Source organism: Phodopus roborovskii, unplaced genomic scaffold (assembly GCF_943737965.1).
Source record: "Phodopus roborovskii unplaced genomic scaffold, PHOROB, whole genome shotgun sequence".
Lineage (NCBI taxonomy): Eukaryota > Metazoa > Chordata > Mammalia > Rodentia > Cricetidae > Phodopus > Phodopus roborovskii.
In genome coordinates this window covers 57,794,664-57,909,500 of record NW_026126511.1, presented here as the reverse complement: position 1 = coordinate 57,909,500, position 114,837 = coordinate 57,794,664, and the positions used below count along the sequence as shown (strand labels likewise).

At 46.1% G+C, this 114,837-nt stretch overlaps 7 protein-coding genes across 10 annotated transcripts; 2 read left to right on the top strand and 5 right to left on the bottom strand.

Annotated features, from left to right (window-relative positions):
* Positions 1-16,465: 16,465 nt before the first annotated feature.
* On the bottom strand, positions 16,466-20,363 carry Psmb5 (proteasome 20S subunit beta 5). The gene is made up of 3 exons (XM_051195739.1): positions 20,138-20,363; positions 19,124-19,430; positions 16,466-16,965 (listed from the first exon to the last, which is right to left on the bottom strand). Exons 1-3 carry the CDS (start codon positions 20,333-20,335, stop codon positions 16,679-16,681), a joined length of 792 nt encoding a protein of 263 aa, XP_051051696.1. The 5' UTR covers positions 20,336-20,363; the 3' UTR covers positions 16,466-16,678.
* Positions 20,364-28,158: 7,795 nt separating this feature from the next.
* Positions 28,159-29,099, top strand: Psmb11 (proteasome subunit beta 11). Its single transcript, XM_051195794.1, has one exon. The coding sequence runs from the start codon at positions 28,159-28,161 to the stop codon at positions 29,071-29,073; it is 915 nt and encodes a 304-aa protein (XP_051051751.1). The 3' UTR covers positions 29,074-29,099.
* A 3,685-nt stretch (positions 29,100-32,784) lies between these two features.
* Positions 32,785-42,562, bottom strand: Cdh24 (cadherin 24). Its single transcript, XM_051195724.1, has 13 exons — positions 42,411-42,562; positions 40,634-40,951; positions 40,156-40,450; positions 39,865-39,984; positions 39,623-39,790; positions 39,241-39,428; positions 38,496-38,749; positions 37,588-37,724; positions 35,318-35,439; positions 35,125-35,236; positions 34,645-34,893; positions 33,100-34,084; positions 32,785-33,013 (listed from the first exon to the last, which is right to left on the bottom strand). The coding sequence occupies exons 2-12, from the start codon at positions 40,832-40,834 to the stop codon at positions 33,585-33,587; spliced, it is 2,346 nt and encodes a 781-aa protein (XP_051051681.1). The 5' UTR covers positions 40,835-40,951; positions 42,411-42,562; the 3' UTR covers positions 32,785-33,013; positions 33,100-33,584.
* Positions 42,563-43,354: 792 nt separating this feature from the next.
* On the bottom strand, positions 43,355-83,150 carry Acin1 (apoptotic chromatin condensation inducer 1). 3 transcript variants are annotated; one of them, XM_051195719.1, is made up of 19 exons: positions 82,971-83,150; positions 81,516-81,581; positions 76,136-76,247; positions 75,626-75,745; positions 65,600-65,688; positions 62,439-63,713; positions 61,484-61,702; positions 59,801-59,916; positions 52,519-52,648; positions 49,000-49,042; positions 47,998-48,128; positions 47,746-47,898; positions 46,920-47,058; positions 46,522-46,667; positions 46,136-46,243; positions 45,912-46,019; positions 45,411-45,735; positions 45,194-45,294; positions 43,355-44,210 (listed from the first exon to the last, which is right to left on the bottom strand). In XM_051195719.1, exons 1-19 carry the CDS (start codon positions 83,148-83,150, stop codon positions 43,890-43,892), a joined length of 3,882 nt encoding a protein of 1,293 aa, XP_051051676.1. In that variant the 3' UTR covers positions 43,355-43,889. The 3 variants fall into 3 exon arrangements, with proteins under 3 accessions (XP_051051676.1, XP_051051678.1, XP_051051677.1); XM_051195721.1 differs by lacking the exon at positions 82,971-83,150 and adding an exon at positions 82,398-82,590 and having other exon boundaries at positions 47,998-48,131; XM_051195720.1 differs by lacking the exon at positions 47,746-47,898 and having other exon boundaries at positions 47,998-48,131.
* On the top strand, positions 83,014-87,229 carry CUNH14orf119 (chromosome unknown C14orf119 homolog). 2 transcript variants are annotated; one of them, XM_051195723.1, is made up of 3 exons: positions 83,439-83,628; positions 86,224-86,587; positions 87,121-87,229. In XM_051195723.1, the coding sequence occupies exons 2-3, from the start codon at positions 86,225-86,227 to the stop codon at positions 87,193-87,195; spliced, it is 438 nt and encodes a 145-aa protein (XP_051051680.1). In that variant the 5' UTR covers positions 83,439-83,628; position 86,224; the 3' UTR covers positions 87,196-87,229. The 2 variants fall into 2 exon arrangements, with proteins under 2 accessions (XP_051051679.1, XP_051051680.1); XM_051195722.1 differs by lacking the exon at positions 83,439-83,628 and adding an exon at positions 83,014-83,155 and having other exon boundaries at positions 86,224-87,229.
* Positions 87,230-88,854: 1,625 nt separating this feature from the next.
* On the bottom strand, positions 88,855-94,800 carry Cirop (ciliated left-right organizer metallopeptidase). The gene is made up of 14 exons (XM_051195792.1): positions 94,521-94,800; positions 94,319-94,412; positions 94,188-94,239; positions 93,495-93,638; positions 93,087-93,212; positions 92,824-92,908; positions 92,571-92,716; positions 92,314-92,485; positions 91,912-91,981; positions 91,738-91,834; positions 91,400-91,648; positions 90,629-90,858; positions 90,322-90,501; positions 88,855-89,063 (listed from the first exon to the last, which is right to left on the bottom strand). The coding sequence occupies exons 1-14, from the start codon at positions 94,798-94,800 to the stop codon at positions 88,913-88,915; spliced, it is 2,076 nt and encodes a 691-aa protein (XP_051051749.1). The 3' UTR covers positions 88,855-88,912.
* Positions 94,801-105,258: 10,458 nt separating this feature from the next.
* Cebpe (CCAAT enhancer binding protein epsilon) lies at positions 105,259-107,361 on the bottom strand. The gene is made up of 2 exons (XM_051195791.1): positions 106,345-107,361; positions 105,259-105,761 (listed from the first exon to the last, which is right to left on the bottom strand). The coding sequence occupies exons 1-2, from the start codon at positions 106,852-106,854 to the stop codon at positions 105,426-105,428; spliced, it is 846 nt and encodes a 281-aa protein (XP_051051748.1). The 5' UTR covers positions 106,855-107,361; the 3' UTR covers positions 105,259-105,425.
* Positions 107,362-114,837: the final 7,476 nt, after the last annotated feature.

The following is a 114,837-nucleotide window of genomic DNA, read 5'->3' as shown; positions in this document are numbered from 1 at the left end:
CAGCCTTCACTGAAGAGTAAAGCAGAGCAAAGGTTCTGATGAGTATGGTTCCAGAGGATTCAAGGCATTCTTCTTGCACCCAAGCAAGGACATTCCCAAAACCCCACTGCAACCCAGGGAACAGGAAAGGACTACCGGGAAAGATGAAAGGATCAAGGAAGAAAATGAAGATTATTCCCTTCTTTTTCCTCCGATTCCTGTCATTACTCTAGTAACAGTATTGTCCCTTGCATCTTTGACACCATCCTTTAAGTAGTTCAGGATGCTTCATATGGTATATCTCATCTACACAATGACAGGAAGCAAGTATTATGAGCCAGGCCCAGGGAAGAGAAACGCACAGAAATTATACGGCTTTTTTATAGCCAAAGAAGATGGAACCTGGTTATTGCTATTTGCAGCCAAAATTTTTGTTGCCGTAATTATTTATTATATTCTATAATTTTCATACATGTGCATTCAGAGTAAGACTCCTAAAAAATGGTGCTGGAGAGATGGCTCAGCCATTAAGAGCCTGAACTGCACAGTGAGTTCCAGGATATCCAGGGCCATGTTAAGAGACCATGTTCAAACAAACAGTTTAAAAACCTGTAATTTGCTCCCTTTATATTGAAGAAATCGCTTTTCTAGGCTAAATATTCACTATAAAAACTTGACTCAAGGGGCTAGAGAGAATGCTTACCAGTTAAGATCACAGGCTGCTCTTCCAGAGGTCCTGAGTTCAATTCCCAGCACCCACATGGCGCTCACAACTGTCTGTAACTACAGTCCCATGGGATCCAATGACCTCTTCTGGTGTGCAGATCTATATGCAGAGAAAACACCCATATACATAAAAAACAAAAACAATAAATCTAGAGAAAAAGCAGAACTTAGCTCAATTCCACGTACAGCTTTCCTGTCATTAGAGTCACTGGAAAGCACAGCCGAAGTGGGAACTAAAGGTTAAAGCAAACCACAAGGCAAATCTAGATCAGCTTGTGGCTGGGTCATTTACATAAATTTACATAATATATTCTTTTCCTTCCTAGATAAGGCCTAACACACCTGAAGATCTGGGTGTGTGCTCATGAGTGTGGTATACTTGTGGGTGTTCCTGTAGGGACCAGAAGAGAACACTGGCCGCCCTTGTCCTCCTCAATCCCTCTCCATCTGTTTTGTTTTCTTTAAGGCAGGGTCTCTCGGTCTCTCCCTGAAACTAGTACTCTCATTTTTTCCAGCAAGTCTGTCAGCCAGCAGCAACAGTGATCTTCCTGCCCTGCTCTCCACACAATAGCATTACAGGTGCAGCGGACCAGCCTGGCTAGTTATGAGGGTGTTGTGATTTGAACTCAGATCTTCAGGTCTCAAGTGCTTTTTTACCACTGAGTTACTGAGTTATCTCTTCAGCCCTGAGATTTATTTATTGTGTGTTCTGTCTACAAGTATGCCGGCACCAGATCTCTTTAGCCATGGTTGTGAGCCACCATGTGGTTCCTGGCAATTGAATTCAGGACCTCTGGAAGAGCAGCCAGTGCTCTCAACCTCTGAGCCATCTCTCCAACCCCTAAGATTCCTTTTTAAGCCAACATGATGCAAAAACTTTAATATTAAACATGGATGATGAAAAACATAATATTATAGGGTTTTTGTTTTCAGATAGGTTCTTGGTCTTACCATGTAGACCTGGATGGCTGGCTTGGTACTTGTTATGTATCCCTGTATGACATATAGCAGTTATATAGCAATTATAGCAATTTTTCTGCCTCAGACTCCTCAGAGGTAGGGTTATAGGCATATACCAGCACATCTGGCTTTGTGGGGGTTGATTCGTTGGGTTTTTTTAAAGACATGGTACCAAGCCTTTCCTGCCTTAGTCTCCCCAATGGTGAGACTACAAGCATATACCACCAAGCCCAGCTTAATTTCGTTTTTTCTGAATCCCAATTTTCTCATCTCTGCCTGCTTAATTGTATAAAGGTTATCTATATATAGCAGGGGCTGGAGAAATGGCTCAGAGGATAACAGTACTTGCTGCTCTTCCAGAGGACCTGAGTTCACATCCCAGAACCCATGTCAGGTAGCTCACAACTAACTGCAACTTCAGCTTCAGAGGTTCCAATGTCCTCTTCTGGCTTCCAAGGGCACCATCCCCAATACACACATGTACACACAAATAAATAATTTAAAAGTTTTAGAAAGATTGTCCACATCAAAAACACCTACAGAGATCTATAAAATACTGGCACAGGGTCAATGATTCACAGATAACAGCTTGATAATATAATTATTATTGCTAAGTTTTATATTCCTACAAGAGATATCAACCCTGACTCTAATTTCTTGTTTTGAGGGTTGTTCTTGAAACAGAGTCTCACTATATATCCTTGGCTGGCCTGGAACTAGCTATATAGCCCAGGCTGCCCTTGAACTTTTGGAGATCCACCTGCCTCCACCTCCTTGGATTGAAGGCATCCTGTCACCATGCTCAACATGATTTTTTTTTAAACTTTTATTTTGTGTGTGTGTGTGTGTTTCACATCATGTATTTGGATCCCACTTATCTCCCCATTGCCTTACATCTGCCCTTCTGCCCTTGCAACTCTCCTCCCTCAAAACCAAAAATAACCAAAAAAAACCAAAAAAAAATAACCAAAAATAACCAAAAAAAAAAAAGGATCTTGTTGTGGAAGCTGTGGTGTGGCCCATTGAGTCACACAGCTTACCCTTTAGTCCTTCCTCCCTGTTTACTTCCAAAATGAGTTTCTAATTTCAATAAAACACAATGACTTGAAACAGAACTGGAAGATATTTTCCCCAACCTTAACATCAATTCTTCTTCGCTTTCTCCTTTTCTTTACTTTCCCTTGTCTTCCCTTCCCTCCTATCCTTTCTTTCTTTTGAGACAGTCTGGCCTTGAATGTATAGCAAGCCTCCCTGCTTCAGCCTCCTGAAGTCTAGGATTACAAGCATGAGCCACTATGGCTCACTTTCTTCTCCTCCTCCTCGTCCTTCTTCAGTATTTATTCATTTATATTAATTTGAATTTTTCTGTTGTTGTTTTTCCAGTTTCTTGAGACAGGGTTTCTCTATATAGCCCTCCCTGATTGTCCTGGAACTCGATCTGTAGACTAGGTTGTCCTCCAACTCAGAGATCTAGCCTCTGCAGTCTGAATGCTAGCATTAAAGGCTTAAAACTTTTTTATTTTATGTGTATGAATGTTTTGCCTGTATGCATGTAATGTGGACCATGGTCTTGACTGGTGCCCCCAGGAGATCAGAGGAGACTATCGGGTCTCTTGGAAATGGAGTTACATACATTTGTGAGTCACCAGGTGCTGGGAACTAAACCTGAGAAGCTGACTCATCTCTCTAAGCCTTAAAGATTTATTTGTCTTTCTTTCCTACTTCTTCCTTTTTGTTTTGTTTTTCGTTTGTTTGGTTTTTGTTTTGTTTTGTGTTTTGGATTTTTTGAGACAGGATTTCTCTGTGTAGCTTTGTAGACCAGGCTAGCCTTGAATTTACAGAGATTTGTCTGCCTCTACCTCCCTAGTGCTAGGATTAAAGGCATGTGCTGCCACAACCCAGCCAAAGACTTTTTTTTATTCCTGTGTGTGTGTGTGTGTGTGTGTGTGAGAGAGAGAGAGAGAGAGAGAGAGAGTGGTATGAATGCCTTTGAGCTCTGGAGCTGGGGTTACATAGGGCTCAGCTGCATGATAGATGTGGTTGCTGGGGAAGGGTCTTTTGAAAGAGGAATAAACACTTACTAGTTGAGTCATCTCTCCTGCCCTTTTGCTTTTGAGACTAGGGCTGAAGTAACCCAGGTATCCCTGAACTCACTGTGTAGCTGAGGATGGCCTTGAACCCTTTATCTTACTGCCTCCAACTCTCAAATGCTGGTATCACACGCAAACCTGTTTGTTTTTTTGTTTTTTGTTTTTTGTTTTTTTTTTTTTTTAGTGAGAGTTTTGCTATGTATCCAAACTGGCCTTAAACTCACTATGTAGGCCAAGCTGCCCCCACCCACCCAGCTTACAGGGATCCTTTTGTCTCAACTTCCCAAGGACTGTGACTATAGATGTGTGCCACTGAGATGCAGACAGGAGGGGGAGTCAGAATCCAAGGTCATCCTTGGTTACCAAAATAAAAACCAAATCAAACCAAACCAAAAGTATCTTGGGGCTAGAGAGATAGTTCAGTTTAAGAGGACTTGTCGCTCTTGCAGAGGACCAATGTTCAGTTCCCAGCATCCACATGGTGGCTCATGGCCATTGATAATTCTAGTTCCAGTGGATCCGATGACATCTTCTCACCTCTCCTGAATCCTTCGCACAGTCATAGTGACACACACACACACACACACACACACACACACACACACAGTGCATATAAACTCTTGCTGTCTTTTTGTTTTTATGAAAGCATTTCTTGCTAGAACTCAGATCTGTCTGCCTCTGCCTCTTGACTGGTGGGATTAAAGGCGTGCACTACAACCACCTGGATAAAAGCTCTTTTTTTTATTTATTTTATTATTTATTATTTACTTATTTATTTTGAGACAGGATCTATGTAGTCCTGGCTGTCCTGAAACTCCATATGTAAGCCAGGCTGGTCTTGAACTCACAGAGATCTACCTGTCTCTTCATCCCCAGTGCTGGAATTAAAGCATTTGTGCATCACCAAGGCCAAAATATTAAATCTTACAACCAACAAATAAACAAACAAACCAAACTAATGATGAGTCAACACAAATGACAAATGTCAAAATGAGGTTTACTAAAATATATTTAGGAGTCATTTCAATATTGTCTAATTTTATTTGCTTTATTCTTCTATGAGACAAGATATCATGCAGCCCAGACTGGCTTTGAACTTGCTATGTAACCGAGGACTGACTCCAATGCTTGATCTTCCTTCCTCTACTCCTCCAATATTGAGATTACAGGCATTTGCCAACACATATAGTAGTGTAATTTTAATACATGTGAAATTTATCTTGAAGCTATACTTTTCAGTGAGATATGGCAACTCATGCCTATTGAATCAGAGACAAAGCAACCACTATTAGTTTAAGAACAGCCTGAGAATATTGATCTTGAGGCTGTACTGGAGTACATAGCAAAACTCCAATTCAAAAGAATACAGGATGGGGCTGGTTAGTGAAGTATCTCTCATCCTTGGGTTCAATTGCCAGAACTACATAAGACTGAGTCTCGTGGTATTATCCCCCAGGTATCCCCAAACTTGGTGGTGGAGGCAAAAAAAAATCAGAAGTTCAAAGTCATCCTCCACTACACAGTAAGGGACAGAATAAAAAATAACACACACAGCACACCTTCAACCTGACCACTCAAGTTCAAGGCCAGCCTGGTCTACAGATGGAATTCTAGGCCAGCCAAGAAACCCTTCCTCAAACACACATACACAAACACACCACCAACACCAAAGACAACAACAACTACCAACACCAAATTCAAAAAACCCACACAAAAAGAAAACCACCTTTAAACAACAGTTCAGGGAGAGGCCATCCATAATCTAAACTATCCCTTTCCTCCCAAGTCACATGTATGTTTGTTCAGACTAAATATATCATATGCTTGGCAGTTCCTTTGCTTGCTTTCTCTTCATTCTAAGTTTGAATTTTCTGCATGATTGAGTTTACCTCTAAACTATGAAAAATAAGAGTTTTCTCACTGTGTAATAGATGGGTATGATATGGTATTCTTGAGATATATGTCCTTACAATAGGCCTTTGACTCATTCAGGGTCAGGATAGAAATGGTCTTTCTTAAATGTGATAGGCAATTCCTATCATAACCTTCATTTTTTGAAATGAAAGGAACTAGTCACTTAAAGCACCTAAGCTAGTCAGCCTTGTTGCCTCCATTTCAAGGTACAAAATGGTCTTCTTAAAACCTGTTCCAATAGGAAATGAGTTATCACACATCAAGTGAGCAGTTACCATTAAATACACTTTCCCTGTATTTTAGGAGTGACCAGTCTAGGATGCACGGTGATGGCACAAACCTTTAATCCCTGCACTCTAGAGGCAGAGGGCCAGCCTGGTCTACAAAAATGGTTTCAAGGCAGCTGGGGTACACAAAGAAAGCTTGTCTCAAAGAACAAGCAAGCAAGCAAACAAACAAAAGGGTGGCTAGTCTAACAATCTACAAATATCTAAGACCTCATTATCAGGTACAAAACAGAAAGGCCAGAAAAGCCTGGGCTCTTAATCAAAAGCCTTCCATGTAATCTGAAAACTGTATTCTCCCCCTTCCTTTCCACCCGGGAGTGTGTGATGGTGGTGGTGCCTTTCCCCTCTGCCCTTTTGTGACAGAGTTCAGCACATTTTTTTTTTTTTTCTCTAGCTTAAAAAAATGTTTGAGTATTGTTTATGTGCATGAGTATTTGCTTATATGCACATAAGTGCACCACGGGCATGCTTGGTGTGCAAGAAGGTCAGAAGTGGGCATTGGTTCCAGTGGAACTGGAGTTAGGAGGCTATGGCACCCACCATGTGGGGGCTGGGAGCTGAACCAGAGTCCTATACAGCTGTGAGCCAACTCTCCAGCCTCCACTGGCCTTGAACTATGCAGACCAGGCCGGCCTCAAACTTGTGGCAATCCTCCTGCATTAGCCTCTGGAGAGCTAGAGGTGTATACCACTATGTTCCATTTGTCACAAAAGTTTTCTTATAAATATGGCAGTCTTTAAAAAAAAAAATTAACATGCTAACATGCAGTTTGGTAAGATTAAGATTTCTGTTTTCCTAGAATATAACTGATACACAGGACTTTACTGTATTTGTGGAGAAACAGACAAATGTAAAACTAACTCCCAGGCTTTTTATCTCGTGCACACAGCGCCTTCAGTTAAAACGTTGATTATTAGTGAAAGGTGACCCAGATGGGCGCCAGGGACTGCATCATATTCCCAGGGAGGCGCTGCTCCAGGCCGGGGGTCTGCGTGCCCTCGAGACCGCGTCTCATCGAGCAGAGTGGGTCCCGGGGACTCACGAGTAGACCTCGAGCAGCCGAGCCCACTCAAGGACCAGCTCCAGGCTTGCACGGCCGCTCCACCAGTGTGCCGCAGACACGCGAGAAGGCGGCGCCCGTATACGCGCCAGCGCGCGCACACGGAGTGGAGGCACCGTCCCACTCGCCCTCCCGCTCACCGTGATAGGCCGTTGAACCAAATGGGTGCAGGACCAGGGACGCTATTGGCATCATTTCCCCGTCACTCAATTATCCGGGAAGGGAGGGGCCTCCTCAGGGAGGGACACGACCAAGAGGCTCTTTCAAGGACGCCAGGCGCCATTTTGGCTGTTTACTCGCTTTTGTTACGCGGTGCTCTACAGTCGTGTGTACACGACTTTAAGTACAGATGCCTCAAAGTGTTTTCATACATTTGGCTGGGCTGATTTGGGTTCCTGCCTGTCTTAGTTACAGATCTTTCAGATGGTAGTTGCAAAGCAGCAGTTCCTCCTTAATTCAGTTTGCATCTTTTACTGTTAGATTCTGAGCAAAATCTCTAGATTTAATTTGCTTTGGTAAAACTGTCAAACCAACCAAAGCAATCCATGGGAGGGATTCCTAGACGATGAGCCCAGGCTGCAACATGTAAAAGCTGAATGCCTAAACTGGATGGCAATTACTCTGAAGGATGCTTTCCCTTCTCTGAGGAGCTAAGTTAGGTGGTTGGTGCCTGAGGCTTTAAAAGGCTAATATTAAAATTACCATCATCTCTGTGATCATTAAGGTCGCTAGAATCTAACCACATTTCAAAGAAATGCATATCCAAACTTAATGGAAGGTCCACAATGGAGTTAGTATTTATTGTGCACCAACCTGACTTGCATTGTTGAGAAATAAAAATACAAATATAAACAGGAAGTCTAGAGAATACAAGCAGAGCCATTTTCCTTAAGAATTTGAGACCTGGTACAAATTTTACTGCAGGTGGTGTTTAGGTGTCTTTAAAACAATGTCTCTATACAACACTTAGCTAAGAAATACATAAAACTTGTATTTCACTCTCCTGGTTACAATTGTGACATTCCCTGATCCATATATACTAACATTCTCACACAGCCTTCAAATACAGACTGAATACAGGTGTATCCTGTGTAACTCCCAATTAGACTGTCCCACCAAACAGCTCCTATGGGGAGGAGAAGCTCTGCTCAGGGGACTAGTACTGTAACACTCCCCTTTTTTCACAAATTTGAAGATGTGGGATAACTTGACTATTTTCACCCACACTTTACTAACTGTGGAATTTTTCAGACAAATTCCAACTATTAAAAGACCATTTTGTCAAAAAGCCAGAAAATTCCCTTTTGAACACCTCTCCCCAAAACCACTGTTAGAGGCCAAAATATACCCAGCTGTACATTTGAGAACAAGCAACAGTAAAAAGGCAAAAGCACTCAAGGAGGCTCTGGGCTACAGATTCAATAACTTCCCTCCCGTCATCTGCCAAGCCCACTGGCTGCATGCTTTTGGGCAATTATCTAATTATTCACTAATCTGATCAAAAGAGGAGCAGAAAATAAGGTAAATTCCAATAGGATGAAAGTTCTTAAGTATGCTAAGTGTGGGATTTCCTCTAAGCTTTACTTGGCATATGAAATCCTGTTTTGATCACATTTGGGAACACAAGAGGAAAAAATAATTACATCCTAGGGTTTGTTTTACACACATAAAACCAAAGGAAAACACTTGGAAAATAAAGTCTGATATGGCACATATACACATACTTTACATATACACAAAGAATAAATCCATACGAAGTGGTTTGCTCTAAACACACATACACATCCTCATGAAATTGTGTGTGTAAGACACACCGTCAGAGGGCTTTCGCTTCTCTCTAGGGAATTGAGTATCCCAATTATAATATCCCAGTATATTTAATCTATTGGTCTTGCACACTTGCCACATCCACGCCAATTGGTTTTGGTTCTGAGGGACTGTGTATAAAACGCATGCCAAACGGCTTTGTGAGGGCACCTCAAATCTCTCTGTTGCCTGTGGTAGAAATTTACATTATCCCTTTAGCCCGATTAAAAACAAATCTACACTTCCCCAAGCGACTAAAATTTAAAATCCTTCAAGCACAATATTTACCAGTTCTTAAAATGTGATAGCAAAAAGAAAAAAAAAATCTCTGTAAATTTGTCTGGAAACAGTTGCACACGATCATCCTGCTTCTCAACTTGGTATATTTTTAAACATTGACTAGGAAAAAGAAAGAGAAAGAGAGACAGAAAAAGAAATGGGGAAAAGAGCAAATTCCCCTTAGCAACAGTTTCCTCACCCCAGCACTGCCACAGATCTCTATTTTTAAAAAAATCTGAAAACACACACACGATGAAGGCGGAAAAAAAAAAATGGAAAAAGGATACCCGAAGGTCGTATGGCTCTTTGTATTCGTGTGTGTGCAAAAAAGGAGGACTCGCGGAGCCGGAGCTGCGAGCCCCGCCCCTTCCCGGACGCCCTCCCGGATTGGCTGCCGGACGCCCCGCCCGCAGGCACACGCGCCGCGCCCGAGGCGTCCGCCCGGGGGGCCCCCGAGGGCCGCGGGCTCGCGGACCTGGCCGCGCTGCCCACTGTCCTTCCCCTTCCCACCCTTCGCTCACCTTCCGTGTCTCGCTTTTCCCCTGTAAAACCAGACCCAGAGAAACAACCCTGTGAGTGAGCGGCCTCTGACTTTGCCAAACTCAGCGAAGTAGCTCGTTACCTGTGACCTTCTAGACTGGGGTTGGGGGCGTGGGACTCAACCCTTGGTTTCCCAGAGCAGTGTCTCTGGGTCACACTTGTTGCCTAGCTGCCCACCTCCACATGAACATTTATAAGTGTAACATTGTTCAAGTGAAAGGCAAAGTAGCCTTACCCTGGGCCTTACACCTTGGGGCTTGTTTTGAGCTAGGTTCCCCTACTGGGCTAAAACCATATTCTGAATAAACGAAATGTCTCCCTGAATGCAGACCATTGCTTAAACCTGGATTTTTAAGCAGTCCATAAACTGGTCTCACCGCACCTACTTGTTCTAATTTGCGCGCGCGCGCACGCACGTATATATTTATGTGTGGGGGCGCTCGCGTCTGCTGTGCCAGTGTGGCGATTAGGGGACAATTTGCAGGAGTTGGTTTTCTCCTTCCCACCCTGTGGGTCTAGAGGATAAAAGCCAAGTCTGCAGATTTGACGCAGGTTTGGTGGCCTTCACCGACTGAGCGATGTCCCCCGCTGGGCACTAAATTCTTTTTTTTTTTTTTTCCCTTTTTTTTGGGTTTTTGAGACAGGGTTTCACTGTAGCTTTGGCTGTCCTGGAGCTCGCTCTGTAGACCAGGCTGCCTTTGAACTTAGATTCACCTACCTCTGTCCTGCCACAAACACTAGGATCAAAGGTGTATGCCACCACACCTAGCATCCTCTCGACCTTGAGCCCCAAGAATAAAATCAAGTCCTTTTGTTGTTTTTTGCTCTTTTTGCTTTTTTGGCCTCTGTGAGGGTTCAACCACCCAGCTCCCAAATAAATCACACACGGAATCTTATTATTTATTACTTATGAATGACCGGTTTTAGCTTGGCTTGTTGCTAGCCAGATTTTCTTAAATTAACTGGTCTACCTTTTATCTTTCTTCTATATATTTTACTTTCCTTCTTACTCCCTGTCTGGCTGGGTGGCTGGCCCCCTGGGGCCCTCCTCTACCAATCCACTGCCAGCCCCTCCCCCTTCTTGCTTCTGCCTCGATATTGATTGGCCTTTCTGCTCTTTATTGTGACCACCAGGTGTTTTAGACAGGCACAGTAACACAGCTTCACAGAGTTAAACAAATGCAGCGTAAACAAAGGTCACACACCTTAAATTAATATTCCCCAACAAAGTTCGATTTGTTTAGCATCTGAAACCCATGACATTTCTCCTGGCTTCCCCACCTCACATGAACCCCTGGCCTGTGAGTTTATTTAAGAAAGTGAGAACTAGGTAAAGTGGCTCAATTTTGTAATCCCAGTTTAGGAGAATGACACAGGATTACTATCACCTGTTTGAGGCCAACTGGACTACATACTGAATTCCTAATCAGCTTAGCTACCTGGCTATGGTGTAAGATTCCATCCCAAGAGAGGTAGGGCTGGAGAGATGGCTCATTGGTTAAGAGCACAGGCTGCTCTTCCAGAGGATTCAATTCCCAGCACTAACAGGCAGTTCACAACTGTCTGTAACTTCAGTTCTAGAGGACCCAACACCCCCACACAAACATACATGCTGACAAAACACTACTGCACATAAAATAAATAAAAATAAATTGAAAGTAAAATTATTAAAAGATAAAAAGAAAGAAAAGGAATTACTTATGCGTGTGCTATGTGTGACCAAGAGATACTGAGACTTGAGGAGAGATTTATTTTAGCATCCAAATAAACTTCAAAAGTATATAATTTGGGCCAGGCAAGATAGATTGCAGAGACAGGAGGATCTCTGTAAATTCAAGGTCAGGCTGGTCTACATGGGGAGCTCCAGGACAGCCAGGGCTATACAATGAGTCCCTGTCTCAAAAACAACAACTAGCCAGGCAGTGGTGATGCACACCCTTAATCCCAGCACTTGGGAGGCACGGTAGGCTGGAACTCTTAGTTCCAGGCCAGCCTGGTCTACAGTGCAAGTATCAGGACAGCCATAACTACTACACAGAGAAACCTTGTCTCTAAAAACCAAAAACCAAAACAACAATAACAACAAAAAAGAAAAAGAAAAAAAAAGGGGGGGGGGCTACAAACCTTTCCAACTTTGCACAAGCAATTTTGACACAGCTTCTTGCAGAGTGTAAATGATGGTGACAGTACAGGGACAAGGCACACAGAGGCATGTGTTATCATGTGTGGCTAGAGAATGTATCTATCTCCAGGGGAATATGTTTCACAGCGCATTAGCTTCCACACTCTGTTGCTGTCCCCAGTCCCTTAAAACCCTTGGTCCAGCTCTGCCTGTCAGCATCTCTACCCATTTTCTCTGCTACATCCTATATCTGATGTGTCCCTAGGTCTTTATAGTTTCCTTTCTCACACTCCATTATTTCCTCTGGAATAGCAGCTTTCTGGATACCTCATAATGAGTGATAACCTCTTCTTGTTAAAATCTACAAGCAAGTCAGGCAGTGGTGGCACACACTTTTAATCCCAGCACTTGGGAGGCAGAGGCAGGAGGCCAGCCTGGTCTATAGAGCTAGTTCCAGGACAGCTAGGACTATTACACAGAGAAACCCTGTCTTGAAAATCAAAAGTAAATAAATAAAATCCACAAGCAGTGTTTGGTTTATTGATTGTTTTTTATTTAAATTTTGTTAAGTGGGGCCAGGAAAATAGATCACTCAATAAAGACCCGAGCAAAAGGACCTGAGTTCCATTCTTGGCACCCACACAAGGCTGGGCATGGCCTTGCATGTATAACCCCAGCCTTGTGGAGTTTGCAAGTCTAGAAAGCAGAGCAGGAATGGGAAATCAAGTAAGGGGAGTAGCCTTGGGGGAGGGGGACACCTGATGAGACTGAAATCCATGGAATCTTAAAAAAAAAAAAAAAACTTACTATTTTTATTTTGTGTTGGGAGTGGGAGAGTAAAGGGTATCAGTTCCCTGGAACTAGGGATATGATGTTTGTAAGCCACCATCTGGGGAGCAGAACCTAGGTACTGTTCTTTACCACTGAGAGCCATCTCTCTGGCCTTGAATCTTTGAGATAAACCAGGTCAGCAATTCATGCCTAGTGACAGCTTACCCGGAATGATGAAGGGTTAAGCATTGTGTTAGGTCAAGCACCTAACTCAAAGGCAACAGCTTCTGGGAGAAATGAGTTGAGTTAAGTAAACCCAACAAGCTGACACGGGTAGAATTTCTTCTGCCTGACCCACTAACAAATGCAAAACAGATACTTTAGATTTTTTTTTATGCTGCAGTGGGGCATAGCCTCTGGAAGCCAGAACTTGGCTTTGAGGCCAGGCTTGGTGGAGCCCTGAGGGATGAGGGCCTTCAGCTGAGGAGGAGAGAGGAGGAGCAGCCTGGCCAGGGAGGAGGCAGCAGCTGCTCCTGGGGTGGTTCTGATTGCTGTGCTTGCGCTTTCTTCTTGCCTACTATAATTAAAGCTTTCCCCATATGATCCTGGCTTCCTGAGGAAAGTAGAACTTATTAAAACAAGCAAGAAACAAACACAAAACAGTGGAGATGCTTGGTTGCAAGATATGTATATTTTAAATCATAAAGCCCTAGTGTCATAAGGTCAATGCTTGCTGGTCATTTTTATTCTGGTATTATGGCCCTAGCAGGAGGGATCTTCTAAGAAAACAGCAAAATGTTCAAAACAAAAAATAAAGGGAAAAAAAGAGTGCCCACTAGAATAGATCGGCTGGCCCAGCATTCTTGTTACTCTAAGCATAAGGGGAATACCCCCTACTCCCCTCGGAAGCCCCTCACCGCGCCCTCACCCCCAGCCAGCCTCACTTCAGGCTGTCTTCATCCTACCTCCTTTGCTGTTGTTGTTTTTGAGACAGGGTCTCATGTAACCCATAGACAAGGGTGGCCTTGAACTCCTAATCCTGCCTCTGCCTCTTAAGTGCTAGGATGACAACGGTACACACTGGTTCCAGCTTCATCTCACCTCTTAATTTCTTCCAACATATCACGTGGATTGTGTGGGCCAGAATAAATCAGTTGCTTATTTCCCCTCAAAGGATGTGACTTTCCTTTTCCCAAATGGCTTTGACAGTTTTCTCATTTGCTAGCTGAGGAGGATATCAAGAGACATTGACCTTCTGGTCTTGCCTAAGAGGGAACACTCAGTAACTGTTATGCTTCAGCCTCTGATTTGCTTAACTGTCTTCCTCCATGCCCTCACCTACCGTCTCTTCACAAACACTCTGCTCTCCCTGCAGCACTCTCTGTCCACACGACCCCGCCTGATAGATGCGGAGATGCCATAGGCACTTCCAGCCTTTACCCCACAATGTTGTCTGCTCCACAAGAGAGTGCACAGGCCTCTAGGAGTGCTTGCTTTCTTTTTTATCCTAATTAGACCCCAGACTGAACCAGAGGACTAAGAGCTTTATGTAGAGGGAGATAAAATGTGAGCCGTCCCTTCAAGAAGAGCCTTGTCTCTAGGAAACAGAACTGCCATAAGAAATCAATCTTTCAGCTATTTAAGGCAATTTCTTTTCCATCATCCTTCATCCTTTGCAAGACCACTGTATTAGGAATTATGGAGAGTCCCTGAACTGGTACATGCTGCTCAATAGCAGCATCTCCACCAGTGAGAATATACAAGTACACAAGAAGGCGGCTGATGGCTTAGAAAGTAGCATTTTGTTGGATTTTTTTTTTTTCTTTGTTTTTTTCCAGACAGGGTTTCTCTGTATTGCCCTGGAACTTGCTCTGTAAATTAGGCTGGCCTTGAACTTACAGAGATCCACCTGCCTCTGCCTCCCGAGTGCTGGGATTAAAGGCATGCACCAACACCGGTTGGTTTATTTTTGTTTTTTTTTTCAAAAACAGGGTTTCTCTAAGTAGCCTGGCTGTCCTGAAACTTACTGTATAGACCAAACTGGACTCAAATTCAGAGATCCAACTCCCTAAGATCAAAGGTGTATGCCCCCACTACCCAGATAGTTTTTAAATATTCTAAATTTATTTATTTTTTTTTTTTAAGACTGGGACTAGGTGCTGGAGAGATGGCTCAGTGGTTAGCAGCACTAGTTGCTTTTCTAGTTACCATTTGTAACTCCAGCTTGAGAGGATCTGATAAACACACACACACACACACACACACACACACACACACACACACACACATATAGAAAGCACCAATACACATAAATCATTAAAAAAATAAAATAGCCAAGCAGTGGTGGCATTCACCTTTAATCCTAGCACTCAGGAAGCAGTGGGAATTGGATCTCTGAATTTTAGGACATCTAGGGCTACACATAGAAACCCAAACTTGAAAAACAAAACAAAACAAAGACTATTTCATGTAGTGCAGGCTGACTTCCATTTTATGGTGTGGCCAAGAATGGCCTAGACTTTTTGATCCTCCTGCCTCTACCTCCCAAGAGCTGGGATTACAGACACCCAACCACTACAGTTTTTGTTTCGGGCTTTTTTGGGGTTTTTTTTTTTTTTTTTTTTTTTTCTTTTTGAGACAGGGTTTCTCTGTGTAACAGTCCTGGAACTCGCTCTGTAGACTAGGCTAGCCTCAAACTCACAGAGACCTGCCTGCCGCTGCCTCCCAAGCATTGGCATTAAAGGTGCGTACTACCACGGCCTTGAACTCAGAGGTTCATTCGTTTTATGTGGTGCCTAGGTTTGAACCTAGGGCTTTGTAAACGTTAGACTCCTACTCTACCACTTGAGCTATGCCCCCAGTCAAAACATCCTCATTGTGAAATGTACAGTCCATTTGGGTCCATGCTCAGTGCTTCCCGGCCTCCAGAGATTTCACAGCAACATGAATCTCCTGAGGCACAAGTCATTTGTTTTCCAAACTCTCTTCTCCAGTCTCACTAATTCACAATTTCCCTGCACTTGACAAATGCAATTAACAAGGCTCCATCAGTTCCTAAGGACAGCCTCATCAATCAGAACCCAAGCTGCACCCTGCTGAGATGGGAAGGGAGCCCTGTTCAGGGAAAGGAAACCTGCCTGCCTTCTAAACCAATAAACCATGGTCTTATGTCTGTTTTTCAAGTATTCTCCTGCCTGCCCTGTCTTCTAAAGCTGGGTGTGTGAAGTCAACTTTCAGTGTGCTTGGCAGGAGACTTTTCCCACCCACACATTCTAGAAGCATTTGGGCTGCTTCCTGCCCAGGAGGCTGGAAACCCACCCTTTCCCCTCCAGCTGCACAAGCTATCGCCCATCACTGGGAGACCAGAACAGGATCACCAAGGCTTCCACTTCACCGACATGTCCATTTTCTCAGGGCTCAAGCCTTCCCTTCCAAACTTATTCCAGATTCTAGATTTGGCCCAGTGTGGTGGCATGACTTTGATCCAAGCACCTGGGAGGCAGATCTCTGAGTTCAAGGCCAGCCTGGTCTACAGAGGGAATTCTAGGACAGCCAGGGCTGTTGTTACACAGAGAAACCCTGTCTCTTGGGGCAGGGGTTTATCATTCTGTGTGGTCTCCTCCTGCCAACACAAGCTAAGAGCTTTTTCCTCTGCAGCTCTGGCTGGAACATCCCTGTGCATCTTTCCACCTCATCAACTTTTCATCTTTGCAAACTGAAGCAGGAAGACTCTCCCTCCTCCCTGCTCCTCTCTCCTGCTTTGCCATTAGCTTCATGAGTGAGGACATTAATGTATTCACCAGACGATGACTTCACACTGCTGTTTCCTGTAATTACAGGGCCTTCTCTCTCCCACTGTCCTGGTTTATTTGACTGTAAAGTGCTTGAAGGAGGGACAGGGTGGACAAAAGAAGAAACAGGCTGAGGTTGAAAAGTAGTGTAATTTTAGCATCCAAGAGAATAAAACAAACAGCTAGTGCATTGGAAGCTCATCAACTGCAAACACACACCAACATTTCCGAGCTTTACAAAGGGTATTGAAATAAATGTGGACTTCACTACAGAATGGGGTGCTGTTATTTATTATAACCAATGAGAGCCAGCCCAACAGGTGTAAACAACCAGATTCACTTTCCACTTTCCTTCAGAGGTCTGGTGCACTATACTTGTCGTGTAAATCAGCTACATTGTCACTGGAGACACGGATCCAGCCATCCTCCCGCACATGGTAGAGGTTGACTGAACCTCCAGAGTAGGCATCTCTGTAGGTGGCTTGGTAGATGGCTCTGCAGGCCAGATCATAAGCCTGCTCCACGTCTAGGTCATAGGAGTAGCCTCGATCCATGACTCCATAGGCATACACGGAGCCAGAACCCACGGAGAAGGCCGTGCCAGATATGCGGTTCCCCTCACTGTCTACATAGTAGAGGCCTGGAAAAGGAAATGAGGTGAACAGGGAAAAAAGGGAAAAAGACCATCATCTTTGCTATCTTGTTCACCTTCCATGGCAATTTCTCATCTTCCCCCACAGAGATGTTGCTCTGCAGCAGAGTACATGCCTTGTGCGCGCGCACACACAAGCACACACACACACACACGCACGCATGCGCGCGCGCACACACACACACACACACACACACACACACACACACACACACACACACACACACACAGCCCCACCACAATGGAATCCAGCACACTTGGGAAGTGGAGGCAGGAGGATCAGGAGTTAAAGGCTAGCCTTAACTATGCATTGAGTTTGAGGCCAGCCTGGGCTACATAAAAACCTGTTTCAAAACAAAACAAAACAGGAGGCTAGAAAGGTTGCTCAGAAGCTAAGAGCACTTGCTGCTCTTGTCTAGGACCCAGGGCCAGTTCTCAGCATCCTCAGGGTAGCTCACAACTGCCTGTAACCCCAGTTTCTAGGGATCCAATGCCCTCTTCTGACTTCCCTGGGCACTGGACATGCAAGTGGTACATGTACATACATGCAAACATTCGTACACACACACAGAAACTCACAAAGAAACAATTATTATTTTAAAAATTGGAGAAAGACAGAATCAAATTTACTATTGAGGTCTCCAGATTCCACATCATACCACACATCTCACCTCACATTATACAAAGCATCCTGACTCAAGGAAAGCTCAAAAGGAAAGTGTACTGGACATTCCAAGCCTAGGACTTCAGGCATTGTAGAAGATAACATTCTGCAAAACATGGTTCCTTCTAGGCCAAAAACTAAATGAAACAGAGCTTTACCATCCAACACAGTGACAACTGGCTGAATGTGACTGACTACAACACTTTACAACACTTAAAATGGTGTGGGTATGTTTCTCTGTGGCTTTGGAACTCTCTCTGTAGACCAGGCTGGCCTCAAACTAACAGAGATCTTCTGCCTCTGCTTCCCGAGTGCTGAGACTAAAGGTGTGTGTCACCAACATCTGGCAGTTTGGGTATTTTTTTTTTTTTTTTGTTTTGTTTTTATTTCATGTGCATTGGTGTTTTTTTCCTGCATGTGTGTCTGTATGAGGGTGTTTGATCCACTGGAACTGGAGTTACAGACTGTTGTGAGCTGTCATGTGGGGGTTGGGGATTGATCCTGGGTCCTCTGGAAGAACAGTAGTGTTCTTAACCCCTGACCCATCTCCCAGCCCCTAGTTTGGGTATTATATTAACTATAAATCAATTCCACTAGCGTTATTTATTTCTGATTCAATCTCACTGTATGACCCAGGCTGTCCTGTTGTTATAGAGTTTAGGCTGGCTTTAAACTCTTAACCCTCCTGTTTCAGCCTCCCTACTGTTAGATCTCAAGATCACTTGGCTTCTCTGTGTTTTTAAAATTAGGGCCAGTGAAGTGACTCAGCATGTAATTGTTACTTACCACCAACAACCAGGTCTGATATCTTGAGTTTGATCCACAGAACAAGAGAACCAACTCCTACAAGTAATCCTCTGACCTCTACATGTGTGTGCTGGGATGTACACTTTCTTGAACTCACAAACACATGAGAAATAAATAATGTAACTTAAAATTTTAAAAAATGGGGCTGGAGAGATGGCTCTATGGATAAGAGCGCTTGTTGCTCTTGCAAAGGACCTGGGTTTGGTTCCCAGCAACCACACAGAGGCTCACAACTGTCTGTAACTATATTCCAGGCCATTCACTACCCTCTTCTAGCCTCTTCAGACACTAGGCATGCACTGTAGTGCACAGACATATATTCAGACAAAACACCCATGCACATAAAATTAAAAAAATATTAAAAAGTATAACATATACATACATATATGTTTTATATTTACTGCACTCAACCATTGTGACAGCTCACTGAACCAATCTACAGATGAAGAAACAGGCTAAGATCAGCTGACTAAGACAGTCGATGACACAGCAAATCTAACTCCAAGCCCTTTACTACACAATACAATGCCTACCCTGGAAAGGGAAGGAAAGCTAGGAACCTAATTAACACATACATCCTCAGCATCCACTAAAAGCCCTTAATTCATCTGTCCATTTACCCTCTCCCCAGTGTAGTGTCTACCCCAAAGGACACGTAAGTACAACACAACTTACCAGGGCCTCTCTTATCCCAGCCACAGATCATGGTGCCCATGGACAGCCCCATGCCTTTGTACTGATACACCATGTTAGCAAGAAGTTTGGAGGCCGCTGCGACAGAGATGCGCTCCTTATTTCGAAGCTCATAGATTCGACATTGCCGGGCCAACAACCGCTCCCAGAAGCTGCAATCGGCTGCACCCCCTGCCATGGTGCCCAGAAGGTAAGGGTTGATTTCTATTACTTTCTTCACTGTCTGGGAGGCGATATAAGCTCCTGCTGTGGCCCGGGAATCAGCAGCAACAATGACTCCATGGCGAAACTAATTAAAATCAGAGAAAACACAAAATAGGTCTCATAAGACCACAAATATTTCCAATACTTCTCTTTGTACTAATGTAAAACCTTTATGTATCTTTTTGGAATGTGTAATCGAGTTCATATATTAAATGTCATTTGGGTTTAACAGCAATCCCTGATTTGGGAATAGCCACTTTACATTTCAGAAATAAGCTTAATGACATAAAGACGGGCTAAGAGGACTAGCGGGATAGCTCAGGGTCAGGAGCACTGACTGTTCTTCAGAGATCCAGTTCAGTTCCCAGGACACACATACACCTTTGTGAGCGCCCACAAAGGTAAGTAATTCCTGGCCCAAGAAATCCGATGCCCTCTCTTGGCCTCTGCCAGCACTGCACACGTGGCGAATATACATAAAAGAAAAACACACAAAAATAAGAATAAATAAATCTTTAAAGATTCGCCTAGAGGCCACGACTAGTTATTGTAGAGCTGGAACAGGGATCTTAACTGTTTGGCACCCACTACAGTAGCTCCTGGACTTCATCAAGCTCCCGGGAGGGGACCCCCAGTCTCCTTCCCTCACTATCCCCCATCCCACCTCCCCTTTCTCATGATTATAGGCGACGAAACCGCTAAGGGTCGGGATGAGAGGACCGAACCTCTGCCCGCCTCGGCTCCGGCTAGGATGCCGGAAAGGCCAGAGCCGCAAGGCGGCTGGCTGAGCACCTTGAAGGCCAGGGTGGTGGTTCCATGAAGCATTTCGATTCTCGGTTCCTCTGGGACACCCCAGCTGGGCGCGGCCAGGCTCAGCCCATCACCAGGACTCCCCGGACCCAGGTCCAGCAGATCTGCACGACCTCCGAGTCCAAAAAACCCATGCTGGTTCACCGGCATAGGCCGCTGCAACACGCTAGCGAGCGCCATGTCTAGTAAGGGCAACAGGAACTACCTCTGGGACCGCCTCCAAAGAACGGATGGGCAAAGCCGCGCCGTCACAGCTTCACGTCCTATTAAATCTATGGCGAGGGAGGAGCCATTTTTACTCCGGGCAACCACGCCTCCAAATGCCTGCACCAGACTGTTTTCACCGGGGACGGGCGGAAATAAACGCTAAAATGATACGACTGCCGTTTTTTACTTTGGTACCCATAGAGAGTAGCTGGAACGTTCTCGAGTGAGGCCATTTTTGAGAAGGGCGTGACAGCTTGAGACTCCAAGCTGGATTCTGGCTGCCCCGGCCCAGGTTCAGGCTCCAGGCTCCATCACTGTTTATAAAAACTCTTGTTAATAAGACTGAGGTCACCCTTCCTAATACAGGTTAAAATAATTGTTTTCAGGACATTTTCCTATGGTATTAATTCAGCCGAAGTAGTTTGTTGTTTAAAAAAACAAAAATGAACAAAAGATACCTCCTGGATTTGGGCAGTGGTGTCGCACGCCTTTAATCCCAGCACTCAGGAGGCAGAGGCAAAGGATCTTTATGAGTTCAAGGCCAGCCTGGTCTACAAAGCAAGTTCCAGACAGCCAAGATTGTTAGAGAAACCCTATCTCGAAAAGCAAAACAACAAAAATTAATGCTATTTTTCTTAATTAATGCTATGCCACAGCTGTTTTTTGTTTTGTTTTGTGTTTTGTCTGTTTGTTTGTTTTAAGATGGTAATACTCTATAACCTAGTCTGTCTTGAAACTCACTTATGTAGCCCAGGCTGTCTTCTAATTGGACAGGTTTTCCTGCCTTGTTTCAGACTAATAGGATTGCAAGACTGAGCCACTATATAAGCCAAGGTTTGCTTGCTCTTAAAAGGGTTTTTGTTTTTGTTTTGGTTTTTGAGACAGAGTTTCACTATATAGCTATGGCTTGGGCTGGAACTTGCTATGTAGACCAGGCTGGCCTAGAACTCACAGTGATCCTCCTGCCTCTGCCTCAAAGCACCAGGATTAAAAGCACTCCACCATACTCTACTAAAAGCAACCAGTTTTTAATATTCTCTTTCACCATCTAGTGAGAATTTTTAGTAATAAATTGCCTGAAATGCAAATAAAGAATGAAAAATAAAAGGTTTGGTTAATTGAAAAGTATGTTATGAGCTTAGTGCCTGTTTATTTGTTTGTTTCAAGATAGGGTTTCTCTGTGTAACCCTTACTGTCCTAGAATTCACTCTGTAGACCAGGCTGGCCTTGAACTCAAAGATTCACCTTCACCTGCTTCTGATTAAGCATTAAAGGCACATGCCACCATGCCTGCCTTAGCCTGCACATTTAAATAGCAGCAATTGATATCTGAGAACCTGAAGGAGAGCTGAGGGTCCATAAGATGTAGCAAGAGATTCAACTACAGCCTGCCAAGATGAGGCACTGCATCAGGGATAGGCCATATTCCACCTACCTTTACCTCTCAACACTTTTGGGAATGATAACAAGTAAGGAAGTAGGCATATTATGAAATGTTGCTTCCTGTTGTAGAGTCTCTGAAGTCAGTGTCCAGCCCTGCTTGTTGGATTCCCCTATCAGAATCTAAATCCACTTTTCTTTTGTTGCCCAATTCAGGCCTTCCTCTCTTATAGCAGGTTTTGCATGGGCAATATTTTTCATGCAGAAATCTGGCAGCATGTCCTACAACCAGAGGTAAAACATTTTTATCTGTCTCACACTTACAGTGTAGGAAATGCAAGGTAGGGCTTGAGCTAACTTCAGTTTGGATCCCCAGCACCAAGTTAAAAAGCCTGTAGCCCCAGCGTTGGACACCAGAGACAAGCAGATCCCAGAAGTTTGCTGGCCAGCCAGACTAGGGGAAAACCAGAATTTTAGATTGGTTGAGAGACGGTCTCACTCACAGTAGAGTGATAGACAGGACAGCTGCTGTCTTTAACTAGCTGCCACATGTGAATCTGTTCCCCCCTCATCCCCATGCACACACATGCATGTTGTTTTTCTTCCAGCACAGTGGCCACACCTGAATCTACTGCTGTTTCAGCCAGTAATTGCAGCTCTGCAGTAACCAACCATCTTCTCAGGCAGAAGCCTAGTGGGACTTTTACATCTCACTGGATCCCCCTCCTGCTGCTGCCACTAAATGTAACTTTTAACTAAAATTTCTATTAGTCAATTTATCAGTAAGACCTGGAAGTCAGCAGCTGGGGTGAAAGCCTGCTAGCTCAGAGAGGTTGAGGAACAACTAGCTGACCTTCCCTCTTTGCAGGCATCTCAGAAGGAGAGAATCTTTCCACTCAGCCAAACCAAAATGGACCACTCCACTCAATGTTCCTCCTTCCTACTTCCTGTACATTTCTGCATCCATCTTCCAGACTCCTTCTGACTTCTGATTACTTTTTATCAACTGGTTGCTTGCTCTGACTCCCCATCCAAAGTTGGTTTTATTTAATTAACAACAAATGCAAACTCAAACTCGGGTGGGTTCATAGTGTGGTCGAATATCCCACAACACATACATGTCCTTCCACACATTCCTGCCACACTCAAAGAGAAAAGAATGCAAAATTCCTGTTTATCAAGCACATTCTTTGCAGTCACTCCTGCAATGTGTCCAGTTGTCTGACTGCTTTTAATGGTTCTTTCATACATTCTTGACTAATAGCACCTGTACCTCTGTTAGGGCTCATTTCCCCCCCACTTTTCTGTTTCCAGGTCTCACTACATAGTATAGATAGTGATCCTCTGTTCTTAACTTTCCCAGTGTGGGATTATAGGTGTGTGCTGCTGGGCTTGGCAAATGTGAGCTAACATTTACTTACATGTGTGCACATGAGAGAACAAGCTTATATTTCAGTATGTGTGCCACATCACACATATGGTGTCAGAGAACAGTCTGCAGGAATCAGTTCCCTCCTTTTTTAAAATTTGTTTTTATTTTATGTGCATTGGCCTGCATGTATGCCTGTGTGAGGGTGTCAGAAATTGGAGTTACAGACAGTTGTGGGTGAGCTTCCATGTGGCTGGGAATCAAACCTGGGTCCTTTGGAGGAGCAGCCAGTTCTCTTAACCACTGAGCCATCTCCCCAGCAGCCTCCTGCTAGCATGTGGGTTCCGGGGTCTGAATTTGGGCCATCAGGCTTGGTGGCAAAAGGGCTTTTCTCTCTAAGCCATCTGGCCAGCCCCAGTTGTGGCATTTAATGAGAGCTGTTTCTCTACTGTTGATCTCTTTGTCTACTTCATACTCAGTACACGTTTGTGTATGACAATAATCTTCAGTCATAGAGGCGGAAGCCCTGGCTCATCTTTGTCCCTTAATTTCCTCCATATTCAGTGACTTGCCAGATTTGCTTGCTTCTTCTTATATCCTGTTTCATTACAGCTGATAACACCTTTGCTTTCTTTTTTTCTTTTTCTTTGCTTTTTTTTTTCTTTTTTGGTTTGTTTGTTTAAGCTAGGTGTAATGGTGTAAATTTTCAATCCCCAAACTTGGGAAACAGAGGCAGGTGGAGCTCTGTGAATTCAAGGCCAGCCTGGTCTAGTTAGAAAATTTGAGTTCTTCCCTGGCTACATAATGAGACCCAGTCTCACAAATAAACAAAACAAACAAAACATGTCAATTACATTTTATTTTATTTCTCTCTCACTTCCCTTGCCCCCTGCCGTGTGTGTGTGTGTGTGTGTGTGTGTGTGTGTGTGTGTGTGTGTGTGTGTACTTACACCAAAATTGAGCTGAAGTCAGAGGACAGTTTGCAGGGGGCATTTCTGGCCATCTACCATGTGGGTCCTGAGGATCAAACTCATCTTCAGGCTTGTTGTCAGGAGCCCCCACCTGCCCTCACCTGCTAAGCCATCATTCCAGCCCACCTTCAGTTTCTTATTCCCTAGATCCTGAAATGCTCTCCTAAACTAGTTTCCTGGTCCTAAAGATTGCCACTCTCTACTTAATTAGCTGGAGACTCAGTCTTGCATTCCTACAAAGAAGTCATAACAAGTGATCTAGTTCAGAAATGTTGAGGGCAGCACAGATAGACACAGGTCATTTGAAACAAGCCCTCCAGTACGGTTTTGACAAGGAGATCTGGGGTCCACTTGAGTTCCATTGCTCCTCAAAATTAGAGCCTTACCAGTATGTTTGCATGCTGAATGCCTCTTCCTGGAAAGATGTGAACAGATATCTACTCACCCCACATGGAGCACCAAGGACAGGCCAAAGAGCGATTCCACCGATTCCACCCAGGTCTAGTGTGGTGACCCAGTGAGTTTGAGGTTATTTACAGGTGCATGACTAAGTGGTTACTTAGAGGAACTTGCATAACTCATAGAAGCTACACTACTAAAAAACAATCTCTTTCCTCAACAGCTGTTAACTGGGGGCTGGAGACATGGCTCAGTGAGTAAGTGCACTGACTGTTCTTACAGAGGATCCTGGTTCAGTTCCCAGCTTCTACACAGTGATTCAGAGCCGTCCATAACTCCAGTTCCAGGAGATACATTGCCTTCATGGACACTGAGCATGTACACGGTGTAAATATTAAATGCAGGAAAAATACTCACTCGTGAAATAAAATCAATTAGTTGATAAAAGCACATATACAACTGTGAACTTCTTACTTTCTCTTTGGGAAGGGTGGGGCCTGATGTGTGCCACCTCACGTGTGGTCTCTTCAACACTGTTTCCCTTTCTTAAAGAAAAGTTAGTGGACCTTGGGAGGGTGTCGTGTGGACTATCACAGCTGCTCTGATTCAGGAAGGCAATAGCTTGCCCCACCCGCCCAGAGGACAGAGCTCTAGAGCCTGAGGCAGGACTGTAACACCAGCAGGGAGCAGAGGTAAGAGGACAGTGAGGTGGATGCAAACCTGAGCTGCAGAGGCCAGCTTACACTACAGACAGAGGCAGGGGCAGGTAGATCTCGGAATCTGAGGTTTTCAGGACAGCCTGGTCTACAGAATGAGTTCCAAGACAGGCTCCAAAGCCACAGAGAAACCCTGTCTCAAAAAACAAAACAAACAAACAAAAAAGTGAAGATCCGCAATGCAAAACATAGGTGAAGAGAAACAGGTTAGTTATAGAGCTGGTGGAACAAGCATAGCATAAGGCCGAACATTCATAATTGATAAGTCTCCACAACTTGATTTGTTTTGGGAGCTGGTTAGCGGTTCAAGAAAGCCTGCTACATTTGGTACCCAACGAGGTGGTGGTGGTGGTGGGGGGGGGGGGATACTCTTTTACCTTGCCACAGTGGCCAAGCTTTAAACTACTAGTAGCCCAGCTATTAAAGCGGTATAGCCTGGTGGGAATTCTGTTCCCCCAGACAAGGGCTATGTTGTTTCTTCTAAAAGTGGGTCTAACTAAATATCTATTGTTCTAATAAAACTCTCGATTCAAAGGCTAATATGAAAACCTGAGAGCTCAGAGAGTTACAGTAACAACTGGCTAGCTTTCTCTCTTAGCTGGTATCTTCTTCTATACCACCCCAACTAAAAAACACTACTTCCTGTCAACTAGTTGCTAATCCTGCCTCTCTGAGCCCAGGTTAATTTTATTTAATCAATGCAAATGCAACACATCTTTACATAGTTAAACAAATGCAGCATAAACAAATGTAACACATTTTTGCCTAGTTAAACAAATATTCCACAACAGTGAAGTTATTCTAAATCTTATTTTACTTTATTCTGATTTTTTTGAGACAGCATTTCTCTATGTAGACCAGTGCTAGGTGCTATAGAAAACTCTAAGCATCAGCCTGGGGTGAAAGAGGTTGTTTGTATTTTATCTTGTAGCCATTTCTTAGCAGAGAAGACATAGTATTTGTATTATATCTTAGTAGAAATTAAGCTGGGCATTGGTGGCACAGGCCTTTAATCCCAGCACTTGGGAGGCAGAGGCAGGTGGATCTGTGTGAGTTCGAGTCCAGCCTGGTCTATAGAGCTAGTTCCAGGACAGGCTCCAAAGCAAAAGCAAAGCAATACAGAGAAACCCTGTCTTGAAAAACCAAAAAAAAAAAAAAAAAAAAAAAAAGAAAAAAAGAAAAGTAGGAATACAGTTGGAGGTCAGGCTATCTATTTAAGAGACCATCAAGCAGTCTCGACCTGATTTGATAATAATATAGGAGGATTTTACTCCATTCTTGTGAAGAGTCTGAAACTTTGTGGTATTTTTAAATTATTTTTATTTCATGCATCTTAACGTTTTGCCTGCATGTACGCTTGTGTGCATGTATGCTTGTGTGAGCTGCCATGTGGGTAATGGGAATTGAACCCAGGTCCTCTGGAAGAGCGGCCACTGTTTTTAACCACTGATCCATCTCTCCAGCTCCCTGTAGTATTTATTTGTAAAGGTATGTATGTACGTAGGTGAGGTAGATTCTTCTAGCTTGTAAGTTGGAACTCACAATCTTCCCATCTTAGCCGGAATGCTGGAATTGTTACTGGATATATATCACCAAACATGGATGCCTTCAGATTATTATTTTATAATTTTTGTGAAGCCAGGATTTGGGCATGCTAGGCATATGCTGCACCACTAAACCACGTGGATACCCAGGAAGACCATCCTTTTAAAAATGAACAATTTATTTATTTATTTATTTTATTTAGTGTGTGTGTGTGTGTGTGTGTGTGTGTGTGTGTGTATGTATGTATGTGTATGCATGTGTATGTGAGTGTGAGGTCAGAGAATAACTTTAGTGTGTGTGTGAGTGTGAAGTCAGAGGATAACTTTAGTGTGTGTGTGAGTGTGAAGTCAGAGGATAACTTTAGTGTGTGTGTGAGTGTGAATGTGAGGGCAGAGGATAACTTTAGTGTGTGTGTGTGTGTGTGTGTGTGTGTTGTGTGTGTGTGAAGTGTATGTGAGTGTGAGGGCAGAGGACAACTTTCATGGACCAGTTCTCACCTTGCACCTTGGTACTTGGGGCTAGCTGGTCCTACTGCTCCTGTCCCCCATGTTGCCATAAGACTGCTGATTACAGATTTGTGTCACTGCATGGAGTCCCCCCACCTCCTGCACACACCCAAGACAGGGTTTCTCTGTGTAGCCCTGGCTGTCCTGGAACTCACCCTGTAGACCAGGTTGATCTTGAACTCAGAGATCACCTGACTCTGGCTCTTTAATGTGGTGGGTTCTGAGGGTCAAGCTCTGGCTGCCAGGCTTGCTAAGCAAGTGCTTTTGCCTTCCCAGCCTTGGAATGGCCATCTTTGTATGCAGATAGAAAGGTCCCTTTGTCCCCAAAGCAGAAGGGAAATTTTCAAGTTCTGGCGCTCTCACCCCTCAGTAACCTTCTTTTCTGGGAGGTATTTGAGTCTTCCTCCTTTTCCCTCTTACAGAAACTCATCTTGTCTGTGTTCAGCACAGTCCATGTTACGTTCCCCCATCTTACCATGAGCTGGCAGTCTTTGCATGTCTAATGTCCCACATAGCAAAGCCAAGGAGGATCCAGCTCCTTCCTCTTGCATCCACTCTTCTCTGCAGTTACTCTAATCCCTGCCTCTACCCCCTGTTGGGCAGATAGAGGATGATAGACAGGAGACTCTTTTGGTGACTCTTACATGACATAATAGGTGGCGTCTCCCCAGTGCAGGAATCTCTGCTGGCCCATTCTGTCTCCCTCTTGGCAGCTCTGTGATGTGGGTGGAGATGCTTTACCAAACAATTACGAAGCCTGATTTGAGATTCGGGAGAAATGAAGCGTCAGCTCACATGTCTCACTTACTGGTTCTGGCTGTAGGTCAGCTTCTCTGCAGCGTCCCTTCTTCCCCTTCTGACCCAGGCCTCAAACACTGCCGCTCCTTCCGGCTTTCACTCAGCCTCAGGGATGGCTCTTCAGGATGTGTGCAAGTGGCAGGCCCTCGACACCCAGGGGCCATCCCCTCACTTGCCTGAGGCTGGTGGCTGGGCTGTGCCCCGGGGCTGTGACCCTCAAACCTTCCTGCAGATCTACGGCCCCAGGCTGGCTCATGGCACCACCACCCTGGCTTTTCGCTTCCGTCATGGTGTCATCGCAGCGGCTGATACTCGTTCCTCCTGTGGCAGCTATGTGGCATGTCCAGCCTCACGAAAGATCATACCTGTGCACCAGCACCTCCTGGGTACCACCTCTGGAACCTCTGCTGACTGTGTCACATGGTATCGGGTGCTACAGCGGGAGCTGCGGCTTCGGGAACTGAGAGAAGGTCAGCTGCCCAGTGTGGCAGGCACAGCCAAACTCTTGTCAGCCATGCTGTCCCGTTACCGGGGTCTGGATCTGTGCGTGGCTACTGCCCTGTGTGGCTGGGACCACTCTGGCCCTGCCCTCTTCTATGTCTACAGTGATGGCACTTGTCTGCAAGGGGATATCTTCTCTGTGGGCTCTGGATCTCCGTATGCTTATGGTGTGCTTGACCGTAGCTACCACTATGACATGACCGTTCAGGAAGCTTACACCCTGGCCCGCTGTGCTGTGACCCATGCCACCCACCGCGATGCTTATTCAGGGGGCTCGGTGGACCTTTTCCATGTCCGAGAGACTGGATGGGAGTATGTGTCCCGTAGTGATGCCTATGTGCTGTACATGGAGCTGCAGAAAGCCCCAGGCTTGGAGCAAGAGCAGGAGCTGGAGGCAGAAGCTGCTCAAGTCCATCCTGAGCTTGCTACTCCACAAGATGCTGAAGAAGGTGGAGAACTCTCCATGGAGCAAGAGGAAGCTACACCAGAAGACTCCAGGATAATAGCAAAGACTGAAATGGTGTGAGAAATGACAGAACTTGGGGGTCCCAGAGTAGGTGAATAGGTCAGGGAATGAGGTTGCCGTGGCAGGGTTGGTTAGTCCTGGGAATATCCTCATGGCATTTGGCTCTGGCCCTTCTGGGTTGCCTCTTTTATTTGTTTAAGTCCCTATCTTTTTGCCTCCCAGAGCTATTGTCTCTGTCTAACACGTTCTGATGATGCCCAATGGGTGGCCTAGCCTCTTCTGCCTCTAAACTGACTCAACCCACACTTGTTACATGCCTACTGAATGCCTTCCGCCCTGCTATGTGTTAACCCTTTTTTGTCACCCCACCCCAGTCTCTGTTCTCATTTTGGCCCTTGACTTTATCTCTCTTTCTCTCAGCTTGGTCAGATAGGGACACTGAGAAGCCTGCCTCAGAAAGACTCAGAGGCCCGGAAGGCTGCAGGACCTGGCTGGGCTATAGTGGTGATGGGTTTGTCTCTGCTGCCCCCCTGCCGTGACCATACTGACTAATGATTCCTACACCGAGTGCAGTCTCATGACAGCCTTTGGAAGCATGATCCTTTATTGAATCTGGATCAGGCTTAGAGAGTTATCAGACTTACTAGGTTACAATAGTGCCATAGCTGTAGTGCTTACATACGCCCAACCCTTCCTGGGCTCTCTGGGCATGTTTTCTTCCCAGCTCCCACTGCCCTGTCCACCCTTTTTGAGACAGGGTTTCTTTGTGTACCCTTGGATGTCCTAGAACTCATTCTGTAGACCAGGCTGGCCTCGAACTGACAGAGATCTGTTTGCCTCTGTTTCCTGAATGCTGGCATTAAAGGTGTGAGACAATTGTTCTGCCCTTTCTGCCTATCTTGCAAGCTTCTGGGCAATAGCCCAAGCCCCTGCCTATTGGCTATAGATGAATGAACTTCAAGGAACCCAAGGGCTCAGAGAAACTGCCCATTCTCAGGCTTATCTTGCTATGCTGGCCATGGCCTGAGCCTGCCCTGTAGCCCAGTCCTGCTTTCTACCCCACACACTTGACATTTCTTCACTCCAGCCTCTCCTGATTGCTCCCTCCAGAGGATTATGACCAGAGGGAGTACTGTGCTCGTGGTGCCAGCCAGCACATTTTCTGGTCCTCCTGGCCAGCTTCTGGCTTTCCAGGGAGCCTGGACTTGGAGATCCAGGCTGGTCATGTGGTGGGGTCTGAAGCTTCCAGTCCTAAGACTGACAACTGTTTCCTCCTCCCCCTTGACTGTCTGCAGTTTAGGTTAAGAATTCATTGACACTAGACTTACAGACTCTTAACTGGATTCTCCAGACTCTGGAGAGCCAGAAGGAAAGTCGGGGACCCTCAGAAAGAACAGATGACTAGGGAAAGTCCCCGGTACATGGGGACTAGCTTGCAAGCCGGGCTGGAAATCTGGTATTGGCTTTCCCTGTAGCCTGCATACCCTGCAAACTGCCTAGCTTTGGGGAGGTGGTGTGGGTCTCCAAGGGTGACAACTGAAGGTCAGGGACACTTGGGACCTCCTAGTTCTGGAGAAGCACAGGAGGAGAGGCAACTTCTGCACAGGCAACAGTAGGTCCATATTCATGGCCACTGAGGTAAGTAGGTCTTAACATCCAGCTATAGCTGAGTGATTCAGGACAGGTAGCTGCAATTGAGGGTGGCAGGTGAGGTACGTGTGCTGACTCTGTGGAAAAGAAAGGAGCAACACCTGAATAAGAGCAGCCACTGCAGCCTGTGTGGCACAGTGCCAGCCTCTGCCCCACCCCCAACCCCTTTACGTCTTGCACAGTGGAGAGCCACAGAAAAGAGGAGCTTGGGGCCAGGCTGTGCACCAGCCCATAACTACTTATTGTCCTCCTGGTCTGTTCTGAGGCTTTCAGGTAGTGAGCAACAGCAGGGGCAGAGGGGTGGTCTGGGACCTGTGATAGACATCTGAGCCCAGCCAAAGGCTGCTGTGAAGCATGTGTGCAACCCAATCCCCTGAGATGCTCTGTACCTCTCTTCCCAGACTAGACAAGGAGGCTAGAACCCTGAAAGAACAAAGCTTACATCTACTTCTTCTGTTTCCTCCTTTTCTCTTTTGGTCAGGCTGATTCTGTGTAGCCCTGGCTCTCTTGGAACTAGCTCTGTAGACTAGACTGGACTTGAACTTGCAGAGATCCTCTGCCTCTGCCTCCTAAGTGCTGGGACTAAAGGCGTGTGCCTTTTTTGTTTGTATGTTTAATTTTTTTTTTTTTAGATTTGTGTATGAGTGTTTTGCCTCCATGTGTGTACTGTACCACACACTTGCCTGGTGCCTGCAGGTCAGAGAGGACACTGTGATACTTGTGAGCCACCATGTGGATGCTGAGAATTGAACCTAAGCCTCTGGAAGAGAAGCCAGTGCTCTTCACATTTGAGTTATCCCTCCAGCCCCAGGTTCCTTTACTTTTTTAATCCATTGCGGGAGTGCCTAAGTAGGCTTGGTAGGACTGGGCAGGCAAGCTAATGTTCCTTTTGAATACACTCTTCTCTACCCGAGAATGGTCCATGATTTATTTCGTTCATTGTTCCAATAATTTTTAAAGGCTGAAGCAGCTATCAGAGTGTGACCAAAGGGCCAGCAAGCCTGCCTTGACTGCAGGCACTGTCCTCTCTGATGATCTGCTGTGGCTGCTGCATCTTCAGTGTCTTGAGGCCTGGGATGGACAGACACCTGTTCTCCTGCAGTCCTTGTAATGCAGCGTCACCAGCGTAAACAACCAGCTATGGAGAGAGGGCTCTTGGCATCCCACCGCCTGTTTGTTCTAAGTCAGCAATTATGGAAGGCACGAGGTTTGATCCCAGTTGTGTGACCTTAATCTCAGTTCTCAGAGATGGAGGCAGGAGGCTTATTGTGAGTTCAAGGCTATCTAGGGCTATAGAGTGAGGCCCAAGTCAGCCTGAGCTACATGGTGAGACCTATTCTCCCTCTCTCATGAAAGCAGCTTTCTCCAATCCCAGCATCACACGTTTAGTTGGGAGGGTAACAGAGATCTGCTGGGGCCCACTGACTCTTGGGTAGCCTACCTGGAGAAAAGGCCTGAGACTTGTGCTGTTTCCCAACCAGAGGCCTCCTCTGCCTCAGGAAGTGAGCATCGAGGATGTCAGCAAACCCGACTAGCTGCCACCCACCTGATGTATTCTGCCTCTTAGCCACTCACATACACTTCTTCTAACTCTTCTGCAGGCTGGGGGGACGTGTAAATGTGGAGGTGGGGCCCCCATCAGTGTGACTGCCCTAGCAAGGCCCGTTGTTGATAGTACTCCAGCCCAGAGCTGGCTTGCTGCCTTCAGCCTCCTACCCACCCACGGTTTTGCTTAGTTCCCCTCTTCTTGGTCTCAGGTCTCGGCTCTCACCCTGTGTTCCCTTTGTCCTCTTGCCAACCCCACACATTCATTCTTTGGGACAGCCTGGGATGGATGCAAGTGGAATTGGTGTTGGTGGCGGGCATGGGGACAGTTGTTACACTTCTGCTCCTTGAATGGAACAGTCTACACACTCTATTGAGAGGGTGAAGCTGGTGCCTCCAAGGAGAAGGAACAAGCTGGGACTAGGGAGCTTGGGCCGACCCCACCCTCAGCACAGAGGAAGCCTGCTCTGTCCAGAAGGCGGGCGCACAAACAGAAGCAGGCTCCTACTTTACAAAATAAAGTGTTTATTATGAAATTAGAGATGGAGGCCCCTCCCCTTCCTCCCGTTTTCCCCTTTCTCTCCCCTCTCCCTTCCCTTCTGGGGCCCGAGAAGCACACAGGACAATGCCCAGAGCTAGGATGCCCAGGGCAGGCCCAGGGCTGGGCAGAGCTCCAGGGGGAGGTGGCCACGTGGGCGCTGAGGCTCTTGCCCTGGGAGGTGAGCTGGCTGCCTTCTTCCTTCTGCTAGAAGCCAGTGGAGGCAGGGTGAGGCCATGTGTGATGGATGGAACCATGCGGGCAGATCTAGAAGGAATGGAGAGTTGGTTTAGAAGCAGGGTTGGAAGAGCAGCTTTGGTCCACGCTCTCCTATGTAGTTCAAGAACCCTGACCTGGAACAGAGCATCTTCTGCAGTAGGGTGGGGCAGCAGTGGCTGGAAGATTCTCTTGCTTTTGGGATGGATAACAGGAAGCAACATAAAAAACCCAACAACAAACAAACAAAAAAGCCAGGGACTCGAGGAGAGGGGAGGAACATGTGGGCAGGAGACAAGACAGAGAGCATGTGTGTGGGCAAGGGAGACAGAGTCCGAATGATTAGGATTACAAGACAAAAACAGCCACAGAGTCACAGTGAGAACAGAAGTTGGGTCAGTTATAAAACCCAACCCCCGACAGTGGAGAATCACAGACAGGGATCTCTGGAGAAACACACAGACTGACTGAGGAGTGGGAGGTAAAAGGGGATGGGGTAGGAGGGAAGGACAGACACATCGGGCCCCTGGGCTGCCCCTGCCTGCCTGGACCCCTTGGGGCTCACTCGAAGGGCCTGTGCACGCTGCCCCACCGCAGCGCAGCAGCAGAGCCTGGGCCCGCCTCAGGGGGCCGGGGGCTCCTTGGCCCCATACAGCTCAGCCAGAGTGCGGAAGAGTGGGCCCCAGTCGTCCAGTGGCTCGGTGGGGCCGGGGACACCGCCAGCCTCGCTGCCCGAGCCCAGGGAGCTGAGCGAGCCGCAGGAGGAGCCCCGGCCCTCATAGCCATACACCTGCACCGAGTCGTAGGGGGGCACACTGGGGTCCTCGTCCGCCTCGCGCAGCCGCAGCGCCAGCAACTGCGTCACATCGGCGGGGCCCGGTGGCCTGGGCTGGCGTGGCGCTCGGGTCCGTGGCAGCACATCGCGGCGCACCGGCGGGCCTGCCGCTGGAGGAGCAGCTCCGTCGGGATTCTGCAAGGCGGCGATGTCGAAGGCCTCGGTATCCTCCTCTCCACCACCCTCGTCATCATAGGTGATGATGTTCTCGCGGACGTCCTCCTCCTCTAGGACCATCAATGCTTCCTGCTTCTGCCGCCTCAGGGCCACGAAGAGCACCACCAGGGCTGCACAAGAGCACACAGGCCACGGAGCCAGCAGGTTTCCATGAGGGGCCAGAGGAAGCAGAGGCAGTGTGGCCAGAGGTGGCAAGCCCTAGCGCTGACATTTCGAAAACCTTGCTTTGATCCCTGCTTTGACCCTTTATTGGCTTTGTGTGAATTTATGTAGAAAAAGATTTTATCTCCTCAGGTGTTTAAAATGAAACATTCGTGAGCCGGGTGTTGGTGGAGCATGCCATTAGTCCCAGCACTCGGGAAGCAGAGGCAGAGGCAGGATCTCTGTGAGTTTGAGGCCAGCCTGGTCTACAGAGCAAGTTCCAGGACAGGCTCTAAAACAATACAGAGAAACCCTGTCTCAAAAAACCAAACCACACCTGACACGGAATAAGGCTAGTTACTATCACGGAATGGCAGGGCCACTATATGAGAACAAATGTTTTCTCTTAGATCTATCAGGTAGTAGGAAATCCAGGCCCGAGGGGGTCATTCATGCCGTGTCCAGACCTGCATTCTCCCTCCACACAGAACAAGCCTAGCATGTCTTATCCCACTGTGGCCTGACTCACCAAGTAGGGTGCCCATACAGGTGACAATGGCAAGCAGGGCCCCAGTGCTGAGACCCGTGGGTGAGAGCTGAGCCTCAGGCCAGCAGGATGCCATGGAGCCGTCGGGCCGGCAGCGACACACACTGATAGTCACTGTGGCAGTGCTGCTCAGAGGTGGCTGTCCCCAATCCCAAAGTTCTATAGGAACCAAGTAGGGGGCCTGACGGGCCGGAGCAGGGCGGGAAGGCAGCAGCAGGCTGGCAGAGCCATCTGTGGAAACAGGGAGGAGGTTCAGGTACCTTCCTGTAGGGTTGGTCTAGCCCATAGAGCCAGCTCCCCAGGCAAGGTTGATGTAAGAGCAAACAAGTGTAAATGCACACCTACCTTCTGATGGGTAGATGGTTCCACAGGAGGGGCAGGGGCAGTCAGGCTGGGCCAAGGGTGTGGGGGGAGGGGAAAGGAAGGAGACAGGCATGGGTGTGGTTGCAGGAGGCCACCCACCTCGGTTGTCCCGGACTGTAAAGTTAGCATCAGGGCCGACAGGACCTTGAAGGGATACTTGGCTGCTGTTGCCAACTTCGTCTCTGTCTAGAGCCCGAATGACCTGAATCAACTGGGAGAAAGATGAAAGGACTTTTGGTGGGATGGCTGCTGGAGGCCTTGAGAACCCAACCCAGCTACCTCTGCTGCTTACCTGGCCAGGGGCTGCAGAATCACACACAAAAATGTCATAGGGCTCGGCCAGTTGGGGAGCATTGTCATTTTCATCCAGGGTCTGGATGGCCACTTGCACATGGGAGGATTGTGCAGAACTATCTGAAGCCAGAATAGCAACATATGTACAGCACATATGCACATACAGCACACACGGTTCAGAGGCATAGATGCTACACATCATGCACACAGAACAACATGAGACAGCATGTAACACACAGCAGTAAACCATGTTTTAAAGTGGGTAGAACTACACCAAGTGCATATGTGTTCACAACATACTTAAGATATGGATATTACACAGTACACATGCAACAAAAACATGCACACAGCAACTCATGCAAGATAAACACAGCATACGCATAAATGAGGGTAAGTAGAAGGTACACACAATGTGTGCCAATATAAACCATGAAATGCACAGTCATATTGTACATATACTATGTGGGCCTTGAAAACAAACGCACACAAAGCAGTGTGTGAGACATTAACCCCCAACCTACCCTGTCCCCAAAAATGTGTTTTCAGGTACAAGAAGCTGTATCCAGTGATTTGTATCACTGAGGTGAGGTGACTTTGTACAGAGAAGAGCTGCTTCTGGTCTACAGGGTGTAGTGCTTAGGACCCACCCTGTCATTGTCCTACTCTGTTTCTCATTGTCAGTGTCATTCAAGAGAACGCTAAGTGTTCTGAGCTTCCCAGTTCCTTTAGTCTTGTCTCAAGGTTGAGGGAGACAGAGCTGCTGACCCCGGTGCAAGGGGATGAGTTCATAGCTTGGGGCAGGGCAGGCTGTGTGGGAGGCCTGCCTGTCCTAAGGTCTGGGTTAACTAGACACAGAATGAGGTGGGGGAGGGCCTACTCTTTCATCGCGGTAAGGGCCACGAGCTACTAGCCAGTATCAGGGTGGGGGGTAAGAACAAGATTTGGCAAGAGTATGAGAAAACAGTAGGGACACACATACACGCAGAGCTGCAAATAAACAAGCAATCAGACACAATATCATAGTGTATGTAATGCACACTCATACACATAAAATAAACTCTACATAAGTGCCTGCAGCTACAGATATATACTACTTCCAGAGAGAACACAGCCGCACAGACAGAAACATACAAATACACATGTTTAACACACGTAAAAAGCAGGAAGGCAGAGGAGATAACAGCTCACTGCAAACTGACTGGTCAGATGCCTCTGGCATTTATGTTCTGTGTGACTTTGGGAAGTCACTTAACTTCTCTTTATATGAGTTTCCTCACTTGAAAACAGGGAATTAATTATATCTCCCACATCAAGTTGTGATGATTAAATGAGTCAATCCATTTTTGGCACTTAAAATAGTACCTAATAAACAATAAGCAATAACTCATTTGTCCACAAATACATATACAAAGTATTATCTATAGCTATTGGTGTACACCACTATACACTTTCAATCACATGAACAAATACCACAAATATAATCTATGCAAACAAAAAAATGGGAACACACACCCATTATAGACATATGGTCATAGGTACATGTATGTATATGTACATATATAATATCTAAGATAGGATCTCAGGCTGTCCTTGAATTCATTCTTCTTCCTTAGCCTCCCTAGTGCTGAGATTACAGCCACACACAGCTGCATACTTCACACATATGAATTATATCCATTCCTGAGTACATGCTCACATGTACAGATACATACAGCTCTTTGTTGATATGTACCGACATCTGTATGTATGTTCATAATGCTGATGTACAATTTACAAAAGAGCTCAAGCAAGGGCATAAGGTTCTACTTACAGAAGGGTGAGGGGTTTTCCTGTCTCCCCAGGGCAGAGAACTGAACCGGGTGCTGTTGGTGGTGGTGAGGGCACCAGAGAGACTCCACACACGGAGCCCCGCACACTTGCCCTACTTCGGTGTATGGGGGGCGAGTCCCTGCAAACTTCCTAAAAGGGGTCCTTTTGGGGGGCTGCTGACACACTCCTGCATAGTCCTTTTCTGGCCCTGAGCAGATTGTCATCACACAGGTTGGAAGGTACAGTTCTGAGTTTGAACAACAGGGAGGCCTAGGTGTTAGGTATGGAGACAGGCCCTCTGTCAGCCTGAGAATGCCTGTTTCATGGTGGGGCTCCAGGCTGAGGACCAGGAACCGAACAAATGAGGGTGCCATGGCTGTCACTACCCCTCCCCACCCACAATCAGGGATGGCTGTCTGCCAGAACGATGCTGCGTCCTTAGGGCCCAGGACTCCTCACCCAGCTCTGTGGCCAGCACGGTGAGGTTGTGCCAGACACGAGCCTCGCGGTCCAGGAGCACTGCTGTTCGGATGGTGCCATCTTCGGGCTCGATGGAGAAGCAACGCTCAGGATCCGAGTAGGGGAGGATGGAGTATCTAGGGAAAGTGGGACTGGTCTGGGAGCTGCCCCTGCCTCCCCCTGTTGGTCTTGCCGAGCCGAGCCTCATCTTGGCAGAGGACATGAGCTTCTTGAGCAGAGTCTCGCCAGCCACTCAGAGCCATTGGTCAGGCTGGAGTTCCCTGGGAATCCCCAAAACTTAGGGGGGCTGGATTTGATGGGGTAGGAGTGGTAGAAACACTACCCGTGTTTCAGACTTGGAGGCTCTGTTCTGGGGACCAGGGGACCTGTGTTTCATCCCTGCCCTGCCTCAGACCAGCTGGGTGACCTTGGGAAAATCATTTGACCTTGTTTAAAGGGAAGGACACCAGCACCTCACAGAGCGGTATCAGGGGCGCTGCTCTGGAAGGCGGAAGAGGGGTGGCTCACACGGTAGACCAAGCCAAATCTGGAAATCGGATCTGTCACTCAAAGTAGGCAAACAATTTATCCACTCACAGTTGGCCTCTAAAACAACTGTTGATGATGATACCTACTCCACAGGGACACTATGAGAATTAAATATTATCAAGTGGGTAAAATGTGAAGTACTTGATCAATAAGAGATCCATTTATCAAATGAGATTCCATTTGCCTGTTCCGCCACTAGGAGGTGCCACTCCAAAGAAATAGGTGGAATTTAGCTGTGGTTACTCAGGCCCTCCAGGAAGTGATATGATTTGCGCTAAAGACAGCATATCCTATGAATAGCCAGCCTCTGTGACACTTTAAGGAAACCTTGTCCCTCCCCAGCTCACAGTCCAGCTAACCTGATTGGGCTGGCCGGGGAGTCCAGGTCACTGGCTGAGATCTGGCCCACCAGGGTCCCGGGAGCCTTGTTTTCTGGTACTATCAGGTGGTAGGTGGCCTGGGTGAAGGTAGGTGGCTCTGGGGCATCCTGCACAACCACTCGCACGGAGGCCACATCCTTGAAGGGACCTCGCCGCAGGTAGGCTGGGTCAATGAGTGTGTTGGTGGCTTCTACACGGAAGGTGTAAGAGCGGCGGGTCTCAAAGTCCAGGGGCTATGATGAGGGGAGACAGAGAATGGTGTGTGGTAAGCTGGGGTGGGTCCAGCTGACAGGAGCAAAGTCTCTTCACCATGTGCATCTAGTGCTGAGGAGACGTGGCACTGGAGAGGCGTGGCCTCAGTGGTCACAGCTGGTGAACACTGTAGGGCCGCTCTCAGCTCTACTGTAGACTTATTAAGTAACCCTGAGACACTCATTTCCCCTTTCTAGCTTTTGGAACTTCATCTAAAAGGTAAGACCAGATGGCCTCCAAGGTCCAAAACAGGGATCCTAAGCATGGTTCTAGGAAACTCGTTAAAAGTATGGCCTCTTGTTAAAAGAGAGGTGTCAGTGAACCTGCGGGGCAGGTGGTCTCTCGTTTTGTTTTAGTTTTTTCCTCAGTGCTGGGGATGAAATCTCAGCCTTTGGGCATGTCAGACAAGCTTCTACCACTGAACTTTACATCCCCAGCCGAGTCTGCAGGTATCAACAGACGGAAGGCTAACCTTCCGGACAGTAAGGAGCCCGTCCTGACCCTGGGAGTCTGTGCTGATGCTGAAGGCCTCTGATCCTTCCCCATCCAGAATGCTGTATGCCATTAGGGCATTGTCTCCTAGGTCTGGGTCCTGGGCCTTAAGCCGGCCCACCAGGGTTCCAGGTCCAGCTGTCTCCACCACAGAGAACTGGTATAGACCTTAGGGGAACAAAGAGGGAAGGCGTATTCTTAGAAGTATCTCCAGCCCTCCTCTGCCCCCCAGCATGCCCTTTGTGCAGGGTCTGGCTGGGGTGGGACTGGGGAGTGGGGTGGGATTGGGGAGGGATGGCTTTCCTGAAAGCTGTGGGGTAAGGCCACCAAAGGACTGTTTGGGCAGAGAACTGCCCTCTTACTCTGAGGGAACTTGGGGGGGTTGTCGTTGACATCACTGAGGGTCACTGTTACTGTAGTACTGCCTGACAGCCCCCCCATGTGGCCACCCATATCCTTGGCTTGGATCACCACCAAGAACTCTTCTTGGGTCTCCCGGTCCATGTTGGGGATGGCTGTACGAACCACTCCTAAGGAAAAGACACCAGGTCAGGGGGTGTTTGTCCCCACGGCTGCCCCACAAGGTTCCTGGGTCCATTCTCACCAGTCTGGGGGTCCACAGAGAAGAAAGGCAGTCCATCGAGCACAGTGTACACCAGTTTGGCACTGTTCCCATAGCTGGGATCGTCAGCATCATGAGCAGTGACTTGGATTACAGACGTCCCTGGGGGAGATTCCCGCATCCCATTCAGCAGCAGCAGCAGCAGGGCCGGAAAAGAGTGGATTGAGGATGTGAAGAAGGCTGAGTTAAAGAGCAGTTCTAGGGTAGATCACAAAAGGAGAAGGGGCGAAAGACCTCCAGGAAAGCTAGTGCGTTTGGGGCCAGGGTGCTCACCAACATTAGACATCTCGGGCACCGTGGCGTGGTAGGGCCCAAGGGGAAACACAGGTGGATTGTCGTTGATGTCTTGCACTTTGATGATGAACTCTGATGGGGGCTCCAGCGGCCGGTTAGAGGCGCGGTCCACAGCTTGGGCCAGCAGCACATATTGTGCTTTTTCCTCCCGGTCCAGGCTCTTGGTCACATGGATATTGCCTGTGGCCTCGTCAATCACAAATACAGTGCCTGCCCCCTCCCCGGTCAGCAGGTACTTGGTGCGGCCCTCACCCCGGTCAACATCTGAGTGCAGCTGGAAGAGTCAGAGAAAATGGCAGAGAGCTCCAAGGCAGAGAGGCCAGGTTAGACTGTAGGTTTGGGTTGAGTGCTAGGAATGCTAGAGGACCAAGGTCACTGGAGAGTGATGAAGCTGCAGGGCAGAGCCTAAGGGCCTGACAGAATAGTCACAGTAGACATGGGAAGGGTTGGTCCTTACCTTGCCAATAAGGACAGGCTCTGGACCAGAGTATTCCTCAATGACAAAGAACTGGTTCCAGACCCAGCTCCTTCGGGTCCGCAGCAGTGTAGGACCTGAGTGTCCCCGGGACCCTGCCCAGGCTGGGACTGGAGCTGCCAGGCGCCCCATGCAGCCCCAGCCACCTAGCCAGGCCAACAGGAGCCTCACAAGGCCCCACATGATTGTAATCCAGCCAGGGCTCTTGTTCACTGGCCCCAGATGCTGAGGCTGGGCAGGGCCAGGTGGCCCATGAGCTGGCTGGGGAAGATGCGTTGAGGCTACCCCATGGATCCACACCTGTAGGACAGGTAGCTGCTCAGGATCAAGGAAAGTCTAAATCCTGCTCCTCTCCCAAATTAGATACCGAAGCCCAGATCTCTAAGAAACCAGACATCCACTGCCCAGAACCCAGTCCAAGACAGACAGCTGCATCCTTCAACCTAGCTCTGCCTGGATTCACCTCCAGCCCTCCAAGCCCATAATTTTAGGTCAGCCAACTCTGGAAAGCTGGGGAGGAAACAGCAGCGGGGATGGATGCTAAAGGGACTTGGAATTTCAAATCCTGTCCTGTCCTTCTCCCGTGGGCATACAACTAAGGTACTAGAGAAGGTAGGTGGGCTCACAGAGAAAGGGCTTAAAATTAAGAGGTTGTATCCATTGACACAGAGCCTTCCTTATCCATAGGGTCAGGCTAAAAGACAAGGAGTGCACCCAAGTCGGGTTGTGGCTTAGAATAGCAGCTCCCCCCTCCCACGAAGCCCACCTATCCAGACTGTCCTCAGCCACTCTGCTAGCTGCAGTCTTTAAGGGGCACTGCTCTAAGGAAGCAGAGTGGTGCTAGAGCTGGAAGAATTGCAATAGGGTTGCAGGCAGTGCAAGGAGACTGAGGAGAGGTGAAGTGTGGGCTGACCCAGGGGCCAGAGACAGTGTGATTGAGGGTTCTGGATCAAGAATCAGGGATGGTCTGGCAGACAGGGAGACCAGACAGATGAGAAAGACAGAGCACAGAGAGAGGAGGGTAGCAAGAGAGAAGAAAGACATCAGGAAGGCAGCCAGGATATCTGAAAGGTAGAAAGGAGTCCTAGGTACTAGGCATGGGAACTGGTGAACTGGTGGGGCAGTGTGTGTGTGTGTGTGTGTGTGTGTGTGTGTGTGTGTGTGTTGAGGCCTCGGGAACTTGTACGCTACCAGGAGCAGTAAAGGTGGGGAGAGGCTGCAGGAAAGGAGCTAGATAGAGAGAGGACCCTTCCCATTTCTCTCCACCTCCCTAAAGGGGCCCATGGTCAGGTAGCTGTGCCCCTCCTCCTCCCCCCAGAGCAGACACACACCTGACAGGCCATTTGCTCCCAAGAGAAAAGAAGCCAGAGGGCAGCAGGGAACCAGGGAGGCAGACGGGACGAAGAGGAGAGAAGGAAGGAAACAGGAGTGGGAAACAGGACAGCAGGAGGACAGGAGAGGAGAGGAGAAGGCGGCAATGGGAGAGGAGAGGAGAGCGGGAAAGGGAAAAGAGGAGAAAGGTAGAGGAAGAAAAAGGCAGAAGAGATGGGAAGAGACAGGACAAGAGGGAGAGAGAGAAGGGGCAGAGAGGCGGAAGGGTGAAGAGAAACCAGGAGAGGCAAAAGGGAGAGGTGTGTGGGAAGGGAGAGAGCAGAGCGCGGGAGAACCGAGCCGGTACGGCTCGCAGCCAGAGCGCACCGCAAGCTGCGGGCCCCCCGCTGCCCCCGGGAGGATTCCCGACCCGGGCAGGCGCCCTTACCTGGCACTGCCGAGGGGCTCGGGACCGCGAGCAGCGCCCCGCCCGCCTCCGTCGCTGGCTCCTGGGGGCGCAGCCTCAAGCGGATCCAAGCCGGCGCCGCGGCTCTGCTGCAGGTCTGAGCGCCCCGGCGAGAACAAGGGAGCGAGACGGAGGGGGCGGGGGAAGGAGGCTCCGCCTGCGGAGGAGAGGCGGCTCGCGCGGGAGAGGAGAGCCCTGCCTCCGACCCTCCCCGGCCAGTCCCCGCCCCCGCGGCTCCCGGGCTGCGGGGCGCATACAGATGCGGGGCCCCTCCCGGCCCGGCCCGCAGCGCGGCACGGTATACGGGCAGGACGGCCAGGCTATTCCGAGGGCCTGGCGGAGGGCCCCAAGCACGAACGGCCAGCATGGCACCTGCGGAGGCATACCGTGAGGTGGGGCCCCGGGAGAGCACTGCGGGAGCGCAGGCTTCACGTTTTGGGTTCCGGTGCGGCTGCGAGGCTGCTGCCTCGGAGTCTTGTGTGGATCACAACGGCGAGTTGAGTCGGCTAGGGTGAGCTTAAGGACGGCAGGGGAAGCGGGGTTCTAGGGAGGTCGCCAGGGACAGGGGCACGACATCGGTGGGGAGAATCTTTTAGGAAACCGCTTTCGCAAAGACCTATTTTAGAGTGCTTGCGCCCCCTGGTGGCAGTTGTTGGAAGCATCTTGAGGATGACCAAATGCCTAATTGCATAGGGGACTGGGAAGCCGACCCTGCCAGCTGTTGGGGTCCTACAAGGAAACAGGACACACTATTTCCCAGAGTGAAAAAGACATGCAGCTTTGGGGTGTCTAGATCTGAGGCGATGATGAAGGATTCCTGGGGAAGGTGGCTGCGCCATAAGAATGCAGAGGCCCACCATGCTCATAGCCATTCAATTTGCCCCTTTCACCCAAACCCTTCCCAAGGAAAGGCACTCGAATACTAGTTAAAACTAAGTCAGATTTTTATTTTTTCCATAGACCACATCATTTAATAATAAAAAAAAATAAAAATAAAAATTGAACAAAAGGAAAAGGTGGATATAAAGTGGAACCAGAGGGCAAGAGGCTGCAGGACTAAAGAGACTTGGGAACTGCAGGGGCCCTGGGACTCAGGAGGAGAGGCTGATTCAGCTCATAGGTGACCCAGTCCTGGCCCCGGCTGTTCCCAAAAGGCTGTGTGTGAGTACCCAAGGGAGGTGGGAAGCAGGACGGAGGGAAAACGAGAGGTCTGGGGCACTTGGCTATTCCCACTTCTGGCCAAACTCTTCCCTCCACAACCTAGCTCTTACCTCTCAGACTTAATGGGCAGAAAGGAGGAGGACTAAGTTCCAAGAGTTTGATATTTGGGGATGGGTGGCAGTTACAGCTCAGCACTGAGCAATGGTTCCAGGGTGGTGGTGATTGTACCTATCCCTCTGTGGCCTTTAACCTCCTAGGGCAGAGTGGCAGGTACCTGCAGCTCTCCTAGTGTTTTCTTAGCTAGCGGCGCCCACCCCGGTCCCGTACAGGTGTGCTTCGACTCCGGCTTCTGCTGTGGCGCTTGGTGTCTCTGCGATCCCTCTCCCTGCCTCGGTCTCGGTCTCTTTCCCTATCCCGATCTCGGTCCCCCCTGTCCCTTTCTCTCTCCCTGTCCCTCTCCCTCTCCCTGCTGTGCTCTCTTCGCTTCTCCCGTTCTAGCTGTCGGTTGCGTTCCCGCTCAGCTTCCTTCTCCCGCTCCTTCTGCTCCTCCTCTTCTCGTTCCTTTCGCCGCTTCTCCCGCTCCTTGGCCCGTTCCGCCTGCTCTGCCTCCTTCTGAACAATCTGTAGCCAGGCAGGAAGGGCAGAGACACAAAGTGCATTACAGTCCTGTCTGAATTGGTCCCAGACCCCCAATTCCTAGCTCAAGGTCACCATCAGTTCTGCTGTTAAACAGGAAAAGGGCAGGCATGGGGGATGAGCTGCGTGTCCCCCCACCCCAATACACGACAGGGGCTAGCATCATCCATGTGCAGTCTCTCTGGTATTTCCTAGCTTCCATCACTATAGGTGCAAACAAACAAATCTAAGTAGCATTAAGCCCAAAGTTCCCTCAAATTTTAATTTAGATTAAGGGGCTGGCAAGATGGCTCACTGTATTAAAGCCCTTGTTGCAAAAGCCGGGCAACTTAGTTCACCCAAGATCTAACTGCACCAAACTGTCCTCTGACTTTCACATCAACTCCATGGCAAGCACATTCCCTTCTAACATATATACTAATAAAAATGCCTTGAAATTCTCATGAAAAAGCCATTCTAGATATTAAGCAGCAGAAGTGACCTGTATAAAGACTTTATAAAGCATGCATTTCTCAGCTCATAAATCAAGTTCCAAGAAGCATGGGCAACACAGCCAGCTTCTTCAAACACCCAAGCTCTAGTCCCTGCCTTTATGGCCACCTTCACTTTCTCTATAGCACCCCCAGTGGCTGTTTCTTTCTTTTTCAAATTATTTATTTTTATTTTATGTACATTGGTGTTTTGCCTTGGGTGTCAGGTCCCCCGAAACTGGAGTGACATAGTTATGAGCTGCCATGTGGGTGCTGGGACTTGAACCCAGGTCCTCTGGAAGAGCAGTCAGTGCTCTTAACCCCTGAGCCATCTCTCCAGCCCCAGGGGTTGTTCCTTAAAGCTGGCTTTCTGTTAATTCTTCATTTCACCCCTGCTAATCCTAAGCCAATGCCAGGGCCTACCCAGCCCACAGTCGTCATCTGGGTGCAGTGGCCCACCTCTAGCTTTGCCATTGCTCAGCAAAGGAGAGTACTCACCTGGCTCTCAGTCAGTGGGAGCCAGTAGATGCAGGGAGCTGCCTTAGTCTTACGGAAAAGGTCATCCAGCAACTTGGCGGGTGGCTCCTCCTGAGCCTTTTCTGTGGTGGGAGGAAATCAACATCAGATGTATAAAACCTTTCAACCCAACCCACCTGTGTCCCTGCCCTTCCAACGGAGGAGACACGAACACCCTGCCCTTCTTACAGCTAAGTACCTTTCTTCTCACTCTTCTTCTCTTTAGATTTAGCACGCTCTTTGCGGCGGCGGTCACGGGACCTTGATCGGGAGCGGGGCCCCTCTCGAACTTTGTCCCGATCCCATTCTCGCTCAGACCGAGTTCTCTCCCGTCGTTCCATTTCTCGTTCCCTTTCTGCCCATTGCTCTCGCACAGCCCGTTCCTGCTCCCGTTGCTCTGCCCGAGGGTGGGGTGGTGGCTGGACTGGGGGTGGGGGTGGGGGATGCAGGGGCCTTGGTGCTCCTTGTTCCTCTGTCTTAGTTTCAGAAGGCCGATCGACCAAGAGTCCCCGGTGATAGTCCAGCTGTGGGCAGAGGGACAAGGACAGTCAATAAGGAGATTACACCATTTCCAATGAAGTACCAGGGGTACAAAGAGGAGTAAAAACCAATCTTAGTAACAGCAGGTTTGGTGAGGTCTCAGAATCCACCAGTACTTGGCTGCCTCTGCCCATGCCCTCATTTTCCTTAGGGCTCTCACCTCATCTTGCTCAGCATAGTCAGCACAGAGGAATTTGGGGTTGGACTGGGGCCACTTGACCCCATGCAGAGCTGTACGGGTGGCAACGGCCTCTTCTACTGTTGAGTACTGGTGAGGAAGAAGCAGAGAGAGATGGTGTCTTGCTGCGCGCGATGCCCTCAAATCTGCCCATACCGCTTATAGGAGTGGGTGCCACAAACTAAAGTGTCAGCATCTTTGCTTACCGTTACAAAGCAGTGAGATTTGATCTTGTCAATCCAGAAGGCCTCTTCTACCAAAGTTCCTGTCCGCCCCAGTAATTCCTTCAGCTGGCCTAAAGTGAAGGGACGAACCTGCCAATGAGAATGAATTTTCAAGGTCTTAAAAGGTTAGCACACCTATACATCTAGCATTAACGATTTCCCAAAAAGAACTGGAGAGATGGCTCAGTAGATATGAACACTGGCTTCTTTTCCAGAGGATCCAGCTTGAGATCTCACATGTGGATGTTGAAAACTGAACTCAAGCACTCTTTGAGAACATTAGACTCTTAATTTCTAAGACATCTCTCTAGTTCCCACCCAAAGTGTAAACCCTAAAGGAAATGAGCCAACATATGAAAACGACTCACCAAGTTGGAGATATGGACAATGTTACTGATCTTGCCCCTGGGTGGGGAGGGCACCTGGGCAGTCCGGACTGGGTCATCAATCGTAATGGAAACTCCAGACTTCTGCTGGCTAATGGACCTCCGGGTTAAGGTATCTCCTAACGTTACTAAGAAGAGAGCACAAGAGCAGATTTCAGGAGGCAGCCCTGCTGGCTCACTGCCCAGGTATCTCATGGTTCCCTTCATTTTATTCTTCACTCAGCAGCCACTCTTCCATTCAGATGTGCCAAGGTGCAAGGGCACACAAACCCAGTTCAAAGCAGTACCTGGGAGATGCCAGGCACAATAAAGTGACATGCAAGGCAGAAGGCATCAAATGTGTCCTCAGAGAATTCAGACAGTGGTTACCCCTCACCCACCTTTCTTTACTTCATGCTCCACAGGTGGGGGCAAGGCCACCTCTACTGAAACCTGGGGAGGCACAGGGGGCTCTGCTTCAGGTTCCTTTTCTTCCTCCTCTTCCCTCTGCCCATTCTCTTGGCCCTCTGCAGGCACTACCTATAAAGACATAAGAAGACAGAGGTGGTCTGTCATCACATTGGCACATTCCCTTCAGACTCTGGCTCCCAAAGTGGTTATCAACCTCACACATTCCTTCCACCGTGGGAGGTTATTCACCTTAACTCTCAACTCATGTTTTATGTGTTTTGAGACAGGATCTATGGAGTCCTGGCTGTCTATATGTAGACATGACTGTCCTTGAATTCAGAGATTTGCTTGCCTCTGCCTCCGCGAAATTAAAGCCGAGTGCCACACCATGCCTGGCTAAAAAACTATTGAAAACAAAACCATTTAATTATCTGTGTGCCTACATGCACACAGGCCTCTGTGGAAGTCAGGACAACTTTAGGAGCTGCATCTCTACCACATGGTCCAGAGGAGCGCTGCCCGGCTTCCCAGTAGGCTCCTTGACCCCCTGAACAATCCTGCTAGTGTGAACTTCTTTGTCTATTTTAGGCTTTAGTTTTCAATTTGGTGTTGTGGCACAAGTTGCTGAACAAAAGTCAGTCAACTGGTACGGTTGTGTTCTAAGAAAATGCTCTTTGCAACTGGCAGTGTTTAGCATAGCAGGAGCCCAGAATGTGTCCATTAGCCCAGCCCTCAGCACAGGAGTTCCCTTCCAGGACTCTACCTCGGCTCCTCAGCTGTCTGCTCCTATCCGATGCTGGGGTGCAGTACTTTTACCTGAGTGACTGTCCGGCATATTTTCAGTCCTTTGTCGTGGGTTCCATCTTCGCCATTACGCTCTGTCTCATCCTCAGAGATTCGGGAGTCATCAGCATGAAGATCCACAACAGCCTCCTGCCCCGCCAGGGGTTTGATGTCGGGGATGAGGCTCTGGGACACAGACACCCCCGCTACCCCGTTACACTGGGCCCATGTCTACTCCCACCTGAACATGTTTCATCCTCCCTTCCCTGGCTCCTCCCACCTCACCTTGAGTGATTCAGTGGTGATGCTGATGGAAGGTTTCTTCTGTGTGGTCGCTGTGCTGGCTCCCCAACGTCGTTTTCGACCAGGCTGGCCCCCCTCTGTGTCACTGTTTCCAGCTTGCAACCCCTTGGTAGCTGCTGTCCCCAAGAAACAGTATCCAACAGTTAGATGGCCTCAGGCTCCTTGCTTGCTCAAACCACAACACTTATAAACTGCTTTTGGTTTAATTTTTAGTAAAGGGTTAAGAAAAAAAGTTTGGGGTGGGCGGGGGCAGGGAACTAAAGCTCAAGAATGAACAAAAATGTTCTCTTCCTTATAAACTATCTGTAAAAAGGAGAAGGGGTAACTAGTTGGACGAACACTTCAGGGACATGAGTACATTGCAAGACTAGTGCTTCCATAACCATCTAATAAAAAGCTCTTCCTTCAACTGAGCGCCCCAGTGGGAAACAGTTAAAACAACTTAAGCATAATCATTTCCTAAAGTATAAAACAGTAAGCATATACTACAAACTCAGAGTCAGATACTTGAAAGAACAACATTCCTTTAAGAGCTGAGTGTGGTAGCACAGGGCTATAATCCCAGCTACCTGAGAGGATATGGCATGGCAGGATTCATTTTGAGGCCAGCCTGGTCTACATAGAAGAGACCTTGTTTCAAAAGTAAGTTATTAATAAGAAGTGAATAGACTGGAAATGGTCTGAGGTACAGAGCTCTCCTTAAATGTGGGTGGAGCTGAGGAAACTGCTCTGGTATTGCTTGCCTAGCATGTGCAAGGCCCTGGGTTCAGTACTCAGTAACACAGGCACACACTGGTGGCTGGAGAAACAGTGGGATTGGTTCAAAGGGGGAAAAAAGGAAACTACATGTGTAGGAAAGGCAGACTTGCTGGGTGGAGGGGGCAAGGGAGACTGCTCCCTACCAAGAATGCTACTGGGAGGAAATGGGATTCTATTAGTCTGCAAATTTTATAACTTTTGCCAGGGATTTGGGGCTAGACTTACAGACAACGGAGATTTTCCTCTTGAATGATTTAGGCATCGAACTCTGTATGGAGAAGATAAGGAAGAAAGAGAGAGAGACACCCCACAGAGAGGGGGGGAGGAGGTTAAATGGGGCAATCTTAGCATAAATGCCAAAGACACACAGAGACAGAGAGAGACACCAACAGATAGAGACCAAAACAGAAGCAGCAAACGGCAACAAACGAAGCAGAATCAATGCAAGTTAGAGGGAAAATCAAAACCAGACATCATAGGGAAACTCATCTACTTAATTTCATACCAGTGCATTAGCTTTACCAGAAATAAGATGGAGGAGGAATTCAGCAACCTCCCAGCTATTTATTTATTTTTTAATTTTTTTTTTTTTTTGAGACACTACGCATAGCTTAGGCTAGCTTCAAACTTGCGGTGATCCTCCTGCCTCAGCTTCCCAAGCTGGGATTACAGGTATGAGCCACCATGCCCAGCTCCCTGACAGCCCTTTAAGTTGCCGATCATGCCCACTTCAACTGTACCTAAGGGTGGAGAACACCAAACCCAATGAGCTATACCCAGACCTGGTCATCAGGTCCTCCCAGGTCTTTACTTGCTAATTGGAAAGATACAAGAGAATCAACTCTTAAGATGGCAACTTAAACAACTTTCCTTTACTCCATGCCCAGTCTGACATCTTGACAGGAAGTGGGATGCTTGAAGACGAGCCAGATCATTCTTCATGAGAAGAATTACCCTAGGTTCACTGAAGATAAAGTTCCTGAGCCAACAGCTAGCAGAGAATCTAACACTAGCTCCTGTGTAAGGAGGCTTTGGTAAAGGCCGGGCAGCCCCAGGGGAAGCCCCAGCACTCCCAGCCACTACCCTTGCTCCACCAGCGCCTTACCACTATCCTTCAGGTAGAGCTCATACCTCAGGGTCTCTAGCTAAGGACCAAAACCAAAACAAACCCCAGAAGACAGATTCGGGCAAGCCGCTTCCCAGACACTCAGTGGGAGTAATATTAACAGACAGAGCAAAAGTGGGGGTGGGGGAGAGACACTTAAGGTTTAGGTGCTTATTTCTGGAAAAACTAAGACCATCCTACCACCCATCCTTCTAAAGGGTAGGGCAGAACCCTCTCTTCCATCCACCCCCCAGCCCCACCTGTGTCATCTAACCAAGTCTCCTTGGTCTCTGTTAAGGGCCAGCCTGACCCCTAGCTGGGTTGCTTGTGATGGGTAAGTTAGTGAGAAAAGGGGGGAAAAAAAAAAGTCTTAATTAAAACAAGAAAAACACGAACCAAATAAATAAACCCAACAAAGAAATCAGAAAAATAAAGGAAAAAACTAAAATAATAGATTAAAGAAGAAGTAGAAAATAAAGAATAAACTAGGAATATGACAAATGTTCCAGGTACCATCTCACACCTGGGATCTTCAGTTCAGCCAATCGCACCTCACTGTGTACTGTATCTAGTCAACCGCCGGTCCAATCAGAATGAGCCCTCCCTGCTAGGCGTTGTGCAATTGGTGGGGGGTTGGGTTGGCAAAAAAGGTGGGCGCACGGCGTGGTAGTCAGCGTGGCACTGCCAGAGTCCTCCCAGGGGCGCAGGGGGGGCGGGAGGGAAACGTGTGGGGGGACGCTGCCCAGTTTCCAAGATGTCAAGACAGTTCACTGGCGATGGCCAGCCTCAGCGAGGGGCAGAGGGGGGAATGGGGGCAGAACATCAGTCCTGGCCCTGTAGGGCATCATCTTGCAGTCCCTGATGAGATGGCCTGTGAGTAGCAGGAACACTCCTTGCCTCTTGAGGCAGGCAGGACCCTAGTCCACCAGTGGCAAGCTGCAGCAATACCACCACCCAATACTTGGAATCCAGGTGATGACTCCAAAGTCCCTTCCTCCTCGGAATGTAACTGGGGAGGGGTCCTTTCACCAAGGAGGATCAATGGAGCCTCTGATGAAGGTAGCCTGGGCAGTAGTAGATGAACTTCCCCAGGACCTGGTACACATTCAGCAGCAAGATCAGAATGTGTGTCTTCTGGGTTGTGGTTAGCATCTCCTCAGGGGGTCCAGCTGAAGACAGTGGTTCCAGTCAGGTGGATGAGTAAGTAAGTCCCTGTCTCCAGGGATGGAGAAGGTTGGAGCAACCAACAGGCTGCTGCCTTTCAACATGGACAACAGGGACCAAAAGAAAGTCCATTTGATGAGTAAGTGGTGACACATGGCTTGGGCTTTCATCAGCTTTAAATCCCTGGGGTACAGACCCTAGACTTCTCTGCAGTGCTCCTAGTTGGCACAGCTTAAGCCATGGGTCCCACTCAGCGTTTACAGCATGGTACTGTGATCACCAACACTGACTCTCTTAGGTTTCTTGGTCCCTAGGTGGGGATCCCAGCAGTCTGTAGCAAACAAGGCAACCCACAGTCTTTGATACGTAAGAGCATGTGGGCAGGCGCCCCAGCACTGGCACAAACTCTTCTTGGGGTGTCCCAAGTAGGGAGATGAATTCAAGTCCACCCCTTTCCAAATGCCTTTTGTTTTCTCAGTATGAGTCTTTCCAGAACAGTGCTCTTCTTAGCCCCCTGATGTAAGCAAGACAGGGAGGCAAAAGGGGGCCATCACAGGAGCCCATACACATGCCCCCTCTGGCCAAGACACCTGGATAGCAGACTCGGCTCTGATTGGGCGGCTCAGTAGCAGCGGGTGGGTCCAGAGGTAGAGGCGGCATCAGCGATTGGCCAGTTGGGCAGGGTTATATTTTACGGGCGGATTACCGTACATGAGGTACTTGGACAAAGTTTTACGGGGAAGAAGGACCTTGTAATAAATAATATTCTGCACATCAAATCACTTTCACCGGCCCCCACCCCCGCAACACACACCAGAGAAAGGCTACACACACAACAGCCCCTCCCACCCTGTAATAATACCACTCCCAAACCCAACTAATTCTATTTCTTTAAGAGCTAAGAAGACTTCGCTGGCTCCAAAGGGGTAAGCCTCTTGAATTGGGTACAGGAAAAAAGGTAATACACACGCCAAAAAGAGAGACAGAGGGGCCTTCTGGATCATCTCAGCGATGGCTTATAAGAAGCGCACCTCTGCTATGAGACCACTGGGGGGCAGAAGAGCAGCAAAAATTCCTCAGCATGGTTGATCTGGTAGGAGCCACCAAAGCCCACCAGGTGGCGTTGAGTGCCAGCAAGCCTTTAAAAGGGAGGGAAAAGGGAAAGCTCAAGGAGTTAGCTTCACCAGCAGGAAAAGCTGTGCTTGATCTTTAGAAAAGGGGCCATTAACAGACTTCCAAATTAGGAGTCTGGTCTGGTCTATTTCCCACTTAGGGAAAGAATCAAATAGACCTGTCCCCATCACAAGGGGTATCCCTTGCTAAACCAGCAAATTCTTCCTTGGCTCTATCCTGATCCAAGGTCCTGCCTTGTCCCTCTTAATTCATCCCACTGTGTAAGAGGGGTCACTAGGCCGGTCTAGTCTCCCTAGGCCCATGCTCTGCCTCCCACCCCAGCAGGTGGCTGGGCTAGTTACCTCTTTCTTCTCCTCCTCTTCAGCACCGCCCTCATTGCTAGCTTGGTCTGCAACAGGCACAGGAGGCTCTGGAACCTCGTTTTCAGGTCTGTTTTCAGTTGCGTCCATGGTCACTTCCTCCTTCTCTTCACTGACAGGGTGGAAGAGGTTGAAGGAGAGCAGGAGAGAACGAAGGGGAAGAGGGTAAGATGTTAGCCCTGGGGCCATAAAACCTCAACATCTCTTTACTTGGGTGGGATTGTAATAGCTGCCTTTAAGCTCAGACTAGAACTCTGCCACCAAAGGAAAAGTGGTGATGTTTTCCCTGGGGAACCAGAACCCAGAGTTCGTAGGTACTAATCCACAGTTCTCTTGCAGGAAACATCCTCCTCTAAAAAGCCCTTCAAAAGTGACCTTGAGTTATCCATCAGCCTTCGGACTCCCTCCCCCCGGGTCACAGGTACCTTCACTGTACACAAGAATCTAAGGGAAGCCTGATGCCTTCATTAAAAAAAAAAAAAGAGAGAGAGAGACAAGAGGGCACGGCTGTAGCAAATGATTCTGTCCTCTGCTTAATCAACTGTTTAATAAGTGGGTGCCTGGTGAGCCACACAATCTAGAGACACCAGGAAGAGTGAAGGGTGAGGGGCTGCAGGAGAGAGTATAGGGCTGGTAGTAAACACGCCTACTTCTCTCATCCTAGAGATCTAAAACTGCTAAAGAAGTATGCAAGCTTAAGAGTCAGGCCACTTTCACCTGCTGAGGAAACTGCTCTTACATTTGACTCTTACCCCATCTTTCCCACTCCCTCATTTCAACTTCCAAGAGGTAAAGAGCACTCCTCCCAAGTCAGCAATACCCTCCCCCCACACCACACAACTCCCCCAAACATGGAAACCACTCTCCCACAAGTTAGCACCCACTTCAGACAAAGAAATCCAGAGATTCCACTGAATATCTTCCTACCTTTCTGTCATCATCCCTAACTTCAAACTCAACCCCCAACCCATACTAGGTTTAAAAAAAAAAAAAATTAAATCAAGACGGTCAGGGGCCCAAGTGAGAAATGGGAAACCAAGTCTCCCCAGGCCAATAACTAGTACCGGAAAATTCAGTACTCCCAACAGGCTGTCTGACACACAAGGGGTCAGAAAAGCCTCCCTTGGGTAGGCAGGGAGAGATGCAAAACTGAGGGGGAGGGGAAGTCAGGATGGAGCCCCCAGCTAGCAGGCCCCCACAGAAACACGTGATCTGTCTGCTTAAATCTTGAAGAAAGGCTTATCAAAAACCAAACCAAAACAAACGACCTATTTCTCAGAGAGGGCAACTGGGCCAATTAGGAACCGAGCAGGAAGGACAAAGGGAGAAAGCAAGCGGAATGCCTGAGAACAGATCAAAATGAAAGACAGTGAAAGCCATGAGGAAGCTAAGGACCACAGGCGGGCTAGAGGTGGGGAAAGGGACACATGGAAATGTGAAGCTCTCACCCTTCTTTGCTGTCTGATAACATGATTTTTTTTCTCCCCCTGGAAGTGCTGTTTATCCCTTTCTGGAATGGAAGAAATAACAAAAACCAAACAAAAAAATCCTAAAAAAATTAAAACAAAAACCAAAACCCCAAACCAAACAAACCACCTTCTTTGCCCCGAGATCCCACCACCTCCTCCCAGCCACCCGATCCAGAGAGAGAAATCAAGATGCAGCAACTGGGGATCCAAAAAAAAAAAAAAAAAAAAAAAAAATGGTAAATGGAAGGGGAGGTGGTGGTGGAGCGGGGAGGCTAAAATAGATCTGGCTTTTAAGAGATAAGCGTTTAAGTCCTCACGGCAAACCCCGAGTTCGGCTGGATCGGTCTCTCTGGAGGAAGAGAAGGAAGAGGGCCAGGCTGCTGGTAGTAGCTGGCTCTATTGTATTGGCGAAGCGGCAGCGATCAGCCGGAGACATGCAGGGGAGCCATCTTGCCACTTACCCAGCAGCCCGTGTGTGCGGATGGGGGAGGGCCCTGATGCAGCAGGGGAGGGGAAAGAGGGAGGGAGCTGAGCGAGCAAGGTTCTTATCCTCTGGCAGGCCACAGGGAGTCAACTGGCTCCAGAAGCTAGGCCTTTTCCCTTCTTTTCTCAGGTTACAACAGCTACAGAGACAGTTCTAATACTACATACAGGGCCAGGGTGCTTTTTCCCAGTCTTCCCAGGGGGGCAAAAAAGGGGCCAGGTGGGGAGAACATACAGTTACAGCTGCCTGATTGGAAGATAAATTAAGTGAAGTGAAACAGCAGAGTTGGGAATGAGAAACGATTAAAAGAAAAAAAAAAAAGATAAGGCCAAAGTGGAAGGAATCTTAAAGATGACCAAAGTTCTATTCTACCCTCAGAACATTGAGACAATCTTTTTTATGTCCCCATCACTCTCCAACTCAGGAGAACTCCCTTGCAGCTCACCCCCAGCAGTGACACATGTAACCTGTCTGTTTCTAAGGGTGGAGGGAACTGGATAAACCTGGGAGAGAGCCTTCTCCAAAAGATAGAAGGGTGCTGTCTCTGGAGGGGTAACAGATGATGTTCCTAATCTTTATTTAACAAGGCTGCTCAGTCAGGGGCTGCCTAAAGCTAGTAAGGAATAGGCCAGAGGGCCTTGCACAGCTAAAGCCTGAAGGCCTCCAAAGCAAACAAGACATGGAGGTGAGAGGTGTCACTTGGGGCAAGGGAGGATGAGATTAGCTAAACACAATGAGATAAGGAGACCAGCAATTATGGGCATCGTCACCAGATTAAATATGAAGTCGGAAACAGACCTGAACAAAAGATGCATTCCTGCCAGACATCATATAGCCACAGGACTTCAGGAAGATTGTTACAGTCTTGAGACTAGCCAATCGCAAAGCAACAACAAACAAAAACATGCAAAATACCCCCAGTAATAGCAGCAAAACACTGAAGGGACTCAACATGTGCATTTGCTTACTGAAATGTACTCAACAGCAAACAGAACTGTAACACCAGACAAGCTTCTAAGGATGTTTGCAAGCTCACTCTCTTGAGGAAAGGGCTCTGTGTGTGTGTGGGCCAGCCTGCCTCTGCCTCGTGATCACTGGGACTAAAGGCCTGGACACCACACCCAACCTCAATATTTCATTTTGATTAGAGCTTTTAGACAAGAATGAAATTTTCTCTGTGCTGTTTAAAATTAAAAACCTACAAGCCAAAGAGGCACGGGGGAGGAGATGCCTGTGTGTATTTTTAAAAGTTCCCTTTTACATAGCGATCCTAGTCTGTTCGGAAAGCAAGATCCTGTAGGGGGTTAAAAAAAAAAAAAAGTGAACCCAGGAATCAGACTGGCCCCACCTTTTGTAAGTTGTGTGATAGTGGCCAACTTTCTGAACATCTCCTACTTTCTGTAAGTGTTGCTAGTAATAATACCCACCTCAAGGGCAGTGTGAGCTCTGTGGGGTCTGGCTTGAATGCTGCTACAAATCTAGATAAGAGTATGTAGGAAACCAGGTAGGCAGCAGGGTCACCCAGGCACCACATCTGACGCCTTTTTTGTTTTAAATTCAAAGGGTAGATATTTTCTCTGATGCTAAAACATTCAGTGATGGGGATGACAGGTTTTGACAATGCCTTTATCTCTCTGAGTAGTAGTCATTAGGTTACCCACCTCTACCTACAAAGTTCCTCAGGGTTACTGATGGTGTACCTAACACAAATACCTATGTAAGTACTTCTTAATTACAGTGCAATGATAGGTAACAAGTGGATACTTCATAAACATTTGTTGATCTGTTGAACATAAACCCTTTGTTTCTTTATGAAGGTCTGAGGTTGCTCCTGTCCACTAGGTTTGTGTACACAGAAGGTGGTAATTAGAACAAGGTCAGTGTATGAAGTCACTGCTGCCCATGAACTATTGCACCCACCCTTTCCATCTTTTATTGTACCCCCTGAAAAAAAATGTTCTCTTTAGACTTGGTCTCAGTATATAAGCCAGGATCAGCCTCCAATGCAAGATCTGGGATTGCAAATGCACACCTCCACTGTTATTCTTGCAAGTAAAGTATGAATTCACTTTTATGTGCTGTTTGTCTCACAAGTACATTGTGCCCACCAAGCTTTTTCATGCAGACACTGGGGATCAAACTCAAGTTCTTATGCATACAGCAAGCATTTTACCAACCAAGCATTCCTCTCTCCCTCTTCTGTTTTTTAATATAAAAGGGAAGCATTATTTTTTGGCTGTATGAGATTTTTGTTATATCTAATGCAGGCAGAAGACTAGATTTTGGAACACAGCTTGACCAAATTTGGACTGAGCACTCACAAATCCTTGCCCTGGGCAGGAAAAAAAGACACCATTACCACTCTACCACTACTCTGTCTCACTGTACAGCTCTGGATGTCCTAGAACTCTCTATGTAGATCAGGCTGTACTCACATCCACAGAGGAACAACAGCCCTCCCCTTCATGCTGGGATTAATAGGTGTGCTAAAATACCCGGCTCACTTCTGATATTTGATATTTAGAGCACCTCATTCACAATCAGAATCAAAACAGGTTTCACCAACAGGAGTTAAAAATGGTCCTTGAAATAAATTCTAATCTTTGCCTAACACTTTACTGTTGTTTTGTAGTCATATGGTATTGAGACAGGAAGAAACCAAGAGTTAAGCCATCAATGTGCTTTCTACTTAGTATTTTAAAATGATCCCACTTTTTAAATTGGCAAGGGCTCTAGATCAGGCTATCAAGATAAGAAGTGCTGTGAATCAGCTGAAACATAGGAAACCCACAAAATTTATTTGCCAAATTCTATGTCAGCACAGTTGTAAGGCTGTCACAGTTGTATGGGTGTCAGCCTGTGAATACATCTTTTAGTTAGGTTGCTCAACAGACTGCCTACCACAGGTCAAGACAATGGACAGTTTCATCTGCCCAAGCTATCACCTTCTGAGAATTAATACAACTGGATTATCTTAGTCATAAAATAAAGGTCAAAATCATCCCTGGCAGTGAAAAACCCTAAGCTTCACACACCCTGGAACTGAAGGGAAAAATCCAGAAATAAAGGCATTTCCAAACAACAAAAAAAGCCTCTCTTGCTATAATCTTTGTTTTGTTTTTTTGAGGCAGAGTTTCTCTGTGTAGCTTTGGAGCCTGTCCTGGAACATATTCCATAGACAGACCAGGCTGGCTTTGCACTCAGATCTGCCTGCCTCTGCCTCTCCAGTGCTGGGACTAAAGGCGTGCAACACCACCCAGCTCTCTAGCTACAATCTTACAGACTAACCATTTAATGTGTGCAAGGAGTTCTGCAGATACTACTTCTTCTCAAAGCGCCACAGTAAGCAGTTCTTCAGGGTGTGAATAACCATTTCAAACTGCTAGTGTGCAAGGTTATGCTGCACCTTCATGAAATGGAATGGGGAAGACCATATTATGTTTGAGTGACATACACTTTATCATAGATGTGTAAATTGGGGCTCAGAATATCTTAGTTTCATTTTATGGTCCTAGGAGAAAAACCCTTTCCCAAAGGATGAGGAACCCTGTCTCACAGTAGAAAAACCCCTTTAAAAGGAGCACACTTCTGGTTTCAGAATAAAAAAGAATGACCACAAGATGGCAGCAGAATATGAGCAAGAAATATAATAAAGCTACAAAGGCAGAGCACAAAACTATCATTAGTCACAGGAAATAAGATCATCATACTGCTTATCCATCACCCTCCAAGTAGAGCTAAGAGATAGTTGAAAGACTATTATATACAGAGAGATAATACTGGTAGTAGAATTAAAAAAAAAAAAAAAAAACACAACTATGGAACAATAGGACATTTCCCAAAGCAATCCAAAATTCCTTAAGTTTAAAGTTAACCAATTTTACTATTTTAATACTTCATTTTTCATGAGAATTTGAGACGCTGAAGCCAGAAAATAAATAAATGTTTAAAGACAGGATTTCTCACCGTAGCAGGTTGGCCTTGAAACTTACTATGAAGCCAAGGATGACATCGGATCCTCCTGCCTCCACCTCCAGAGTGTGCTCCACCATGCCCTTTTTCTTTGCTTTTCTTTTGTGAGGCAGTGTCTTGGTACTTATCCCAGGCTAGCCTTGAGCTTTCAATTGCTCTGCCTCAGTGTCCCCAATACTGGGATTGTAGGAAGGCACTGGGTTACAGGTGTGCGCCGGGACACCTGTCTTGCTTCAATAACTTAATTTACAATACAAAGCTCAGAGTCATGAATATCTATTCAACTATAAAAGTAATTAGATATAAACATTTCCTTTACAATGTAAATACTATGAAGCTCACATTAACTGTAAGAATGAAGTACCCTGAGAGGCCTCCTATCTGCTGTGCCATGTACTTAGAGCACCAACTAGTGCAGGCTGCTTAGTAAAGTCACAGGCAGAGACCAGGGAGACCATGCTCCTATGTGGCTAGTCTTCTTTTTGGCTTTGCTTTGTTTTATGACTCAGGGTACTGCTATGTAGTTCAGGCCGGCCCTAAACTCATCTTTCTGCCTCAGTTTCTGATTGTGCCACCATACTCAGGTTTATGTGACATTCCCTTTTTATTTTTTTGAGACAAGGTTTTTCTATGTTACCCTAGCTGATCTATAATTTCTTATATAGACCAGACCAACCTCCAAATCAGTAATCTGCCTATGTCTGCCTCCTGAGTGCTGAGATTAAAGGTATGTGCCATTATACCCAGTCTAGACACAGGCTTCATATGCAGCACTTGTCTGGAACTCACTATATCAACCAGTCTGACCTTGGGAACTTGGGGCTACTCTCCTGTCTCATCCTCCTGAGCATTCTGTGTGCCTAGTTATTTACTTTGCAACAGAGTTTCATGTAGCTGCTGTCAAATTGGCCAAGGGCCCATTGGAGTTTAATCCTCTTTTGCCTACCCTGCAAATGGGATTACAGGTACAAAGCACCATGCCTAGCTTTTTGACCTTTCTTTATTACACTGAGTTCATAGCTCAGATGTAAGAGCCTGGTGAATGTGCCTAGAACACTGAGTTAGGATTCCCTACTCTGCTTATCCAGAACTCAGCATTACACTCAAGTGCTTACTGTTTAAAGGAGTTGCCTAGTTCAGCTCAAACAGCCCAGATTTTTTTTAATGCCCTGATCACTATTTTCCAAACTACCTCAATGTTCTGGGAGTTGGGTCCCTACCACTGTGACACTAAAGTCTGGCCTCTGTGCATTAAAACTCTGCCTTCGTATTTTAAAAGGAAGCCCTATCGAGTCCAGAACGACCCCATACTTGTCATTCTTGTTATAGCCTTACTTACACAATGTGATGAATCCTTTCTGATTCTGGGAGATGAGAGATCTGAGTCTCTGAGGTTTGAGGCTGTGTGGCAGCTGGTGGCTCTGCCTCTCCAGCTTCACACTTCTTTGGGCTCCCCTGTGAATGAAGAGGAAAAACAAACAAAACAAAGGACTTAATCCTATTAGGTTCCTTTTTTTAACCTGGAGCTGGTAAGACAGGGCAGGACATACATAGTACAGGGAGGACAGACATTCATGTATGGCCACTTTTGTCATTTGAGAATGTGGAATGGGATGTGGTTTAAAGACAGGTACTTGACCAGGCTGGCCTCAAACTCACAAAAATACGCCTGCCTCTGCCTCCCATGTACTGGGATTAAAGGCGTACACCACTGTTATCTAAAAGGTATGTCTTTTTTCTTTCTTCTTCATTTTTATTTTTCTGAGAAAGGGTTTCTCTGTGTAGCCCTGGCTGCCTTCAACTCAGCGATCTGCCTGCTTCTGCCTCGCTGGTTAAAGGCATGTACCACCACTGCCCTAAAATTTTTTTATTTGATGCAGGTTCTCATTCTGTACTTCTGGCTGTCTTGAAACTCACTATGTAGATCAGGCTAGCTTTGTAACTCACAGACACGGTTCTGCCTCCTGAGTGCTGGGACTGAAAATGTAAACCACCATGCCTGACTAAAGGTAGGTACTTCAAGACTTTCTAGCTGGGCCAGTGGCTGATACCTGTAACCTCAACACTCAGAAGGCTAAGGCATGACAACTGCAAGGTATGGCCTACATAGCAAGACCCTGTAATAAAATAAAAAGTAAAAAGTCTGAAGGACATAGATTAATACTATTCCTTTCCTGCTATGTGTAAGGCTCGTGGCTCTATTTTTAATACTCGGGAAGGCTTTCTATAGGGGGTGGAGAAATGGCTAACATGTATGAGGCCCCAAGTTCCATCCCAGCACTGCAACAACAAAGAGACAGATAGACATTCTAGCAATCATTTTATTAGACTAGAGGTACTTGGGATTAAACCTAAGGCTTCCTGCTTGCTAAGCATGCAATCTACAATTGAGCAAACACTTCCAAACCTCTGTACCCCACAGTCCTTTTTTTGACACAGGGTCTTACTATGTAGCCCAGACTAGACATGAATTCAAAGCAATCCTTCTCAGTACTAAGATGAGAGGCCTGCACCATCATGCCTGGCTTTCGGATAATAATAACTATTATTATTATTATTTCGAGACAGGGTCTCTCAGCCAGGCAGCATTGTATATGTCCTTATTCCCAGCACTTGGGAGGCAGAGGCAGGTAGACCTCTTGAATCTGAAGCCAGCCAGGGCTACACAGAGAAACCCTATCTCAGGGAAAACAAACAAACCAACAAACCCAAAAAACTCCACAACCTCCCCCAAAGCAAAAAAAAAAAAAAAAACAAAAACAAAACAAAACAAAACAAAACAAAAAAAAAAAAAAAACCTACAAGAGACAGGAGACAGGGTCTCTCTCTATTTTGTGGCTCTAGCTGTTTTGGAACTCTACAGACAAATGTGCAGGGTGCAATGGCACACACCTATAATCTTAGCACTTGGGAGGCTAAGGCAGAACCTTGAGTTTGAGGCTATCCTGGGCTATAAATCAGGATACTGTCTAAAAACACTAAGCAATGGGAAAATGAGGCCTAAGGGGCTGTAACAGCCTACCTGCTCAGGCTGTAACCTCTGGGTCACATGCTTTTGCTCTGGCTCAGCCTGGCTCAGATGCCTTCCCCGGACAGAGGCTGAGGGTGTGGGAGTCTTCTCCTTTGGTTCAAGGACCTGCAGCTGTGGCACTGGTGGGACTGCAGCCTCCTGACCACACGAGGGATCTTTGGTTTCAGTGTAGCTGGTGTTGCTGTCTCTGGAGACTCCAGGGCTCAGAGACTAAAAACACAAAATGAAGCATAAAGGAAAATTACTTTATAAGGCAAACATTTGGGAGAGGTGAATATGAATGGATGATGTATATTCAAGAGACCAATGACTTCTCCAGCTTTTGCTCACCTAATCCATACTCTGGATCTTTTTTATTTTTTTGCTAAAGAGACTTATGTAGCTCAAACAGGCATTGAGTTTGATATACAGCCTAGGATGACCTTTAACTCCTGCTTTAGCCTCTACCTCCTATGTGTTACAAATACTTGGGCGTTCCTCTAGATATTTTTGTCTCATGTGTCTACACCCATTTAAGTGTATGATCTCCAATTATTTCTTTTCCTTCCTTTCTTTTTGGTTTTTCAAGATTGGGTTTCTCTGTGTAACAGTCCTGGCTGTCTTGGAACTCGAGATCAGACTGGCCTCAAATTCACAGAGATCCGCCTGCCTCTGCCTCCCAAGTGCAGGTATTATGGGCGTGTACCACCACTGGCCATCGATCTCCAACAACTTATTCAATAAATTCACTAAGCTCAATCCAGGAACTCATGCTCTCAAGAAGCTTGTGTTAATGAGAGAGAAGTGTATCCAATATGCTGTGTAATCAAAGGTGTTCAGAATGGACAGGGATCCTAATGACCAATGCACTGTAACGAAGGGAAGATAAACAGTGGAGACTAGAGGTAGATACAGGTTAGTCTGGCTACAAAACTATTAGGGTAGAGACAGGATTCTCTATACTCACTTTTCTGCTGCTGCTTGATGCTGAACGGGAACGGGATCGGGACCGTGACCTGGACTCTGATGTTGACCTGGAGCCCGTCTTGGGTCTACCATGAGGGTTGGTGTGAACTCGTGCTTGGGATACATCTTTCTGTTTAGATCTTGGAGATGACTGTGGGTGGGAGGCTGAACTGTCAGGAGAGCAAGATCTGGATCTAGAGCTGGAGGATGAAGGTGAGGAGGACCGGCTAGAGGAAGAATCAGCAGACTGTTTCAAACTATGGTCTGGGAAAAGAGTGTGGGAAGCTCTTCTGCCCTCTTTCTGATCCAAAGACTGCTTTTTCATAGGTTCCTCAGTGGTCCCTTTGGTGGGTACTAATTCCTCTACCTTTGGAGGGAGGGGTTGAGCAGATTTTTCAGGCCCAGTTTCAAGACTCTTCTGGGCTAAGTATTCAGATGGTGTGCTTTTCTGAGCCAGAGGCAGGGAGCTCTCATCTGACACTCTGTCTGCTGGAGATTCTGCTTTGGTGTCTAGAGTACTTGACAAAGGAGACAAGCCTCTTACTAACTGGACAGGATGAGGAGACATCACCAATTCCCGACTTTCAGGGTCTGTATTACGAGGCGATAACTGAATGAGGACAGGGGGTGCTGGGCCTTCCACTGGCTCTGTCTCTTCCTCATCCTGGACTTGTACATGAGTTGGAGGAGATGATGCTTCCTTGGTAAGTAAGGGTGGGGGAGTTTCCTCTTCACTGACTATTTGCTCTGGCTGTAGCACAACAGGGGCCTTCTCTAGGTCTTCAGAAAGCGGAGGTGGGGAAGGAGACTGTGATCTTTCCTCTAAGCCTTGTGAAGACTTTACTTCATTTGCTTCCTGAAGGAGAGAAACTACTTGTGCGTCTTTCTCGTGCTGCTGTTTGGCCTGGTGACTTCTTCTAGCTTCTTCCTGGGATCTTGTAACTCGCCCTCCTTTCTCTAACCCATCCTTTTCCTGGGATCTTATGATTTGGGGTTTCTCATCTACCATCTTTTCTGGTTTTTCTCTAGGTGTCTCTTCCCCTTCTTCATCCTCAAACTGTTTCAGGATCGGTGCCTCTGCCTCTCTAGATTTCTGTCCCTCATCTACCTCTTCCTCCTCTTCTTCATCATCATCATCTTCATCATCATCATCTTCTTCTTCCTCCTCCATTTTTAAATTTCGATCTACTCTGACCCTCAGGTTTCTAGATGGTGTTTCTTGATCCTCCTCCTCCTCAGCAGCCTGGCTGTACTCAGAGAGTTTAGCTGCTCTTGCCTAAAAGAAAAGATAAGCAATGGCTTCAAATGTACTTGCTCACAATGAACAGATGATAAAGAGCATCTCTTAAGGTACTCTTGGGAAGGAGAAATTGAGTGACACACCTTCAGCCACACAGGAGCAGGTGAAATAGCAATCCCTGCTGACACGGGCTCCTTAGGAAATCAAAGTAGAGGAAACAAAAGGAGCAGGACAATGAAGTTGCTTCTGGCTTTTTTTTTTTTTTTTTTAAGCTTTCACTCTTTTTTTATGCATTCTAAAAAGATTTATTTTTACTATTCATTCATGTAGAGTGTATTCTCTGTGTGAGTACAAGTGCCAGCAGAGAGTATTCAGCTCCTGGAAACTAAAACTACAGATGGTTGTGAACTATGACATGGGTAATCAGAACTTGAATCCTCTGGAAAAGCAGACAGGGCTCTTAACTGCTAAGCTGTCTCTCTAGCCGCAGCTTTTATTTTATTTTCTCTTGAGACAGGTTTCTAAGTATAGCTTTGGTTGCCCTGGAACTCACTCTGCAGACTAGGGTAGCCTTGAACTCACAGAGATCTACCTGCTTCTGCCTCCTGAGTGGTGGGATCAAAGGCATACGCCACCACCACCCATCCCTAGCTTTAAATTTTTTTGAAGGTTTCTTGTATGTGTATGAGTATTTTGCTCACAAGTATACAGTTACTCCATGTATGTGCCTGGTACCTGAAGAGGTCAGAAGAGGGTGTTTGATCCCCTAGAATTGGAGTTAAGGATGGTTGTGAACTACCATGTGTGTGCTGGGATTTGAACCCAGGTACTCTATAAGAACAACCAGTGCTCTTAACCATTTAGCCATTTCTCTCTAGACATCTGGACAGAATAGCTAGAAAACAGAGAGGAGAACTAACCTATTGTTATTTAGTAGTTATCACTTTGACCTTTTCTCTTTGAGATGCAATATCATCCTGCTTCCAATCTTCCTTCTCTTTCTCTCTTGAAATAGGGTCTCATTATGTTATCCAGATGACCTCAAACTCAGAGCAATTGTCTCTGTCTCTGAGTGCTGAAACTACAAGCATGTCAGTGCCCTCCACACTGCCATATCTTTGCACAGTCAATTATACTATGCCTATACTTTCCCACTGTTCTTTAACATTATGTATTGTTTCAACTGCTCTATGTATTTGTTAGCTATAGTTAATGCACTCATATAGTTTTAGCTGAATAAGTATATCTTGTCTTATTATACATTTAAGAATATAGTTCAGCCTATTAACTTTCAATATTTAATTTTTTACATTTTTTAAAATTACATTTTTATGTATGTGGAGCTGAAGAGGACAACTTGATGGAGTTGGTATTATCATTCTACTCGAATGGTCTCAAAGACTGAAATCAGGTTATCAGACATCTTTACCCATTCAGTCCTCACATTTAAGTTTTTAAATCCACACATCAGTACTTTCATGTCAGGCATGCATGGTAGCACATGTCTGTAACTCCAGCACTTGGGAAAATCAGACATCAGACTTTGTCTCAAAAATAAAAATAAAATGTTAAAAATGTACCTATTTGCTCAGATGTCAAGGCCAGAGCACATCTAAATAACAAAACAAGCGTAACATTAGAAGCTGGGCCTTGGTGGCGCCCAGCACTTGGGAGGCACAGACAGGCAGATATCTCTGTGAGTTCAAGGCCAGCCTGGTCTACAAAACCTAGTTCCAGAACAGGCACTAAAGCTACACAGGGAAACCCTATCTCAAAAAACTAATAAACAACAACAAAAAAGAGTAACATTAGAAATATGGCTACCTAGAAATCTAGGGATGCCACCTCTAGAACAGCCCACGATGGCAGAAGCAACCAGGGCATTACAGGGAATAGCAACTGTGATATAAGGACTGGATTACCTGTCTAACCCTGGATGATCGTCTTTCTCCTTTTCTTGGCTTCTCATCATCAGATTCACCTTTTTCTTCAGAAAAAGAGGAGCTCTTTCCTATCAAATGAAAGAAAATCAAGTCACATTCATAACATGAAAGCTCTGATTTATAACTTTCTAAAATCCAATCATCACCTACAATCTGTTTAGTAATAAAATTTCTTTCGCATATACACTCAAGATTACACAAGCTCCGAGGATTCTTTTAATAACTGCATATTTAGGAACATTTTAACACCTCAAATAACTCTTAAGTCACTTCCAAGAACTTTAAACTGTCCAGCAGGGGTACAGAAATACAAAGTGTACCTATTTCTACAATGCCTTTTGGTACTCTGAAGCAGAACTGAAAACTATCATTCTGAAGCCTGGAATAGTCTCACACCTACAATGTCAGCCCTCCCTCCAGCAGTTGAGGCAGAACAGAACTGCCATGAGTTCAAGGCCAGTAAGAGCTACTACATGTTGAGCTCCAGGTCAGCCTGGGCTACGATGTGAGACTCTGTCTCAAAAACATAAAACCAAGAAGAAAGAAGTCTTCATTGCTTTGTATCCACAAAAAAAAAAAAAAAAAAAAAAAAGCAAGTGTGTGTGTAGGTTTTCATCTGATGCCTTCAGAGGCCAGAAAAGGAAATCGGATCCCCTGGAACCAGAGTTGCGGATGGTTATGAGCTACCATGCAGGTGCTAGAAATCAAACCCAGGTCCTCCAGAAGAGCAGCCAGTGCTCTAAATTGCAGAAACAACTTTCTAGTCCCTATTATCACTTTTGAAAAATCTGTCCAGTACTGTTATTTGTTAGTATCCCCTTAACAAAAATACTGAGAGTGAAAATTCAGGAACTTCTGCATGCGGAACAAGTACTCTAGGGAGTCTGGAGATGGCTCAGCCAGTTAAGAGCTCTAGTTGGTTCTTTCAGAGGACCTGGGTTTGAATTCTCTAACCTGCATGGTGGGTCACAACCACCTGTACCTCCAATTTCAGAAGGTCTATGTAACTCAAACTGGCCTGGATTCTTCTGCCTTGGATTCCTGAATGCTAGAACCAACCAACCAACCAACCAACCAATCAGTCAATCTATCTATCCATCTATCTTTTAATTTTTATGTGCATTGATGGTTTCCCATGGGTGTCGGGTCCCCTGGAACTGAGTTACAGACAGTTGTGAGCTACTATGCGGGTGCTGAGAATTGAACCTGGGTCCTCTGGAAGAGCAGTCAGTGCTCTTAACCCATGAGCCATCTCTCTAGCCTAATGCTAGAATTTATAATGTATGAGCCATGCTAGCTATACTGCTAGGTTTGACAAAATATTACGAGTAAATATACTAGTTAATCTGTATAATCATAAACTCAAGAAGCAAAAAAGTTTTCTTTTTAAGAAAAGAAGTTAGGAATACAGCTCAGTAGTATGAAATGCTTACTTAGCAAAGTGGCAAAGACCTGGGCCAAAGCTCCTAGGGATTAAAAAAAGATGTACACAGACAAACTAATTCAAGCTAAATGAACAGGGCTTTAGAACTGGGTCCTCTTGACTATGTTTCACACATTGGAGTTCAAGGTAGAATTTTTTTTTCTTCCTTGTAAGAAAAAGAGAAAACTCCTCATCTAGACCATTCAAGTAAACCCACATAAAACTGAAAAGTTTCACTATATTCACTTAAGAAATTTCAGTTTCAGTATCTCAACTAAGAAAGAGAAGGGCATGAAGTGGAATATTCTTGTTTACTGCCAACATTATAATACTTCATGGAATATCTGAGCATAGCTCAGTGGAGAGCACACATGTTGTACTACACTGAATCCCTGAGATACAAAAAATGGCAATACACAAGTAAGAACTAGTTTAGAAAACAGGATGGGACAGGTGGCTGGAGAGATGGTTCAGCACTTAAAGAGTACTCGGCTGTTCTTCCAGAGGACCTGGGTTAGATTTCCAACCATCAAATGGTAGCTCGCAACCAGCTGCAAATCCAGTTCCAGGGGATCTGATGCCCTCTTCTGGCCTCCACAAGAACTGTAATGTGGTACAGAAACACATGCAGACAAAACACCCGTATACAGAAAATAAAATATAAAAAAACAGCATAAGGACAAGGAGGTATTCATCAGAAGAGTGGGTGGAGAGTGCTTGTCTAATAATGCACAAAGCTTGGGTTTAAATATCCAGTGGGAAAGGAGAGCAATGAAGATAATTATATTCCAAATACTTTATTAGTAAAAATGGGCTTAACTTTTGTTTCCTTTTAATTCGAGACAGGGTTTCTCTATACAGCCCTGCTGTCCTGGAACTTGCTCTACAGCCCAGGTTGGCCTTGAACTTAGAGATCCACCTGCCTCTGCCTTCCAAGTGCTGGGATTAAAGGTGTGCACCACTATTGCCCAGTTTGGGTTTAGCAGGCACAAGTCCCTTAATTCAATTCAAGACACCCACCAAAAAGTAAGCTTAAAAACACACAAAGCATTACCTACCTGAGTAGTATTTAAATTGGTGTTAAATAATTTTGATAGTGTAAGCTCTAACCCAGGATCTGCTGTTTTTTCAATATACCGATAATCTAAAATGAATTAAGCTTCGATTTGTAATAAAACTAATCTAAAACTAATAAAACTAAGACTGCAAACATTTTATAAAATTTTATTCCATGATCACTTAACAGGATCTCTGAAATGATATAATTTTATACCTAAGTAAATAAATATTTGCATTAATTTAAAAAAAAAAACAAACAGGATCTATGTGACATACAGCGACATTCTAGACTCTTGTAAACATTTGAGGCATCCTAAGATACTATTGGCTGGATTATACAATTCATAATTCAATGATCTGGGGTAGGTTAAATTGTAAAGTAAACAAAGCTAAAAGAAGAGATGACTGTTTTCCATAAACTTGAAAGCAAACTTCTCACTGGTGCTCATGCCCTTAATTCCAGCACTAAGGCACAGATGGGTCTGTAGATTTGAGGCCAGCCTGGTCTACAGAAGGAGTTCAGGACAGGAGGAATTAATTACATAATAAAGTGAGCCTGTCTCAAAAAGAAAAAAAAAACAAACAAAAAAAAAAAAAAAAAACAAAAAAACAAAGCTCCTTTATCTTTTAAGCAAAACCAAGGATAGGTATGGTAACACATGTCTATTCTCCCAGTACATGAAAAATAGAAGGAGAATAAAGAATTCAAGGCCACCCTGGACTTCATGGCCATCTGGGATGTAAGACTGAGACAGTAAGATAATGTCTAAAAGCATGAGGGTCAGAGATGTAGCTCATCAGTACAGCACTGAGGAGCATGGTAAAGGTTCTGGGTTCAATCCCCAGCACTGTCAAGAAATAAAGCAAAGCAAAGGAAAGCAAACCATCACTAACACAAAAAAGTAACAACAACAACAAAGGCAATTAAAAAGTTGTATATAAAGTTGGCCAGAGACAAATGTCTTTAGAGCCAAAGGCAAGTTTTATTAAGTTATAATTTACAAATTTAAACATACCCAAGTTTAAAAGTCATTCTCTACCTACTGTAAACTGTAGGTTGTCTACTGTGCATTATTTTGGAAACCATACCAAAAAAACCTCAGTAACAGGATTCTGGATAATTATTTTTTTGGAAGCATTAAGAGGTCATCAAAGAGATCTGGGAAAATATGTTAATTCTTCAGTTCAACCATCACCATAAACTGAAAACTGGAAGGGACCCTCAGAATGAAACAAAAAGTCCCTAGCAATACAATCACTAACATACAGAGATGGAGGATAGCTTAATTAAGTAAAGGTGGTATGATCCATGCCTGGGACAGCTGGTGTCTTTTATTATCAATGTGACTACATGAATGTTTAAAGTCAGATGTTAATACATGTAGACACTGAGCACTTTACTTAAAGGCTAACCCACCTCTATTAATAGGTGAATGATAAAGGAAATTCAGGGCTTGAAACAGAACTTTTCATTTCTAAGATGTCTCAAAGCTTTGAGAGGAAAAGGTGGCTACTAGACAGTGTAGGAGGAATTAAAATGAAGAACATGCCTTTAATCCCAGTACTTCCCAGATCGCTGTGAGTTTGAGTCCATCCTGTTCTACAAATCAAGTTCCAGGATAACCAGGGCTACAAGAGAAATCCTGTCTCAAAAGGGGGTGGGGGGGGGAGGAGGAGGAAGAGGAGAGAAAGAATATATAAAGGCATTTAGAAGAATAGTTTTAGGGCTGTTTTTGGATAGAGAGAATTCCTCTGTATCTCAGGCTGACTCCAAATTCTCCATATTCCTGTTTTAGCCTGAGAGCTGGGATTACGGGAATGTACCACCACACTTAGCTGCAAAGTAGTTTTGTATTATTATTATTATTATTAATCTCAGAAAGCAAATCCCTGGACAGGATTTATAGGACCCAAATTAGGCAACTATGGATCACAACAAAGACTACTACCAAGATAACCTTTATATATACATAAGCAGCAACAATAGAAACCTCACAATGACATCAAACCTAAATATCACTCAGCCTTCTAAGGAATTTGCCATATTCCCTAGATTCTCAGCATCCAGATTGAGAAAAAGGAGTAGGGCTACAAACTCTGTAATACAAAGACTGGGTGAGAGCACTGAGGGCTCTGTTAAAGATGTATGATGGAGAGTGGAGGGAGGAAACCAATACTCTCAGCATACATTTTAAGACGTTCTTCACCCAGTGGGAATGGCGCAGGCCTTTAATCCCAGCACTCAGGGAGGCAGAGTCAGGCAGATCTCTGAGTACAAGGTCAGCCTCATCTAAACTAACAAGTGAGTTCCAGGATAGCTAAAGCTACATGAAGAAACCCTGTTTTGAAAAACCAAAAGCAAATAAAAACAACACAGTAACAAGTAAGTAAACAAAACATCTTAGGTACTAGTGACTAGCAAAATGTGTTACTAGAAAAGTTATTTCAACCAAGACAGAAGAGGCAATGTGGCATTTCTTCAGGGCCCTGAATGGAGGGGTAGTGTGACTGAGCTATATCAGCCCTAATTCCTGGTGCTTACTGTTTTGGGGATAGAGAATGTCAATCTATCTTGGGCCAGTAAACCATAACAATGACAACTTACTCTCCTTTTTGTTTTTCAGAGCCTTGTTGACCAGACCCTGCTGCCCTGCTACTCACCACATAGTGCAGGCTGGCCAGGAACTTGAAGCAATCCTCTGCCCAGCCTTCCTAGCCTGGGTTACAGGCCTTCACTACCATGCTGCCCTCACTTCTTACATGTATTTGTGTGGGGGTGAGCATGCATATTATGGCAGGTATGTGGGAGTCACAGGACAGTTTGTGGGAATAGGTGCTCTCCTTTCACCATCTTGGGTTCTGAACTCAACTTGTCAGTCTTGGCAGCAAGTGCTCGTCTACACTGAGCTCATCATCTTCCTCCCTACTCTCACGTCTTTTTTGTAGTTGTTTGTAACTGAACCCAGGATCTCATAGTACTAGACAAGTGCTCTGCCACTGAGCTACATCCCCAGCCCTGTGTACCACATTTTCATCTTTTTTTAATTGTTGAAAATTAGATTTTACTAGCCAGCCTGGTATAGATAGAAAATTCCAGGTCAGCTAGGAATTATGTTTTACGTATTGTGTGTATGCTTGTTTAAGTATGTAGGCATGTACATGCCACATCACAAATGTGGAGGTCAGAGGACAACTTTTGGAAGTTCTTTCCTTCCATTTCATGGGGCCCAGAGAATTAAACTCAGGTTATCAAGTTTGGTAACAACCATCTCTACCCACTGAGCCATCCTATGGGGTCATTATCAAGGCTGGATCTCTCTACTAGTCCCGGTTATTCTCAAATTTGCTATGTAGGTCACACTGGCCTTGACTACCCAGCCTCTACCTCCCAAGTACTAGGATTAAAGGTGTGAGTCACCTTTAATAATAAAGGCTGTTCTTTATTTTTTGTAATATGAGGTCTTCATAAATTGCCAAACTGGCCACAACTCACAATCCTCCTGTTTAGCTGGAATAGAACAAGCACCACCATGCCTGGCTATATCACATCTTTAGTGAGATGCATATCCTAGCCAAGATTAGAAGAAAAGTCTCTAAGGTTAGGAGAAAAGTCTTGGCATAAAGTACAGTGGAATGCACTACAGGCAATTATTGGCTGTACTCTACAACTTATTAAATCCTGTTTTCTAACTTACTTTTCACCTCTCTTTTTTTCCCTGTGGGCATTTTTCCTCTCTCAATTATAATCACAGGAAAAATTCTGCTGAGGATCTAAAACACTGAAGTCGGTTACCCTCTCACAATCTTTGCTTTTGAAACCTATTCTATATAAGCATACATTGCTCATTTTCATTTCAAATTACACTTAGAATGGAGAAGGTGTATGTATGTGTGTGTGAGAGAGACTATGTATGTGCATACATGAAGGGTCATGCACCAGAAAGTGAGAGAGAGAATGTGTATGTGTGTGTGTGTGTGAGAGAGAGAGACTGTGTGTATGTGCACACATGAAGGGTCATGCACCAGAGGGCAACCTTGGGTGTTTGAGCGCTATACACCTTGTTTTTCAGGAAAGGATTACTAACAGGCCAGGAGCTTGCTGAGCAGGCTAGTCTGGTTGGCCAACGAGCTTCAGGGATACCAGTCTTCACTCTCTAGTGATGGGATCACAAGTACACCACACATCCAGGCTTTTTTGGCATGACTTCTGGGGCCCATATTCAAGTTCTCAAGCATTTTATTGATCGAGCTATCTCCTAGTGTTAGTATGCAGTCATCTGTCCTGGCCTTGGGGTCCTAAAAGGATATGTCTACAGCTGCAGCCCTGTGTACATTTGCCACTTCCCTTTTAAAACCTTGCCCACCTCCCATCTCTTTTCCTCTCCCCCCTTTCTTTCCCTTTCCTGTCCCTCCCCCAACACTGTTTTTTAAACACCACACCTAGTCCTCAGAAGACCTTCCTCAAAAACAAAACAAAACAAAACAAAACAAAAAAAAACCAAAAGACACAATGAGAACTTTCTCAAGTTCCCTACTTCCTAGAAAAATGTAAAAGTTCATCTTTACTGGTTTGGCACACAGTAAGTTCCAGGGCTATAGCGAGACCCTGTCTCAAAAAACCAACAAAGGATAGACAGATGGCTCAATCCCTGAAATCCATGACAAGAGTCAACTTAAGTTGTCCTCTGACCTCCACATGTGAACCTTGGCATTGGTGTATTCAAATACATACACCAAATGAATGCACGTTTTAAAAAACTCCTATGGTAGAGGGCTAAAGAGATGGCTCAGTGATTAAGAGCATGTACCACTCTTCCTGAGGACCCTAGCCTGGTTCCCAGCATCCATTACAGGATAAAACACCTGTAATTCTAGCTCCAGGGCATCTAGTGCACTCCGGTGAATAGACCCACACACAGATGCACATGATTAAAAATAAAAAATAATCATAAAAAAATCTTATGGTATATGTGTATCATTGTGTCATGCTACTATCCTCCATTTTTAAAATTTTATGTGAAATTATTCTCTTCAACAGACAATGTGCTAATGCCCCATATACTCTAATAATAAATATGTATACAGCAAAAATTCTAATGCATAATTCCGTAACTTTTGAGAATAACTCATTTATAATAGACTCTCTCTTTCCTCCTGGCTTTATAAGCTGGGGGAAAAAGCAGTAAGAGCAGAGTGAACCAGCTGGTGTTGGTGGCTCATACTTTTAATCCCAGCCACTTAGGAGGCAGAGGCAGGCAGATCTCTTGAGTTTGAGGCCAGCCTGGCCTACAGAGTGGGTTTCAGGACAGCCAGAGTAGAGAAACCCTGTCTTGGAAAACAACAAGAACATAAGAAGTGCAGAATTTCCCTATTTTGGGAGAAATGAAGTCCTTGAAGAACTTTGTAATCACTCCAAATTGTCAATGTCAAATTTATTAAAAAGTTTCTGGGAGGCTGGTGGCTGGCAACACACACACACACACACACACACACACACACACACACACACACACACACACACACACACACACACACACACACAACCCCTAGCAAGGGAGAGTGGCCTATAGAGAGGCTTGAGCTGTTAAGAGCACTGGCTGCGCTCACAACTCTGTAACGCCAACTTCATGGATCTGATTGATAACCGTCTTCAGGCCTCCTGGTGCACAGACATACACAAAAAAGGCAAAACACCCATACACATAAAATTTCAAAGGGACAGAGTACTTGTCTTAGCATGTGCTAGGCTCTGAGTCTAATCCAAAAGCAAAGGGGGGGGGGGAGGAGAAATTTAATATTAACACAATTTCAGCTGGGGCTATAGCTTACCCATCATGCACCAAGCCATAGGTTTCATCTTTAATACTGAATAAAGCAGGATGTAATGGAGCACACCATAATCCACAACTTGGGAAGCTAACGTTCAAGGGTAATTCTTGGTTACTTAGTGAACTGGAAGCAGACTGGACTACATTAGGCTAAAAAGAGGGGAGGGGGGCTGAGAGGTAGTGGCAGCACATGCCTTTAATCCTAATGCTCAGGAGGCGAAGGCAGATGGATCTCTATGAGTTGAAGTTCAATCTAGTCTATAGAGCAAGTTCCAGGACAGCCAGAGCTACATAAAGAAACACTGTCTTAAAAACAACACAGGTGTGATGGTGGCTCAGTGGTTAAGAACACTTATGACTCTAGAAGAGGACCCAGGTTCAGTTCCGTGAGTTCACAACTACCTACACTCCAGTTTCAGGGCATCTAATGCCCTCTTATAGCTCCACTGGGCACCAGGCATCCCTATGATGCATACACATAAATGAGGCAAAATACCACTCATACACATAACATATAACATCTCCAAAAATTTCTCCCAAGGACTCAGACTTGGATCAAGAAATACAGACATTAACCAACCTAATACCTACTTAAAATTAGTCTCAAAAGTCCTTCATTTTCTTTAGCCATATATGAAATTTCTCTCTTCAATAAATATCTCAAAAAATGTATCTTTTTCAAGGAATTCTATGTTAACCAGAGGAACTGAAAACACATAAATTCTTATTAAATATGGAGGGACTGTCCATATTTAACTGTCCTGGTAACCATTAACTATACTAACAGTTGAAAATATTTGTTCATTTACACATTGGCTTACTACACCTACCTAATGTTCAATATCACACATATACACTGCCTTGAAAAATCCTAATTTTTGCTGGGCGAGTGGCACATACTTTAATTGCAGCACTCAGGAGGTTGAGGCAGGTGGATCTGTGTTTGAGGTCAGCCTGGTTTATATTAGTGAGTTTCAGAACAGTCAGGGCTACATATCAAGACCTTATCACAAACAAAACAGAATTAAAATCTTCCCAAAAGACAAAGGCTACATTTATAGTCTTTTATATGAGATAATAGGAAAAATTAGGTACCTAATATTACTATCACATGAAAAAATTAATCTTGTTTGAACCAATTTATATGAATTAGGTTAGAGCTCTTTATAATATGTTCACAAAACAGTCTGCACTGCCTTAATAGCAGATAGCATAACTGTAATTACATAACGATTTTATTGATATCCATCTACTTACTAGACTGTAAATTACCTTATGTCAGACATCTTTTCCTCTAGTATATCCTGGGGTCTAGCACATGCCTGGTATACAACAGGCATACAATAAAAATTTGTTGAATAATAAACAGTAGATGTCAAATCTGGGAGTGATGGTGACTAGATGTATACATACAACAAATAAAGAGATGAAAGTTAAGTTGTGACTGTTGCTAAATTCAGAGATATATAAAAGACTGAAAAGTTACAGAGAAAAATTGTACTAACTGATGAGATACTGTAGTGAGATAACATCAATAACACTGAGTAGTTAACATATAAGTGAAGCCATGTCAAATATCAGCTTTACAGACTTCTGGGACTTTCATGGAGGCTTATCATGAAAGGAGGCAACACTACCTCCCCCCACCAACTACGCAAGATCGACAAAGAGCGCAGTGGGGAGGGAGATACGTACTGGGCGAATGTCTGCTGAGCTCCAGCTCTGATCTCTCCAGGCTGCTCTGAAAGTCAGGAGGCAGCAGGGAAGCCACTCCCTCAGGATGGATCATCTCGTCCTCCGACTCAGCTGAAGCTTCTGCAAAGTACACAGTGGGTCGGGGCAGGGAGGAGTGAAGGGCTCAGCATGTGGGATACGAAGGAGTGAAGGACGGCAGCAAAGTCACAGATACAGACACACATACCAAAAAAGAGCACTGAACAAAAAACAAAACAAAACAAAAAACACCTCCCTAGTGCTATGCTCTACTCATCTAAAAGGCGGCACGACTTTTTTCTAACTCCTCTTCTCCTCAGTCAAACTAGGCCTCTCTTTCCTTAACACAAACTAACTCATCTGGCTTCACAAAACCCTGAAAGCAAATGAGCAGCAGTCTCACCTGACTTATTCCTGGAGTTAGTTAGACCCATCCACTTGGTGGCAGAGATCAAAGGAAAGACCTTGTTAGCAGTGGCAAGGAAGGCTTACCTTCAAGCTCTGCAGCCTCTCGAGCTTCACGTTCAAGCCGCTGCCTCAGGAGCTCCTGCTGCTTCTCCAGATACTGCTTTATGAAACTGTTCTGGCTCATTTCCTCCCCAATCTGCGTAGAGGAAACAGGATAACAAAGTCTAAGGGAGGGCAGCTATTAGGTGATTAGGAAGGTCTAAAAGCAGGCAACGAACACCTGAATCATAAAATATGATGCAAAGCTAGCTGCTTTTCTAGTTTTAGCCCTGTCATAGACTTTTATATTTTGTTTTTGTCATAGTACATTAGACAGTCAAAGCATAAAATCCAACGTGAGGCCACAGCTTCAATGGCTATTCTAACTGTAGAGAAGCTCATGGTGATGTACATACTTTGGATCTGGCTAATTAGCTACATAATGTTTTTATTTGGAAGCTTTTTATAATGAATTTTGTTTTAATTAATGAGAGCTTTTAAAATTTATTTTATGTGTATGGGTGTTTTGGCTCTTTGTGTCTGTGCAGCACATATGTAAAGTGTCCCAGGAGTTCAGAGGAGGGCATGAAATGCCCTGGGACTGGATACAAACACTGAACTCTGAGCTGCCACAAGGATACTGAGGATCAAACCTGGGTCTTCTGGAAGAACAGCCAAAATTCTTACTGAACCTGCTCTAGCCTACCGCCCTGCCTTAGAAAAAGAAATGGTTTAAAAATGCTTATTACAAATTCAAGCTTGATATGTTAAAATGTTTTAAAAATAATTATGGGGGCTGGAGAGATGGCTCAGTGGTGAAGAGCACTGGCTGCTCTTCCAGAGGACTTGGGTTCAATTCCTAGCACAATGGCAGCTTACAATTGTCTGTAACTATAGTTTCAGGGGCTCTGACACCCTTCAAAAGACACACATTTACTCATTAAAAAAAAAAAAAAAAAAAAAGATTAAAAAAATTAAAAGCCAGTCAGTGGTGGTACATGTCTTTAATCCCAGCACTTGGGAGGCTCAGGCAGAAGGATCTCTGTAAATTCAAGGCCAGCCTGGTCTACAGAGGACAGCCAAAGCCACTCATAGAAACCCTGTCTCAAAAAACAATAAACAAACAAAATTTAAAAAATAACTATGAAACATTTTACTAAAAGCAACAAAGGCAAACTACCTTCTAAAAGAAACATGAACTTAATTTCTATAAACAATAAAATGTGAGTTTCTAAACATGTAAGACTTTTCTGGTTAAATATTTAAAAAAGTAACAGTCTAAGAAAGTATACCAAGGTAACACAAAGAAATTCTACAGAGCAAGTTTACTCCATGTATCTGCATCTGCATCCATAACTTTTGGAAGGCTTTCCCTTTCTTTCTTCCTTTCTTCCTTCCTTTCTTTCTTTCTTTTTTAGGGTTTTTGAGACAGGGTTTCTCTATGTATCTGTGGCTGTCCTGTAACTTACTCTGTAGACCAGGCTGGATTCAAACTCAGATCCACCTGCCTCTTACCTCTGAGTGCTGGGAACAAAGGCAGAAGCCACTGCTGCCCAGTTGGAAGGCTTTTTCTAAGCTATTCTATATTAAAGATCAGAATAAACATAATGGGGAAAAAAGAGGAACTTTGTTAATATTTTACTTAAAGTATTAGTCCAAATGGTGATCTTAGTGCACAAAAAACTTAAAAAGAAGAATTCTAGGGATTATACTTCTTTTGTAAACAATGTTTCACTACATAGTTCAGGCTGGCTTCAAACTTGAAATCCTTAGGCATCAGCACCCTCAGTTTGAGTAGTAAAGGTGTGCTCCCATAATGGATCCCATTGTTAGCTTCCCCCTACCCCAACCCCGTGTGTGCATGTGTGTGTGTGTGTGAGAGAGGAAGAGAGAGAGATATCATATCTAGCACTCTACCAGTAACCTATATCCTCAGCCTGAATTACGCCTTTTCATCTAAATTTTTATAAACTAGAATTTATCTAAAAAATAACTTACTGTTTTTTTTTCTCAAAGTTGAGACAAGGTATGATGCATATTTTTAATCCTAGCACTAAAGAGGCAAAGCAGGCCAATCTCTGTGAGTCCCAGGCCAGCCTGGTCTACACAGTGAGTTCCTGACTAAAAAGAGATAGATGCCAGGCTGGAGAGATGGCTCAGTAGTTAGAAGCAACTGTTGTCCTTGCAGAGGACCCAGGTTTGGTTCCCAGTACCCACACTGCAGCTCATAACCATTTATAACTCCATTCCAGGAGACGTGACCCCTCTCTTCTGACCTCTACAGGTATCAGGCACAGACATAGTGTGCATGCATACATGCAGACAAAACAATCATATAAACAAAATAAATACATTTTCCACAGTGAGTTCTAGGACAGTCAGGGCTGTTATACACAGAAACCCTGTCTTGAAAAATCAATAAACAAATATACAAATAAATAAATAAGTCTCAAACTCTTAAAAGTAAATCTGTAAAGAAAAAAGTCTTAGTTTCTCCAAAAGATCAATCTCCACCAATCCAGGAGAACATTTTGTCACATATCTCATATGTTGAAATGTAGGACTAGAGAGATGGCTCAGCAGTTAAAAACACTGGCTGTTTTTGCAGAGGACCTGGGTTCAAATCCTAGTACTTGGTGGCTCATAATCATCTGTTAACTACAGTTCCAGGTCTCCAATGTCCTCTTCTGATCCCTGAGAGCACCAGGCCTGGATACACACACAAAAATGTATGACACTCATACACACAAAATAAACACAAAAAAATTATAGTATTTAAATGAATGAAATTAAGAGACCAAGGAAAGGAATATACATACAATATTTGAGACACTTGTAACTCCATTTCCATTAAAAGATAAACAAAATAGCTGGGTAGTAGTATTGCATGCCTTTAATCCCAGCACTCAGGAGGCAGAGACTGGCGGATCTGTGAGTTTGATGCCAGCCTGGTCTACAGAGCTAGTTCCCAGACAGCTAGGGCTGTTAATACAGAGAAACCCTGTCGTCTTGACCCGCCCCCAAACAAACAAGCAAACAAATAAAACAAAAGATAAACAAAATAAATCACAGAAAGGGGAGTGCATATGGCTTATTATCTACAATCATACCATCAGAGAAAATGAGGCTGGAGAACTGCCATAGTTTGAGGGCAGCCTGGGCTATGGTGTAAGTCTCTGCCTCAAAAAACTCTAACCCAACCAACAGTTTTGCTTTCTTTGAGTAGAGAGAAGCCTTTAGCATGCCAAGCACTGTGACCCATGCCTTTAATACCACCAGCACTAGGAAGGCAGAGGCAGGAGGATCTTTGGAAATTCCAGAGTAGCTAGGGCTATGTAGAGAGACCCTCCTGTTTCAAAACAAAAGCAAGCAAGCCAGCCAGCCAGCCAGCCCAGGGTTAATCCTTTCCTCCTTTCTTTAACATTCCCATATCATTTTTTCTGTCCTTCAGTTTTTTTCTTCACAAGTCCCCCTCAAGTCTTTCTTACATGTCTATACTATAGACCTCCAAAAAAGCAAGTCAATCCAATACGATATTCCTTATGTTTTCTATATTTTCTAACAGTGAACACTTATTCTCACTTACACTAAATGAATCTCTTAGTACTCAATGGACACTAATGAACTATGGGCTCCAAGTATAAGAAAACAAGTATGTTTGCTGCAAAACCTTTGTTAATATAAGTAAGGCTTCAAAGTCTAAACTGCAATGATCTAAAAAGATAATGGTGAACTATTTTAAGTAGTTTCTTTTTAATTTTAAAAAAAGATTTATTCTCATTTATTTTATATGTATGACTGTTTTAACTGCATGGATGTATGTGTATCATGTGTGTTCGTGGTATTCAAAGCCAGAGGAATGAGATGCCCTGAAACTGGAGATATGGATGGCTGTGAGTGCTGGGAACTGAATCTGGGTTTTCTAAGTACTTTTAACTACTGAGCCATCTCTTCAGCTTTCATTTTGTGTGTGTGTGTACATGTATCTTTAGGTGTGTGTGTTTGGGTGCTCAGTCATATCCTTGGAGGCCAGAAGAGGGCGTTGGATCCCTTGGAACTGGAGTTACAGATGGTTGCAAGCCACCCAATATAGTATGTGCTGGGATTTAAACTCCAGTTTGAATCACTGAGGGACAAGTACTCTTGATTACTGAGCTATCTCTCCAGCCCCTGAGGTAGTTTTTTTATGCTCGTTAACCTCAGAAAGCTGACTAGATTATGGGACTCACAGCTTAATGAGGTATTAACAAGGGAACAGAAAGACTTTCCATAGTATCCTGGGACCTCACCTAGTCCTGGGCCCTGACACCACTGCATTGTCTTTTAACACACTAAATGAAGGGAGTTTTAAAAGCACTCTAAGAGATGATATGGTCTAGAAATCTATATTTTGTTTTTAACCATAAAATAATATCTACAAAATAAAACACATGTAGAACACTGGGGGCAGGAGCACAAGCCTGTTACCCCAGCACTGGGGAAGCTGACAGGAGTACTGTCCTGAGTCTAAAGACAGCATAGGTTACATTGTGAGCTCCAAACCATCACTGCTACATGGAGATTCTGTCTCAATCCTAAAAAAAAAAAAAAAAAAAAAAAAAAAAGCCAAAACAAACAAAAAACCTACCAGTGTCTTTTCCCAGCTATCCCAACAGAACAGGTATATAACTATTAGCTAAATCCAAATACTTTTCTTATTACAGGTGAGACAAATAAGGCAGCCAAATGTTAAGTTCCTTGTCATAAATAACAAAAGTTTTAGAGATATCTAAGAGTAACTGTATATAGTTAAGCATCTAGCACTAGCAAATTAATCCAATTAAAAAAAAAAACTGTCAATTAGAGAGTTGTTGATAAACAAGTATTTTATTCCACATTATATTCAAAGACAACTTTTCCCCCAAACTAATGGCAAGTAAGTGACTTCAGAGTCTTTGTGGCACACTTAATCAGAGCCATATTTTTGGCTCGATCTACTGATAAGGTTTTTTTTTTTTTAACTCCAGATCTTTCCGCAAAATTAGTCTTGATTAGAATTCAACTGTCTGTGAGCTTGAAAGATGGCTCAGCAGTTAAGAGGACTGGTTGCTGTTGTAGAGGACCCAGGTTCAAGTCAGCACCCATATGGTAGCTCATAGCTGCCTATAACTCCAATTCCAGAGGATTCAGTATCCTCTTCAGGCCTCTGTGGGCATGAGGCATGCACACACACGGTACACAGATACATAAGCAGGCAAATCAGCCATATACACAAAATAAAAATAATCTTAAACAAGACAGCAACTGTCTAATATGAGAACACTTGCAATTAAAATAATTTAAGAAAGTGCTGCTTTTGATAAGCATGGAAGACACAACACCAAGTCTTTCATTTACCATTTTCTTCACACAGCACACTCTAGCTAAACAAATCTTTTTTTCTTACCTGTGAATTTGGCTGGAATGCAGCATGGGGTGTTGAGTGTTTCTGTAAATTTTCTAGCATTAGAGCCTGGTATAAAAAAGAGCAAAAATCAAAAACCAGGAGGGGTAATCAAAAAGCAACCCATCTCTACCTCTCCCACAGCCTTTTCATTAAATTAAATGACTTAAATATACATTTATACCATATTCCTTTCATGGAGCATAAAAGCCCTTTACTTATACTGTCCTCATTCATCTTCATGAGACCCTTAATGGTAACCATGGTTACTGCTTCCAAATATACAGATGTGAAATATAGGCACACAAAGAATCAGTGACCTGGCTATGTCACAAAAACCAGCAAAAGTGACAGACTCGGTACCAGAATCCCTATTATTGTCTGCAGTTTTGATGAGGAGTCACTCTCAAATCTGGTAATGGGGGCGGGGGTGGGGGAACCACTCCACTCAAACAAGCTTTAAATTACATGAAACCGTGAGGTTGCTGATTAGGATCTGACTATTACTTGGTTAGTTATTCAGAACTGAAACTTAAGTGAACGGGCACAATTTCCAGCAGAGTGACATCCAGACTAATCAAATTATTAAAATTTCAAAGAGAAAATGACCATAGACCTTGTAATCTGTGGTTTGACTTAATCCACACCCACCCACAAACTGTCAGCTTCGGGATAAGCAACGGTCTGTCAACTCAAACCCTGAACTAACCTAGTCCCAATTCGCACTATCAGCCACCTACCCTAATGAACTCTAATTACACTGGTCCATCTCACCTTCCCTCCATTTACATCAAACCGATACACAATATGTATACCTCAGGACAGGCCCATTCTCATCTACTCGAATTGATAACGAAATCCCCGGCCTAAAGTGATCTGTCTCACCTCTCACACTATAATATTCACCAAATTCTTATCCAGACTGCTTCTCGATTCCCTACGAATTAGACACCCGTCTTTCACCAAGTCCTTCTATCAAGGTTCCCCTTCATCTAATCAAGCGGACATTTTTACCCTACCCCAAATGTATTATTGCAGCCAGAGACACCAACCCTATCCGCCCAACTGTACCCCTAACTCGGACCCTGCCCTACTCGCCCCCTTAAGGCCAGCCACACCGGTGGTTGTAGAGGGATTTAACTCCTTCTGCAGCGCATGCGCCGAAAACACAGACACAAACAAGGAGGGGGTGGGGGAAGAAGGAAGGAGCTTAAGACACTCCAGGAGAGTAGCGCGCACCCTCCCATTTTGTGCTCGCGCCGCTGCCGTTAAGGCGGGAACCGGCGTTATCTCTGTTCCAGCGCAAGCCACACCAACCACCGTGCGCGTGGATCTTCAGGCTCGCGCTGGCGGCCTGAGAGCTCGCGCCGAGCCCGGACACTGCGCCTGCGCCGCGGCGGAGACTCGTCTCTACCGGGTCCGCTCCCCTCCGACACCTCGGCAACGCTGACTTCTCACCCCTTTGAGCCGCTTGACCAGGGCACTCTTCTGCCCGCTCTTGGCTAGGCCTCGCTGCTCCAGTGCGGCCTTCAGGTCGGTCACCCGCAGAGCCTGAAGAGGCTTCCCGTCCAGAGTCACCTCCTCCAGCTCCGCCATCTTGCGTGAGGTACTCGGGTCCGTCCCGACGGCTTCGGGCATCTTCGGTAATTTCCGCTAACGCCCTTCGAACGTACCGAATTGGCCCCGCCCACTGCCATAGTCTACCCCTCTATTACTGCTCAGAATTCCCCGGGCTCCTCCGGAACTGTTCGGCCGTTTCCGCCTTCACATCGGTACCAATCAGCTCTTTCTATTTGCCCAGCCAACCCCCCCCTCCCTATTTGCGTTAAGGATCGTTTGTTTTCGTCTTGCCGAGGCTTTGAATCGAATCTATTCGGAAGCCCTCGAATCATGCATAACCATAATCGGAGATATTCGGTTGTCTTCGGACCTGGGCCTGCGGGCGCTGGGGCACTTGGGTGTTTGGGGCTGTTTTGAGACCGGAAGTACGTGGGTTACTGGGCTGGCTCTGCTTAGGGTTTTCAGGAAACCTGGAAGAGACTAAGGGAGTTGGAGCTGGAGCTGAAGCACTTATGTGATCTCTGGGCGCTCTTTGAGAGAAAAGGGGAGGTAACAGGTAAAGAAGTCCTTCCTTGTCCTGATAATATTTGGTGTCTGCAGGTTTCCTTTTGGGAAACTCACCTGCTCCCGTGGCGAAATCTCTGTGGTCCCTCATCCTCTACGTCCTGGCCTCTCGGTCTAAGGAATACTTGGGGGCTTAAGACTCTTGCGGCTTCCAAACGTGAGAAAAAGTAGCGTTGTGTCTTTGATCCCAGGCAGTAAATTTATTAATGACGCTGAATTAAGTTTACCGTTGAAGCCATGGAAAAACAATTCCCTTTCCCTGAAAAAGAAAAGTTTTAGGAGGTTAGGATTCCCTGGAGGGTCACTTTGAAAATGGCAGTCACCCTAAACCGGGATTTGAACTGATCTTTAGGGATTCCTTTCCTTGCTGATACATATCTTCCAACTTGGAGCAAAAGGAACAGAAGTAGTAATTTAGGTCATAGAGGGTTGAAGGTTTTCATTGTTAGAGATACAAACTGTAGGATCCAAACTGTAGGATGCCTGACACTTGATGCATGATGCAAAATCAATGGCACTTATAGGTATAAACCAGTAAGGAAAACTGTTCAGAGACACAAATGCATCTTATCACACTTTTTAGGCTGCCTAAGTCAAGAAAGCAAAGGGAATTTTTTCAGAACCTTGGAAGTGTGACTCCTGATTTTTTTTAACCATTACTTTTTATTTTAGGCAAGACCTTTACTTACCCTACTCGGAAGTTTATTGGTGCTGAACAGATAAAAATTCTTGACAGATTTCAGAAGCTGTGTATATATTGCATAGAAGGCTCTTGGATCATGTATACTTACCCCACACTGATGATAGCTATGGAGCGATTAGCATTTGGGCTGGTACCACTTGCTTTGATTTTAGAGAAGATAAATATGTACCTAACCTGAAACAGAAGTAGGAGAGGTAGAACAAACATTTTTTGTTTGTTTGGTTTGGTTTTGGTTTTTCAAAACAGGTTTTTTCTGTGTAGCCCTCTGTAGTTCAGGCTGGCTTGGAATTTGGCTTGCCTGCGCCTTCCAAGTGCTGGGATTAAGACGATCCACCACCACCACCCAACTTGCTTTTTTTTTTTATTTTTAATTGTGTATCTGTGTGTCTGTCTGTGGAGCAGGAAGTACATTTAAATGCTGAGCAATCTTCTCCCTAGCCCCTCAATTGGTTGTTTTTAGGGCTCTTTATAGGGGTGGCTGGGTATATAGCTCAGCTGGTAGAGTGCTCTTTTAGCATGCTTGAAGTCCTGGGTTCTATCCCTAGCACCACAGATATGGTGTGGTGGCACATTACAGTTCAAAGCCATCCTTAGCTACATGTCCAGCTACATGAAAGTTGGAGTGTGGGAAGAGAAGCTGTGGGTGGATGTGTTGACATGCCTGTAATCTTTAACACCAACACTTGAAAGGCTGAGTGAGGTAAGATCTTGAATTTGAGGCCAGCAAGAATTTTTTCTAAGACTTGAGGTAACCTGAGAATGATTACTTTTCTCTTGATCCAGAAACCTCTGCCTCCAAATCATCCAAACCAAGCGGTTCAGGTGTCTGTGTCTGAAATTGCCTTGGCCATCAAGGCTTTATGTACCTAAAGAGCCGCCAAGTTATCTGAAAGCTGTCCCTTTAAAGAAACAGTATAACAGTAGAGTTGACAAGTGTGCTGAGGACGAACAGTAGGGCTAAATACATGATTGGTGGTCCTGGAAGAGTGCTGAAGTTTTCCTACACATGCTTGGAAATGCGGGACTTACCGGATTCTTTGGTCCTGGACAATTTTCAGAGCAATGCACCCACAGTGCAGTCAGATGAACCTGTGTGAGCTTACTTGTCACACTGAAAAGATCTTCACTGAAAAGGAACTCTTCCTAAGCCAGAAGAGGAGGTTACAAAGAACAGAAACGTCTGCAAGTGAGAGACACTGGTTGGATAGGTTGTGTGTGTTTTTATTATTATTATTATTTTTTTTTTTTTGACCCAGAGTCTTGTGTAGTTTAGGCTGGCCTGGAACTCCCATGTAACCCATCATCTAAGTCAGGGTCTTCCTGCCTGCGCTATTGTGCCATGTGTGTCTGTCACCATACCTGGCATGTGTTTTGTTTTTTTTGTTGTTGTTTTGAGATAGGGCCTCTGTAGGTTAAACTGGCCCGGAACTCACTGTGTACCTGTGTAGTTCCAGCTGGCTTTTAGTTCTTGGCAGTCCCCCCCCCCCCATCTCAGCTTTCCAAGTGCTGGGGTTCTAGGTGTGAGCCACCACACCGGCTTAGGTCAGTGGCATTGAAAAGGAAAGAAGACTGGCAAATACCAAGTGAAATTATTCTTGGGTGACTTCTCTAAGGTAATTGTATAAACATAAAAATAAAGGCTCTTGTTACATGTGGTATGGCTGTGTGCACTTGTAACCCCGTATGCAAGAAGCTGAGGCAGGAGGACCAAATCCCTGGCCAGTCTGGGACTACACATATATGGTGAATTCCTGCCATAAGAAAGGGTCCTGTTCATTTCCCTCTAGATTGAATTGGTGGATATGAATTGTTGCTTAGGAGGTCATGTTTAGGTTGCTCTCTGCCAAAGAGTGTAGTAACAGTTTTTTTTTTGTTATTTTTCAGGATGCCACTGGAATCATCGTCTTCATCAATGCCACCGTCCATCCCTTCTGTGTTGCCTTCAGTGCCACATGATATTGCCAGCTCTTCCCCTCCTCCAATGTCTTACATCACTTCCCAGGAGATGAAGTGTATTCTTCACTGGTTTGCCAGTTGGTCGGGTCCCCAGCGGGAACGTTTTCTACAAGACCTGGTAGCTAAGGCAGTGCCTGGAAAGCTACAGCCACTGCTGGATGGTCTGGAGCAGCTCAGTGTATCTGGGGCAAACCGACCACCCTGTATCTTCGAGTGTCAGCTACGTCTTTGGGATCAGTGGTTTCGAGGTTGGGCTGAGCAGGAGCGCAATGAATTTGTCAGACAGCTGGAGGTCAGTGAGCCAGATTTTGTGGCAAAGTTTTACCAAGCAGTGGCCGCCACTGCTGGTAAAGACTGATAGGCCTTCAGATCAAGAATATAACTACATGTGATCAAGCCAAAGACCTTGACTGTAGTGAAGATTCCGTGCAAGAGTGTCACTTAAAGATTTGCCTGAACTGCAGGGGTAGTGGTGCACCTTTTCCCCCAGCACCAAGAACAGAGGCAACCTGGTCTACATATTAAGTTCTGGGCCAGACAGTGCTACAGAGTATGACCCTGCCCTAAAAGAATTGCTTGAACTTGATGAGTGCCAGCACTATTCTTAACCTTGCAATATGTTACCTGGACTCTGTAAACGTGATCCATTTAAACAAATCTGATTTTGTCACACACCTGCTTTATTTACAGGAGATGTGTAGCAGCATGTTGTCTTGCCAGTGAATTTGTGTTAGTGGCCATACCCCTTTGGGCTTGGCTTCAGGTGCAGACTTGACCAGAAGGTAGAAAAGTGCGGGATGGGCTTCTCTTTCTCTTGGGTGGCAGATCACATCAAAAGGGCAGAGACAGAATCTTCTGGAGCAGGAACGTCTCTACAGTTCTTTACTATTATCTGTGTAAGTTGTTCCCCAATAAAACACCCATTTATCATTTATCTTGGGTCTAGTGAGCTCATTAATACCATGCCTTCAATTGGCACCAAATGTGGGGCACCATTTTGTTGTTGGTGTTTTTCTTTCCAGCCTGGTCCCACAGTGACTTCAGCACCAAATGAAAACACAGAGATGCTATAATAATTATTAAAATGTTGGTTGATGGCTAGGGCTTCTTATTGGCTAGTTCTGTCTTAATTATTAACCCTTAACTACTAATCTATGTATTTCAACATGGCTTTATCTTATAAGAGAAAGCCTGGCACTCTTACCCTCCTGGTCTCTACGTGGCAGCTCCTTATGGTCTCTCTCTGCCTGTCTTTCCCAGAATTATCCTCATCTCCTAGTCCCAACTTCTTTCTGCCTCTATTGTCCAAACAGTGTTTTACTCAACAGCCAATAAGAGAAACATATATACAGAAAGACATCCCCCACCACCAGACACCTGCTTTATTTACAGAAGATGTCTAAATCTCAAGAATTTAATGACGTCTGTTGTTATAACTAAAAAGAACTCATGTCTTATATATAACTCAAGGCTACTGCTGGCCCAGATGGCTGGTTTTTTACCACATTTACCCAACTCTAACATAAAATGTGATGTCTCAACCGTTGGAATTCCCAGTGGCGATTTAATAAATTAAGGAAAAAAAGAGAAGGAAATAATTGCTTGATACTTCACATTGTTTGACTCCAAAGAACAATGAAAGTTAGATAATATCAAAAAGCAGTGACCTTTTCTAAAACATGTGTGATGCCCTTGGAGCTGGTAGTATATGTTCCTGTTCTGCCATTGGTTTACAACAGTCTGAAAATAAATGATGCTTCACAAATTAAACTGTTGATTTGGGGGAGGGTATTAAAATAAAGAATAGTTCTTCACTATAAGACTCCACATTTTGTATATGGTCAAACTATTGAAAAGTAAATATCCTGGCAAAGAGGCATTCTGAAGAAAATAGAGCAGGATTTACAATAAGTAGATTTTCCCATCCAGTGGTCTTTATTTTTATGTGTATGTGTGAGAGCCTGCAAGTATGTATGTGTATGTACCACGTGTATGCCAGTGCTCAGCGAGGTCAGGGTGGTGGATGCCCTGGAACTAGAGTTAAAGAAGGATGCAAGTGCTTTGATTTGAGCCTTGGTCTTTTACAAAAGCAATAAGTACTCTTGTTTAAAATTTTTTAAAAAATTTAAGCCAGATGTGGTAACGCATGCCTTTAATCCCAGCACTCAGGAGACAGGCAGATCTCTGAGTTCAAAATCAGTCTGGTCTACAGAGTAACTTCCAGGATACCCAGAACTACACAGAGAAATCCTGTCTTGAAAAACCAAAAAGCAAAGGGAGGGGGTGGGGGTGGCTCAGCAGTCAACTACATGGTGGCTTATAACCATCTCTAATGGGATCTGATGCTCTCTTCTAGCATGCAGGCATACAGATAAGCACTCATACACATAAATAATTTTTTGAAAAGTTAAGCAATTCTGTACTCATAAGTCACAATGTACATACAGAAGTAGAGACAACTTGTAGGAGTGGGTTTTCTCTGTCCATTTTGTGGCTCCTTAGGAATCAAACTTGGGTAAATGACTTTACCTATTGAGCCATCTTGCTGGCTGGCTGGCATCACACCTGTCTTATTTTAAACTGATCTCCTGTGCTATACATGTATCTCTCATGATAGTTAAGTAGTAGATGGTCCCACTTGGAGTATAGCCCGTTTCTGGTAAGCCAAAGTTCCCAATGTGCCCATCAGGATTAGCAATAGTAGGCAGAATCCTATGGACAGAAGTCGGTCAGTCATAGAGAGGTTATGGTCCATGGAAGTCAGCAACCTAGAACATGAAAGGCGCTGTTTGTCCTGCAGTAGTGCTCAGCCATTACAGAATGGAAACATATTTGAATCAAGCACTAGGGCAGACAAACCAGCTAAAGCCAATGTTAAACCCAAAACATGGGGATGAAATTAAGGCCCAAGACTCCAGCAGCTTCAAGTACAGAAAGGAGACACAAGGTAGTGGCAACTAGTTTGTGGGAAGACAGTTTTGGTAGATCTATGAACACTGCTTAAGGGGTGTGATGGCACACATTTACCATATGACCCCAGTTTCCTAAGGCAGGAGGATCATCCTCAGCTATATAATAAGTTTGAGGTCAGCCTGAAGCTAAATGAGACCTTGTCTCAAAATCAAAAAACACCAAACACAAATAAAAAACCTCTACAACAGGGGAAGCGAAGCAGATGGATCTGTTGCATTCAAGGCCACCCTGGTCTACAAAGGAAGGTATAGGTCAGCCAGGGCTACACAGTGAAACCCCTGTCTCACCTTCCCTACCCCCTTCCTGTCCTGCTCCCCAAAGCAACAACAAAATAATTGAGATCCCTAAGTTCTAGGATGGGACTCTATTTTTTGTTTGTTTTGCTTTTTCCAGACAGGGTTTCTCTTTTTAACCTCCCTGGCTGTCCCAGAACTCACTTTGTATACTAGATTGGCCTCTAACTCACAGAGATCCTCCTGCCTCTTCCCAGTACTGGGGTTAAAAGCATTCGCCACCACCACCTGTCAAAATCATATTTGTTAAGCCTGCATTTATGTGTACCTTTTTTTAGACAAGGTTATGTCAGTGAAAAGATGCGCAATCACATTGAGCCCATCAAACAGTAATGGGGGCAGGGTTGGTGGTGGCAGTGTGCTCACCTTTAATCCCAGTACTTGTGAGGCAGAGGTAGGCAAATCTCTGAGTTTGAGGCCAGCCTGGTCTACAGAGTGAGTTCCAGGACAACTAGGGCTGTTACACAGAAAAACCTGTCTCAAAAACAAACAAAAAATGATTTCCAGTGCTGGAGAAAAGGCTCAGAGATTAAGAGCAATAACTATGCTTCCAGAAGTCTTGAGTTCAATTCCCAGCAACCACGTGGTGGCTCACAACTACTTATAGTGGGATCTGATTGACCTCTTCTGGCATAAAATGCACATGCAGATAAAGCACTTACATACATAAAAATAAATAAGTAAATCTTAAAAAACAAAACATGAAGTCAAATGTCTGACAAGCAGGGTGCAAAGGTTACTACTGGGGACATGATCTTACTTGCTGTATTCAGTGGTAAAGATGGCTTTTCCATGGTGTACTTGGAGAGGTTTCTCTTGAAAAGTCAGAGTCAGGGTCTGGTACAGTGTAGCAACAGAAGGCCCTTGGCAGCCTGGAGACTTCCACATACTCACAGTGAACACCAAATTTGTGGTGATGGATGGGCTGTGGAAATAGCACCTGAACAAAAAGTGAGATCTCTTAACAGAGGAGGAGTAAGTTGCAGGGTGAGATGAGCAGAGTGCAGAGGAGAGACTGAGCATTCTCTATGGCCCATTGTCTACACAAGTAGGACTGTCCCCTTTACCTGCTCGCGCCACCTCTTGTCACCAGGGCCTGCAGAACTAGCTCAGCCAGCTCTTGTCTCCCTTCTTTCCCCAGAGAGTGGCCTGGGGTCCCAGTTAATCCTAAAGAAAACTGAAATAGCAGGTCTTGGGTTGAAAAACTCATTGGTGGAGAAGAGACAGTACTGGTAGCTTTGTTACTCAGACACAGCCGGCCTTGGGGACAGTAGAGAAGACCATAGTATCCGGGTATCTACAAGAAAATAGCACGGAATAAGCTACAGCTTCAATTACTTGTTTAGGACTGTCTTCTAAGGAAAATGGCACATTCTAGACCACAGGCACAGGAGATATTTAAGGGGGAAAAAAAGGGTGGTGACGGAGAATGAAATTCAGTGAATGCAATACCCCAGATTTGAGCCCCAGCATGCTAAGTGAATACATAAATAAAATAAAAATTCAAAATTTCAAAAAACAAGCTGAACATTAGGCTTGGTGGTTCATGTCTGTAATCCTGGTATATGAAAGACTGAGGCAGAGGACTGTCACAAGTTTGAGGTTAGCCTGGGTTCTGTAGCTAGTTCTGGGCCAGCCTGGACTACAGAGTAAGACTTAAGAAGCTGGACAGTAATACCAGTCAAACATTTCCCAATTTTTCTGCCTGTATGCTCTGACTACTCTTAAAATTCTCACCTGAGCCAGGTGGTAGTAGCTGGATTTCCAGGATGGAAACCCAGTCTTGCAAAAACAAGCAAACAAAAAGAAAAGGAAATTAAAAAAAAAAAAAATCTCACCTGAACAGCCTTTCCTGGAGGGCAAGGGACCCACGGTGAACCCTCCACTTGTACCTCGTATGCTCCTTTGTGTGTGCATTGATGTAAATAGCAACGTCCTGTGGGAGTTTCCGAGGGCTGGCTGACCTTGTCTTTGGAGAACACTTGGGAGGTAAGGTTGGCAAGGAAGCAACGGCTTTGCAGATGGTAGATCTCCCCATAGGGGTTCCCTGCTCTGAGGAGTCCATTTTCCTCCTTCCAGCACTCACTCTAAGGTGTAGGGAAAATGGTAGAATAGTGTGATACCACAGAGGTGGACTCCTCCTGGGCTTGCTCTTGCTCTTTTGTAGTCCACTCACCCCACTGGCTAAGGGTTTGTACATGCGGCAGCCTTCTAGCCTTGGGTCTGAGGAGCAGCTTCCCTTGTCCAGGTGCAGGTAGTGGCAGCCCAGCCCACTGTGTGGCAGGGATAGTAGAGAGATGACCCTGGGATCACTAATAGTTGTACAGTCCCCTGCCCACTCAACACATACCTGTGGGTGCAGAAGAAGTCTGAGGATCCATTCCTACATGTGCTCACAAGGCCAAATTCTGGGCCAGAGCCTGCTTGTGCCATAAGAAAAGAAAGCAGTCAAGATAAAACCTCAGGCTGGGCATAGTGGTGTACGACTTTGATCCTAGCACTTGGGGGTAAGAACCAGGAGGATCTCTGAGTTCGAGGCCAGCCTGATCTACAGAGTGAGTTCCAGGACAGCCAGGGATACATAGCCAGGCCCTGTCTTGGGGGAAAAAAGATGAAAGCACAGACATCCCTCAGTACCAGCTCTGCTTACAGTTTGAATCACACCTTAGTAGCAAATAACTCCAAACTGTGTCTTCCCACAAAGCTGACGTGGGTTCTAAGTGTTGCCCTGTAGGCCTTTCGTACTTCTTACCCTGACCCCACAATAGCTCCTCTGCGGCACTGTAGTTGACTTGATACCAGCCTGAATCTTCAAAGGCAGCCAGAGTTATTGAGTCTAGTCGAGTGTACTGGGCACCATGGAAGGTAGCAGTCATTATAGAGCCCTGGAATAATCTGGACTCCCAGTGTGAAGACAAAGAGCCCTGTTGGGTAAGGTAGCAAATAGATGGTTGCTATTTGGCTACTCCTTGTTTCTGCCGTCATCCCAAGGTATTATTCTCAACTCACCTCTTCTTCCAAAGGAACACCCAACACAGCCCCTGGAGCACCCAAGTGCTTGGCTAGGCTGTGGCTAACGGTCGGAGTGGTAAGAAGCAGTTGTCCCCACTCATCTCGCCTTGTCACATGTTTCCTTGTAGAACAATTCTCTCTAGCTGGCTCAAAAAGGGGAAACTTAGGAAGAGTGAGACAGGATTGGAAGGAAGGGAACTCCCTCTGGTTGACACTATAGGGAGCCCACCCCCTCATTCCTTCCATTTACCACTGAGTCCTGAGGGGCAATCCCGCCATTTCTTGAAGAGCTGCCCAGAAAAACCCAGGACATGGAGCAGTTCATGTAGTGTAGCCTAAGAACAAATGGCTGCAGGGTGAGGAGGCTGGTCCTGTAGCAGAGCTCTAGCCCCGCTGCATAAAGCTCTCTGAAGAGCTTAAGGCACCTCCTGTTCCATTCTCAGGTTCTTCCATGTCATGGGGGACTGCCACGCCCAGCCACATCCCCCCACCCATCATGCAGTTGTTACCTACCATGACAATATCACTATGGCTGAGGCTGGGGCTGGTGAGTTGCTGGGCGCAGTAGACAATGGTGCCAGCGAGGGGCCTGTCTTCTGAGTCCAGCTGGCAGCAGGCAGCATATGCTATGACGGAGGGCTGCAAACAGGCCAAGAGAAGGTATTGTAAGTGAGGTAATCCAGCCAGATGGAGACTTCCTGAAAATAGAGGGTGGCAGGGCTCTGTAGAGCTCTGTTGGGGTGGTGCCCATGGGTAGCCTGGAAGGTTCGTAACCCTACACAATTCAAGCTTTATCAGCATACTTCAAACTGCCCCCTAAAGAAGCCCAACTCAATAAAACTGCTTCTATTTCTATACCCCTCCTACAAGCTTTCAGATTAAGAGAGACAGCAGGGGAAAGGGATGGGCTTAGAATCTCACCTCTTTGTGACACTTGGAAGTGTGGGCAACCCGCACATATAGGAGAAAATCAGTGTTTTGGACTCCAGGGCCATCTGGTTGGATTAGTTGGGGCAGACCATGCTCTGGCCACAAGGAGTAACCACGCAGGTGGGCATCAGGCATCTGTCAGGGAATGAATGGATGCAAGCTTGATGCTAGAAGGAAGGAGGTATCTTTGGGCTGTCTCAGTACCATCCAGGTAGCCAATCGGAATTGGATCCCTAGCTGAGTATGTATAACCCAGAGCATTCATAGCATGTGTGAGGCCTGGGTTCAAATTGAATTTTTTTCTTTTAAGGCTGGGTGGTGGTGGTGCATGCCTTTAATCCCAGCACTTGGGAGGCAGAGACAGTTGTATCTCTGTGAGTTTGAGGCCAGCCTGGTCTACAGAGTGAGTTTTAGGACAGCTTTCAAAGCCATACAGAGAAACCCTGTCTCAACAAAACAAACAAAAAGAGAGTAGAGTTGTGCTTCTAGCCACCCAGATCTCTGCTCTAATGTATTTGAAAAGCAGGGGTGGAAAGGGACTACAGAATGTTCCTAATTATGAAGAACAAGACTAAAGGACAATTTTGCATATCTGAGGCCAGTTCCTTTTAGGTGCTAAGGTATTAGGGAGGTCTAAGTGGGTTAGAGACCTACAGATCCCTAAGACTGGTGACTTGCTCTCACCTTTGCCCCGAGGCAACTCTCTCCTTGGTACCCTGGGTTCAAGAGATTACACCTGTCAAAAAACGTGTAGAAGTGAGCTGGAGACATTTTCTAGATGCCTTTGAAGAAGACATTAACAGTGACAAACTCACCTATGGTAGTTTGGGGTGTCTGGGTCTCCCCACACGGCACGGCAGTATTGTGTAGGGTCTCGACTCAGAAGCAGAGATCCTTGAATTGGGATGACTTAAGGAAAGAGAACAATTCACCTCATCATCTGAGTTCAATTCCTTTTCTGTGATGGACTCTTTCTCTTAGATTTTTCTGCCCTCAGCCCTCAGTGGTTTCACTTACCTGCTAGGATACCCTGAATTCTTCTAGTGGTCTCTGTCAGTGCAGCCAGGGCTCGAGATGCCCCATCAAGAGCCCACGTCTCCTTGGGTACAGATTCTCTTGTGTAGTAGGTTTGGATTCTAAGGGGTTGAGGATCATGGGAGCCAGGGAGAGAAAGGATTGAGGAGCGGAAGTGTGTGGGCATTTGGGAGAGATGGGGCTTGAGAAGGCGCACAGACTTCTGAGTCTCATCATGCAGACATCTGCTTGTGGCCACCCCAAGGAGGAGTAGCAGCTGCATCTTCACTCTCTCTGTGGTCCCACAGCCTGCCCTGGGTCCTGCTTGTCTGCTGTGGCCAGTTCACTTATTTATGCTTTCTCTCCACACCCACCACCACTCTGGCTGGCTCATTCCTGGAAGAGTTGAAAGTTGTTGACTAAATCTCCTTTCCAACTAGGGGGTAGGCTATGAACCATAAGGGCTGGAGCCACCTCCTCTAGGGTGCCAGGGGTGGAGTTCTGAGGGAGGGGTGTGACTCCCAGCCTTCAGTTTACTTTTCAGAGAGGGGCTACCCCACATTCCTGTCCCCTGCCCTGTCTTTCTCAGTTGGAAGCCTTGAAGTCTCCCCCAAAACAACAACAGAAAAGTGGAGGCGATATAATGGATGAGGAATTGCGAGAGGCAGTAGTTTTTGTTTTTGTTTGGTTTGTTGTTTTTCATGGATGCCTGCCCATCTCCTTGGAGGTGAGCAAACAGCCCCTGCACTTTACTAGGCCAGCCTCTAAGTTGTGAGACTTTCAGGAATGTTCTGCACCTGTGTAGTACTGTCAGTAGGAGCACTACAAATGCACAAGTTGACTGATAGCCCCTGGGGGAGGGAGCCTCTGGCTGGGCCTGTGAGACTTCACAGAAGCTGCTCACTCACTGGCAGGAGAGGGAGGGAAAATAAACTTTAACGATGAACATAACAAAAGTTCAAAGATATTCTTTGGGAACCACAGGAACCCCTTTGTTTTCTCTGCCCCTACTGTGCTTTTCTGAACTGTTTACCCTGTTTGGCCGCCCTTCCTCCCCTGGCAGGCCTTTCCTCTAGTTACTCTGGGAAGCCTTTCTTAACATCTTTAGCACAAATCCCACACCCATCAGAGGTGGGAGGGAGCCCTTCCAGGAGGTTCCGGACCTTGTAGCTGATTTAAGTACAGGCTCAGGCTCTTCCGGCTCTCCCAAACTCCTAGAAGAAGCCTACTTCCTGTCAGGTCTTCAGTGTAGGGGTGAAGACCTAACTCTATTATTCTGTCTTCTTTTCTGCCTTTATGTAGCTCAGGCCTTAAACTTGTGACTCTCTTGCTTCTGCTTCCCATGCACTCTCATGCCTGCTCTGCTAATTTACTTTGAAGGCAAAGGGTAGTCACATATGTTAAAGCACAATATCTAATTAATGACAGGTAAGGATTAGAGTCTACTCTTATTTTTATTTTTTGGGGTGGGCAGGATCCCACTGTGTAGCCTTGTCTGGCCTGAAACTCGATGCAAGCCAGGCTAGCCTGGAGTTCATAGATAACTACCTGCGTCTGCCTACTGAGTACTGGAGTCCTGGGATCAAAGGTGTGCGCCATCACAACACACACCCTACTGGCACTCATGCGCAAGGAAAGAAGATATATTATGAGGGGAGGCTACCGTCAGGATGTAAAATAAATAAATTTTAAAAAAGGTCCTGTTTTCACTTTTATCAGAAGGGGAAAAAAACCCACATGTGGGCGTGCCTGTGCAGAGGGAGAGAGGGTTTGGAATTTAAATTTTTATTATTATCAGGTGTACAAGCTGGAAGGGGACTTTTGTTCTTTCTCTAAGACAAATATAGCTTTCTCCAGCTGTCTGAAGACCTTTCCCCTGAAAAAAGAAAAAGAAAACCTCTGCAGCCACTCCTATTCTTTGCTGCCCCCATGTGGTCATGATGAGAGAGGCCTAGCCCTGAGGGATTGTGGAGGGTGGGAACTTGCCCCACACTAGCAGAAGAAACATGGGGACACCTTATTTTTCCTCCACTGCATATCTATAAGCAGTTTCTATGACACCTCCTGGGACAAACGTAGCCTACCGTAGAAGTGACAGTTAACTGAAGCATATTCGTGTAGGACCTACTGTCAACCCTGCACAGGAAATGCCTGGAAGAAATACCTTGCCCCCTGCTTTGCTCCAGATCCAAGTTGGGATTTTCCTTGTTCCCCAGAGAGAAGAGAACATTCGTTTGTACAAGCTGTCTTCCAACAGCAATTTTTTTCACATCTTTAAAAATGGGTTTGCTTTTTTGTTTTTGAGACAGTTGAACTCAGGATCCTCCCAACTTCTGTCCTCTCCTGAAATTCAGTGCTAAGATCACTGAAATGCATTACTATGCCCACTTCTATCTTCTTACCTATTTGGTCTTTATTCTAAGCTTTGTTTTATGTATGTAAGAGGTTTGCCTGCATGTGCGTGTGTGTACCCCATGTGTACCTGGCACCAGGTGCCCTGGAACTGAGCTCACAGGTGAGCTCACATCGTCATGTGAATGGTGAGAACTGGACTCATGTCCTCCTGCAAGAGGTGCAAGCACCCCCAGCTCCATCTGGACTTTCGTGTGATTGCTTTTCTACCAGACTTCGGATAGAAATAGTCTTAATCTTCTCTTTGAAGACGTGTGAAGTAACTATGGAGGGATGGTGGAAGTGAGGAAATGAAGACGACCTACACAAGCTAGGAGGTGAGGCGTTACACCAACAGCCATTGTCCTATCAAGCATGTTCTGTGTCCTGACATTGTTCCAAACATTTTGTACTCCTATGAGTCTTCCAGAAATCTTAGGAGAATTAGGAATTATTGTAATTATACAATAATTACAATGGAGGCACTGTTGTTCTTTTGATACACTATTGCCTAAGAAACACAAACACGAGACTCAGCGCCCACGTGGAGTTTATTGAGGGAAGGGAGAGAAAGGGGGGTTGTTGGTGGCCAACCGAAAGCAGGGGAGAGAGAGAGAGAGAGAGAGAGAGAGAGAGAGAGAGAGAGAGAGAGAGAGAAAGAAAGAGAGAAAGAGCCAGAGAGAGGGCAAGAGAGAGGGGCCCGCTTGGCGCGCTTGCTTTAAAAGGGAGGCTTGCGCATGCGTAACTGAGTCCTCTGGCAGCCAGGTAAAGCTTGAGCAGCCAGGTAAAGCCTACCATAGTGATGACATGGCCATGAGCATCCCGCCCATCGTCAGGGCGGAGTCAGCAGACTGCTGATTCCCAACAGGCACAGTAAAATAGATGTGTAGGATTTCGACCCTCACAGACTCCTCATCACACCTACTAAACAGCGTGGTGTCTCAAATTCCCCCAGAGAAGTAGAAGTTACAGTAGCAGGAAAAAACCTGGAGAGATGGAGGGAGGTGGTGACGGGAGAGAATGTGGATACAGACAGGAGTGAGGAATTGGAGAAGGGGGGGACTATTCTGTGGAGACAAGAAGCTGGAGGATAATGAGAAAAAATAGAGGGAGAATAGCCTGAGGAGCACAGTCATCATCACAGGTGGTGGCATTGCCGCTGGGATGACATCACCGGGTGGGCGGGGCTCTTTCCAGCATGCTCCTCTTTCAGATCCTGTGCCCTTTCGCCTCTAACATTCTAGTCCTCGCTTCCACTCAAGTGAGATGGTCCCAGGGCTGTGCCCAGAGCCTTATCATCACTAGAAACTGAAACATCTATGAAATAACGGAATCCAACACCCCTCTCTGATATGATCTCCTTTCCTTATGGTTTGTTGTTAGGTTGGCTCACTGCAGCTGTCGCACAAGCCGACTGGGGCATTGTGACCCTTCTTTAGTAAAGCCTCCCCTTCCCTGCCTTAGGGTGCAGACTCCATTGAAATTCTTTCCTGAACTTCAACTCCCCTTCCCTGTGTATTCTTTCCACCCTCCCTCCCTAGTTAAGTACCAACCTCAGAGGGATCCAGCATTCCCTGCATTTATGTTTGAGCAGCTAAGGACCAACAGAGGAAATTGATCTAGAAGACACAATATTGTCACTTTAAAATGCTTATCATCAACTGTATACTTCAGCTGTATGCTCCTAGAAATCCCAGAAAAGAGCAAATGGCTGTTTTCCCTCCCTTAGCAACTGGGATTTTTTTTTTTTTTTTTTTTTTGAGACAGGGGTTTTCCTGCTTACTGGTTGTCCTGGGACTCACTTGGTAGACCAGGCTTCCTGGATTCTGGGATTAAAGGCATGCCCACCACCGCCTGCATGTGACTGGGATTTTATACCTTCAAGCTGAATCCTTTCCTGCAGCTCATCCCATTTTAAGAGCCTCTTTTTTTCACAATGAAAAATAAAAGCTCCAAAGCTCCAAGATACCCTCTGTCTTCTATAAGCCTTTTTATTATTTTAAGATGGGGTCTTGCTATGTAGCCAAGGCTGACAGATCGCCCCCAAACTTACTATTGTCCTTTCTTAGCCTACTGAGTGCTAGGATTTCAAGCCTGCTTCACTATGCCCAGCCAAACCTATTTTTGGTATTTTGAGACAGGGTCTCACTATGCACCATCCCTGGCCTTGAACTCACTATGTAGACCAGGCTGACCTCAAACTGATAGAGATCTTCCTGTCTCTGCCTCTTGAATGCTGGACTTAAAGCATGTGCCACCATGTCCTACTCAACCTTGGTGCTTTAAATTCTGTGCTATAGGTTAAAAACAAAACAAAACAAACAAAAAACATTTATTTTGGAGAGTTGGCTTAGTAATGAAGAGCACTTGCTGCTGTTGCAGAGGACCTGGGTTCAATTCTTAGCACCCACATGGTGGCTCACAACCATCCAGAACTCTAGTTCTAGGGGAACTGATACTGTCTTCTGACCTCTTTGGGCACCAGGAATGAATGTGGTACACACATATACATCTAAGCAAACATTTGCACATATAAAATATAATAAATAAATCTAAAAACAAAACATAAAAAGTATTTAGAGTGTGTGTGCGTTTGTGCCATGGTGGACAGAGGAGGCTGTTCTCTCCCTTTGCCACAGGTTCTGGGGTCGAACTAGTGTCAGCCTCATCTACTGAGCTATCTCACCTATTCCCTATTTCTTTCTTTCTTGCTTTTGTTGTTCTTTCTTTTTCTTTTTATGTTTTTTTAACAATTTATTTATTATGCACACAGTATTCTGTCTGCATGTACCCCTGCATGCCAGAAGAGGGCACCAGATCTCATTATGGATGCTTATGAGTCACCATGTGGTTGCTGGGACTTGAACTCAGCACCTCTAGAAGAGCAGTCAGTGCTTTTAACCTCTGAGCCATCTCCTCAGCCCCCCTATTTCTATCTTAATTTGTGTCTACCTTTTCCCTTTTTAAGAGAGGGGGAGATTTCTCTTCTTTTGGAAGGGCAGTCTTTCTGTTACGCTCTGGATTCCTCCTGAGGGAGATTGGGAACTCCAGACTCAGCCCTGCTGGGCCTCATTCCAGGCATCCCTCTCCCTCCCAATCTAGCATGTCCCACTCCAACCACAGACTGTGCCAGTGAATGGTAAACACTTGCTTAGGAACAATTGACTCTGTGTGGGAAACCCTGCTTTTTGCCAGACTTACCTCTTGAATTCTGCTTCTATGTTATTCTCTCAAACAAGCCTTTCCTGGCTCTCACATTTAAAGCAGATGCCTTAATTGAAACCCACCCCTGGTGCCAGGTGTGGTAGTACACATCTGCAATCCCAGTGCTGGACAGGATGAAGTAGGAGGATTAAAAGTTGAAGTCCAAGCTGGGCGTTGGTGGTGCACACATTTAGTCCCAGCACTCGGGAGGCAGAGGCAGGCAGATCTCTGTGAGTTTGAGGCCAGCCTGATCTGCAGAGCTAGTGCCAGGACAGGTTCCAAAACAATACCGAAAAACCCTGTCTCGAGAAAAAAAAAAGAGTTCAAGTCTAGCCCCAGTGGTGGTGGTGCACACCTTTAATCACAGCACTTGGGAGGCAGAGGCAAGTGGATATCTGGGTTCAAGGTCAGCCTGGTCTACATAGGGAGTTCCAGGACAGCTAAGACTACATTGAGAAATAAAAACCAACATATCAAACAAAGAGTCCATGCCCAGGCTGGACTACCATAGTGAGACCCTGTCTTACAACAAACAAAAATTATCACAAGTTGTTATGAGCACTTTTCTGCCAGCCTGGTCCCACAGCTGTGTCAGCACCAAATAACACACAGAGTCACTGTATTAATTATGAAACTGTTGGTCGGTTACTAGCATTTCTTCTTGGCTAGCTCTGTCTTAATTATTAACCCATAATTACTAATATATGTATTTCTATATGGTCTTATCTTACCAAGAACACCAGACTCACTTGTCTTCTCTTCCCAAGATTATATCGAGACTGTGTCCTACATTTCCCAGAATCCTCCACCTCTCCTAGTCCCACCTATCTTGCTTTCTTATTGGCCAACAGTGCTTTATTCATTAACCAATAAGAGAAACATATTTACAGAATGACATCTCCCATCAACAAGTTACTTCTATGTTAGCCACATAGCAGTGCTCCCAATCTAGAATCATGAATGTGTGGTACCATGCTTGTCTACCATCCTTACTAACTGTGAACAACTCTACAAGATCAAAGAGTACACTCATTTAACCTGCGGTTTCCATAGTAAATAAAGTGCCTGGCCAAGAGTGAGTGCTCCATAAGCCTTTCTACAGAAAACGATGAATGAGGTGAGAAGGAAGGTGAGGACAAAAGATAGGAATAGAACTTGAGTGTGGTGGATTATACCTGAAATCTCAGCACTCAGGAGGCTGAGGCTGGAGAATTGCTTTGCATTCTAGGATAGTCTGGGCTTCAGTTTAAGACCTTGTCTCAATAGACAAAAACAAAAACAGAAAGCGAGGCTGCTGATGGAACACCAAGGTACAGATAGACGCTCTCTATGCTAGCCAGAGGCTTCCAGACCCTGAGTGGGCTCCTAGGAGCACTTTCTTTTGGGGGTCATGATACTTTGGAGGTTTGAAGGCAGGGTGTGTGGGTGGAGCTAGTCTTTATCTTAGAGTGCAGCCCTAGCTAGCCTCAGATGTTGACAGCTGGAGCTAGCAAGGGTTTTGCAAACCTTCCCAGTTGCAGAAGGCCAGCAGTCTGTGGGACAGGTGGGTGGGGCCCGAGCTTATCTCCCAAGTACAGTCCTAACCTCAGATGGTAACAAAAGGGGAGCTGGTGGGAGTTTTGCAAACCGTCCCGATTGCAGCACCGTTTGGATGGCCTGGCCGGGGTGACTGCGCCATTAGGTGTTGGGAGGATGACAGGTTTTAGGTTTGAGCCTTTGGACGAAGCTGGGCTTTCAAGGCACTGGGGTGGTCATGCTACATCTGGCTTGCCTTGACCCAAATCATGACCTTGCTTCTTTGTAGGGCAAGTGAGAAGCCACAGCTCTGCAGGTGGGTGTTTCTCTGAAAGCAAGGTCTCCTTTGCCAGGTCACAGGGTCCTTCCCCTGCTCCATCAAGTCACAGTTTACGGCCATCTTGACAAAGTAAGGCTGCCCCTTCTCCTTCGAGTGCACTCACCTTCTCTCCCCGTGGAGAGAATTTCTCTGCTGCCATTGCTTTTCTGAAGTTAGACTGGGAAGGACTGTCGAGGTTAGACAGTTGGCCACTGTCAAGGGGACACAGGTCCTCGGCCCTGCTGCCTCATCCCTCTATACTAGAGTCTTCTCACAGGCTTGGAGCAGGGCAAGGGGTGGACTTGAAGAGGCCCTTTCCACCACAGCCCCAACGGGGATCTTGCAACACTGGGATGGGGGCCCTGGGGGCCCGGGAGTGAGGCAATCTCTGGGGGTTGGGAGGTGTGCACCGAAGGGGGCAGCTTTCACAAGCACGCTGAGTGACCTTGGCAGACTCACCTTGGGCAGCTTCCTCCCTCGTGGTATCAGTATCTCCCCACAATCTTCCTTCTCACAGGCTTCCCTGTAGCCTAAGATTGAGTCTTAATTCAGGACTCTCGTCCTTTACCTCAGTTATGCTCAAAGAAGGCAAAGTGGCCCAGAATGGATGTGGCTGTGGGGGTGGGGGTGGGGGCTTGATTTGCTGGTTTTACAGGTTCTCAGAGCTTCTCCAAACTCTGGCGGGGGTTGGCCAAGTGCCCCTCCCTACACTCGTCCCACGGTGCTGTCCTTTCCCTATGGATGACTCTGAGAGGTCATTCTCAGGTCAAGGATAAGCCAGCTAGACTCCCAGCTCAGGCATCAGGGCAGGAGTCAGTTGTAATTCCTTTCTGCAGCGCAGGTATTTTCTGGAGTACTCAACTTGGGCCTTGCAGGTCATCCGGCCTGCCTTACACTAACTGAGCATCCATCCATTCTTAGCACCGGCCGCTTGCATTGCTTCCCCCTGTGCCCATCCACCTTCTTAAACATTTTTAGGTTTCAACTTAGATGTCACTTCCTCCAAGAGGCCTCTAACTTTCCTAGCCGAGACAGTAAATATCTGTTTGTTAATTTTATTTTCCCCACAGGTACATTCAGTGGGATAATGAGAGTGAAAAGACTTCATAAAGGTGTCCAAGGAGAGTCTTGGGAAGCCACAGGGATGGCAGCTATCAGGAGAGTCATTGCCATTCTAGGGCCCTCAGAGCAGGGGAATGCTAAAAGAGGGGCCAGCAGAGAGGTTCTGCCTCCAGCTCCTCTAGCCCTCCCTCTGGGAAACCGGCTGCTGAGGGAAGACGGCCTCCCGAGAGGCAGCCATAGAAAGGACAGAGAATGGAGGGGTGGGTGGCAGAGACAGGAGGCATGCTTGTTTATCACCCCTTCTTTCCTATTCCTGAAGCTGAGACACCATCTCTTTCTCAGCAGAGATGATGCTTGCTTGGAGTATCCCTTGAAAAACTTACTTTGATTGAAGTCCCTAACGACAGATTGAGAGCCACCTGGAAGGGGCAAGGCGTCTCAGGATAGAACCGGTCAGAAGGGAGTGGGGTGTGTTTGACTGTCCCTTGTCATCTCTGATCGGGATCTCACTGGGGAGGTGGCTCTTCATTAGTTTCAGTGACAATTAGAAAGATACTCTGAAGAATAACAGGTCACTGAGGGGCTAGGAGGAGACACAGCTCAGGGCCATGGGAAAGATGCTCAGACAAAGCAGAGCTACCACTTAATGCCTTCAAAAAGGAGTCCAGGGGTGGCTGGGGCGGCCTTTAGCCAAGTGGAGGGGATTAGGAGACTGAACCACCAGCTGCATTCTGTGTAACCTCCCTTATGCATCCCGAAGGCTGATGAGAGATTTTTCCTAGGTTCAAGTCTATCTACCCTGATTACAGCTCAGCTGAGGACTCGAGGACACAGGGCAAAGAGAAGGTGCTGAGACAGATGTGGGGAGAGTTAGCATGGTGCACACAGATGCCCGGGATGTGTGATAGCTCACACCACTGAGGTCTGAAGTGGAAAGAGAAACAGATCTGTGATGATCCTTATACACCAGCCCCTGCCCCACCCTACCCCACCCCCAACACACACACTGTAGTTCTTATCCTGTCTAGTCTCTAACATCGTGGGGCTTGTTTTGTGGTACTCAGGATGGAACCCAGGGGCTTGTAAATATTAGGTGAGCACTCTGCCCCAGCCCAGGCCCTCACAATTCTTTTCTGGCTGTGGCTCACCTGGCAAATCTGTGCTATTTTTATCCTGAAGGTAAAATGTGAAAGACATACACCATGCTGAGGCAGCAAAGGACTGAGTGAGTTCTTATCCACTTTGGCCCTTCCTGCTTTATCTACAAGATGCGGCTCACACTATCTTGCTTGTCTGAGGGCAAAGCTCACACAGATGATCTCTTGAGGTCTCTCCCAGAACCTCTTGAGATCTGTGATTTCACGGAGCTAATTTTGATTCTGCCTCCACATAGTTGTGTGATTCTAGACAGCCTCTTCCTTCCTGAGGCCCCAGGCTCCTCACCTGCAGACAGAGAAGTTTGGAGGAGATCCGATGTTTTTCTGTGTCCAGCAAACGGAGCCGGAACAGATACACGCTCAGCACATGTCAAATCCCATTCTTCTATGAAAATAACACACAGGATAGATACTGAAATTCCTCTTGTGCAGATGGGGAAACCATGGTACTGAAAGGAGAGGTAACTGGTTCAGGGTCAGACAGGCTGTAAGTCAGGGATGCAAACCGATACTCAACTGTTATGCAGTTTTGCTTCCTGGGCTGCAATTCTGTGGGAAAGAACTGGAATGTGGGGGTTCGCATCCTAACTGATTTCTCCCGGGTGTTCATCTTCTCCAGTGTTAGGGAGCCAGGAGTGGGGATGTGGAAGAGGAGAAAAGAGACAGAGTGATGGATCAAGAGCTAAGGGACCACAGATATGGCAGAGCCACCAGAAAATCAGCTGGCAAAAGACCTTCCCAGCCTTAACGCAAGAGTGCAGGCCTAGGGTTGATGGGCCTGGCACTGGAACTGTGTAGTGCTGAACCCCAGAATTCTTCAAGACAGTCTGCAGAGGCTGCTGCAGGACCTGGCATGCACAGTGGTGGTACCAACCAAGCTCTGCTGGAGGGTGTGATGGAGAGAGCTGAGGGCAGCATTTGCTAGGTATTATTTACTAGCAAATGCTAGGCAGTATTTACAAGGTGTTTATGTGGACAGGGAGACAAGAACATGTGGACCTAGGGACACTCAGGGTCTTCTATGAGTATAAGCACGCCCTTCCGCCAGGCCCAGGCCCAGCCCCAGCCCCAGCCCCAGCGAACAGCTTCAGCATCAAGTCACACTGCCGTTTATTCAGCCACAGAATCTTTATGGTCCCGACCTTCCCAGCTACTGGCTGCCATTGTCCATGATCCCTCTTTTAGGCATGGCCTGTTCAGGACTCTGGGGACCAAGGAGGGTGGGGGTCCTCAGGGTCTGGTATCCACAGTCCGCCAGGCTCAGCTGCAGCCCCCCACACCCTTGATAAGGCTGGCAGCCTCAGGGATCTGGCGGAAGAGGTTGCGAAGGGTGTCTAGCTCCTGGGTGAGCTGCTCCACACGGCTGCGCAGGCGCTCATTTTCAGCCATGTACTCCAACACCTTCTGCTGTGTCTCCATAATGCGCCTCTTGGCCTTGTCCCGGCTCTTGCGCACTGCAATGTTGTTGCGTTCGCGACGCAGCCGGTACTCGAGGCTATCTTTGTTCACTGCCTTCTTGCCCTTGTGTGAGGGCCCAGCTGGGGATGGTGCCTTGAGAAGCGGGCTGCAGGGAGGGGCTGCAGCAGCCACAGGGGCCTGGAGGGTAAGTCAGAGAGACAGAGAAGTGAGGGTCCACCAGCACGCAGAATAGAGGCTGAGCAGGAATTCCAGCCCCAAGGGCATACTCGGGGCCTCCAAGGAACAGAGGGTTCCCAGGCAGCTCCCATCTCCCAGTCATTGCCCTGTCACTGTGAAAGACCGCAAAACCAGATGTACTGGGTCCTTGGTCTGAGACCAAAGCTGTCTTTTCATGCTCTCATATTCTCTGAGGACACTTTCCTTTGGTTTGTCTGTTGTAAGTCTCCTGTTCTACAATTCTACAATCAGCAGTATTTCCTCTTCCAGAAGCAGACAGCCGAGAAGCAAGAGAAGGGGTAGTGGACCGAAGGGAAGCTGGTCTAGCCCAAGACCAGGGCAAGGCTGCTACCACAAGGTCTTCAAGACACAGTAGAGCTCAGAGAAGTGAATTCAGAGTAGGCGAGCGAGGCCGTGGAGTGGGCCGTTTTCAGAGGAGCACCAAATACAGACTTATTGGGTAAGCCCCATGCCAGAGTTCCCTCATCCAACCACCTTGCTCCAACCCGGGGAGGAAACAAGGGAGAGCGGTCTTGGGTCTTACCTTGAGGACGCGTAGGGGCTGGCCAGGTGCTGCCAGGGCCGGGGGAAGGTGCACCGCTGTCTGCCCACAGTGTGCCACTTGGTACTGCAGGGGATTGTAGCCGCCTCGGCTGGTGCCTCGGGTACCCTCTGGCCCACGAGGCTCTTCCTTCACCGCCACAGCCCTGGGGTCGTAGCTCCCTGGGTTACCATAAATGCCAGGCCCCAAAGCCTTCCTATCTTGGCCAAATGTATGTGAGGGATAAGCAAATGGCCTAGGGTCAGCCGGCAGGTAGTGGGGGAACGAAGGAGTTCCTGGGCCCTTAAGGTTTCGGGCTTCAGGTGCTGGCTTCATGGCAAAGAGGTCAGAAAGTAACTGTTCTTCCCCAGACTCGATGTAGGCAGAGAGGTCGATGGAGGCCTCATGCTCACACATGTCCCCCAGCTCCCCGGGCCCAGCTCGACCCCCTGAGAACTCGAGTGGCTGCTGGCCACCCCGAGGCTCACACTCATAGTAGGTCCCGTGGGACATAGCCGTCCCGCCCCCTTGGCTCCCCGCCCCTGGGTTCTGTGCTGGGGCACTCCTTGGGATGCTCAGCCTGCCCTCTCTTGATCTCCCCCAGTCCTAGAGTTGCCCTAAGTCTGACCTCTCTGGTCTTTTCTGTCCCCCACTCCTATGTGGCTTCTCTCCTCCTCCTCTGCTTCCTTGTCCTTCTGTAGTCAGAGCCTCTCCTTTCTTCCCTTTTCCCCTCTCTCCTTGGTGTGAGTCAGGGAGGGGCAGGGCACACCCCAGAGGGAGGGGTGCTTAGCAGTTAGGGCTCTTTGGTGAGGCCTCAGCCACAGTCCAGAAGTTGCTGCTTGGGAAAATGTCCTTCTTGTCCTGTTAGCTCAAGGGATTCCAACCCCTTGTCCAGGGTAGCTCCTCTGAGTGTCAGTCTTCCTCCAGCTTCCAGAAAGATCTGTGCAGAGTAAGGCACCAAGCCATAGGCAGTAGAGAAAGCACTCCTCCAGTGCCAACTTGGTCTAAACTCCTCCCTTGACCCATCTTCCTCCCTGTCCCCCCAAGTCCTGAACTCCACCTACCCTGGAGTAAGTCAGTTCCTTCTGTAGCCCCACCTCCCACAGCATTCTCCTGGGTGTAGGCCATCATTGTGTGAGGGTTCTGGGAAGTCGTCATAGGTTCTAGGACCAAGCCTCCCCTGGCCCTAGCACAGGGTATGCTCATTTGCTAGTTTTGAGACAGGGCCTCTCTATGTAGTTCATGCTGGCCTCGAACTCACAGAGGTCTGCCTGACCTTGCCTCCAGAGTGCGGCTTTATTAAAGGTCTTTGGCTGGGTCTTTGTTCAGGGCTTGTGTATATGTTTCCCATCCTGGCTACCTCTGGCAGCCTACCATAGGCTGCCTGGACATGGCTGAGGTTTCTGGTCAGGACATGGGCCCTGAACCTCAGGCCCAGGCAGGCTGCTGCCCCAGAAAGGACAGACAAGATCCAATGGAGGCTGGGTGGCGCCGCCTTCAGTGAAAGAGGCTCAGACTGACCCTACCTCACACTGACTGGAGGCTCCGCCTCCTACTTCCTGTGCTCTGGGGAGCGAGCATTCAGGCTCTGGAGCTCACTGCAGCTTTGTTTGCTGTCTTTCCTTCTTCGTGACTGTTTTCTGACCTTTAGTGTGTGTTTCTCTGGTCCACTTCCTCTTGCAAACTTGAGAAGCCTTCTCTCTTGTCCTCACCTCTTCCTGAGGCTGCCTCTGGGTCCATAGGAGAAGCCCATAGCAGCCTGACTGTCCTCCATCAATGTACGAATCCCCAACTTTTCTTTTCCTTTGGGAATGCCCTGCTCCCTCCAGTCAGAGGTATCTGCTGGCTCTGCTTTTACTTCAGGCAGGGCTCTAGGTTTAGTGGCAAGGAAACACGTAGAGATGAGAAATGTGTTACTTTTCTTCCTTCTTTCTTTTTAAAATTAATTAATTAACTAATTAATTAGTTATTTTAGACAGGGTTTCTCTGTGTAGCCTTGGCTGCCCTGGAACTTGCTCTGTAGACCAGGCTGGCCTCAAACTCACAGAGATCTGCCTGCCTCTGCCTCCTGAGTGCTGGGATTAAAGGCATGAGCTACCACTGCTGTCTCCTTTTTATTTTCTTAGTCTGAGGCTCCCTATTTGCCTAGACTGGCTTTGAACTCTCAGTCTGCTGAGTTGACAGGTGGGTCATCACGCTTTCCTGGCTCTTTTATTACTAATATGCTTTGGGGAGAGGTACAGCATTTTTTTTAATGACTTTTTATTATTGTATATGTGTGTGTGCACATATGGGTATGTGCACACTTTGGGGTGCTCAGAAGATATCAGAAAGGTATCTGGCTTCTCAGGCAAACCAGAGATGTTACATCTCCTGGAGCTGAAATTACAGGCAGTTGTGAGGCACCCAATATGGGTGTTTGGAGTCAAACTCAGGTCCTCCGGGAGAGCAGTAAGTGCTCTTAACCATTGAACTACCTCTCCTGCCCTAAGAACGGAGCACTTTCTAAGTTGAGTATTCCAAAGGCTAGGTAACTGTGAGGGGTTACAACGGGAGTAAGCTTAGATAGCATACATATATCATTGAACACTAAAATAAAACTGCAAATGTAACTTTCTCATAAGTCAGACATTGTATCTTTGATAGAACCCTCCATCCCATCCTCTCTAATGCCACAATTTGCCCCACATGCTCTGAGCACAGCCTGAAGTATGGCCAAATATGCTTCCTCCAAAAGCTCTGGCCGAACAGGATGAGAGCCACTCGTATCCTAGACACAGAGCACCGGAAGTGGAGGGGATAATTTCTGCTCTTCGTTCCACAGGTCTCTGCCAAATAGCAAAGCTAAGAGATTTCAGATTGGTGACCTGTCGCTATTGGCCACTAGGTGACAGTATTGGTTCCTAAATTCTATACTTTCGGTACTGCAAGGGCTTGGAACCAGGTGGACAGAAGGGGGCAGCCTTTCTCAACCCTGACACCAGCCCAGAAAGCTCAGCTCTGGGAAGCAGGAAGAGGAGGTAGAATTGGGGACTTGAGTCAGATTGCAGATGGGGTGGGATAGGCTAGGGGATTGGTGCCAGAACCTGTCTCAAAGAGAAATTCTGTCCCCCTCCTTGACTGTGGAATAACGATAATGGGTTGGCCTGGTGTCGTCTGATAAATTAATGCTTTTTTTCAATCGATGGAGAGTGCACTTTTTCACGCTGATCATTTTTGCTTTGAGCTAAGTGGGGGAGGCAAAGCAGTATTTTTATCCCAATTTCATCGACAAGGAAAATAAGGAGGAGAGGCTGAACTATACACGAGCACAGGAGGATGTCTTGTTGATCTCGGAAAGGGCTGCAGGCTTGTTCTTGAAATGGTCCTGGGTCCAGAGGGATGGAGTGGGTGTTGTTATATGACTCAGGGAATCTTCTTCCACCAAGCTGGCTGCCAGGAGCAGGGGGAGAGCTTCAAGGAAGGGCCAAATTCCCCGCGGGAGGTGTACAGATACAGCCAGCAGGAAATGAGGAGGTCTGCAGCTTATGTCCCAGTGAAATAAGCCATGCAGGTGTCAGGACTGAAGGAGCTGGTGCTGCCTGTAGGCTGATAGCACCGTTTCCTAGTAACTGAGGGGTGGGTCTAGATAGGGAAGCCCAAGAGGGGGGCTGGGAAAGGAGGGAGTGAGGTGGGAAGGCAGAGCCACTGAAGACTGGGAGGTCCTTACTGGGGGAAGGGGCGCTTCCAAGCTCAGCGGGATCATTTTCCTGTTGCTACCGCAGTTGCTACTGTTTGCATTAACTAAAACAATGGGTGTATGTTATCTCAGTGACTTGTGACAGGACTCTCTCCAGGACTCCTCTGAGGCTTCCCCATAGGACTGTGAAGTCTCAAAGGAAAATGGGCTCAATCTGGTCTCTGTCACTCACCAGCTCTCTGACCCTAGCCAAGCTACTAATCGTTTTATAAAATGGCAGTAGTAATGCCTGCCTCACAAGATTGTTTAAACTTTGGAAGTGATGGCGTGTGTAAAGCCACAGACTCAGCGACTGAAAGCCGTCTCCTTCCTTTTTCCTGACCCCTCCACTGCTTTTACTCTGTCTCTGCAGCACAGGCTCCTGTGGCCTTGGTAGTTACATTGACAAGCATTTAAAAAATCTGGGTTTTAAATAGCAGAAAACCCATGCGGGTGTGGTGGTGCATGCTTCTAATTCCAGCATTTGGAGAGGCAGAAGCAGGTGGATCTCTATGAATTTGAGGCCAGCTTTGTTTTCATAGTGAATCTCAGGCCAGTCTAGGCTACATAGAGAGAAAACCCGGTCTCAAAAAGCCAAAGCAGCAACAATAACAAAGCCAAATAAGTTTGTATTTGTTTAACATTTATTTATTATTATTATTATAATTTTGAGATAGGGTTTCGTTGTGTAGCCTTAGCTGTATTGGGGTTCACTCTGTAGACCAGGCTTGCCTCGAACTAACAGAGATCCACCTGCTTCTACCTCTTGAGTACTGGGATTAAAGCAGTGTGCCATACCACCTGTTTACATTTATTTATTTTTAAATGTTTGCTTTGGTTTCTCTTTAGTGTTTCATTTTATTTTATGCATATGGGTCTTTTGCCTGCATCTGTCTATGCACTTCATGTGTGTAGTGCCTGTGGAGGCCAGAAGAAGGCTGTGGATCCCTTAGGAGTGAAGTTACAGAGGGTTGTGAGCTCCCATGAGGGTGCTGGAAATCAAACACCAGACATTAACAGCATTTAATAGTATTTCATAGCAGTTTTTAAATAAACATTTCAATTTAAATTCAAGACTTTAATCTATAAACTATTTATTTTGTCTTTGTTTTGAGGCAGAGTCTCTCTACATGTCCTTGCTGGCCTGAAACTTACTATATGGGCCAGACTGACCTTGAATTCACAAAAATCTGTCTGTCTTTTGCCTTCTGACTGCTGGGATTAAAGGTGTGCGCCATTATAACTGACCACCTTTTTATTTAACAGAGCAGATCTTCAGAGTATTTCTAGATGAGAAAGTAGTAAATGATTGTTGTGGGTAATTAAATACTTTGTTACTTTGTTTAAATGAAATTTAAGGCATTATTGACAGATGTTAATGCACTGTTTCAAGTGTTTGTCATGGCTCAAAGCACTGTCTGTAAGCACTGTCTGTTAATATAATGAGTCATAACCTGCATATGTCAGGTTAACATCAGCGGTAGATAATATGTAAGCTACATGGACAACATTTCCTTGTGAAACAGATATATGCTTGGTACTGCCTGCCTACAGGTCCACCATCTAGAGGTGGTCTGTGGTATGGCGGTGTGCTAGGTACCTCCTGTCAAATGAGGTGAGGACAATGAGTTGAGTGAGATGGTTCTACACTGGTGGATAATAAGACCTCTCTCTCTCTCTCTCTCTCTCTCTCTCTCTCTCTCTCTCTCTCTTCTGAGACAGGGTTTCTCTGTGTATCTCTGGCTGTCCTGAAACTCACTTTGTTGACCAGGCTGGCCTCGAACTCATAGAGATCCACCTGTCTCTGCCTCCCAAGTGCTGGGATTAAAGGCGTGCGCCACCACTGCCTGGCTTATATCTCTGTTAATTTTTTGAGATTATAATGACATCATTTTCCTCCTTCCCCTTCCTCTGCCCAACACTTCCCATACACCTTTCCCTTGCTCTCATTCAAACTCATAGCCTCTTTTTTCTTTTTTTATTTGTTGATCTATATATCCCTACATGAATACAACCTACTTAGCCTGTACAATGTTATTTGCATGTATGTATTTTAAGGGCTGACCATTTGTTATCAGATAACCATTGTTGTGCTCTTCTCTGGGGAAGACTGTTTCTCCACTTCTCAGCCTGTCTTGGTTGCTTGTAGTTCTTTTGTCTAGGGTTGAAACTTCATGAGCTTCCCCTGCCTTGTTAGCATGTCTATTGGGGTCATCCTTATTCAGGTCATGTTTAGACAGCCATGTTGGTGAGACTTGATGGGTGCAGTCTCTGAGACATTTCTAGGAGACAAATTCTCATAGCAAACTTCGTGTTTCTCTGGCTCATACAATCTTTCCAGCCTCAGTCTTCCACAGTGATCCCTGAATCTTAGGTGCAGGAATTATATTGTAGAAGTAGCAGTTGGAACTGGGCTTCAGAAGTCCTCAGTTTGATTGGTTGTGTTTTTTCTGTAATGTCTTATAAAGAAAAGTTTCTCTGATGGAGAGGAAGGTATAGGGGGACAAATATTTAGAAGGTAGTTAAGGATTATACTGATTTAGTAAAGTGGTTGTTGTAGGTTCTTCTCCAAGATCCACAACTCCACTAGTCCCTGATAGCTGGCTAAGTCTCCAATATCAGGAATGATTTCTCTCTTGTTGAGTGGGAATTACTTTTTCTTTTTAGACTTTTAAATTTGATCTTATGTATCTAGGTGTTTTGCTTACATGCATGTATGTGTACCATGTATGTACCTGGTGTCAATGAAGGTCAGAAGAGGGGTCTGATCCCTTGGAATTGGAATTAGGGGTGGCTGAGCAACCATATGGGTGCTGGAAACTGAACCTAGGTTCTCTGCAAGATTAAGTGCTCTTAACTACTGAGGCATCTCTTTGTCCTACATTTATTTTAGAGAGAGTTAACGTCCCTCTAAATTGTCAGGCTTGGTGGTAAGTACCTTTATCATTGGAGTCATTTCACTGGCTCTAGTTTTACCTTTTTAAAAAACCAAACAAACAAGCAAAAACAGGAGCTCATGTAGCCTAGGCTGGCCCCAAATTCACTATGAGCTGAAAATGACTTTGAACTCATTGATCCTCCTGCAGCTCTCTTCCAAGTAGGATTATAAGCATGTGCCACCATGCTTATCACCATCTTGACAACCTTTTTTTTTTCTTTTTTAGAAGTAGGGTTTCTCTGTGTAGCCCTGGATATTCTGAAATTCACACTGTAGACCAGGCTGGCCTTGAACTCATGAACATCTGCCTGCCTCTGCCTCACCAGTGCTGGGACTAAAGGTGTGTGCCACCATCACCCAGCTTTGACAGCTTTTTAAATTTTATTTTTCCAAACGCATTTTGAGCACAAAAGCACCAGGTAGTGTACAGGCTCTGGAAATAGTTTCACCAGACCCTGCCAAGGGAATCTCATGGTCCAGACTGGGAGCCCCACAGGGAGGTGGTGTTAATATGCAGTGGATGGACAGAGAGATGGGCCAACTACATTTACGTTTGTGAGTCACGTTCATGCCCACTACTCTCAGAGGCCAGAGAAGGTGCTAGATCTCCTAGAATAGGAGCTATAGTTGCCATATGTGAGCTGGGAATTGAACTTTTGTCTTCTGGAAGAGCAACTGGTGCTTTTAACTGCTGTGCCATCTCTCCAGCCTGCACTTTAAACTTTTGATTCAATTTCCAAATGCTAGGATTCAACCACCATGCCCTTCCTTCCTTCCTTTCTTCCTCCCCCTCCTTCCCTTCTTTTCTTTCTCATTTATTTATTTGTTTGTTTGTTTATTTATTTATTTCCTTTCCCGTGGTGGTACCTGGGATTGAATCCAGGGGCCTCATGCATGCTTGACAAGCATTTTACCAACTGGGCTACACCCCCAGCTCCATTTTGCTCTTTGAGAATAGACTGAGATACTTTGTTTTAATCTTTCCTATCTATGATGGTGACTGTTTTAATTTAAAAAGCAGTGTGAAAGAGAAAGATGCCTCTGAGAATGACAAGTTTTCAGACTGTCTGTAGTAAAGACAGCCTCAAGCAGGAGTTTGATACCAGGCTAAGACTTGGAGTGGAGGTGCCTGTGCCTCGGTTTCCCAGATAGTGAAGGGCAGTGTCTCCTTCTCCCCACAGGTCCTGGGTCTGCCAGCAGAGCTGGCTCTGGAATAAAGGTGACCCAGGAGAGGCTGCTGGAAGGCTGCCTGGAGAGGAGGGCAGAAGCAAGGACTAGGTCCAGTCCCATCAACTTTTCAAAGCACTAAGAGATCCCTAGCTGCCCAGGAACTTGCTACAGAGATCAGCTAGCCTTTGCCTCTTGAGTGCTGGAATTAGAAGCACATGCTACCATGACTGGCAAATATGCTGTTTTTTTTTTTTTTTTTTTTTTTTTTTTTTTAATGAATTCTAAAAAACATTTTGAGGGGCTAACTTTAACTCAAGTTAGATCCCTGAAACCCACATGGTGGGAAGAGAGAACCAACTCCTGCAAGATGTTTGCTGACCTCCATACCTCTGCTGGCACGCACGCACGCACACATATACACATACACACACATAAAAACAAATCTCCAAGTAAGCACATAAGGTGACCTTAACTCCTCCTTTTGCCTAGTCCTGGCCCAGGAGTCACCTTTATCTTCCTCCTAGCAACTACGCTCGAAGGTGTTTCTGCTTAGCTGGGTGAACAAGCCTCACCTTCCAACAGGCTCCCTGGACCCCCTGGGGCTCTCTCCACAGTGCACAAAGCCTTTACTGCCAGATTTGAGGCATCATCACCATTTTTGCCTGGTGCT

What these genes read in the sequence shown, in the direction of transcription:
- Cirop (XM_051195792.1), bottom strand. Translation starts at nt 94,800, where the DNA reads ATGCAGCTGCTACTCCTCCTTGGGGTGGCCACAAGCAGATGTCTGCAT. An exon ending in CTTCCAAGTGTCACAAAGAG is followed by an intron (nt 93,213 to 93,494) that starts GTGAGATTCTAA and finishes GCCTGTTTGCAG; the next exon opens with CCCTCCGTCATAGCATATGC. An exon ending in TTGCCCCTCAGGACTCAGTG is followed by an intron (nt 92,717 to 92,823) that starts GTAAATGGAAGG and finishes TTTTTGAGCCAG; the next exon opens with CTAGAGAGAATTGTTCTACA.
- Psmb5 (XM_051195739.1), bottom strand. Translation starts at nt 20,335, where the DNA reads ATGGCGCTCGCTAGCGTGTTGCAGCGGCCTATGCCGGTGAACCAGCAT. An exon ending in CCACCACCCTGGCCTTCAAG is followed by an intron (nt 19,431 to 20,137) that starts GTGCTCAGCCAG and finishes GATTTTAATTAG; the next exon opens with TTTCGCCATGGAGTCATTGT. An exon ending in CTGGGATAAGAGAGGCCCTG is followed by an intron (nt 16,966 to 19,123) that starts GTAAGTTGTGTT and finishes TTCCTTTTCCAG; the next exon opens with GCCTCTACTATGTAGACAGT.
- Cebpe (XM_051195791.1), bottom strand. Translation starts at nt 106,854, where the DNA reads ATGTCCCACGGGACCTACTATGAGTGTGAGCCTCGGGGTGGCCAGCAG. An exon ending in AGCCCCTACGCGTCCTCAAG is followed by an intron (nt 105,762 to 106,344) that starts GTAAGACCCAAG and finishes CTTACCCTCCAG; the next exon opens with GCCCCTGTGGCTGCTGCAGC.
- CUNH14orf119 (XM_051195723.1), top strand. Translation starts at nt 86,225, where the DNA reads ATGCCACTGGAATCATCGTCTTCATCAATGCCACCGTCCATCCCTTCT. An exon ending in AATTTGTCAGACAGCTGGAG is followed by an intron (nt 86,588 to 87,120) that starts GTCAGTGAGCCA and finishes CTTGGGTGGCAG; the next exon opens with ATCACATCAAAAGGGCAGAG.
- Cdh24 (XM_051195724.1), bottom strand. Translation starts at nt 40,834, where the DNA reads ATGTGGGGCCTTGTGAGGCTCCTGTTGGCCTGGCTAGGTGGCTGGGGC. An exon ending in AGCCTGTCCTTATTGGCAAG is followed by an intron (nt 40,451 to 40,633) that starts GTAAGGACCAAC and finishes TGACTCTTCCAG; the next exon opens with CTGCACTCAGATGTTGACCG. An exon ending in TACAGTCCGGGACAACCGAG is followed by an intron (nt 34,894 to 35,124) that starts GTGGGTGGCCTC and finishes CTGTTTCCACAG; the next exon opens with ATGGCTCTGCCAGCCTGCTG.
- Psmb11 (XM_051195794.1), top strand. Translation starts at nt 28,159, where the DNA reads ATGGCTCTTCAGGATGTGTGCAAGTGGCAGGCCCTCGACACCCAGGGG.
- Acin1 (XM_051195719.1), bottom strand. Translation starts at nt 83,150, where the DNA reads ATGCCCGAAGCCGTCGGGACGGACCCGAGTACCTCACGCAAGATGGCG. An exon ending in AGAGGCTGCAGAGCTTGAAG is followed by an intron (nt 75,746 to 76,135) that starts GTAAGCCTTCCT and finishes TGTACTTTGCAG; the next exon opens with AAGCTTCAGCTGAGTCGGAG. An exon ending in GAGGAAAATCTCCGTTGTCT is followed by an intron (nt 48,129 to 48,999) that starts GTAAGTCTAGCC and finishes TGGGGACAGCAG; the next exon opens with CTACCAAGGGGTTGCAAGCT.